The sequence below is a fragment of the Medicago sativa genome, chromosome 2 (assembly GCF_051527215.1).
Source record: "Medicago sativa cultivar Bolivia chromosome 2, Bolivia_mono, whole genome shotgun sequence".
Lineage (NCBI taxonomy): Eukaryota > Viridiplantae > Streptophyta > Magnoliopsida > Fabales > Fabaceae > Medicago > Medicago sativa.
Window position 1 is genome coordinate 74,880,824 of NC_140750.1, and position 144,179 is coordinate 75,025,002.

At 33.2% G+C, this 144,179-nt stretch overlaps 10 protein-coding genes and 2 long non-coding RNA genes across 24 annotated transcripts; 6 read left to right on the forward strand and 6 right to left on the reverse strand.

Annotated features, from left to right (window-relative positions):
* The first annotated feature begins 1,010 nt into the window (after window positions 1–1,010).
* On the forward strand, window positions 1,011–5,547 carry LOC146950704 (protein LIGHT-DEPENDENT SHORT HYPOCOTYLS 10-like). Of its 2 annotated transcripts, none has more exons than XM_085746671.1 (2): window positions 1,011–1,665; window positions 5,218–5,547. In XM_085746671.1, exon 1 carries the CDS (start codon window positions 1,149–1,151, stop codon window positions 1,650–1,652), a length of 504 nt encoding a protein of 167 aa, XP_085602797.1. In that variant the 5' UTR covers window positions 1,011–1,148; the 3' UTR covers window positions 1,653–1,665; window positions 5,218–5,547. The 2 variants fall into 2 exon arrangements, with proteins under 2 accessions (XP_085602797.1, XP_085602796.1); XM_085746670.1 differs by having other exon boundaries at window positions 1,014–1,671.
* Window positions 5,548–9,427: 3,880 nt separating this feature from the next.
* LOC146950705 (uncharacterized) lies at window positions 9,428–10,104 on the reverse strand. The gene is made up of 2 exons (XM_085746673.1): window positions 9,830–10,104; window positions 9,428–9,733 (listed from the first exon to the last, which is right to left on the reverse strand). The coding sequence occupies exons 1-2, from the start codon at window positions 9,966–9,968 to the stop codon at window positions 9,540–9,542; spliced, it is 333 nt and encodes a 110-aa protein (XP_085602799.1). The 5' UTR covers window positions 9,969–10,104; the 3' UTR covers window positions 9,428–9,539.
* Window positions 10,105–10,616: 512 nt separating this feature from the next.
* LOC146950706 (uncharacterized) lies at window positions 10,617–16,898 on the reverse strand. Its single transcript, XM_085746672.1, has 11 exons — window positions 15,413–16,898; window positions 13,423–13,708; window positions 13,133–13,339; window positions 12,806–13,054; window positions 12,108–12,725; window positions 11,803–12,026; window positions 11,557–11,721; window positions 11,367–11,471; window positions 11,211–11,277; window positions 11,021–11,116; window positions 10,617–10,933 (listed from the first exon to the last, which is right to left on the reverse strand). The coding sequence occupies exons 1-11, from the start codon at window positions 16,852–16,854 to the stop codon at window positions 10,829–10,831; spliced, it is 3,564 nt and encodes a 1,187-aa protein (XP_085602798.1). The 5' UTR covers window positions 16,855–16,898; the 3' UTR covers window positions 10,617–10,828.
* Window positions 16,899–19,367: 2,469 nt separating this feature from the next.
* LOC146950707 (serine/threonine-protein kinase EDR1-like) lies at window positions 19,368–37,664 on the reverse strand. Of its 4 annotated transcripts, none has more exons than XM_085746677.1 (17): window positions 37,511–37,664; window positions 35,331–35,735; window positions 33,560–33,763; window positions 32,988–33,176; window positions 32,457–32,701; window positions 30,892–30,999; window positions 30,597–30,686; window positions 29,565–29,660; window positions 28,928–29,026; window positions 27,077–27,197; window positions 24,340–24,571; window positions 23,342–23,465; window positions 23,221–23,240; window positions 22,635–22,791; window positions 19,848–20,136; window positions 19,685–19,757; window positions 19,368–19,594 (listed from the first exon to the last, which is right to left on the reverse strand). In XM_085746677.1, the coding sequence occupies exons 2-17, from the start codon at window positions 35,583–35,585 to the stop codon at window positions 19,512–19,514; spliced, it is 2,385 nt and encodes a 794-aa protein (XP_085602803.1). In that variant the 5' UTR covers window positions 35,586–35,735; window positions 37,511–37,664; the 3' UTR covers window positions 19,368–19,511. The 4 variants fall into 4 exon arrangements, with proteins under 4 accessions (XP_085602803.1, XP_085602801.1, XP_085602802.1 ...); XM_085746675.1 differs by having other exon boundaries at window positions 24,340–24,628; XM_085746676.1 differs by having other exon boundaries at window positions 32,442–32,701.
* A 23,804-nt stretch (window positions 37,665–61,468) lies between these two features.
* Window positions 61,469–63,592, reverse strand: LOC146950708 (uncharacterized). Its single transcript, XR_015025486.1, has 2 exons — window positions 63,041–63,592; window positions 61,469–61,764 (listed from the first exon to the last, which is right to left on the reverse strand). It is a non-coding gene; the product is annotated as an uncharacterized LOC146950708 (long non-coding RNA).
* Window positions 63,593–68,483: 4,891 nt separating this feature from the next.
* On the forward strand, window positions 68,484–76,877 carry LOC146950709 (uncharacterized). Of its 3 annotated transcripts, XR_015027678.1 has the most exons (6): window positions 68,484–68,645; window positions 68,896–70,861; window positions 71,406–71,864; window positions 72,406–72,537; window positions 75,900–75,953; window positions 76,806–76,877. XR_015027678.1 is itself a non-coding variant. In XM_085746679.1 (5 exons), the coding sequence occupies exons 2-4, from the start codon at window positions 68,914–68,916 to the stop codon at window positions 72,528–72,530; spliced, it is 2,532 nt and encodes an 843-aa protein (XP_085602805.1). In that variant the 5' UTR covers window positions 68,484–68,645; window positions 68,896–68,913; the 3' UTR covers window positions 72,531–72,537; window positions 72,634–72,848. The 3 variants fall into 3 exon arrangements, 2 of the variants coding, with proteins under 2 accessions (XP_085602805.1, XP_085602804.1); XM_085746679.1 differs by lacking the exons at window positions 75,900–75,953; window positions 76,806–76,877 and adding an exon at window positions 72,634–72,848; XM_085746678.1 differs by lacking the exons at window positions 75,900–75,953; window positions 76,806–76,877 and having other exon boundaries at window positions 72,406–72,848.
* On the forward strand, window positions 72,466–79,050 carry LOC146950710 (uncharacterized). Of its 2 annotated transcripts, none has more exons than XM_085746680.1 (5): window positions 72,466–72,537; window positions 75,900–75,953; window positions 76,806–77,677; window positions 77,773–78,375; window positions 78,700–79,050. In XM_085746680.1, the coding sequence occupies exons 3-4, from the start codon at window positions 76,817–76,819 to the stop codon at window positions 78,373–78,375; spliced, it is 1,464 nt and encodes a 487-aa protein (XP_085602806.1). In that variant the 5' UTR covers window positions 72,466–72,537; window positions 75,900–75,953; window positions 76,806–76,816; the 3' UTR covers window positions 78,700–79,050. The 2 variants fall into 2 exon arrangements, with proteins under 2 accessions (XP_085602806.1, XP_085602807.1); XM_085746681.1 differs by having other exon boundaries at window positions 77,776–78,375.
* A 1,719-nt stretch (window positions 79,051–80,769) lies between these two features.
* On the forward strand, window positions 80,770–81,576 carry LOC146950711 (uncharacterized). The gene is made up of 2 exons (XR_015027679.1): window positions 80,770–81,071; window positions 81,313–81,576. It is a non-coding gene; the product is annotated as an uncharacterized LOC146950711 (long non-coding RNA).
* Window positions 81,577–93,019: 11,443 nt separating this feature from the next.
* RAD51B (DNA repair (Rad51) family protein) lies at window positions 93,020–99,271 on the forward strand. Its single transcript, XM_085746682.1, is given in 12 exon segments — window positions 93,020–93,206; window positions 93,288–93,401; window positions 93,630–93,782; window positions 94,169–94,275; window positions 94,380–94,473; window positions 94,602–94,657; window positions 95,828–95,908; window positions 97,066–97,125; window positions 97,206–97,297; window positions 97,367–97,486; window positions 98,052–98,195; window positions 98,886–99,271. Coding segments are annotated over 12 exon segments (1,146 nt in total). The 5' UTR covers window positions 93,020–93,122; the 3' UTR covers window positions 98,927–99,271.
* A 10,896-nt stretch (window positions 99,272–110,167) lies between these two features.
* Window positions 110,168–111,004, reverse strand: LOC146950713 (uncharacterized). The gene has a single exon (XM_085748661.1). The coding sequence runs from the start codon at window positions 111,002–111,004 to the stop codon at window positions 110,168–110,170; it is 837 nt and encodes a 278-aa protein (XP_085604787.1).
* A 6,587-nt stretch (window positions 111,005–117,591) lies between these two features.
* On the forward strand, window positions 117,592–121,404 carry LOC146950714 (AP2-like ethylene-responsive transcription factor TOE3). 4 transcript variants are annotated; one of them, XM_085746683.1, is made up of 10 exons: window positions 117,592–118,265; window positions 118,512–118,537; window positions 118,647–118,677; window positions 118,782–118,869; window positions 119,096–119,241; window positions 119,530–119,574; window positions 119,688–119,791; window positions 119,930–120,057; window positions 120,385–120,501; window positions 120,925–121,404. In XM_085746683.1, exons 1-10 carry the CDS (start codon window positions 117,811–117,813, stop codon window positions 121,189–121,191), a joined length of 1,407 nt encoding a protein of 468 aa, XP_085602809.1. In that variant the 5' UTR covers window positions 117,592–117,810; the 3' UTR covers window positions 121,192–121,404. The 4 variants fall into 4 exon arrangements, with proteins under 4 accessions (XP_085602809.1, XP_085602810.1, XP_085602811.1 ...); XM_085746684.1 differs by having other exon boundaries at window positions 120,928–121,404; XM_085746685.1 differs by lacking the exon at window positions 119,530–119,574.
* A 4,937-nt stretch (window positions 121,405–126,341) lies between these two features.
* On the reverse strand, window positions 126,342–135,022 carry LOC146950715 (uncharacterized). Of its 3 annotated transcripts, none has more exons than XM_085746689.1 (14): window positions 134,943–135,022; window positions 133,882–133,981; window positions 132,828–132,955; window positions 131,882–132,035; window positions 131,675–131,784; window positions 130,928–131,011; window positions 130,782–130,830; window positions 130,604–130,695; window positions 130,087–130,213; window positions 129,867–129,940; window positions 128,337–129,787; window positions 127,736–127,849; window positions 126,924–127,660; window positions 126,342–126,719 (listed from the first exon to the last, which is right to left on the reverse strand). In XM_085746689.1, exons 2-13 carry the CDS (start codon window positions 133,972–133,974, stop codon window positions 127,092–127,094), a joined length of 3,045 nt encoding a protein of 1,014 aa, XP_085602815.1. In that variant the 5' UTR covers window positions 133,975–133,981; window positions 134,943–135,022; the 3' UTR covers window positions 126,342–126,719; window positions 126,924–127,091. The 3 variants fall into 3 exon arrangements, with proteins under 3 accessions (XP_085602815.1, XP_085602813.1, XP_085602814.1); XM_085746687.1 differs by having other exon boundaries at window positions 130,087–130,216; XM_085746688.1 differs by having other exon boundaries at window positions 126,342–126,743; window positions 130,087–130,216.
* Between the last annotated feature and the right edge of the window lie 9,157 nt (window positions 135,023–144,179).

Sequence of the window (144,179 nt, forward strand, 5' to 3'; positions counted from 1 at the left end):
CTTCGAGTGCGCCATTTGATTTGGCATACTCATGCTTCAAAATCTCAACTAAGGCATATTGGTATTTAATTTTTCAAGTGGGGCACATTGGTAATAAAAACTCACAGTGTGATGAAGACAAGTAAGACAATAAACTTCAATTTACAGAGAGCGACACAGTCATTTCTCCACCCTAACTAGAAGTATTTGCATGTGTGGCACTGTTCAGTAAAAAGTTTCGTAACTATCATAATTTGCCTTAGTTTTCTATATTCATATTTTTTTTGTGTGGCAAACAACACTAAAAACACCTATGATAAGATATGTCCCAAGCAGCACCATATATGGTGTGCTAAGATACTTCGAAGAAGAGCTAATCGGAAGAGAGAAATTATATTTGAACAACCATTTTATAATAACTTTCTCTCTCCGATTTATATTATATTTTTATCTTCTCTCTTTATTATTTTGGTTTTTTTGACAATGCATACTTTTCTTCGTAAAAATATGGTTGTCCATTTGATTGTCAAACTAATGGATGTTCAAATAACACTACTTATCTGAAGATTCATAATTCAAACTTTAAAAGTTGTCGTTTTTATACGGCTGTCAATTTATTAATGATTCTCTCACTTATTCTAAATGTATTTTTTTTTTTTTTGTCTTTAAAGTTGACACATTTTGGTTGAAATGGATTCACTTAATTTTTTTTTCCTCATTTCATATCTCTACCATTTCTTACTTTTTTTCTTTCTAAATTCTCTTTCTTTCTCCTTTTCAATGAATGATGGAGATTTCAGTGCACCCTCATGTCACATGAGAGAATCCATTTCCGTTCTGATTATTCAAACATCACTCCTCTTTAGTGATATACTAATATATATATATATATATATATATATATATATATATATAATAATAATAATAATAATAATCATAAATTTTCCATTAAACATAAGAAAGAAAAAGATGAAGAGAAAGCACTATGATGGCCCATAAAATTAATGTCTACTCATTAGCCCAATGACATGATCTCCATCTATGCCTCCACTTCACTCCACACTCCTCTATTCATTTCACCTTTCACCTCCCTTTTTTTCTTCTACATTTACCTACAAAAAGCCAATTAAACATCTCTCTCAATCTTCATTATTCACCATAAACCAAATATGTCTTCAAGTGGAAAGGATTTAGCTGAAGGAGGATCATCAACCTCGCAAGGAATCACACTTAGCCGCTATGAATCTCAAAAGAGAAGAGATTGGAACACTTTTGGTCAATACTTAAACAACCTTAGACCACCCGTTCCACTTTCTCACTGCAATTCCAACCATGTGTTGGAATTTCTTAGGTATTTAGATCAATTTGGAAAAACCAAAGTTCACTTACAAGGTTGTATGTTTTATGGACAGCCAGAGCCACCAGCACCTTGTACATGTCCACTTAGACAAGCTTGGGGAAGCCTTGATGCTCTTATTGGGAGGTTAAGGGCTGCATATGAGGAAAACGGTGGAACTCCGGAGACTAATCCTTTCGCGAGCGGTGCTATTCGCGTTTATCTTAGAGAGGTTAGGGAGTGTCAAGCTAAGGCTAGGGGTATCCCTTACAAGAAGAAAAAGAAGAGCACAAATAAGGGAAATGATGAATCAAGCTCAACCATGCACTTTTCTTGAATTTCCATTCCAAGTAATGGTAATTGATTAATTTTATCTCTTTAATTATCACTCGTTATATACTATGCTTTGCTTACTAAGATGATATTAACTCAAATGAGGTGTTAGCTAGCTAGGATCGAGTTGCTTGTGTATTACTTATATCGCAACCTAAAATTTATTGGTATGAATCTCTAATATGATCTTGGTCCAACAGTGGATCTCATAAACTGACCTATTACAGCATGTTTATTGGATTGTTACTTATTTTTAATAGCAAAATATAAACTAAAAAATAGAGTACAAGAATTACTCCAACTTAATTAAATACAGCCAACTATATATTTATATTTAGCAAATTATATGTACGCACTCAATACTCGACCCAAATTAGAAAAATTACTCCCTACATACACACTCCAAATGAACAATATACCACTTAGTACAAGGAAGACCTCACATTTGATATTTGCAAAAAAATCACTTTTACAATACTGCCTTTGTTAAAATAAAATAAAAAATTACAATACTACCTTCATATGATGATCATCAACCAATCAATACATCAGGAGATATGAGTTAGAAAATATAATTAACCCATTTTGAAGCTTGACATAGTCAAACTACACAATGCCGAAAAGAACAGACATTAATTAAATTGCAATAATATTTAGCTAATTTGCTCCATAACACTGAAAACATATACAAAAATAAAATACACCGATTTGCTATATCAAGTTAAGTAGTTAGCCTCAAGAGGCTACTTTTAGACCCACTTTTTATAGCTAGGTAGGTCCAGTCCAGGGGTTTGTTTATATATATTGACTTATTTGAGTTTATCTACTTACATAAATACTTGTGAGATTGTTTATAAAAAAACAAAAATTATGAGAAGTTGGTTTCAGCTTTTGAACTCATTTGGGTTGGTCTGATGGTGTTGGCTTGAGACCTTGAAGCGTGTTCTTCCTCAATGTCTTGAGTTCAATTCTCCCCGGTGGCAATTTGGGGGGATAGTTTAGCGGGGATAGTTTAGCTTAAAAAAAAACTTATGTGTTGTTGGCTTTAGACCTTAGAGTGTGTTCTTCCTCAAGGTCTTAGGTTCAATTCTCCCCGGTGACAATTTAGGGGGATAGTTTAGCTAAAAAAACATATGTATATCGCTTATGCGATAAGTGTTTATGCTATAAATTGCTAAATAAGTTGTTTATCCAAACAAGTCCTACCTAGAACCACCCTTTATGGCTTTACTTGCAAAAGTATTGGTAATTAGAAAAATGCCATTGAGTATGAATGAACTCCAACATGATTTGTACGAGTAAGGCAATGCACTGATTTAATAATTTTTTTTTTTAAAAAAAAAAAAAATATAAAATTAGATTAGTAAATTCAGCAGACCAAATTCAGTGGTCAATTTTCGTGGATAAAACATTTGTAACATGAAATTAATTCATATACTGGTTGTGTAGAGAGTTTTTAAACTATCAACCATAACATTTACATCATTAAAAGTGATTGATTTTATCATAACCCCTTCTAACATGATATTTTGTTGCAATGTGTGTAAAACTTTATACACGGACAATGCATGAAAATTAAATTTTTTTAACATTTAATTAGCTTTTTCAAATTAAATTAAAATGTTTAACATTGGGAAGATTGAGTTGCTTAATTAGTCGTGCATATACACAAGGATGGAGTCAGGAATTAAACTTCGGGAGGACCAAGTTGAAAGAATAATATATGAGAAAAATATTATTTTTTAAATGCGCAACATATACAAGAAATTTAAGAAATTATATGATATATTCAAAGTAAAATATATTCAAAATTATAAGAAATTTCAAAGATATAAAAAATAAAAAAATATTAAAAAAGTTTAGGGGGACCGTGGCCTCTGCTGCTCTCCTTCTAGCTCCATTCCTGCAATATACACCATACAATAATTACAAACATAGGACTAACTAACTATGCAACTAAAACATTATTTTGTATTACCTTAATTAAATATATTTGCATGATAGCTTTCCCCTAATTTAGCCTTTTTAAGATTCTGCAGATTTTGTGTCCCATGCATGATTGTTCGTGAGATGACATATATACTCTTTCTTAGATTACTAAGCATCAAATAAACAAATGATCGCAAGCATTCTATTACGTTAACATTTAAAACTATAGATGAAAAATGCTTTTTTTATATCCAAATTAGTTTAATATTAGCAGATTCATGATTGCATGGAATCTCTTTGGAGTAAATATGTTGGACAAATTATTAACAACCTTATGCTGCCGATGAAATATTAAATATTTTATTAACCTTAAACAACTAAATTCCCACCATCCTCACCTCTATTATGCCCCACTATATATATATATATATATATATATATATATATATATATATATATAATAAAAATAGAAGATCCATGCAAAGGGTGATTGAGATGTAGCATTTTGTTTTCTACCATGATGACATGTATACTTTGATTGATAAGATCGTGTGTCTGGCATCAGATTATGTGGCTCACACACACAGTATAAGTTTTGTCAATGCTTCTTCTGCACACAGTATATAATGTTTTCTATAGACCATAAAATACGAATATACAGAAACAAGCCATGCATGCAGGGTAAATTATTGTCTGCACAATTAAGTTCTTCTGTCAGTTAGGGTTTTCTTGTTTGTAATGATTTGGTCTAGAATCTTTAGAGGCAGGATCTGGGAATCATATTGATCCCAATAATTCAATTTGAGTGAGGTAAAACTCTACACCCATTGTGTTTGGTGAACATATTGACAAACTTAGAGCATCTTCAATGCTTTGTCCTTTATTGTCAAAAACTTCTAAGAACGTGTTGCATTAGAGTGAAATAAGAGTTTATTTTTACTCATTGGTTCTAGCAGCAAATGCTTGCAAATGAAGAGATTGTTTTCTATATACCATCAAACTTTTTGCGCATACATCCTATCAAAATATGCTATAAATAGATATTGGTAGCATGTTTTAGGAACTAACAAGTGACATTATTGAATGATTTAATGAATGCATGTGTAAAAAAGTTTTACACTATTGATATATACAAATAAAATCCGTTGAAGAAATAAGAAATTGAGTGAGGGAGTATGTAAATATTGAGATCCATTTGAGTTCTTAAAGTGGTTTGTCGAAGCAAAAATTGAGATACTTCTTTTTAATGTAGGATTTTCTTCCAGCTGGTTAGTTTTTTTTTGCCATCTCTCTTGTTTCATTTCTTGACTTGAACTCAAGAAGATAATTTCTTCCCCACACACGTTTCTAAAAACACGCGATCTCTCTGGATTACCTAATTCAAATGTGTAGAAAAGATTTTTTTTTCTTGCAAGCTTGAAAATTGTAATCCAAACAAATCGCGTGTTTTATAAAATGTTAGGGAGGAGAAATCTTCAATATCTTATTAGATGTTTAGAGTATTATGCACATCAGCTCAATTTATGTTTTTTTTTAGGGATTAGCTCAATTTATGTTGGAGAGTGAGGAGTTAATGGAGTAGGTATATTGAAATGCCTAACAAACAACTAATATTGCCATGATCATATCTCCTTTTGCAGGATAATTAGTGTAACATGTATAATCAAATTGGAGTTCTTTCTTTACAAGAGGCACTCTAATGGAGGTTTGGCTTTCTATATTGGATGGGTAAAGTGTTGGCATGCCACTCTTTAATGTTATTTTCTGTCATATATATTTACTCAGCAATTTGTAATATCCTAGTCTAAACTCATTATATAACCGTTGGTTATGCCTTGGTCTATGTTGCATTCGAATACAAGTGATCTAAGTATAGTTTACCTTGCATGCATATTTTTGGGATTGGTTCCATGTAAGTGTTTTTTTACCCAATTCCATTTAAATGTTATTTTGGGTTCATATATTCCAAATATTGTGAGCACATTTAGTTTTTTTTCCCTTCCCATGCATATATTTTAGAAAGAGAATGCTATCAATACAACTTAGACATATGTTGGAGAAAATCCGCACACACAAGGATATTAGAGAGGAGCATACACAACAAAGAAAGAAACAAGGTCATCACACAATAATTTATGTTGTTCAACATCTTTTGCATACGTCCATGAAAACGCAAACGTCACAACAATTATATTCACTATTTTAAGGAGAATGTTAATTATATGGGTCTTGTTAACCAGTGCCCCGGGGCACTAGTTAAAGAACTAAAAGTAGAAAGAAAAATCAAGTTTTGCATTGAAAATAACACTTTTTAACTTTTAAAAAGTAGAATGCACAATTTCCAATACAATATTTCCTTTTATAATTCCTTAACCAGTGCTCCGGGGGCATTGGTTAACATTTCCCTCATTATATATATATAGTGCTCCAAAGGTATTGGTTAAACATCCAAAATAAATAAGTTTTTTCATGAAAAAAGTGTGTAATCATTACTTAATCAAAAGTAATATCTATATTTACAAGACAAAAACTCTATTTGTAGAACCCTCGAGGCACTTAACCCTTGTTTCAAATAAAATTGCAATAATCGCAACACAACCCAAACGGTGTATCATCCTACAAACTTAAAGTACTCTCACTCACTCTCTCTTGTTCTTGGATTAAGATGCTACAATACTTCACAAGACCCCATGTATAGAGGGGGTTCGTGAATGTTGCATTAGTAGATATTAATTATCCCGCATTTACAAGAAGCTTCATTTTCTAAGAGTTCTTCAAGATTCTAGATAGTACATCTCATCACTTTTTTCAAATGTATCTCTGAATTTCAAACCACTTGCATTCATAATAGTTATTGTTTGAAAATTCTAATTGATTTATCAACAAATTCTCCCTCAATTAAAATTTCCAAGAGTTTAAAGATGGTGGGTTGATAATCCAACAGCAACTTTACATAATAGTTATCAAGCAATAATTTAATTGATGTGACAATTTGAAATATTTTGATTGGTTGTGTGTGCAAAATTGTTTTGAATGGTCAACCCACTACCATTAAACTCAATTTCCAAATATTGACGCCATAAAAAAATTAATATTTTTTGAGCAAGTGATGTTCTCATATTGCACTTCCAAGTACTACTTAGTTTAATAAATTATAACCAACAAACATGTACCCTTATGAGAGAGTAAAATGAATTAGTAGCACCCTAGCTAATAACGATAAATGCCAACAAAAATAAATTCATTCTATATTTAAGAAAGACAAATAAAATAAGAACCAATCATAATAAGTAGAGTACATATCTCACATTTGGAAATAAATGCATTCTATTTTTTGACAAAAAATGCATTCCATGTTTGTTAGGTACATATCTCACTTAATGAAAATAATATAATATGTACCAATCAACACTCAACAAAAATAAGTAGTTAATGTACATGGCAAATTTTGAAACAAGCTGAGATAACGACTCGAACTTTCAAGTTCAAAGGTAAATTTCATTCTGAAGCTTGATCTATAACAAAAGCAAAACTATGATACTTGAAATAATGTAAATATAATTTTATAAATTTTGTTATTATTAATTAAAGTGACATTAATCGTCATTTTACAACAATTTTCTAGGGATTTGAGTTCAGCCTCTGAAGTTACAAGATGAAGTTCTCTTATTCGTGAGCTTAAATCAGTTGGTATGAACAATGCATAATATATGTAAGGTACAGGGTTCAAACCTCGGCCACCACCAAAATAAGATAAAGTTATCTTATTAACACCTCAAGTGTATTTTTATAAAGGGAAATGTTAACTTGTGTTCTTGGGACATAAGTTAAGAAACCAAATGTGAAAAAATTTCTTGGAATGCATTCAATACCTTAAAAGTTTAAAAAGTTATGTTTTCAATATAAAATTTATTACTTAATTCTATTTTAAGTTTCTTATCTTGTGTCCTAAAAGCACAAGTTAATATGACCCTTTTATAAATTATATACTTGAGGTATAATTTATAAAAAGGGTTAATAGGCTTTTACCCCCCTGTAATATAGGTGACTTTTGATTTTACCCCCTAGGAAATTTTTTTTTTAGATTCCGTCCTCGTAAAATGAAGATTCTTTGGTTTTGCCCCCTGACCCCAATGAGTCAGCAGAATCTCCTACGTGGCACGTGACGTCAGCAGATTCTGCTGACGTGGCGCGCTGACTGTATAATTATTTTTATTTTTTATTTTTTTTATTGAGGTGCACGTGGCATTTTTGTTTTTTTTTAAATAAAAAAAAATCTGGAAAATTGAAAAATTAATAAAAAAAATTTAAAAATTCTGGAAAAATTAATAAAAAAATTGAAAAAAATATTAAAAAATTGTGGAAAATCGAAAAATTAATTAAAAAAATCTGGAAAAATGAAAAATTAATAAAAAATTGAAAAAAATATTAAAAAATTATGGAAAATTGAAAAATTAATAAAAATGAAAAAAATTGAAAAAAACGGAAAAAATTAAAAAAAATCTGGAAAAATTAATAAAAATAAAATAATCTAATAAAATGAAAAATAATGAAAAAATTCTGAAAAAAATAAAAAAGATTAAAAAATTCTGGAAAAAATAAAATTTCTAAATTTTCTAAAAAAATTAAAATTCTGGAAAAATGAAATTTTCAAAATTTTAAATTTTAATGAAATTTTGGAAAATAAAAATTCTGGAAATTCTCGAAAATAAAAATTCTGGAAAATAAATTTTAATGAAATTTTAAATTTTCGAAAATAAAAATGAAATTCTGGAAAAATGAGCTTAGGTTTTTTGTGTATTTTTCGAAATTTCGAAATTTTCATTAGTATTTTTTCCGGGAATTTTTGTGTATTTATAAACCGGGAACTTTTGTGTATTTATAAACCGAGAATAAGGGAAAAAATACACTGAAAAAACCTAAGCTCGAGATATATACTAATCAAAATTTCGAAAAATACGAATGAAAATTTCAAAAATTTCATTTTTTTAAAAATGATTAATCTTTTTAATTTTTTTTTAAAATTTCAAATTTTTTTTAAATATTTTCGAGAATTTTTTTATTTTCCATAATTTTTTCATTATTTTTCATTTTATTAGATTATTTTATTTTTTAATCATTTTTTATTTTTATTAAATTTTTTCAGATTTTTTTTATTTTTATTAATTTTTTTAATTTTTTCCGTTTTTTTCATTTTTATTAATTTTTCAATTTTCCAGAATTTTTTAATATTTTTCATTTTTCCAGATTTTTTTAAATATTTTTTTCAATTTTTTTATTAATTTTTAATTTTTCCAGAATTTTTTTATTAATTTTTCAATTTTCCAGAATTTTTTAATTTTTTTTAAAAAAAAAACAAAAATGCCACGTGTACCCCCAATAAAAAAATAAACATAAAAATAATTATACAGTCAGCGCGCCACGTCAGCAGAATCTGCTGACGTAGCGTGCCACGTAGGAGATTCTGCTGACTCATTGGGGTCAGGGGCCAAAACCAAAGAATCTTCATTTTACGAGGACGGAATCTAAAAAAAAAATTTCCTAGGGGGCAAAACCAAAATTCACCTATATTACAGGGGGGTAAAAGCCTATTAACCCTTATAAAAATTAGTCCCGTTTAAAACCCGTAAAAGCCCGAAAAAACGCCGGGCTTGAACATAAAAATTAGGCCCGTTTAAAACCGGGTCTTTTTAGCTCGAGCCCGTCGCGGGCTAGCCCGACCGGACCGCGGGTAGCCCGTTTATTTTATAATTATTTTTTAATATTATAATTTATAATTTCCTACAGCCCATAATTTTAATATTATAATTTACTATTTCGATTTAATGTTGATAAACTGATGCAATAGTGTTTGTTTGTCTACATTTTTTTTTTATTTTCTCAACATTTATGACAGCAATTATTTTTTATTACCTTCATAAATAGTTAGAGATAGTAAATTATACATATCAATTATCAAAAACTATGAATAAACTTCAAAAAACTTCCCTATACATGAATCAACTATGTGATGAACATTAAGATCACTTGGTGTTGCTGGAGTCAAGTCTTGATTGTATTCAATTTGGTCATTATCAACCTTGTGATCAGACTTGACACCATCTAGTTCAGCACTCACACTGGTCTTCTCATTAGAATCCTTCTCAGCAACGACATCTATAGATATACAGTTTCAAAATTAATAAATAAACTATAAAGTAATTCCTATAAAAGAAAAAATCAAATACAAAACTAACATAGAATCTGATATACCTGAAACTTCCATTTGAACATCAGTATTACTATCAGAGTCTAATATTATAATTTTGACAGGTTTTTTGATTTTATCGGATTGTAACCTGCGTGACACGTGATTTGTATTCTCTTCTCCCTGTTGCCCTCGTTTAGTCATGGTATTACTCCTATTATGCAGAATTTGTTTATTCTAAAGTAAATTCAATCCAGTGCAAAGATGTACTTCACGAAATTCGTCGAATACTACAAGAATGTTATTCTCACTCAGAAGAGAGACGAGATGAGTAATTATGCAAAATAACTTCACAATTCTACTTAATTGAAATTGAATCAATACAAGGGTTGTTAACATGGACATTATACACAAGTAAATGAGTTATCAAATAAGAGCTGTTACTTTGACGTCAAAATCCGACACCGTTTAAAATACACAACCCGATAGAACTAGTAACATTATTCAATCTTGGACACAATGTCTATTTTAAAGTGGTTGTAATGCATTCTTTTCCAGAAAAAGAAAAGAAACCAGCCTACAGAATTATGGTTTATGACAGCATATTGCTCTTACTTTGATTGTATGATGAAAGTGATGCCAAAGGTCTTTTCCTGTTCTAAACGTTCTCTGTGTTTTACTTAATTTTTCCATGGTACCAGTTTTTTTATTTTTCCTTTAATGGAAGAGACCGTTTATTACCAGATCAGTAACATGTATCCTTCAAATGGCTCTAAATCCATCAGAGAGAATGTAAATCTGTTTTTCGAGTATCGCCGTACACAACTCAAAAATAGTATTACTAATACTGCATAAAAGTAAAACTTGGTGTGTATCAACTGGCAGATGTCAACAGTACTATCAAGTGTCAAAACAATAGGTTAAAATATAGTTTAGAAACAACAAAAGAAAATGGAAAAAAGAAATGTTCAATAAGATGCTGAAGATTCACAGGCAGAGGAAAAAAGGTTTTAACAAAAGCAAACTCCATTGTTAGTTAACAGAATAGAGAGGAGATATATATATCAAACATTTTTAGTTCCTTGAATAAATTCAAGAATCAAACTTGCACAACGTTGTCGGACGTTTATAAGTTCATCCTCATCGAATGGCTCAGGATTTCCAAATATCTGAATGAATTTTGAATAAGATAAGATTAGCACATCAACATTAAAAAAAACAATTAAATAACATAACTTGTTAAAAAATTATATTACCTTCTTCCATGAATCAATAATCCCATCAGATACAATTTTCAACATATGTATCATAATATAGTAGCCGCACTCATAACTCTCGGGTTGTCTTTGACACTAAATTTGAATACCAAAGGTGAATTTAGTAATTAAAAATTATATATAATAAAGCAGCTTTTATAAATTATAAATGAAATTTAAAACAACTTACGACAGGGACAATCCATGTTGGCTTCTTCTTTTGAACACCTTGCAGCTTATGATATCCATCCAAAGCTCTATGATAGTATTAATTTAACAATAAGTTATATATTTGTGTCATAAAACATATCACAGTCCATGTATAATAAATAAACTAAACACTTACGAATCAACAGTTTGAATAATATTTTTATCTGGCTTTCTTTCCAGCGAACATAGGAATACTACATTATTCTTCTTAGGACAAATAATGAGCAATTGCCAATGACGACTACATTGAAGAACAAACAGTTAGGTAGATATTGAATACAATTGTATCCATTATAAGCGATGAACTACAATGAACATGTACTTACTTATTGTAATAAGGTGCTAGGTAACACTCTTTTTTATCATCGCATAACTTATTTTGTATGTAGGCCTCAGCATTACTTGGATCATGTTGACTTTGAATGAAACATGGATCAATAAATCCATATAAGTCACTCTTACCCACATTAATTGAGAGGCGATTCAAATACCTAAAATATTGAAATTGAAGTAAATATTAAGTATAAATGATAATTAAATAGTTAGCTAAGTTTATAAAAAAAGGAACTTACGTTAACCACAATCGTAGAATAGTTATGGATAACTCTTGTTTACCCATACACAACTCCATAATATCTCTCTGTGAGAGCCAAAGAGACTTCATTCTATCATGTTCCAACTCAAGCTTTATAGATTCTGACATACACATCGCCTTTAAAACCAATTGTTGAACAGAATCTAGTTGAGGGTTTGACCTTTTGGGTGAAACATTGTCTTTTTCATATCCATCAACATCCTAAACATTTGAGATTGAACATTAATTAACATATTCAAGAGGTTTCAAGTGTAAATAGTGATAGACATATGTAATGAATACCTTATCAGAAACAATCTCCACAAGTCTTTTTGGCCATTGAATAAAATTGTTGAGGGCCTGCCCAACCGTTTCCACCTCATCAGTGGGCATAGGCACTTGAGCGTTAGCATCTAACACCTCGCTAACAACCACCCTCACCATATCATTTTCTAGTATCTGATTATGTATGGTAGACCCCAACTTGTAAATATTGCCATAGGCCACTGCATGAAGAAAATCATCAACATACAATTCACATCGTTCTGGGATTTCATCCTCCTCTGGTATAGGAGGCACAACGGAAGAACTACCCTTTGTGCTCGCAGGTACAACGGTATTAGGAGAGTGGGTTGGGAAATTCGAGGGTTTTTTAGAGAAACCCATAGCTTCCAGATCCTGCATCAATTCCTCTTTAATTTGCTGAGTAAGCTCCACTTTTATGGTCTTCAATTGTTCACTACTAAAAACAGGTGGGGTGGAATCACGTGAAAGTGGTCCAAAGTATTGCTTAATACCCACACCTCGACCAACACCACGAACAAAACCAGAGTGCTCAGGTTTGCCAATGGCTTCTGCCAAAATATCTTTACGTCCTTGTGGAACAAAAGTTCCTTGAGCTGTTTTCTCGACCAGAGAATCCTAAAACATATTTAAAAAATATTTTAGAAAATTGTGAGTTGGTTGTATAATTACAAAATTAGAGTTGCGTATTTACTTACAATTTTCTCGGCAATAATGCGTGAGTCCTCTGATGTGTAATCTCCTGATGGCTTTTGTCGGGCTCTCTTCCATTGCTCATGGCGTGCTGGTGGAGATGGAGGTGCAGCTACCGAATCACCCAATGAATCTTGCTTTTGTTTTAACTTCTCTTGCATTATCTTCTCTTGGAGCAACTCATATCCCCCACGAGACAATCTGTGAGGGGTTGTATGATGAGCCGAACTCATTTGAGCTTTCTTTCTTATCTCCTATTATGCATACACGCGAATTAAATTTGGTACTAAAAATAAATTTGGTTGACCAACTAAATTATAAGTTCAAGTAACCTGAAAGGCAGGGTCCAGTCGCATCTGAACAAACGCTTGCCATGTTTCCTCATCAAGAAAATTATAGGCCTCGAGAGGCGATTGTCCCCTAAGATCCCCATGTATATATCTAGAAGTCAAATTAGTCTTAAATGCCCTCCAACGCTCGCCCACATATGCAATCCATTTCTTTCGTAAGAAGCCAGAATTAGGAACATCCCATATTTTCTATATTACACAACAAGATGGAGGAGTTAGTGAAGGACAATAATATAGTTAAGTACAACATTTACAAAAATAATTACAATTACCAGGATCTCTGTCCAAATTTCATCCTTCACATTCGCATCTACGGAATCCCAATCTTCTATCAAAATACTGATTTTGCTTCGACCAAGGAAACCCAAATAACTCTTGAACTTTGTCTTGTTTTCCCCTATTGATTTCCCAGTTGATTGATCAAATTCAATCGGTATCCTTTGTCCATCAGTACGGTCAAGTGCTAACTTCTTCATCAGTGTGGGACCTCTAACTTTCTTTTTGGTAGACTGAGAATCTAACCTGCTTCGGGAAGGAGCTGATACATCATCCATGTGTCTATTTAAACAACAATAATAGTCATAAGTCAGTAGCTCTTCTAAATGATGGACAAATAACATGAGACAAAAACTATCATATACGGATAAAATCTACTGTAAGCAATCAAAATATATATTATTGGTAAAGTAAAAATTATTGAGATATACTCATGGATAAAAACCATTGTAAGCAAACAAAGTAAAAATTATTGAAATAAAACTATCATATGTGGATTTTTTTGTCGGACTATCACATATAGATAAAAACAACTACGAGTAATCAAAGTAAAAACTACGGTTCAATTTTCTAAGATGGTCAAGCTAGAATATACTCTCATATCTCCTTTTTATGATCATCACGAGTGGCATATTGAAATAATCACAGGCATACCCATCAAACACATTCTTCAATCAAGAGACTTAGAAAAATACCTAAGTAATTTCGTGGCTGCCTTAGGCCCGAAATCATCATATATAATATTATGAATTTGCGCTTCATGCAAATTTAAGTAGGTAGGTTGTAGATAACTCGGAGAACAAGGCATGAACTATAGTTACTACTGAGTTACCATATGAATTAATTATATCCGGCAGAATAAAGAGGAATGAAAGTATATAAGATTCACAAGAGCAGGGCCAATTAGATAAGAGAAATGTTATTTGAACAAGAAGAACAAAATTGCTGTTCAGCATGTTTTGATTTTTTTATTGCTTTTTTTTTCTCTCTTTTTTCTTTCAGTCATTGGTGTCGGAGTACAGAGTTGGATTTTGTATGTTCAAATAACATCACTTATTATATAATAGAGGGAAATAATGGAAACAACACATTAAGGAAATAGAAATTTGGAGAGAATGGAAGAAGCAGGTAAAAGTAAAAACTTTTGCGAAGTGTTTCTTTCCCAAATGCATTTGAGATTTGTTTGTTTCAATCATTCAATGAAGTTGTTCTTTCCGACCCCCTGTTTGTCATCAGTTTAGGTAGTAATAGTTATTCTTTGCAGTGAGTTCTTAACATAATAACCATATTCCATAACTTGAATCAACACTCTTGTTTTTCCATAACTTGAATCACACACTCTTGTTTCTAAAACATATCTTATACACCTAATAGAAGCATGATCAGATATCAAAATTTATGCTTCATATATTTCAAATGAATTAAAGCATAGCAAAGAACCTACAAGTTAAATGGTCATCACAGGTAATGTTAAGTGGAATTCAATAATTCATTTTTATCTACAACATATACAAAACAACATCCCACATCAAGCAAGAACTACTGATGTTCTCTACTCTATCTAAACAACCTACAATTCTACATCAACCCAAAAGTAACAATAAGGCCCACTGGCCCAGTATGGATAAACAGCTTAATTCACAGCTTATTGCATAAACGCTTATCAACATAAGCACTTGTGTATAAGATATTTCTATAACAAAAGATAAAATGAAGTTAAATTGTTTCAAGATAAGCTATAAGCTATTTTCATAAGTTTTGCCAAACAGTCTCACGAGTCACAAGTGTTTATGCTAGTAGATAAGCTCAAATAAGGCAAAACAAACAAGCCCTAACAAGACAGTGCATAAAACAAACACTAAATAATGCAGTCACTAATTCACTCACTAATGCAGTCACTAATTCACTCACAATAAGCAGAAAACTCCTGAGAAGCACAAATTTGTATGGTTAAAAAGAAAACAAAGAAAGAAATAGAAGACTCACTTTGAGTTGTTGGTTTTTTGCAGCTGCATTCTCTGAGAATCCTTTGAAAATTGCATCCTCTGAGAATCCTCCGGAAATTGCATCCTGGGAGTCTGGGAATCCTTTGAAAATTGCATTCTCTGAGAATCCTTTGAAAATTGCATCCTCCGAGAATCCTCTGGAAATTGCATCCTCTGAGTCCGAGAATCCTCTGGAAATTGCATCCTCTGAGTCTGAGAATCCTTTGAAAATTGCATTCTCTGAGAATCCTCTGGATATTGCACCCTTTGAGTCTGAGAATCCCTTGAAAATTGCATCCTCTGAGAACCCTCTGAAGATTGTATCCTCTGAGTTTGCTCCTCTAAAAATTGCATCCACCGAATCTGAGAATCCTTTAAAAATTCCATTCTCTGAGAACCTTCTGAAAATTGCACCCTCTGAGAATCCTTTGAAAATTGCATCTTCTGTTTCTGCATTTTCTGTTTCTCCAAATCCACATTTTTCCGCTGCTTCGACGATTCCACTCTTTCATGTACTTCACTAAGCTTCTCCATAGCATTTGTAACCTCTCTATACCCTAATTCCCTATCCTTTCTTCCTGCAACTTCTCTGTGCCCTAATTCCACATCCCTTCTTCTTCTCTTCCTCTTCTTACTCTCATTGCTCACCTCTGAATCATATGCTTCGTAATTGAAATCCGAATCATCGGAATCCGAATGATCGGAATCCGAATTATCAACCTCCACTTCAGCTGCTGCAGCAGCAGCTGCAGCAAAAGCAGATAAATTTCTCCGAAAACGTAAGTCCCCCGCGCTCTCCGGAGACGATGTCGCTGTCACTGACGCCGGTCGTTTCTGAGATGATACATTCCGGCGAAAACGTGACTCCTCCTCCGCACTCTCCGACGACATTCTCACCTCCGCAGGTTGTTTCTGAGTGTTCTGAGTGCTCTGAGCACCAGATCGACGACCTACCGGTGCCAGCGCCCATGCCGGAACATCCAACGTCGGTTCAACCGGCGGCGAGACCTTCTTCGCCGGTAAACCATCTCCAAGTACGGAATCAAGTTTCTCGAAAAACACCCATTCATCATCGTAAAACTCGTTTTCCGAAACCCTAGCTTTTTCAATCGCGTACTTCTTCTTAAGCGCTTCGAATCGATTTTTGCAATGAACGTATGTGCGACGCTCTTTTCTAGAGTAACCGTGATGGTCATTGATGGTTTTCGCTATCTCTTTCCAGTGATACTGACGCAAATATTTGCGGTTATGCGTTTTGGAAAGTTTGCCCCATGCATCGATGAGTGTGAATGTGGCATCGTTGGACCAACCGTCTTCAAGTACGGCGGATGAAGACGGAGATGGTTGAGCTTCGGTGACGAACTTCATGATTTGTGGTGGTGTTGGTTGTTTTTGTTGGGGTTTGTGCTTTTCGAATCGGTTAGCGGTGTGAATTCGTTTCATCTGGGAAATTATGCTAGTAATAATATTCTATGACGTTAGGGTTTAGGCGATCTAAAAGTGGGGAAGTGTTTTCAAAACTTTACCTCTCAAACTTTTCTCTCACACAATTTTCAATACAATTTTAAGTTTGTCTTTTTCTAATAAAGTAAGGACAGTTTAGTAAAAGCGTTATATCCAATGATTATTTCATTCCATTTCTTAATCCGTGTGTCAAAGCCTAAAACGACACTCATTTTGAAACGGAGGGAGTACTTTTTTTTACAAAAATAAATGAAATTCATAAATTTAAATGATAGATTATATCATATAAATTTAAAATTGCTACAAACAAATATTATATCATATAAATTTAAAATTGCTACAAACAAAAACAATAATTCTGCGAACAGACTCACAACATCTGTGATAATAGCATAAAATGGCATAGTACATGTGTTACAAATATGACTATATTCGAGTCTTTTGAATACTCATGACGTCAAAGTCATTGATTGAATATGCACTTGCTCGAAGTTAATCTTTCAGAGTCATGCAAAAACGACGAAATCACAAAAACATACGAAATAAAAATGAAAATATATGGAAATCGCTTATTCAACTACAGAAGTAAGAAAAGCACAATTCGAAGATGTGATTTCGGGTCAAAATTGACCCTAAATCACCCCTTAAATAAATCAGGAAAAAATGGTGACGGTTAAGGTTTGAGAATGAGAGAAAAAAATCTTTGAATTTAATTAGTATACTATATTTTTGTAAGAAATTCAATTAGTATACTATCAATGTATGATTATTTTACACACATACTTTTAATGATGTGTTATCACGTCACTTTAATGTAACAAAGTGTCATTCGACAAAAATCGAAATGTGAATAATAGCACCAACCAACGGACAAGAAATGGGTAAGCCCAATAGATTTCTTTTAAAAATTTATAGAAATAGATTCCTCAGAAAGAAAAAAAAAACTTATAGAAATAGTAAAATAAATTAATTAATATCAGTTCATAATAAGTTTACACAACAATTTTTTGTCAAAAAAAAGTTTACACAACAATTTTTTAAGTTATTTCAAGTGGATAATAACTTTTTCTTGCGTCAAAAAATAACTTTTTTTTCATTGAATTTTACTCATGTTATGCTAATTGTAAAAAAAATAAAATTAATGAAACATATTTTTTTTGTTATTTCATATTTATAAGATAATTCAACTACTAATTTTATCAAACATTACAAATTCAATCAGGTAATTTGTTCACTATAAGTTAGTTTATCGGTTATCCACTATTTTTTACCGGACAAAGACTAGGATGATATATTTAATTTTTTTTTTTTTTTTTTTGCAAATCCACAACATGTACAATATTATTAGCAATATTCTTTGAAAGATCAACTTTATCTATTTAGGGATTTCTTGCTGCTTGAACCTGGCCTTAGCAACTCTGAGAGATTTAGAGTTCATTGAGACCGAATGGAGTGGCTGCATGTGGACTGTCTGGAATGGCTTGAAAGGGACGGACAACTTATGACCAAGTTTTCTCAATTTTGACCTCATTAAGTAGGATGAAACATGTTATCCTAGTCTGATTGTTGATGAATTAGAGGTTATTGTGGGAGTGGGGAATGATAATGGATGCCAATGCAACAAAAATTACAACGAATTTTAATATATTTCTCCTAGGATAGTTATGTATAACTGTCTCCAATGACAGGGTAAGTTAGAGGATTGCTCCGATGGGTAGATATTCATTCATATACAGATGGAAGGGTATTGTACAGAGAAATTAAAACCAACTAGGATTGAATTCAACTTTAGCATTTTTGCTTGATATCCTAAGTTATCTAAGATGAAGTTATATTAGACTAATACAAGAGGTTACACATTGACTGCCCCTCATGGCAAATGGATTTGGACCTAGGAGAGGCTATGCTTGAAAGGAATCGAGATTCAAAGTCTAGACGAACTTGATTATTGGCCACCACATGAAGAAGACGTGAACTATATCAGAATCTCACACCTTATGCTATACTATGCAGGAACATTTTTACCCGTGGAATAACTACGAGCTTTTCATGGGTTTTTTTCTCGATGAAATGCCAAATCTAAGGGGTAACTGCGGTTGGATTATTATCCAATGCTAGAGAGCGACATGAGTACAGCAATTAGGGTCAGTTCGTGTTAGTTTCTTTGAAGATGCTTTAAATAGGCGTGAAATAAGTGACTGATGTGTAATACATTCACGAAACATTAAAATAAAATAAAAAATAAAATAGGTCTGGGCGTAGAACTTGATACCAATATCATGCAAGACCTTGGAGTTATCCCATGATACTAACTTGATACCTGCTTTTCTATCTGTATACGAGATCGTGTCCAGTTTTGGAGTTGAGCTAAATCATGCTACTTTCGATCAGAAATATATTTTAGTTTTTTTCCTTTGCTCGGCAAATATGCAAGATGTAATGGATTCATCCTTATTTCATTGCCTCAAATAGTGAAAAATTTGCAACACGGGTAAGACAACAAGAGCATCATTAATTTATATTTTGGAATGTTCTGAGAACAAAATTTACAGTAGTCCACAATTTCAGCCGATAGATTACACAATGTAACAACTCTACCCAAAGTTTTCTATGTACAAAAAAGATATAAGATTGTGTCAACACAATGAATACTCCATGTCCACCAAACGAGAGAGAATCTCATCACAACTTGGACGTTCATGTGCATCTGCCCAACAATCTGTGAACAGAAATGAAAAAATAAATGATAAAGTTGAACCGGATGGGTCTAAGTTGTCATCAAAATGTGATAACAGAATGTAGTGTGGACCTGAAATCAGCCTGCCTAGTGGGCCTTCAGGAATCTCCATTCTGGAACCCTCATGAGCAACAGAATAAACCACCTGATCAGAGGAAATAGTTATAGTTTATTCAATGAAACACAATAGAAATAGAAAACACTGGAAAATGAATAGATTAACAGTTGAATATACCCTCTCAGGTGGTACGCCTTCCCATGGTCTGTTCAAGGTGCACAGCTCCCACATTATCACCCCAAGGCTAAAGATATCACATTTTTCATCGAATGGTTCATTTCGGATGAGTTCAGGAGCCATCCATTCGGGAGTTCCAGCCGACGAAGAATCTCTGATTGGAGGATCTAACATTATTCTTGAAAGCCCAAAATCACAGATTTTCACAGTCCAATGCTTGTTCACTAGACAATTTGCACTTTTCAAATCACGGTGAACAATCTTCATACGGTGTATGCACATCAAACCCCTGCACATAACCAAGGTGTTCGCATCAATGTTGACATATCAAATGTAAACAATTGAGTGATTAAAATTTGAAATGAGGTAACACCTCAACCAAATTCTGATTAAAAAGAGGTAATAGATTAAATTAGTTGACACCAGTGGTCTAGCAAAACATAATTTCAATTAAACAAATATTGGCTTGACTAAAATGGTGGATCATCTGACATTCGATTACATATGCTGATGTATAAGTAAATCCCAAAGTTTCTTATTGTCAGTAAATCCAAGCAATTTGGAAAGGGAAAAAAAAAACATACGAGCATCTTAACCCAATTGAAATCATAGTTATAATTATTCTATTCACAGTTTGAATATCATGATAGGCTACAATTCGACTAGAGTCAAGACTGTGCTTCCTATAATGTGATGACAAAACAGACTGATATCATGTGATGAATTGTATTGTCTTAAGATTTGGGCGAGGCCTAACACAATCCTTACAAAACTGGCTTGTAAGATGAGGACTACCCACCACTTATAAACACATTTCCGGACCATATTTTATCAAATGTGAGACTCTTAACACACAACCCTCATGTCCAGGACAAGACATCTGGAGCGTGACCCGAGTGCCCAATAGAGGGTAGCCCAATGGATCTTGGATAGGCTCAAAATTAGAGCCTCATACCAACTTCAAATTTGGGTTATGAACAGAGCTCATACTAATGTTGCTGCATATACAAATGCAAATTGGGCTAACTGTCCTGGTGTTTGGCATTCAACTTCAAGTTACTGTGTCCTAATTGGAGAGAATCTTGTTTCTAAAAAACACGAAACAAGGTGCTGTTGCTATATCTAGTGTAGAAGTTGAATATCGAGTTATGGCCATTAGTGCTTGTGAACTCATCCAACGTGGGACTCTTCTTAACACGATGTATGCATTAATCAATATAGTTCATATATGTATACTGATTAAGTAGCACAATGCAATGGTTTGTTAATTTTTAAATTATTCTTCTAAACATTCTCATAGACGCTAAAAGTCATATATAAGTTGAAATTGTTAAATTAAAATAAACTTCATGATTACTACTGAATACACCTTAATTATTCCGTTGCTCTATTTTCATTTTTCTAAAACAGAAGATTCCACATTGATGTAATCACAAACTCTTTAAGCATGTGAAAGGAGTCTTACAAAAAAATGTGCACTTCTAAATAATACCAGTTAGTTCCACACTTGTATTTGATTTTGAGCCATCAAAGATTGATATTTACAACTAATTTCCTATTACGCCTTATTGAAGGAGGAGCTTGCAATTGATTTGGAAATATGTGAGCTATTTTAGGTATAGGATTAGTAATTAAAATTTGGAAGCTCACAGTCCTTATAGGTATCTAGCATTGATTTCTATAGTTATTTTTAGGAATTACTTTATTAGTCATAAATGATCATTTATTTCTTTTAGTTTTAAATTTCAATTTGAATTAATGAGGGTTTATTGAGTCAAATAGAGCTAGAGCTCTATAATATATATTGTAATTTGCTATTATGAAATGAATGTTGAATTTTATTGAGTTACTCCCTCCGTTCCTTTTTAAGTGTCACTTTTGGAGAATTTTTTTGTTTCTATTTAAGTGTCACTTTACATAGTTCAATGCAACATTAAATATTATTTTACTAATATTACCCTTATTTATTATTGTGGAGAGAGAAATATATGTAATGAGATATTAAATAAATAAGGTTATTATAGTAAAAATAGAAATTATTGTATCAAAAGTAGCAACATTTATTGATTGTCTTGGTTTGTGTAAAATGTCAAAATGTGACAATTAAAAAGGAACGGAGGTAGTAAAAATAGAGAGCTTATTGGCATTGTCGTGGCGCTCATGCCGGCTTATCAACCGGGGCATTCATAGCCGGTTGTGGTGTCCTCTCGACATATCAATCGGAAACCCACCCTGATTGTATTTGTGGCGCCTTCACCCCTTCCACCATCAACGGCACCTTATTCGATTCTGACAGCTCGAAGGATCACATCACACATAAAGGCAGCACATAGTTACTTGTTTACGCTACATACACATTATTTGGCTATACGTTGCTCTACCTACGTAAATTATATGACATAAAACTCAAGGTTTCATTTTGAGCCTTATGGTAACGTGTTTTCTTAACTACTACTAAGAAATAATCACCTTCAGCATTACATCATTTATCTGATGGATTTCAAGCTATGTTGTATTGTGTCACTAATCCTTACATGTTACATTTGTTGCAATTTACAGTTCACAATTTGAACCAGGATATGTTTTTAAAATTATTCGGAAAAGGAAGAAAGTAGGTCATGGAACGCTGACAATAACGGTTGTTTCCCATGTGAAATTGAATGGACAGGGAACTTATGAGATTGATTGGAAGGCAATGAAGCAGTAAAATACGTGCAATAACTGTTTAGCATAAATGCCAATGAAGAGATAGGATTATGGAAAGGTATGCATAATCGTAGTACTTACCTGCATATGTCACGCAACATCTTTAGTCGTCTCCGCCAACTGAGCCTTTTCTTCTGACCGCTCAAATGTATCAGGTAATACAATGATCCCATCTCCATATATTCTGTGACCATAGATAAACGTGGAGGCTTTGTGCATGCACCAAGAAATAAGATGACTGCATACAATTTCATCACTATATAAATAATACATAAACTGAAAGGAAATATGCTGCATGATATATTTATCTAACCAAGCTTACATAATCTTACTTTTTTATCAGTAAAGATGATTTTACTAAAGACAACAATTCAAAGGACATTATATTAAGGGTTAAATGCTAACAAGTGCCCTTAGGGCACTTATTAAGGATTCAAAAGAGGAAATAATTTATAAATTTTACGTAAAAAAAGTTTCTTTTTGAAGTTTCAATGTGTTAAATACACAATTTCCAAGAAAAAGTTTCTTATTTGGACTTCTAAACAAGTCCCCAAGGGCACTTGATAGCATTTCCCTTATATTAACTACTACGTGTATAAAACATATATGCAAGATCAAAGTGAAATCCGAAACTATAGAAGTAAATAGTTAAAATGTTGGAGAATACCATTAGGATGTCGGAGTCGGCTGGATGAAAACAAGAACACAAATTCAAAAAGAAAAGAGTGTCAGAACATGTTGAACGCAACAGAAAAAGGTTAACAAACTACATATTAACAACCAAATACCTCAGAATAGATATTTCATTGCAGAAATCTTCCATGTTTTCAGCAGTTAAATCTTGCTCTAGAAAAACCTTGATTGCAACATCTGTGCCATTCCATATGCCACGGAAGACTTCTCCAAAGAAGCCTGAAAAGAAAAATCACATAAATGGTCAAGCAATGGTTAACTATCGCATCGCATTACTACACCATCCCTCAAGAAAAAAACCTTGAATTAGCAATTGGCCATTTACCATAAACCCACCAAAATGATAACATATATTTTTAGAAAGCTGAATAGCAGTTCTGCTTAGAATTGCATATGGCACAAATATATACTCCAACTAATAACTAAACTACTTTCTAACAAAGCAAATCACCTCAAGATATTCCTCTTTTGTATCTCTAGAAACGTAACTTGAATATGAATATTTCTTACTCACGATGAAAAGGTTTGTACAAGTATTTTATACATGAGAGATGTAATCTAAATAGGAATGAGATCCTGTCATGAACCTAAAGGAGACTAACAAATCTTATTAGAATCAATATCAACATCTCAACAATGTAAAATAACAGTTTAAAGCTAACTTTAAGGGTCTGTTTGGTTGAAGGTTTTTGAAGGGGAGGGGAGGGAATATTTTTAATTTGATATGTTTGGTTCAATTTTTGGAAGGGGAGCGGAGCAAAACCCCTCATAGGCTCATTTATTGCTTCCCCCGAAATTGGAGTTTTTTGGAGGGGAGGGAAGGTGTGCAATTAACATCCTTATTACATTGTCAGACCTGACACATAAATGTATATAGGTTTGTCTCAATCTAGCATGCGAATGTTGAAATTCATCCCCATCCAAATGTTGGTGTCTTGTGATTTCACCTGAAACTGATTCAAAATCATCTCTACTATTCAACAGCAAATGTTAAACTACCAAAAATTTAGCGACATATGCTATGAACATTATATCTAGTCACACTACGTGCAAATTACTTTTCATTATGATAACTGTGAGAATTAAAAGTTACCGATCCCGACACGAGTTCCAACAGTTAATTCTGAGAAGTCAATATTCCATGCTTCATATGCCAATAAAGGTTTGCCATTGAACATTTGAGATTCAAGTACTTTAGTCCAGGTCGACTCCATTTCATCATTAACTCCGTATCTTGATAGCTCGCTTCTCTCAGAAGCTTGACTTCTATAGTCATGTGGTGAAGATGGTAATGACATTGCCTTTTGTGATGTTACTTGGTCACGCTGAAAAGAATATAAGGTGGACCTTTCATCATGACCATCAAGATGGAAATTTGACGCCTGCCATTGCAGAATAAGAATCACATGTAGAACATGAAAGATATTTAAATTAACTGCAAAAAGGAAATCACCCTATTCTGAAACAAAAGGGCAAAGACTTCATGTTTTAAAAAAGTATCCAATTTTTCATTGACCACAATAATAATCAATAATGATTGACAAACATAATTCACAAGACACCAACTTCAATACAACCATGAATTATAAACGAGCTGGTTTTGGAAAACCACATACCAACCTCATGCACGACACGCTAGCACACAAAAAATGCAAGTTTAAAATTAATTTGTCTCAACTTCTGGATTATACCAAAACTATTTAAATTCCTAGAGTTAGTGAGTGTTGCGAGAAAAGAGAATCAAAAGGCATATGATGAAATCCATCTCCAATTACAAAACGATGGATATTCTATATATACCAAGACTCACTGTTACCCAAAGATTACTGTTGTTATCCTATTACATAATAATATACAACACATAATACACCCGTAATTGCCCTGAACACCTTGAGGATATTGGTAGTATGTCAGAATTTAAATCCATTTTACTCTCCTATAGATCCCAATGTTAAATTCTCTCTGGTCAATGGGAGCCATTTACGGATCAAGGATGGTATTAAAAACTAGTCGGTAGGTTATAATACCATACTATCGCTCATACATATACTGTTTTTGATTCAGCAGTGATTCAATTTCATTCCTGTGATAGTCATTGGGTTGCAAATGTTCGTAATTTGAGATATGTTAAAGGATATTCTGGTCAAGGTTTATATGAAAATGGAGGTCTTCCCCAAGTGATTGGTTACTCAGTTCTCGATCTCCCTCTGATGAACAATCTACCTCAGGGATATTTTTTATCTAGTGTTGAGAGGATGAGTGGCGTGCGGTGGCCTTGGTGGTATCTGGATCAAGCAACTAATTCATGAGTTGAAATTTATAGAGGTCGCTTAAATGAAATTGTTTTCAGACTACTATTGAAGAAAAAGGTATTCAAGACTAATATTGCTTCTGACCTCATTTTCATGAGGGGGCCACAAATATTGAAGAAAAAGGTACTTAAGACTAATATTAAACACATAATCAAATCATAAATACCAATTTACACTATTTCTAAAGGTAAGTGTTACTTCATTTGAATTATAGTTACAAGGTGTGATTTATCATTTGTTTCTTAGGTTAGGTTTTACTAAATTTTGTTTTAACTACAAGAATTTGGGTTGGGGTTAACTCAATCCTACAAAACTGACTTGTAAGGTGGGGACTACCCTCACTTATAAACTTATGTTCAAGCATTATCTCATCCAATGTGAGACTCTTAACACACAAACCTCACGCCCAGGACTGGTCATATGGAGTGTGAACCGGTATTGGTAATCTGATAACAGGTGGCCCAGTGGATCTTTGATACCGATTTGGGATGGGCCTAACTCGATCTCTAAAAAACCGACTTGTAAGGAGAGAACTACCACCACTTATAAACTTATGTTCAAGTCTTATCTCATCCAATGTAGGACACTTTACATAACCTATAAATCTCCCCCACAAATTTAGTGTTAATGCAGAGTTTCAATCCTTATAGAACAAGTATTATTTTTTCAATCTTGAAGGATAAATTACAAAATGTCTATAAAAATGACTCTAATGCAAGGTAGTCAAAATCGCGATTCAATCTGTCTTTCAAGTACTGTTCACAACTCAAGAAAAAAGAATTCCTGAATTACACTGAAGTTTGTAACTTATCAATTGGCAGATGTCATCAGGAGATTCAGGACTATCACGAATCCAAACAATAGGTCAAAGGTATAGTTTATGTTGGAAACCATGCCTTCATTGCGGTCCGTCCCTAATTGCAGTATTTAGGTTGCCTTCATTGCAGCCTCAAACACCTTAGGAATCGATTTAGTCCCACATTGCCTATGGATATGGCATATGTAGTGCTTACAAAGTTTGGGCAGCCCTCGGCCCCTCACCTAACAAGCCGGTTTTGTAGGGATGAGTTAGGCCCAATATAAAACCTAAGATGGCATCAGTGCCAATCCTAGATCCTTTGTTGGGCTTCCAGCATCATCCAGGCTTCAGGCTCATTGGGACCGAGCGTGAGGGTGTGTGTTGGAAATTCCACATTCATTGCAGCCTGTCTCTAACCACCTAATTGCGGCATTTGGGTTGCCTTCATTGCAGTTTCCAACACTTCCATTGTGTTCAGTGTGAAGAGGTGGATTTAGTCCCTTGTTGCCTAGAGAAATGGCCTGCCTAGTGCTTATAAAGTTTGGGCAGCCCTCGCCTTACAAGCCGGTTTTGTAGGATTGAGATAGGCCCAACCCAAATTCTAAGAGTTTAGAGACAAGATAAAAGAAATGGTTGATAAGATGATGAAGATTCACAGGCAGAGAAAAAAGACTTCAATAAAAGCATGCTTCACTGTTAGCAAAATAGAGAAGACGTACATTTTTATGAAGATCTGCATCACTACTTCTATTGCTCGGATAATGGGAGAATGAGTTATCATCCCCTCGTTCTCTCATAAGACGATTTTGCTTTAGTGTTTCATTCATTGCACGTACAGCCCTACAATGAATAGATCCAGAATTACAGTATTTGAAATACTTAAATTCAATTACACAGATATGCAATACATAACTAATACAGCAAATAACCATGCATGTTAATGCACCTGACATAAGTATGTATTATAATTTACAATCATGCACTCTGCATTAGATATTTAGCATAAAGCAATATAAAATAGCAGCCTCTACTCATGATAACCTATCGAATTAGTTCATTTGGAAGTTGAGCTGAATTACAATCCAAGATAAACTGATCACATGCAATCATGACCCAAAGCATTTTGATTTTGCATATAAGTATTAATAGAATATGTGGAAGGGTGCATGGAACAAGATTAAGGAATGGTGCATGGCACAAGAATAAGGAATCTTCTAAAAACAGAGATAAAATAAAGAAAAACAAATAAACACATACTTTTCACATCAGGTAAAGAAAACTCTTGCAATGAGCTTTTAGCTTAATTAACACTGACCTACCTGGGTGTGACGATAATATTAAATACTTGATACTCTACTAGGTCACCTATCTCCCTCCCCTATGACCTACCCAGGAGGTGCTTGCACATCCAATGTACTAAAACAAGTCTGTTCCGTATAAATCGGGAGATAAATATTTGTGGCTAATTTCTTGTATTGCAATCAAGCCAAATGCATCGCACGCATCACAAAAAGCAAGCACCAAAGTGCCTTGGTTGAAACAGAGTAAGAAAGGGCAGCTCAGTCCAATAGGGACCGTATCGCCCCCAACACAAAAACTGGACGGGTCTATGGAGGGTCAGATGTACTATGCAACCATACCCAAAAAGTAGAGAGACAGTTCAGTGAACAAAACCTGTCTGTCACAAGCAAGAAGCAGTATCATTGCACAAAGGCTCCACTTTTAACAGGGAAAGTTTAAACATTTGGATTTACAAGGAACTTCATTTACCAAAGAACAGAAAGAAAAACTAAAAAAAAAAAAACACAAATGAACAACATAGGAGTGCTAGGAACACTCACTTTAAGAATCTCTTTTCAACACTATAATTGGGTGAAGTTCATGTGGGTACCACAATTTTGGGAATAAGGCCAACATGAAGTGGTGGGACCCACATGATTTCATCCGATAATAGTGAGTCTTGGAAATTGAGTTTTAAATTGAGTGTTCCAAGCACTACTCATGAATGATACCTAACTTCAAATGTCATAACACATTATGTTTGCTCATATGATATGTTTGATCCAGCCTCCAAGTGGCCAGAATCTAATGAACCTACTTGGTAAATACAAATAAATAGTTGCAAGTCTCTCGACCTAAGCATCTGCATGAGAGCCAACAGAATCTCTTTTTTATACTGATCAATAAGATTCAGAGAGTATCAGTCTGAAATTACTAGCAGAATATGTAGTTAACCCAACAAAAAACTCGATTGACTAAAAGAGAAAAGGAAAACAAAACTCTCAAGCTTGAAGGTAAGTTTTTGATAAATCAAAAGTTGATCAACTAGATATTACACAAGAGCACATTTAGTTAACAGAATGATCCAGGGAAATTATCACCTTTAACACATCAAGGAACTGGCATGAGCATGCAAATGTCCAAATAAAAAATAATGTGGAATACAACTAGCTAAAAAAATGAAAAAGCAGTGATTTACTATTCCAAAGGCCACACAATGCAAACCAAGTACAACACACTCCACAAAGAAGCAAGTACAAACCCAGAAGCATTAAGGAACAACAAACAACCTTACGATATCATCCCCAATCTCTGGCGTAATGCTGATGCTTCTTCTTCGTATCCTACGAGCTTCTGATGAGGATGCACCATCTGATCTATAGCTGGATCTGAGAAATGGATGAACACCTCATAAATCATCTAATTAAATAATGAGATATTAAGGAAAAAAGACAAAAATATGGTGTACATTATTCCACAAATGCCTATAGCAAACAATATTTATATTCCTTAAAATCCCATCAAATTTAACAAATCTATTTGAAGAGGAAAGGCACACTCACGTCAAGAAACATAAATATGAAAACATCGTCTCAAAGCAACAACTTGAACAACAAATCTCTATGAGCAGAGAAAAATAAGTCTAGAGTGATGATAATTAAGATGATTACAATTTGAGTCTATCTTTTTTATACTTTTGTTTACTTCTTTAGCTTTAGGCCTTGTCAGCTTTGATAGCAGCGCTTAGACTTGAGCTGATACACACTAAATGTGAGGATATTAAAGATTAATACACAGGTTTTTAAGCAAAATTCTTTCAACTTTACAACATCTTGTGGCATCTAGTAAAAATGCATGCAAGGCCTTATAAACTACATAGACATAACAGGGTATAAGAAAATATTAAGGGACCCTTAAAGTAAAAACCTTGATGTAGACTGGTCATCAGCAAAATCTCTAAATTCTGTCCTATCACCACTAAGCATGGACCGCGCACGTGCTCGAAATGATGGGTGCTCTGGACTGCAAAACCAGAAATATTTCAAACATAAGAAGATAGACCATGAATATTTCAATTGTTAAGTTTATGCATACAATTCAGAGGTCGTTTAAATACCCTTGCCTCTATGCAAAAAGACAACATGTACATGGACAAATTAGGAAGACGATTGCTATGTGGTAACTAGAAATATTTGGGGGCAAAACTACACTGAAGAGAGAAAGTAAGGGTATTATCAACCCTTTAGTGAGTCACGATCATGATGCCCATTAAATCAAATTAATGGTGGATAGTGTATGCACCTTTACTTGCTTAGTTTAAGATAAACTCCTTTTATAGAAGGCTTCCCCAAATTTGTGAAACACAAAAGGACTCGCAATAAATTTAAAATTATTATGTATAACTTGGAGATCGTTTAGATATCATTGTCACTGAGTTTAAAAAATGATAACAGAAATCAGAGTTCATAAAATGATAACATAAACAGAAATCAGTTAAAAAGAAAAAAGTGACGTGTCCTAGCATCAATTTAAGTGTCAATATCTACAGCTATGCCCTGTAGTGTCATACACCCTAGGCTCGACCCATCAGCAGTATAAAACTTCATGTACGAGAGAGAGAGAGAGAGAGAGAGAGAGGGCGGGGGGAAGAATTATGAAAACAAAAATATGCCTACTCATCATTCCAAAACATGAATGAACCTAAACCGAACATATCCCTACTCATCATTAAAGGGCAACCCGGTGCACTAGAGCTCCCGCATATGCAGGGTCCGGGAAGGGGTCCCACCATTTGGTGTATTGTATGCAGCCTTACCCTGTTTTACACAAGAGGCTGTTTCCAGGACTTGAACCCGTGACCTTTCAGTCACATGACAACAACTTTACCAGTTGCGCCAAGGTTACCCCTCATGCCTACTCATCATTCCAAAACTAAAAATAAAAGGAATTAAGAATAACCTTGAACTAGCAGTCCTCTGTTCGGCAATGGCCTTTCTCCGACTACGGCGACCAAATGCAGTTGCAATATTGGGTTCACTATGAGACAAACTGAGATAATTGACAGAATCAGTTAACAAGAAATAGTTGGTACAGTGCATGTCTTAGATATTCTAGTCAAACAAAGTTTCACAACTAAACAAAAAAAATTGACACTGACAAAAGTGAAACTATAAGCGAATACATGTTCTAATGAGATGAAAACAAAGGGGAAAAGAGCATGAAGCATATCAGGATATGCAATGGAAAGTATCACCTCAAACTGCTATTTGATCTTAACATCATATTTCTCAGGGAAAGGCCTGTTACATTTGAAGACACTTCAGATCTTCTATTGAACTGAAGGTTTTCCTCCTTCTCAGCACTGTAAAAGGGGACAAAGTAAACCAATATCAATCAATTGACAACTCTAGTAGCGGCAATAACAGCTATAATGATAGAAGCCTAATGGCTTTGTACCAATAATCTCACAATTCACTTCCTATCGAGAATACAGGAAGGTTATTTTTTATCTGGTGTTCAGTGTAAGATCAACTTCACAATTGCATGGTAAATGTGTCATGAGAAATTGAAATCAAAAGTAGAAAGCAAAAGGATTTGTGAAACTTTTATGCATTTGAGTTTCATTAAATTCCGACTTTGCTCCACATGTTCTCATTTGAAACTGTGTTAACCTCGGTAATTAAACTCATATTTGATCAAATTCAAGTCCCCCGTCAGTTTGATTTAGATGTTGTCATACCATTCTGCTTCACATATTCTCTTTGTAATTGGATTTGATGGCTAGGAGAAAATGTAGCACAATATCATAACAACAATAACCAAGCCTTTTCCCACTTAGGGCCCGTTTGGATTGACTTATTTTTGAGCTTATGCAAAACAGCTTATGCAAATAAATAAGCTTTTATGTATTATTCATAAGCTTGTCAAGGTAGTTTATGAAATTAAAGCTTAAGATATAATTTTCGTTAGTGAGAACTTATGAATAAACATAAAAGCTAATTTATTTGCATAAGCTATATTTCATAAGCTCAAAAATAAGTCAATCCAAACGGGCCCTAAGTGGGGTCGGCAACATGGATCAAATTACACCATAACGTTCTATCACAAACCATGTTTCGGTCCAACTCATTAACTTGTAGCACAATGTCACATGCATCTACATTAATCAACAAGAGAGCTTAATTGCGGCAATAGAATAACTATGTTTTTTAGGAGGAATACTATGTTTTTTAGAGAATTTGAGAGTAACAGAAATTGTATTAATTGTTTCAATGAGTTACACTGTAAGGGGCTGTAGTATTTATACCTGAGTTAGTTAGTTAGTTAGTTAGTTACAACCCTGTAACTAACTCAGCGCATATTTAGGAAAATGGAACTAACTCTGAAGCTTCAATAGGAAGCAATTGCAATGAACTTAAAGCTAGTTGTTAGAAGAAGCTCTGATACCATGTTGAAACTAGAGAATTTGAGAGAAACAAGTTGTATTAATTGTTAAAATGAGTTACACTGTAAGGGACTGTTAGTTTTTATACCTGAGTCAGTTAGTTACAACCCTCTAACTAACTCATGCATATTTAGGGAAATAGAACTAAGAGTCTAACTAACTCTGAAGTTTCTAGAGGAATCTAACTAACTCTGAAGCTTCTGGAAGAAGCCATTACAATGAACTTAAAGGTATTTGTTTTAAGACAACTCTAACAAACTACAACAGTATTGTACAATTGAACTTAGGGGGACAAAAATCGAACTGAAGAGGAACATAACTATAGTAAGCCCAAGCAACAATGGCAACAGTTTTCAAACCTGTAAGGAACTAACCTCTCTGAAACTCCAAATAGAGGACTGTTTGGTTCTAATGGCGAATCACAAGAATCATTTTCTGCTGAATCACTTTCTCCTGCTGCGGATATATGACTCATAAAAACTGCCTTGGTTGATTTTGGTAACAATTGACCCGGAAATCTCATAAGGTCAACCAGCATTTCCACTGAATTTAATTCAACTATCACAGACATATGCTTGTATGAATCTACACATTCGACAGCCCCGTCATTGGGCAAGCCCTGTTAAAGAGAATCACAGTACAACTTACAAGACATACTCTCGGAAAGTTATATAATAATAATGATGAACAAAATTGAACAACAACAACAACAACAAATAGCTCCCTTATCTGCCTAGGTGAAAAGAGAGAAGTGAACCAATAAACAAGATTAAAAAATTTCTAATAAATCTTTTGACAAACGCATAGTAAATATGTAACTATATTGAAACAATAGCAAACAAGCAGGCAAGAGTATACTCAGTATTGCACAGAAATTAAGTCTACCAACAGAAATCAGAGCTTACCACCATGAGCCTGCTTTCAAGACCCACAGTATCAGCTAATACTTTAAATAAGATAGCTCGAGGACGACATGAACCGTGCTTTATTTGCCCCAGCATCTGAACACCACGATTCTCAAGAATGTGAGAGGTTTCATCAAACGCGGCTTTTGCTGGACTTTCCACACTGGGTCGCTTATAAAAATCAGAAACCTGTCCAAAAATAGAGGCCAATGTAAATGCAAATCATCTTTAAATTAGTTTAGAAAATAAACTATATAATAGATGGAGGCAATTAAAAGGTTATCATACAAATGATCTACCCCCTGTAATGCCCACCAACAGACTTGGCACTAATAATTACAATGAAATGATTTCTTCAAATCAAAGTTGTAGCTGGCTAAACTCCGAAAGCAAAGAAATAACACAGCCCAGTCAATAAATCTAAAATAAAAATGTTCTGGAAAATTCTATGGCAATGACTATTTGGGAAATTATTTGACAGCATAATTAGTTAAATGCAACATTAACAACAATCAGTGGGATTACTTGAACAAGAAACATGAGCTGCACAATAAAATATAGTAAATACATACCAATCCAGCTATCTTCTTAATTATTGCAGCTGGATTTGAGTTTAATCCTTTAACTAATGCCACAATCAGTTGCTTCAACATGGATAGCTTTTTATCTTTGTCTACATCCACGAGAATGATATCAGCCCTATAACCCTCTCCACCCAAAGCATGAAGTTCGTCCAAGCTAGGAATACTATCAAAAAGCTCCTTGAGTCTTGTCTCCTACACGTTAGCAGAGATTAATTAGTGAAGATACAACAAGATGGAATAATCATTATAGTCACACATCAAGAGCCAGAACACTAGTCACCAACAACAAACTCAAGCAACACATGCTATGATCTATGAATGAGTTAGAGGTTATTGAACAGCATTGTAAAACTAGTAAAAATGGCTGGACAGCTGAAAAAGCACTTTACAAACTAGAAAAACTTAACAAAGCATGCTGAAATATGATCAACTTCCATCAAGAACCTTCATCTGATTGACAATGCCATTGTTATTGTGGTTCATATTCTCAAAAATTGCAGAATGATGCTTCCACAAAAAATATACTTTGTGACGAGCCAAATTCCAGAATATACATAATTTCTTGTTCATTGGAAATTATGTTATCCTTAATAAACCAAGCACAAGACTAATTTTTAACAAGTCAAGCCTGAGCTTTTAGTTAAACTTGTTTAAATAAATGAGACAAGTCCAAGTCATTCATTTTTTTTCATTTAAGTATTCGGCTCGACTCGTTTACACTTTACACCCCAATCTATATTCACAAAACCACTGTTCTTATAAGACTTATACACAGACGGGTAAAAATAACTTTGGTTCTTCTTAATTTGGTTAAAAATAATTGTGGAGTCTCATATTTACTATCAATATGGCCGAAGTGGTGCTTATAAAGTTTGGACAATCCCCGCCTTTCAAGTCAATTTTATGAGGATGACTTAGGCTTAAAGCCCAATTCTAAGTTATTGAGAGAGTTCATCTTAATTATGCTATTAAACCAAGATTTCTATTACTCAACCTACATTTGTTCATGCTCTAGATGTGCAATCCTGTGAGTGGAAGGGGGATTGAGATCCCTGGTATTCCATGTGCATTAATACAAGCTTTAAATGTTTAGTCCTGAGCGTGGATGTGTAGAAAGTTTCCAATTGATTAGAGATATGACATAGACAATGGTTATAAGGTTTGAGCAATCGTCACCTTACAAGCCAGTTTCGTGGGGATGAGCTAGGCCTAAAGCCTAAATTCTAAGACGAATTGTTAGATAAAATAACTTCCGACTGGACCTAAGCACCATCTAATAGCTTAAGCTTTTAGGTGAGATAGCCCTTGACAAGAATTATTTATAGAGGACAAAGAAGATCCCTTTACGGTTTTGTCATTTTGACATTATAGCTAGTTTTGAAATAGTTGCTGGTGAGGCTGTGAGGGGTCTATGAACCCTCTCAGTTGTAGAAAAATATATAAGTTATGTTAGAACATATTTAAATTAGCTTTAGATTGTTTCGGTATATATTATGAAATCAATTGAACATCTAATTGAGAAAGAAATCTAAGGAGGTGTTTCTTAACTTCGTTATAATTAGTGAGTTTGGGCTTTGTAATAGTAATACTAAACTAATACTTGGACCATCAGGTTAATATTTGACACCAAATTGTAATGCACAGCACAATATTAATTTAAATAGACATTCGCACTGCACTAAGAAGGTAATATATATATATATATATATATATATATATATATATATATATATATATATATATATATATCAATCCTCACCGGAATGAGTGAATAAAAACCATTTGGTATTGGTTCTGAAAGCATTCCAGTGCGCCAGAGAATTTGTGATGCTCTCAGAGGTGACAAAACATCTTTGTCAGAGTGTTTAGGAGATTCGTTATTGCTTACTGTCTGGTCTTGAGAATCTAAAGCGACAGATCCAAATTTTTCAACAAAATCCGAAGGCCACCATGATATGTTAGCATTTGATGGCCCTTGCTCTGTCGACCCTGCATCTTCTCGTGTCTCCTCCATGTTCTTATATATTTGGAATGACAAACCATTTCGCCACGCTTGTCAGCCCATAAGAAACATATTCAAACTAAAGGAAGTTCTTAAAGTACAAATTATTGAAAAATATATACTTTAGTAGATCCAACTGTTTCAGGCTGGAGGCCATGTAACCTGCATAACAAAACAATAAGGTATTATGGCATATTGGAATGAAAAAACAAAACCAGCAATGTAAAGGGATGAAAGTATTCAAAAAACATTAAATAATGTGAAACTGATGCCTTCACTACCTCCCAGTAAAATCACCCAAAAAAAATGCAAATATGTTAAAGTTGTCCAAATCATTTGTACCACAAGTGTTAGTCTCTCTGTGCATTGTGCAAGTTGTTTCATTTCCAACATATCATATTCATTGGTATGCCACCTAATAACTCAGAATAGTAAACCTGTATAGATGAAATTTCGGGCCTAACTCATCCTCACAAAACCGGATTGTAAGGTGAGGAGTGTCTCCTCTTTATAAACTCTTATCAAGAGTTCTATCTAGCCGATGTGGGACTAAATACACCCCCTCAAAGCCAACACGAGGCAACTAGGGGCAGATTGCAATAAAGGTGGGATTACCGACACACTCCCTCACGCTCGGGGCGGGATTTCCAACAAGATGTATTTAATCATCAGTCTCAAATGGAAATAGAGCTTTGTATGAAATTAAAGCTCACTATCGAGACCTTCTATAGACCATTTCCGCTCAACACTTTCCCATTAATAACAAATGCACACAAAGGAATCATGGTAAAGAACCCCACATCAACGATGCGGCTATTGTGACACATACACTATGCACTATACACACATGAGGAAACTAGAATGCCAAGGTTAATGAGCAGAAACTTTTCTTTAATATTGGAGACGAGGAGAGCAGAGTTATAATGTGTAACTACGAAATGCTCAAATGAAAAAACTATAATTGTGAATGACAAATAACTGACATTGACAACTTTGTGTATAATGTATTAATCCCTTATTTGTCTTCTTTCAAGTAACTTCATTTTGACTTGTAGTATATATTCGTCATCTTTCAAGTAACTTCATTTTGACTTGTAGTGTATTAATGCAATCGCCGATCTCATCAATTATCCTTACTCAAGGTCACGCTTACACTCTTCCGGTGAATAACTTTGCGTTCCATTGTTCAAATATTATCTCCCATTTACAATCTTGACCAGTGTCGTTAAATAGCGGAATTTGTATAAATTGCTATTGTTCCATGATACACTGTTCAGTACAAACTATTATGAAATAGGCGCTATAGCGGCGCTGTAGCACAATTTAGCGGAATTTAAATAAATCGCTATTGTTCCGCGATACGCTATTTAGTACAAAATATTGTGAAATAGCACTAATTTGAATAAATCACTATTGTTCCACAATACACTATTCAGGACAAAATACTGTGAAATAGCCGTTATAGTGGCGCTGTAGCACTATTGCGTAGCGGAATTTTCACAATCCACTATTCAATTAGTGTTACCGCAAATGTCAAAAACAGAAACTGCCTAATATAGAAGTATGCTTTAATAAATCATAACCTCTTCAGTTTGAAAGTAAAAATCATAACCTCTTTTGATTCTTACAGTGCAAAACTCAATTCAAAAACCTAAAACTGAAAAAAAATCATAATTCAACCACTTCAACAATCCTAATCCTAATTCCAATTCGATAACCGATAATTACATTAGAAATTTGAATCAAACAAGAAAAAGACATATTCATATCACACACGGGTTCAACTCAATTGAACTCCATTTCACTCAAAATCACAAAAATGTGAATCAAAGAATCAATGTCGACGGTTATAGAACAATGCTTGAAGTGAAAATGCAAAAAAGAAACGAAGGTGAAATTGAAAAGCGAAAATAGAATGATCGGAGAAGTGAATTCACCGTGATGCGGTAGCAGATCAAAGCATTTGAGTCGGAATCTGAGTTCGCGTCAAAAACCGTTTGAATCTGAAGAATTAGAAACCACCGTGGAAGAGAGAGAGAGAGAGAGAGAGAGAGAGAGAATTGTTTGTTTGTGTGATGGGTTTTGTGGAATGAAAGAAAGAATGAAGAAAGAAAGCGATGTGCGTTTTGAGGGGAGTGAGTGAGTGGGTTAGGTCACGTGCGCAGTGGGATCTTGATCTAGGGACCTCTCCCCGACAGCCAGCTAGCAAAAGGGTTGGCTCACCAACATCCACAGCTTCTTACGCGGAAAATACTTACTTGTCGTGGTAAATAAGATTTATAGATATAAGTTAATGGGTTTTGTTACATGACACTCTTTGGTGGTGTCTTTTATCAAGCAACACCTTAAGGTATGATTTTCACTTTTTAGTTATAACTTTGCTAAAAGACACCTTCATAAAAGTAAGTTGGTGTCTTTTCGCAAAAGCTCATAGAGTAACTTAATAAAAGACACCTTCACAAAAGGTGTCTTCTATCATAACCCTGAGTTAATATAATTTGATTAAGAGCTGTTTTATTTTGCCCCGTGAACTTAACTTAGTTTATTAGGATAACGCATAAAATATGTGAGGTTCGGGGTTCAAACCCGACCACTGCCAATTTATCTAAACAATTTGTAAACTCGTTGATCATATAAATCTAATCGGTTGATCATATAAATCTAATCGTCTGGTTCTATGGTGTGGATTTTTATTGTTGATTTTATTTGATTCAATGCATAAACTCTAAATATATGAACGAATATGTGACTACTAATGTTCACCAAATCTATCTATTGTATATAAAGAGAATGTAATCTTATGAGTTTTAAGAAAAGGTAATGAATTTTGTAAAAAAGAAGAAATACTTTATTCGATCATATACACGAGAGAAAGTAATTTTATAAGTTTTAAGAAAAGGTAATGGATTTTGTAAAAAAGAAATAACTCATTTGATCACACACACATATATATGAGAAAGTTGAATAGACACACATATATATGAGAAAGTTGAATAGACAGAAGTTAATGTATCTAATCTAAATTTTAAATCAAATACATCTACTTTTGTTTATCAAGTTTTCTTTTCAATACAAGACCGGATGAATTAATAAGTAATGGATTGGTCAAATACTTCGTTGGTAGAGGATCAATTTGAAACTTAAAAAACTTCAAAGATTAACTCGATATTTAGGTCAAACTTAAAGGATCAAAAGATATATTTAGTACCGAATAATTACCAATTGGGCTAGGTTTTCTAATTGTCATAATGGGCCTAACATCCTTACTAACTAATTCTCAAAAGTTATTACTCAATTAAACCGTTAAAACACCGAATAATTATCATCTCTAAATAATTGTCTCAATTCACTGGTAACTTAGTAAAAATAATTGTTCTCACTAAAATGCCAAAATAACCTTCTAAATAAAATGACTAATTTACCGTTACTCACTAAATGACCAAAATACCCCTTAGTCTAAAAATGACTAAAATGCCCTCTAGGTCAAAAATCCACTAATCCCAAATTAAATACGCCCATAGATGAATAATCACATACAAACACATATAAACACATACAATAAATAATAAAAATAATTCTAGCGAAAAACGGACTGTTACAATGAGAATCGCCTTTAAATTGCTTATCATCAGACAACAAGTGTTAACTTCACTATTTCAAATGAAGTTTCTATTATAGAGATGGGTGACACTTGTTGGTGTCGTACATTTCAATATTTCATATTGCAAATGTACAACTATTTGTTTGAGGAACGTGTATAATTTTTTTTGAGCGAACATGTATAATTACATGTTCTATTTAATGACTATTTATGTGTATAATTACACGTTGTATCACTCTGCATGTGAGAACACATCTTTATCTATATATAATACAAAAGCTTACATCTTTGAGTAAAAGTACACGTGGCATCTTCATACTCCCCATTTCATTTAATGTTTTTTCATCAACCAATCAAAATGGATATTGACTCATTCATTTTCTATTAGCCAGTCAAAATTGAATCATGACTCACTTATTTTTCACCAACCAATCAAAATTGATCATGATATGATTTTTTCCCTATATATAAACAATTTGATTTTTTATTATTTTCATTTACCTCTTCCTCCCATAAAAAATCATTGTTTTCAACCTCATTATCTTTTTGTTTTATTTTTTTATTTTTTATTGTTTTATTGTTTATTTAACATTTCTTATTGTTATGTTCCTTTTTATGAGATTTCTAAGGTTGATGTTTCTTATTCATATTCTCTTTTCAATTTAAATGAGTTTATACTATTTTTAAAATTAATATCCTAATTAAAGATTATTAAATTATTATGTTTTTTAAGTGAAAAAATATTATGTTTTATTCAACGTCATATTTTTGTATCCATCATTCATTCTATTATTAAAATTAATAATCACATACACCCTCTGGTCACTAATATAAGCAAAAGTTTGATTTTTAGATTCATTCATTAAATGACGTATGTAGTCTTTATTATAGACTACATACGTCATTTAATGAATGAATCTAAAAATCAAACTTTTGCTTATATTAGTGACCGGAGGGTGTATGCTTTAAAACTGCATAAATATTTTTATTAATTACCTTATTTATAAGTAGAAAGTGGTAAAAGTCTTATAATGACAAAACTAAATGAATTTTTGATTTCTTATTAATATCTTTCAATGGCACTTTGCCCCCTCAAAAAAAAACATGTTTCAATGACAACCATCAAATTATTATCATTGTTTGATTTTTCAACCAATCAAATGAATTCATCCACCCGTTGTCTTAATTTTTGACCAATTAGATTTAACAAAATGATGAAAGGTTTCAATCATACACGTATTTTTTAACAATAAGCTAAATATAATGTTTTTTCCAACAAATATAATTCTTATAACAAGCAAATTGTATGTTTTTCCACTCAACTTTCAACCATAACATAGCATGTTGACATGACATTTTTTTCTTTTATTTGTCTACAAAAGATGCAAAACCATGCAAGAATTTAATGTTATATCAATTGTCTAATTCAATGTATTTATTGGTTTGGTTTGAATGTGTTTTTCCATGATGTTATAGGTTTTTGGTACAAAATTGGATGAAGAAGAAAACAATTAATTTTGTTTCGGGAAAGAAAAAAAATCTAACAACTAATTACTAACATTTGACATTAAAAAGGCATTTGTTTTATAGGATATCTTTTTTCTTAATTAAATATATAACTTTTAAACTATGATAATCAATAAAATCTTATGTCTTTCATTTTAAATAGTATTCAAGACATTTTGCTAATTCCCTAAAAAAAGACATTTTGCAAATTAAAAATAGAAAATAATTGACATTTTAAGGATCTACACTAACAAGTTTTTTTAAGATAAAAATAAAATTTATGGAGAAAAAAAAAGTAGGGGACGTAAATCTAACCCGATAAAAAATTAGGGACATAAATCGAATCCAAAAAAAGAGCCAACACAGTCTTTTCTATTCATTTCAGTGATAGTCTTTGTCCCAATTGTTGTTTTTATCATCTTGAATTTCATTTGAAAATATTATGACACTTAATCAAATGAACTTTGTTCATCGATATGACCACATATGCTAAAATTAATTTATGATAAAATATTTCTAAGTATACAACAATGCCTTAAACTTTTGTAAAAAAAATGTCTTAATTTTTTTACTAAAGCCTTAAATATTATACTATATACATTAAATTTTTTCAGCTTATTATAGAAGTTTCTTATTCATAGCACCATCATCACTAATTATAATTTACAATTTTTTGTCTTGGACCATGAGAATTGCTACAAAAAAAAAATAAGCAAATTTGTTGCTAATTTTTAAAAAGTTACTTTGAAATTAAACCAAGATTGTATTCCCATTTTTTATTAATATGAAATTTATATTTATATTGTTAATATATTTCATGCAGTGACCTTTAACCACATAAATATGATTAATACCGGTATTCAATTGAAATTAAATTTAAATTATAAACATTTGTGAAGTAATTAATTTTTTACCTCTCAAAATAGGAATTTTTTTTCTTTGTGAAAAAAATATATTTTTGTTGTAAAGGACTCTTTGTGTAATATCCCGCCTGTCAGTATCAGAACTGTATCAGTTGATCGTTCCAGAGAACTTATTTTGAATGAAAGTTTAATGGAGAATATGTATTATGTTATTGCAGCTTAATACGGATAAAGTATCAGTGTTGGGTTAAACACGCTTAAGTCAAGGGCATTATGGTCATTTCACGCTAAAGGATATTTATTGGATTGGGACCAAAGAATATCCCATTATTCCTTTATTCTTCTCTCTCCAAAAGTTGGAAAAGGCATTTTCTCTCTTCCTCTCCTCTTCTCCATCGATCTCTCTTCTCTCCTCACCTCATCATGTCATCAAATCTTCTTCCTCAAGGTTCATGATTCAAGTTTTGGTTTCCCTATGATTCTACAAGAGGTTAGTAACTTGGATTAAGCTTGTTTTCTCTTCCTCTCCTTTTTAGAAGATATTCAAGCTTAGGGTTTATGCATGGTTTGGTGAAGTGGAAGCTTGAGCTTTGCTTATGTTATGGTTTTATCTCCATGAAGGGAGTGCTATGAAGCTTGGAATGGATTGATCTCAATATTTTCTCTCCTTAAGAGAAGTTTATGAGAAACTAGGGTTTTGGTTAGAAAGCTTTGAGTTGAAATTAAGATGATCAACAAGAGATCATGAAGCTTGGAATTGCAAAGAAACAACAAGATTAGAGTGGTTTGAACAAAGAAAGCATAAGAGACCAAGAGCTAGGGTTTTTGGCATGCTTGAGCTTAGGACTTGGGGTAACCTTGTCTAGGTGAGTTCCTTAGATAGTTCCCACCCTTGGGAATACGTGATTCATGCTTGCAAGAAAATATATATTTATTTAGTGTTTCTACATAGAAATTATTACCCTATTTGTATGCCATGCTTGCTTGACTTGTGAACACTTGCTAAGTTCATGTTTTACAGGTTTCTAATGATCCTAAGGGTCATATAGCACTTGGAGATGCTTGGTTTGAGGTTTTTAAGTCAAAAATATCCATTTTGAGGTTGCTGGACTGTCACAACTCGCCACGGCGAGCAAATAGCTCGCTAGGCGAGCTAGAGGGCCGAATAGGGGGTACTGCTCGCCCCAACCCGCAGCTGCAAGCAGCTACTCGCCACGGCGAGCAAGCTTACTTGCGAGGCGAGTGGACAGTGCACAATGCACTGTTTGCTTGTTTCGCGTATTGTTGGCTTGTCCCGGCTCAAGTTTTCTTCAAGTAGTCTTTTTATAAATAAACCCCTCAAACCAAGATCCTAATTGTTAAAGTTGAAAAGGAGATTTTCTTAAAATAAAGCAAGTATTTGGCAAGTATATTCAAGCATGGTAAGCGAGAGAATAGTAAGACAAGAATCGGGTAGCAAGATAATTATTCAGGAAGGGAATGAAGTAGAGCCTTGACATAGCTTGTCAAGAACTAGAATAGTTAGAAAGAAATAGAATGCCATGCATTAGTAATATGCTTGATAAGACGCGAGGTAATGTGAGTGTTATCTTCGCATAGAAGTAAGTGTCATACGAGTATGGCAAGACGTGAATCGATTTCATATCCATTCACAAAGTAAGTTAAGCAAGCATATAGTTACCTCTAGTGGGATCGTTTAAGGGTCCGAGGTAAAAGAGATAGCATGTTTGAGTATATTCTTCATGCATAAGACTAAGACTTTTAAGAAAGAAAGAGTGGCATGTCTCTTGTTATCCAAATTGGATTCAAGGGGTTCCTCAAGGGGGAATGGTTAAGTCGCAAGGGAGCCGCATTTCACTAAGTTAAGGTGTCGTGTCTTTTGTATACCTTCCAAGGTTGGGTACAAAAGGTTCTCCAAGGGGAATGGGGTAAGCCGTAAGGGACCCACACATTCACTAAGGGAGTCCGGTGCGCTCTAGTTAAGCATTTCACCGGTAGTAAGGGATTATCTTCCGGGGTTACTCCACTCGGGACTAATCCGTAAAATGGACTCAGATAATATTGTTTGTTACACGCTAACATAATCAATGAAGCTAACTATGCATATTTCTTATACATTTATATGTTATGTCATAGAGACTTGACGTAGTTCGTCAAGAAGTAGTAAGTGAGCAAGAATCACTTTTGTGATAAGAGATGATATGTTGTAGATACAACATATTAAGCAAGTAGAAGCAAGTAAAGAAAGTTATACCAGTGACGATCTTAGGTTTCCCCTATTCGTCCGGTTTAGATGTCGTGTCATGTTAGTAGTATAAGAAAGACTTGATACGTAGAGTGTATTCTTGGCATTGCGGTGTTAGGAACCCCTTAACCGCCATGACACGTATAGGAAGAGAATCCTATAACAAGTTAAGGAAAAGCCTATGACGGGTCTAGTATGCACGACCGTCTAGGAAAGCAAGTCCCCACACACGTATAATCAACCGGCAGGTTGTATTGCAGACACGTGGTGACCGTAGGTTTCCCCCGTTGTTGCCTATAGCCTAGGATTAGGTGGAACTCACTGAGACATTATGTCTCATCCCAATCCTTATTTGTTTCAGATATTAGGATGGATTAGCAAGCTAGTAACCGGATGGATGTTTCAACAAGTGTTCGTTCGTATCACCTGCAGCATGATATGGATTCTAAAGGATGCCTCTATCATATTTAGAAAAGTTGAGTTGTAATATTATACTACGAACGCATTTGTTGTACATGATATTCATTCGAAGTTTTATTGTCGTAATTATAATGTATCCAGTACTAAAAATAACTCATGTGCTAGACTTTCTAGATACGTCTAGTATGGGTGTTACATTTGGTATCAGAGCAGGTCGATTCAGACCGTGCCTTGGGTCATTAAGTTACAACAAAGGTAGTGGGACCATTGGGCTTCGGGTGAATGTTTTAGTTGTCATTGTTAATTGAGCCCGATCAACTCAATTTAGCATTCGACGATTAGAATGGATGCCTGAGAGCTGAATAGGACCCTGGAGGAACGAAGTATGTGATGAAGATGCATTGGAAAGTAAGAACTCGGAAGGAGTATTAGTAAGAAGTTTGATTGTGCCAATAGGTGGCCGGTGAACTAAGTAGTAGAAATGTGAATTCTTTGGGAATGTAAGGTAATGTTAAGAAGGGACGTTCCGACAGCGTTGGGTAAGATGTTGTAGATACATCGTATACCCATGAGTAAAGAGTTGGAAATGTCTAAGTATGATCTGAAGCTTCAGTAAGATTTGTTGTTGGAACAAATTTATTGTATAGGAAGGATTTGTGTTCCAGAACGTCAGCGCAGGGCTACAAGTTAGAAAGAAGTTGACGTAGACTGGAGGAATTAGTAGGCTCTCAGGGATAGCGTTATGTGAATGAGGTTATGGACTTGTAAGCTCAGAGTGGACAAGGTTCTAGTGTTCTGAAAGTGTGTTAAGTCGCAATGTAGCGAGGCAAGTTACTCGTAGTAGAAGAAGTTAAGGATTTAAGCGAAAGTTTATGTCATCAGGACTAAGGCATTGATTTTCAACGAGCCGAGAACTGTATTGAAATAGGTTGATGGTTGCTGTGCATATATTGTAGAATATTTTATGTTGATAGGAATGAATGATATGCATTGGACTACTTGAGAAATAAGAATTTTCATGTAAAGTATATTTATAAGGAGATTGAACTTAAGAAACTCGCCAATAGCAAACCTGAGGCGAAATTCCCAGTTTTTCGAAAACCGTTAGTTCGTCTATAGGATTTGCAGTAATTATTGGAGAGTTATCTTCACAAATCTTTAAAGCAACAAAAACCTTTTATGACATCAAGTAATGAATGCATATCACATCCTAAGATTTTCAAAGGAAAAGGCATGAGCAGCTATTAACTAAAATCGATACGGTTAAGGTGGCTTTAGAGTTATTGTGTCAAGGGTCGAGGAGGAGCTTAGACCAAGAGTTTAGAGGTTCGGTATTTAGAATGGAAGCCACGGATGTGAAGACTTGAAGAAAGAAGTTAAAGTGGTTCAAAGTTACGAGATATTACAAGGTTCTTGGATTTTGTGGAATGATGACGTATTCCTCGAATCTATGTTTTGCTTGATTAACTTGCTAAGACTCGTCATGTTGTTGCATAATGAGGTTACATGATTTTAGAAAGATATATGCGTATGGGTGATTGAAGTTGAGATTTTGAAAATTCAAAAGAAAATTTTGCAGGTACCGGTTGTTACGACTCGCGCAGGGTATACTAAACCCACTAGGACTAAGATTTGATGGCACGTATGTGTTGTCAATGTTGGAACAAAATGTGTTTAACAATGAACCTTAAAGGGTTTTGATGATAACAAGGTATTAAAAATTGTAAATTGGACTAGCTAATATTTGTTCAAGTGTACAGGACCATAATTATAAAGTTACATCATCATTGGTTCTGAATGAGCAAATAAAGAGCTATGGAAACAACAAAAATTTGAAGCTTGGACGCTCCTGAAGGCAACTTGCTACTGAAGAGAAAAAGCGCTCCTGAAGTCAAGCTGCTCCTGAAGAAATAGCGCTCCTGAAGTAAGCTGCTCCTGAAGAATAGTGCTTCTGAAGACAAGAGGTCCAGAAGCCACATCATCAGAAACTGCGTCATCAGAAGCTGCAGAAGTCATATCATCAGAAGCTGCATCATCAGAAGCTGCCTCATCAGAAGCCATTTCACCAGAAGCTGAATATCAACTGGATTTGCAAAGAATCAAGAATTGAAGAATTATCAATGCAAAAGCTGTCTATTGGATTCGAAAACACAAACAAAGGATTAGTGGAGTTTGCAACGGTCATTTCAAAGGTGTTTGAAGGCGTGTGTTTGCAATTTGGACGAAAGCGTTGACATTGTACTTTGTACGAATTGTACAACCACGTTCTCCACTACTCTGTTTTGTGTCCGCGCTACAGGACAAGAAAACAGCTCCAGAATACGGTTTCGCCTGCATAGATGTTCCTTTGGATAAGGAATGGATTTCAAATTTGTTCTTCATAGGACAACAGCCAAATCAGGCAAAAGATTATTGGTGAAAGATCAAGCTTCAACAACGACTCTTTGGTGTGCTGGCAATTTCACAACGTCTCTTTCACACCACTATATAAAGGAGTGAAGACCTAGAGAATTGGTAATGCATGAACTCTGAACGAAAGACTCACAAAGATTTTCACAAGTACCAAACCTCTGCTGAAATTGTTCTGCATTCACTTAGAATTTCTGTGTCTCAAAGTCATATCTTAGAAATTCTTAAGTCCATTGAGTCTGTATCTGATTTGTATTGTGAGCACCTCTGATTGTATATCAAGTGTTCAACCTTAAACAATTTTCTGTGTAATTTTGTTTAGTTAGGAAGTCTCTTGCAGTTGTGCTTGAGCAGGAAGTCTCTTGATTGTGTTCTTGAGCAAAGGAAGTCTCTTGCTTGTGTGCTTGAGCATTGGAAGTCTCTTGCTTGTGTGCTTGAGCATTGGAAGTCTCTTGCTTGTGTGCTTGAGCATTTGTAATCAAATATTACTCATAGTGAAATCTCCTTGGAAGTGCAAGGGGGACTGGACTACTTCCGGATTGTGGAAGGAACCAGTATAATTGCTTTGTGTCGTTCTTCTTCTCTCTCTCTCTGTTTTATTCCGCTGCATTTAGATTCTGATTATCACTTCAGAAGCTGTCTCGCTTAGCTTCTGATCAGTGTGTTCAGTTTTTAGGAGAAACGAATAATTTTTCTAAAACACAATTCAACCCCCCTTCTTGTGTTTTTCTCACCTTCAATTGGTATCTAGAGCCTTGGTCTGTTGTGTATCACTTAACCGTGCAACAGTCAAAGATCTGAGAAAAACATGTCTACTCCTACTCCTACTGGTCCTGGTGATACTAGCTATAAACATGTCTCACATGATTATAGTGATAGTAAGAAAACCAGTATTGGAAAAGTTCCAAAGTTCAATGGAGATGCTGAAGAGTTCTCTTGGTGGAAGACCAACTTTTACAGTTACATCATGAGCCTAGATGAAGAATTATGGGATATTCTGGAAGATGGTGTTGGTGATTTAGTCCTTGATGAAGAAGGAGCTGCTGTGGATAGAAAGAAACATACTCCAGAACTGAGGAAACTTTACAAGAAGCATCATATTATCAGAGGAGCTCTTGTCACTGCCATACCCAAAGCAGAATACATGAAGATGAGTGACAAATCCACTGCTAAAGCTATGTTTGCTTCTCTCTGTTCAAATTATGAAGGGAGCAAGAAGGTCAAAGAAGCAAAGGCTCTCCTGCTTGTACATCAGTATGAGTTATTCAAAATGAAGGATGATGAAACTATTGAGGAGATGTACTCAAGGTTTCAAACCTTAGTTTCTGGTCTACAGATTCTAAAGAAGAGCTATGTTGCTTCTGATCATGTAAGCAAGATACTCAGAAGCTTACCTGCCAGATGGAGACCAAAAGTGACTGCCATTGAGGAAGCTAAAGATTTAAACACTTTAAGTGTCGAAGATCTTGTTAGTTCTCTCAAAGTTCATGAGTTAAGTCTTAATGAACATGAGTCTACTAAGAAGAGTAAATCAATAGCTCTTCCATCCAAAGGCAAGTCATCAAAAGCTCTCAAAGTGGTTGAATCTGAAGAGGAAGAACAGTCAAGTTCAGACTCTGAACCAGATGCTGCAGAAATGGCCATGCTCTCAAACAGACTTCAATATCTGGCCAAGAAGAACAGAAAGTTTCTCTCCAGAAGGGGTAACTCCAGAAGCTCAAGGAAAGAAGATCAGAAGGGATGCTTCAACTGTAAGAAGCCAGGTCACTTCATTGCTGAATGCCCTGATCTTCAAAGAGAAAAGTCAAAGGACAAGTCAAAGAGGTCTACATTCAAACCAAGCAAATTCAAGAAGCAGATTAAGCAGAGTTTAATGGCAACCTGGGATGATTTGGGTAGTGAATCTGGATCTGATAAAGAGGAAGCTGATGAAGATGCAAAGGTAGCTGTTGGGTTGGTAGCAACAGCAACTTCAGAAGCTGGGTCAGATTCAGACTCAGAAGATGAAAACGAGGTATATTCCAAAATTCCCAGAGATGAACTTGTTGAGTCACTTAAAGAACTTCTTACACATTTTGAAGTAAGAACCAATGAGTTGAAGGATTTAAAAGAAAAATATGCTGATTTGGTACAACAGCAAAAATCAACTTTATTGGATCTGAAAGCTTCTGAACAAGGACTTAGGGGCTTTGACTTCATGTGTAAAACATATGAAGATCAGCTCAGGTTCTTATGTCAGAAGCTACAAGAAAAGTGTAATGAAAAACCTTTAAGTAACCATGAAATTGCTCTTGAAGATTTTATTATATCTGGCATTGACAGAAGCAGAGTGGCTTCTATGATTTATAGCATTTACAAGAACAATGGCAGAGGAATTGGTTTTCCAGAAGTGAAACTGGAGAAAACCAATCTAAAGTCTTGTTGTGAATGCATCAAGGAAGGTCTGAAAACATTCTTTGTACCAGAAGGGGCTGAGTTGGAAACTGTTGTTCAATCAGAACCTGAAGCTTCTAGTTCTAAGGCTAAGATTATTTCAAAGCCAAAGAACTCTAAGTCAAAGGCTATGATCAAATCTGATTCCAAGACTTCAAAGGTTAGGATCCTGAAAAGATCAGAACCTATTCCTCAGAGTCTGGTGAAACCAAAATCTGGGGTTCTGAAGTCTAAGTTTCAGAAGAAGACAGTTACTGCTTCTGAAGTACCAAAACCTAAGGTGATGGTTAATCAGAAGCAACCCAACTCACAGCACAAGGTACAAGAAGTGAAGAGTAAAGCCTTAAGTACTAACCTTCCAGGACCCATAGAACAATGGGTACCTAAAACTAAAAATGTCAATGATGCAGGTATGTCTAAGAGCAGTGCCAAAGCAAAGATCATGGTACCTAGACAGCGGTTGCTCAAGACACATGACAGGAGACAAGTCCATGTTCCTCAGTCTAACAATGAAAGAGGGAGGAAATGTGAAATTTGGAGGCAACCAGTCAGGCAGGATCATAGGTACAGGAACTATTGGTAATTCCTCTACCTCAATTAATAATGTATGGTTGGTAGATGGTCTTGAACATAACCTTTTGAGCATTAGTCAATTTTGTGATAATGGTTATGATGTGCTTTTTGAAAGACCCAACTGTACAGTAATCAACAAGGAAGACAAATCCATTGTGTTCAAAGGAAAGAGAGTTGACAATGTCTATAAAATCAATTTTTCTGAACTGGCTGATCAGAAGGTGGTTTGCCTACTATCAGTGAATGATAAGAAATGGATGTGGCACAGAAGGTTGGGACATGCTAACTGGAGGTTAATCTCTAAGCTTAGTAAGTTACAACTTGTGAAAGGGCTACCAGACATTGACTATCATTCAGATGCACTCTGTGGTGCATGTCAGAGAGGGAAAATTGTGAAATCATCTTTTAAATCCAAAGACATTGTTTCAACCTCAAGACCGTTAGAATTACTCCATATTGATTTATTTGGACCAGTAAGTACTGCATCCTTATATGGAAGTAGATATGGATTAGTCATTGTTGATGATTACAGCAGATGGACTTGGGTGAAATTCATAAAGAGTAAAGATGTTGCGTGTGATGTATTCAGTAGCTTCTGCACTCAAATTCAATCTGAAAAAGAATCAAAAATTTTGAAAGTCAGAAGTGATCATGGTGGAGAATTTGAAAATGAGCCATTTGAAGCTTTTTGTGAAAAACATGGAATTTTCCATGAATTCTCTTCTCCTAGAACACCACAACAAAATGGGGTTGTAGAGAGAAAGAATAGAACTTTACAAGAAATGGCCAGAACCATGATTCATGAAAACAATTTACCAAAACATTTTTGGGCAGAAGCAGTGAATACAGCATGCTATGTTCAAAACAGGATCTATATTAGACCTATTTTGGAGAAAACAGCATATGAACTCTTTAAAGGAAGAAAACCCAATATCTCTTACTTTCATCAATTTGGATGTACATGTTACATTCTGAACAACAAGCTCTACCTAAAGAAATTTGATGCAAAGGCCCAAAGAGGAATCTTTTTAGGTTACTCTGAAAGGTCAAAGGCATACAGAGTGTATAATTCAGAGACACTCTGTGTTGAAGAATCTATGCACGTTATATTTGATGACAAGGAGCTTGAAGATAAAACTTCAAAGCAAGGTGAAAGTTTTGCAGAGATACAGGTTCCTGAAGCTACTCCAGAACCTGATCAGATAGCTGAATCTGAAGATAGTCCAGAAGCTGAACCCACATCAGAAGCGCAAGATGAAACTGCTTCTGATGAAGCACAAGATGACTCACATCAAGAAGATCCTCCCAGAAACACATTCAAACACAAGTCTTCACATCCTGAGGAGCTAATCATTGGAAACAAAGATAGTCCAAGAAGAACAAGATCACATTTCAGACAAGAAGAGTCAATGATTGGACTAATCTCAATGATCGAACCTACAACAGTTGATGAAGCACTTTCAGATGATGGATGGATCCTAGCTATGCAAGAAGAGTTGAATCAATTTCAAAGAAATGATGTGTGGGATCTGGTACCCAAACCTCAGCACAAGAACATTATTGGAACAAAATGGGTATTCAGAAACAAGCTGAATGAGCAAGGTGAAGTAACAAGAAACAAAGCCAGGCTTGTTGCACAAGGGTATAGTCAACAAGAAGGCATTGATTACACTGAAACGTTTGCTCCAGTTGCAAGATTGGAAGCAATCAGGTTACTTCTTTCCTATGCAGTTAATTATGGCATAATATTATATCAAATGGATGTCAAGAGTGCATTTCTAAATGGTGTCATAGAAGAAGAAGTGTATGTCAAGCAACCTCCTGGATTTGAGGATATTAAATATCCTGACCATGTTTTTAAACTGAAGAAATCACTATATGGCTTGAAACAAGCTCCCAGAGCTTGGTATGATAGACTAAGTAATTTCTTAATCAAAAATGATTTTAAAAGAGGACAGGTCGATACTACACTCTTCAGAAGGACCCTTGAGAAAGATATTCTTGTTGTGCAAATATATGTTGATGATATAATATTTGGTTCTACTAATGCATCTCTTTGCTAGGAATTTTCTGAGTTAATGCAGGATGAATTTGAAATGAGCATGATGGGAGAGCTGAAGTTCTTCCTGGGCATTCAAATCAATCAATGCAAAGATGGAGTCTATGTTCATCAATCAAAGTACACAAAGGAGCTTCTGAAGAAGTTCAAACTTGTAGATTGTAAAGTGATGAACACTCCAATGCACCCTACGTGCAACTTGAGCAAAGAAGATGAAGGAGCTAAAGTAGATCAGAAGCTGTATAGAGGTATGATTGGTTCTTTGTTATACCTCACTGCATCTAGGCCAGATATTTTATTCAGTGTATGCTTGTGTGCAAGATTCCAATCAGATCCTAGAGAATCTCATATGACTGCTGTCAAGAGAATCTTCAGGTATTTGAAAGGAACAACTAATCTTGGACTCCTTTATAGGAAATCCTTAGATTATAAGCTAATTGGATTCTGTGATGCTGATTATGCTGGTGATAGGATTGAAAGAAAGTCAACCAGTGGCAATTGTCAATTTCTGGGTGATAATCTTATATCCTGGGCTAGCAAAAGACAAACAACTATTGCTATGTCTACAGCAGAAGCAGAATACATTTCAGCTGCAAGTTGTTGTACACAACTACTTTGGATGAAACATCAGTTGGAAGATTATCAGATAACTGCTAACAGTATTCCCATTTATTGTGATAATACTGCTGCTATTTGTTTGTCTAAAAATCCAATTTTGCATTCAAGAGCTAAGCACATTGAAATCAAACACCATTTTATCAGAGATTATGTTCAAAAAGGAATTTTAGATATACAATTCATTGATACTGAAAATCAATGGGCTGATATATTTACTAAGCCTTTAACTGTTGAAAGATTTGATTTTATAAAGAAAAATTTGAACATGCACTTTGTATCTGATTAAATGCTTGCTTGCTCCTGAATAGGATTTTAGGTTCTGAAGTTAGTTCAGAAGCAGTAGTCCATCAGAAGCTCTTTATTGAGGTTTTGAGGAAAACTCGCTTCTGATGATGACGTCTGCATCTGAAGTCCAGAAGCTGGATTTGTTGCTTCTGAATAGTTGAATTAGTGGAAACGTTGGAAGTTACCTTTTAAAAAGTAACTTCTGACCCACTAACTTGGTAGTTACTCTGTGAACTTCTTACGTGGCCTGTATGTGTTGGTGTATAACAAAAAGGGCAATGATGATTTAATAGCTTTGAAAGTACTTTTCACGCGCCCCCAATTTTGTCATTAATGTTATGTTTGTTTGTCTCTTTTGAATTGCAATCGTTTTACTTTTAACACTTTGTCAATTCACACACTACTCACTCACAACAAACACATTTGCTCTCAAACCTCTTGCGAAGTAAGCGCATTCTCTCAACCTTAGAACCCTAAAATCTTCATCTTCTTCAAATCTTCGTCAATCATCAAATGGCATCATCAAGCTCAAAAGTTTCAGAATCTACATCAAACAAGCAAAGCGTATCAGAATCTGGGTCCATCTACAAAGAGAAGACTATGGATATTCCATGGGAATCCTTAATAGTTCAAGTAGAGTCACCGGTGGATTTTGCTTCACTCAAGAAGTATGAAGTAAACATGGAAGGTTTGATAGAAACTCAGATGATGTCTGAGTATTTCAAGATGCTAAATGGGCCAACATATGTGAACTTGGTCAAGGACTTTTGGTTAAAAGCTGAAGTGTACAATGAAAAGCCTGCAAAAGTCGTAAGCAAACAAGCGGGGTCAAAGAAAGGGAAAATGGTCATGGATATGAATCCTACATCATTTGATAGCTTAGAAATAAGGTCTGAAGTGATGGGCATTCCTATAACCATCACTGAGGACGTTATAGCTAAAGCTTGTAGGATGCATGCAGAGGGAAGATTCCAAGAAATAGTCAGGAAGGAAGATGTCCTGCTAAAAGGTTACTACAACTCTCTTCTGGGTGGGAAGAAAGATGCCAAGCCTTCAGAGATGGAGATTCACAACAGAATGTTGGTGAAATTCAGTAATGATTGCTTCTTTCAAAGAGCAGGAGGGTCTGACCAACCCAACAACCAACAGAAGCTAGCAATTTATTTCATGACCAATCTTGAAAAGATAAACTTCCCCAGATATGTAATGGATCATCTCTGCTGGGCCATAAACGAAAGCACTACAAGAGGAAGAAAACAAGTACCCTATGGAAGATTGCTGTCTGAAATCTTTCATCAAGGAAGGGTGCTGGAGTTCTTAAAAAGGACAAGGAGTGCTTCTGATAAATGTTTCGAAGTCTCTACTGCTGAAAGGACTATCAGTAGCAGGAGCTTATGCTCTATGAAGTTCATCAAAGAAGCCCCTAAAGATGAAAAGTGGTTAGAGATGACAACTGCTGAAACTGAGATAATCAGGGACTTTCCTCCCATCTTTAAGGAAAGTGACTCTGATTTCCTAGTTCAATCAGTAGCTGAGTACGTCTTGGAGGAAGATGCGAGGTCTCAGGAGGAAGCTGCTCTTGCTAAAGGGAAAGGCAAGAAGGCCAAGGCAGTTGCTGTGTCAGAAGCTGCTGTTTCTGATGCACCTGAAGGGAAAAGGGCCAGAACTAGTTCTGAATCAGAAGCTGCTCCTACTAAAGGAAAGAAGGCCAGAACTAGTACTGAGTCAGAAGCTGCTAAACCTGTTTCTATCAAGGAAAAAGGAAAGATGCAGAAGGTTGGTGCTGCTTCTATTCCACAGAAGAGGAGAAAAGGTAAGGCAGATTTGGTAATCACTCAAGAGCAGCTGGATGAAGCTCTTGAAGAAATAGAGAAAGAGGAGGCTGATCCCAAGCTGAAGAAGAAGAAGGCTCCCCTTCAACTTGTGAGTCCTATGGTTGAGATGACTCGAATAAGGAAAAGGATGGCAGATGAACGTGCTTCTGAACTTATTTCAGACAACAAGTATCTAAAAGCACAATACACTCATCAAAGAGATGAAAAGCTCAAGGCCTTGGGTATGGAAGATTGTGATAGGTACTTCAAAGAGAAATTGGCTGAAGTAAGAGCCATTGCTGGTAAGCCTTCTGAAGACAATGAGGAAGACGATATGATGCTCATTTTTGAAAATGCTCCAGAAGAGGGAACTTCAGAAGCAGTTCCTCAATCTGCTGGTCCACAGAAGATCTCTTCTGAAGCTGGCCCTGCAGATCAGGCAATCCAGATTCCAGTCACCTCTATCCCCATTTCACCCTCTTCACCATCAGCACCTGAATCATTAGAAGACACTTCTGTCTTAGACAATCTTGCTCTCCACTACTCAGGTGAGTTACCCATAGACAAATCTACCTCAGAAAAGGCCTCTGAAACAACTCCAGAAGCAGCTGCTTCTGAAAATGTTGTTTCAGAAAACCCCCATCAACAAACACCTGAACCACAAAAACCCACAACACCCCCACAATCACCAATAGCTACTATTGACCCCCAACTCAACACTCAAACATCATCTTCACCACAACAACCATCAACTGAAACTGAGTTTCAACCTTTACCTGAACACTCTCCAGAACCAACTCCCATGGATGTTGACATCTCTCTAGTCAATGTTCAAGCCTCAACCTCCACCACACACTTTGCCTCTGACCAGCCTTCATCTTCAAACACACAAACACACTTTACCATTCCAGTTCCTAACCCTGTTCAAGATTTGGAAATCAATGATTCTGATCTTGAAATCCTTGAACAACCACCCACAGACATCCTGGAATCTGGATATATTAATTCTGAGCTTCTGACAATTCTGAGTCAATTGCATAATCTAGTGGATCAAAGAGGGACAATTGATCTCACAGGTGCATATGAAGACTCCTGGGCATCTCTTCAGAACCGGGAAACTGAGCTAATTGAAAGCATAAGGGCTAAGTGCATCAGAAGCAAGGAAGCTACTGTCAGGAAGTTAATGGAGCATCTGAATCAGAGTCTCAGAGTAAGAAGTTCTACACTGCTCCTGGCAAACCAGCCTTTCTTCTTTGAAACGGATTACTTGACCAGAGAAGCAAGGTTGTGTAAGCTTCTGAAGAAACAGATGGCACAGCAGCAGCAAGAAGCTAGAGAAAGGGAACAAGCTCTTCTTCAGAGGCAACAACAACTTGAAGAACTGTTGAAGAAGAAGATTGAAGAAATGGAAGAGATGAAGAAACAACAACAAACCAACCCTTAGTTGCACACCCTTGTGTTTTTCTTTGTTTGTTGTCTGTTTTAAAATTTCTTAGTCCTTGCTTCTGAAACCATCTTGTCTTATTTCTCTTGCTTCTGAATGCTTACTGATTCTGACTGTTTAGCTGCTTCTGACAATTGAATATACATGTTCATATATTTTGCTCTGATTTATTTAGTTCATTGCTTAGTATACTCTCTCATGTTTGAGTTTTTCTCATATCTCTTTGTCTTTTATGCCTATATATTTCAATTTTTTTTGATAATGACAAAAGGGGGAGTATATGTGACAAGTATTTAAAGGCTCTGAGCCCCATTAATGGCATTTGAAATTTTTGAAAACCTTCTATCATTTTTTTTACCTTATTGGTATAAGCTATGAACGAACGAAGGAGTATCAAAATTCAAGTAAAATTAATTGAACCATTCTTCTTATCTATAAGTTAATTCTTTCAATGATTCAATTTTGTTTTTAAGCTCTGATAATATTATTGCGCGAAAAATGAATTTAATTAACCTGGATAGAACTTAGGGGGAGCTTACAAACCTCACCTTAAAGACTATCAGACTCAGGGGGAGTTTGAGCTTACAAACCTCAGATTCTGAGCTTACAAACCTCAGAACCCCAAAGTCAACTTGTTAATTAGATTAACAACAATTGATCAATTTTAAATACTTTTGTTTGTCATCATCAAAAAGGGGGAGATTGTTGGAACAAAATGTGTTTAACAATGAACCTTAAAGGGTTTTGATGATAACAAGGTATTAAAAATTGTAAATTGGACTAGCTAATATTTGTTCAAGTGTACAGGACCATAATTATAAAGTTACATCATCATTGGTTCTGAATGAGCAAATAAAGAGCTATGGAAACAACAAAAATTTGAAGCTTGGACGCTCCTGAAGGCAACTTGCTACTGAAGAGAAAAAGCGCTCCTGAAGTCAAGCTGCTCCTGAAGAAATAGCGCTCCTGAAGTAAGCTGCTCCTGAAGAATAGTGCTTCTGAAGACAAGAGGTCCAGAAGCCACATCATCAGAAACTGCGTCATCAGAAGCTGCAGAAGTCATATCATCAGAAGCTGCATCATCAGAAGCTGCCTCATCAGAAGCCATTTCACCAGAAGCTGAATATCAACTGGATTTGCAAAGAATCAAGAATTGAAGAATTATCAATGCAAAAGCTGTCTATTGGATTCGAAAACACAAACAAAGGATTAGTGGAGTTTGCAACGGTCATTTCAAAGGTGTTTGAAGGCGTGTGTTTGCAATTTGGACGAAAGCGTTGACATTGTACTTTGTACGAATTGTACAACCACGTTCTCCACTACTCTGTTTTGTGTCCGCGCTACAGGACAAGAAAACAGCTCCAGAATACGGTTTCGCCTGCATAGATGTTCCTTTGGATAAGGAATGGATTTCAAATTTGTTCTTCATAGGACAACAGCCAAATCAGGCAAAAGATTATTGGTGAAAGATCAAGCTTCAACAACGACTCTTTGGTGTGCTGGCAATTTCACAACGTCTCTTTCACACCACTATATAAAGGAGTGAAGACCTAGAGAATTGGTAATGCATGAACTCTGAACGAAAGACTCACAAAGATTTTCACAAGTACCAAACCTCTGCTGAAATTGTTCTGCATTCACTTAGAATTTCTGTGTCTCAAAGTCATATCTTAGAAATTCTTAAGTCCATTGAGTCTGTATCTGATTTGTATTGTGAGCACCTCTGATTGTATATCAAGTGTTCAACCTTAAACAATTTTCTGTGTAATTTTGTTTAGTTAGGAAGTCTCTTGCAGTTGTGCTTGAGCAGGAAGTCTCTTGATTGTGTTCTTGAGCAAAGGAAGTCTCTTGCTTGTGTGCTTGAGCATTGGAAGTCTCTTGCTTGTGTGCTTGAGCATTGGAAGTCTCTTGCTTGTGTGCTTGAGCATTTGTAATCAGATATTACTCATAGTGAAATCTCCTTGGAAGTGCAAGGGGGACTGGACTACTTCCGGATTGTGGAAGGAACCAGTATAATTGCTTTGTGTCGTTCTTCTTCTCTCTCTCTCTCTGTTTTATTCCGCTGCATTTAGATTCTGATTATCACTTCAGAAGCTGTCTCGCTTAGCTTCTGATCAGTGTGTTCAGTTTTTAGGAGAAACGAAGAATTTTTCTAAAACACAATTCAACCCCCCTTCTTGTGTTTTTCTCACCTTCAGTCAACTCGTCCTGTGAATTTAGAGTAACAACTCGGGCATACGTTCAATATATTTTATAAATGGGTATAGTGGAAAACCATCAACGTCAATAACCCATGTGCTAATTTACAAAGTTTTCTTTAGGAGAAAAATTAACGAGCAAGTAATAGTATGATCGAGCAAAACATAGAATGCGAGAATATGAAGGTACAAGATTAGATGCATAAGAAGTCATGTCCGAATGCAAGATGAGTTTATCATGGGAAGTCAGGAAGGACGAATCATGGAAATAGTAAGTAGTAGTAGCAAAGAAGTATACTATGAGTAGAGATTACTCGAGAACAAGTGTAAGTAGGGCATTAATATGTCGAGAGAAAAGTCTACTTCGGGACTTAATTATACAAGCTAAGGGTAGAGTAAGGTTGCAGAATTTATTGCAACAAAGGAAGTTTTGGGAAGAGTTCTAGAAGATAGTAAAGAAATGAAATACAGAGTGTGAAGTTTACCCATTTCAACGGACTAGAGTATTGGTTAAGGCCAGCCGGTGGGAATCAGAGTAGCGCCGCGGAAATTAACCGGTAAAGTTGTGGACGGTGACCATGGAACATTGAATGTTGTAGTAAGAATCTTCGTGAAGAATATTCGAGTCGGTAATACAGTTTTAGTGAGGAGTACTATGAAACGAACGGGGAGTTCTCGACGTGACAAGTAAGTATTGATACTCACACGGTCAGTGATGATTAAGGTAGAAGTATAAAGGGAGTATCTTTGCTTAAGTAAGATGAGAAAGACTAGAGTTATCACAAAGAAAGTAATCGGATTGCTTATCTGGTGGTGTTAAATGTGCAGATGAGCTATTGGCTAGTCCGGAAAGAGCATGTGCTATGATAATGGAATAAGATACATGAGGTTTTCACGATGAAGTACATACCCTCCTATATCAAACTTGTTAAATGATAGCGATACTTGTTAGAATAGTGTCAAGCTATGAGTATAACTTTCTTAAAGTTAAGATTGGTATCAAGGAACTTGGGAATGAAATTGTTTTAAAAATATGAATTTTAAACATTGATGAAACCGATGAGTTGCGCCGTAAGTGAGCAAGCTCACTTAAGACGTAAGGAATTCAAGACCAACTTGTTATAGACAAGTTTGGGGCGAGATGTAAAACCTTTTTAATAAAATTTAGAGACTCGTCCTGTGGTTCTGAGGTACTATTACAAACTTGGTTTCAAAATGAGATTTTCTTTATTCAATTAAATGTTCGTTTTAAGAACCTATGTACCAAAGTTTAGAAATTTCTTGAAGTAAAGTAATGGATTGGGTATCGTTATTAACTAACAAGAAGCGGTATTTGGAAGTGTGCAAGCATTGTGAGGATAAAGTTTTAAAGAGGAAATGACAATGTTCGTGTGATACCAATATCATACAGGAAGCATGATTTTGTATTCAAGTGTTCAATGCAAGTGCAAAAGGATTTAGTAGAAAGTTTTAAGGGAGAGTGAACCACAATAACTAGATATTAAGTTGCCAGGTGAATCGACGTAATGGATGTCGCTTCTTCGTGTCGAGTTAGAAATGACACGAAGAAGGTGGTTACACCTGTTTCAACTTCTTCGTGAAAATTTTTTAACTAGATATTAAGTTTTAATTTTTCAAAATTCGCTTCTTCAGTTTTAATTTTAACATTTTTTTTCCGAAATTTTTTATGATTTTTAATTATTTTTTCAGATTTTTTAATTTAAAAAAAGAATTTTCACAAAAAAAATTTTCCCTGTTTTTTCCCGAATTTTTTTTTACGGTTTTTTCTCCGAAAAATTTCAGTTTTTTCAGTTTTAATTTTAACATTTTTTTTCCGAAATTTTTTATGATTTTTAATTATTTTTTCAGATTTTTTTAATTTAAAAAAAGAATTTTCAAAATTTTGAAATTTTTTTAAAAAATAAGACAGGGGTATTTTCGTCATTTTCCATGCCATTTTGGTAATTTGCTGACGTGGCAGTGATTAAAAGGGGCGAGGGACGAAACTTCAAGTGATTAACTTTTACATGGACGAAATGGGAGGATTAGTAAGCTCAGGGACGAAAATTCAAATGACCTATAATTACAGGGACGAAAAGCATATTTTACCCTATATATATATATATATATATATATATAGAGGGTGTATCAAGTGAGAGGAGTTTTAAAATGAGAGGTGAGAGCATTAAATATTAACCATTTGATTAAAACTAACGGTCCAGATCTTGTGTTGGCTTGAAATTGCAAATTTTGTCTCTTTTCCAAAATCACGCGCGCGTGTAACTAGCGCATGCTCCAGCAATTACTTTCTCCCTTCTCATTTTGATTACCACCTTCTCTCTCCTCTTTCTCACTCTGTAACTCCTCCTTTCTCTTCTCATTTTTTTATTCTTCTCATGACCCTTTGCAAACTATGACTATAGTTTCAACTCACATATTTTATCCCTTTTTCTTCTTCTTAGTCAGTAAGTCCTTTCTTACTTGTTCTCTCCTTTGTAGATAAATTAGTAACCGTGGTTTGACGTGCTTGCATCTCAACATTTGCTATAAATTCATTTTCATGCTTGAAACTAAACAATTAAAATTCAAAACACACAAAAAAAAAAGTTAAATACTATTATAAATTGACTTTGATTTACAAGCTCCCTTTAATTTTAGAACCTCTTGCAATTGACTGGTTGGTGTTCATTTTATTTCTTGAATTGAAACTGAAAATTATATTAGCAAAACAGTTGATCTTTGATTGAAGATTTGAAGTGATATTGTATTTCGCTTTGTTTATTTCTTCCAATTTATGCAGAACTAAAAAAGGAAAATATAAATTTATTCTGGAAAATTATTCTGAAAAACTTGAAACTTTCATCGTCATCTCATCCTTGACCGATCTGCAAAAACACCCTGACTGATTTTCCAAATTTTAATATTAAAAAAATGACCTTTAACATTTTTTTATTTGAAGAACCTAACCAATTATTTGATGGATGATTCTTGAAGAGAAGAGGATGTTAAAATAGATGAGAAGATGACACTGAAGGAAGAAATAAGAAAAAGAGACAGGTTGCGTGTGGGTGAGGATTGGAAGGGATATATCCAAATTAAATAAAAAATACGATCTGAAGAGTTTGTTTTAATCCAAGGGCTGTCTTTTAATGCTCTCACCTCTCATTTTAAAACTCCTCTCACTTGATACACCCTATATATATATATACAAAGATTAGTCTTCCTTTTTTTTCAACACCTAAACGTTATTCTTCTCTATTCTGTAAACAAGTGAGGTCCCTCTTTTATTTCTTGTTGCATATCATCTAAGTTGTGAAGGTGTCACGACCCAAAAACACTAATCGTGACCGGCGCACGAACCAGAACATTCTAGCTCGGCAACCCTATTGATTCAACTTGACAAACTATAAAATAAAAACAATTCCAATTCAGTTTTCACTTCAAAAAATATTTACTGAAATTTCGACAGTGTTTCCTCCGTAAATTCAACATTTCCAAGATATGAATCCTGTTTAAAAAACCTGTTTCATCAACCGGTATCTCAAATAACATTTTTTTTCATACTTGTACAACTCAGAATAAAACATCCTAGACTACCAAATAGCTCCAGATACATCAATTAACATTAAAATATAAAGAGAAGCCAACCAAGGAGGCCTACCAAAAGCGACACTGCGAAAACTTTGAATCTGCTAGCAGTTTTCTACTTAGCTGCTTGAGAATCTGAAAAAAATAGAAAATAAAAGAGTAAGTCACAAAGACTTAGTGAGAGACAACAACCACTACCCACTAGAAGGAAAACACACAATGACACGATTATTTACTTTTCTCAAATCTAATGTATATTTACAAATCTAGTAGCCGTAGAAAATTCTAGTAGTCCGCAACCGTTTATACGCATGAAAATCCAAACATTGTAAATATTTCCAATCAAATAGGTATACTTCAACGAAAGTCTAACATCGTAAAGACATGAAAATAAAATTACAAGTCTTTCAAAAATAAATTGCCGAAAATCATAATAAAAGCCTTCAAAAATATATTGCCAAAAATCATAAATAAAGCCTTTAAAAATATATTATCGAAAATCTTAATAAAAGTCTTTAAAGAAAATATAGAAAACTCCATTTCGTGAAAATAATCAAAATGGGTGAATCGAGAACTAGCTCGATCTCGTTGATGGCCCTCTCCTCCTAATGGTGACCTTTCCATTGAGGCGGCTCCATCTAACGGATAGCTCTTTTCTCTCGACTCAAAATAAGTGTAAAACACTTTTAATTAGGGAGTTTACCTCTCATTGATAGCTCTCTCCTCCTAATGGCGGCATTTTCATAGGGGCGACTCCATCTAACAGAGTAACTCTACCTAATTGAAATCACATACTAGATGCACCTAGGTCGTCGTCATTATAACCATAATTTTCAAAATATCATTCTTAAAGCACAATGCTAAAACCATATTTCACAACATAACAAATCTTATTTCAAAATACGTATCATCAAAACTCAATCGAAAATCTACCACTTATAATCCTAAGTAAATCCGAATTCAAATCCAAATCGTGTACAAATTAATATCGAACCTTTCAAAAATGCATATTTCAAAACCACGTTTCATAACATATCAAACCAACTACGAAAATACATATAATCAAATTCTCCGTTTCAATTTCTCTTCTTTATAAATCACAAGTAAAATCCAAATCTAAATGGAGCACATATTAGTATCGAAAATTCGAAAGAACATATATCTCAAAACCGTATTTCTCCATGTCTCAAAATTCATGTCATATTATATGCAACCAAACCTCAATTTCAAATCTTTTGCAATGCAAACAGAGTATAGTTAAATTTGATGACTTTGAAATTATATAACAATGACGAGAGAAATTTTCAAAGGGTGTGTTCCCCAATTTGATAAATACTTCAACATATAAAATCAACAAAATATCAATAATAACGATAATTAAAATAAATGATAATGATCGTCATCAACTCACATTTATGATGAATCAACTCAATTGCGCTCCATGAGACGCAGTCAAAGCACCACCTGTCAGTTCTAGTGTTCTTTTGAGGAACCAAAACAATTTTTATTGGAAAGTATACTTATTGTACAAAAAAGACAACAACAGTTCCCTTATCCTAGCCTAATAAGTGCACCGATTCTAGCCTGTAAATCTCTAATTTTGCTTTAATCTACAAGTATTAACATTCTTCTAGCTTCCAAATCAACTCATAAGCATGACATACATGCCTAAATGTAAGCCCCAAGGACTGAAACGAAATTGGTGTTTGAATTGTATTTAGAATGGATCGTCTAGTTCTAAGAATTGAAAGATGGTGATTTGAGGTTGTACTCATTTATTTTTATCTCTTTCCCTTTCATATCATATACACTGGTTGACTATTATAATGTGTTAGTGATTGATAAGGCTGAGAATTGATGGGTGAGAAATGGTAAAAGAATAAAATGGAAGAGGATGAAGATCCTGTTGGAACAGAGAAAATGAAAAAGGGAAAGGTGAGATGGTGAAGTTAAAAGAGAAAGAAAAAATGAGAAGGTTCTCGATTCCTTCTCTATTTTATTTGCTGCCATGTATTTTTTTGTTATTATTATTATTTATTTCTATATTTTATTTTTATACTCATTTTTCATTTTTTCCTTATTAAAATAAAGGCTAATGTTAACTTGTGCCCTTAAGGCACATGTTAAGATACTCATTATAGAAATACACTTATTAAAAGGCGTGCATTCAACTTCTTAAAAGTTGTTATATTGTGTTTTCCAATGCAAAATTGCTCTATTTAGGTTGCTTAACATGTGCCCTAAGGGCACAAGTTAACATGACCCGTGTGGGGAACTCTTATAATATACACATTGTTTAAAAAATAGTATATCTTGCATGCTGTTTAGCAAAGGTACCAGGAATTTCATGTTATCTACTAATCAATTTGTATACATGCATATTGATACACATGAATGTTGTTTGCACGTTGGGGTGAGTGGAGTACGTTGATATTTATGTATTCTAAAACGACCAAGGCTTCAAAGTTTTTTTTTGTCCAAATAAATAGTATATATCTACAAAATACGTAGTCATGTTACTTGTAGTATTTTTTCTTTGAGAAATGATATTCGTACATCTATTTTTTGACAACTTTTGAAACAATTCTCTCTCTCTCTCTCTCATACTCAGATATGTTTTTATTCTCTCTCTTCTTTTTTCTCTTTTCATTGTTTTTGTCCAATAAAAAGAGGAGAAAAGTAGTTGTCACAAGAGTTGTACAAAATCGGTTGTACAAATATCACTCCTTTATTTTTTTATATTTAACCATCTTCCTCTTTTGATGTTTCAAGTTTAGATTTTTTGAATTATAATAGTATATGTATAAGTAGGGCTGGGCAAAATTAACGGTTAACCGAACCGAACCGGTTAACCGAACCGAACCATATCAAAATTAACTGAACCATTTCACAAATTTATGAACTGAACCATTATTTTGATAAATTAACCGAACCGAACCATTAATAACCACAGTTATCCAAACCGAACCGAACCGAACCATTAAGCATATCTATTTAAAACCAACTTATTTTAAAAAAAACAATTTATTTTAAAATAACTTATTTTATGCAAAACAACTTATTTTAAAATCAACTTATTCAAAACAGCTTATTTATGCAAAACAGCTTATTAGGATCTCATTTTTCAAAATAACTTATTCAAAACAACTTATTTATACGAAACAACTTATTAGGATCTCATTTTAAAAAACAACTTATTCAAAACATCTTATTTATACAAAACGGCTTATCAAGATCTCTTTTTTCAAAACTACTTATTCAAAACAGCTTATTTATGCAAAACAGCTTATTAGGATCTCATTTTTCAAAATAACTTATTCAAAACAACTTATTTATACGAAACAACTTATTTGGATCTCATTTTAAAAAAAACTTATTCAAAACAGCTTGTTTATACAAAACGGCTTATCAAGATCTCTTTTTTCTTAGGATCTCTTTTTTCAAAATAACTTATTCAAAACAGCTTATTTATACAAAACGACTTATCAAGATCTCTTTTTTCAAAACTACTTATTCAAAACAGCTTAGTTATGCAAAACAACTTATTAGGATCTCTTTTTTCAAAATAACTTATTCAAAATAGCTTATTTATGTAAAACAACTTATTAGGATCTCTTTTTTCAAAATAACTTATTCAAAACAGCTTATTTATACAAAACGGCTTATCAAGATCTCTTTTTTCAAAACTACTTATTCAAAACAGCTTATTTATGCAAAACAGCTTATTAGGATCTCTTTTTTCAAAATAACTTATTCAAAATAGCTTATTTATGTAAAACAGCTTATTAGGATCTCTTTTTTCAAAACTACTTATTCAAAACAGCTTATTTATACAAAATAACTTATTTCAAAATAGCTTATTTATGTAAAAAGCTGTTTTGCATAAATAAGCTGTTTTGAATAAGTTATTTTGAAAAAAGAGATCTTAATAAGCTGTTTTGCATAAATAAGCTGTTTCAAATAAGTTATTTTGAAAAATGAGATCCTAATAAGCTGTTTTGCATAAATAAGTTGTTTTGAATATAAAAAAAAGAGATCTTAATAATTTTTTTGCATAAATAAGTTGTTTTGAATAAGTTATTTCGAAAAATAGATCCTAATAAGCTAATTTGCATAAATAAGCTGTTTTGAATAAGTTATTTTGAAAAAATAGATCCTAATAAGCTGTTTTGCATAAATAAGCTGTTTTGAATAAGTTATTTTGAAAAAAGAGATCCTAATAAGATGTTTTGCATAATTAAGCTGTTTTGAATAAGTTATTTTGAAAAAAAAGATCCTAATAAGCTATTTTGCATAAATAAGCTGTTTTGAATAAGTTATTTTTAAAAAAGAGATCTTAATAAGCTGTTTTGCATAAATAAGCTGTTTCAAATAAGTTATTTTGAAAAATGAGATCCTAATAAGTTGTTTTGCATAAATAAGCTGTTTTGAATAAGTTATTTTGAAAAAAGAGATCCTAATAAGTTGTTTTGCATAATTAAGTTGTTTTGAATAAGTTATTTTGAAAAAATAGATCCTAATAAGCTATTTTGCATAAATAAGCTGTTTTGAATAAGTTATTTTTAAAAAAGAGATCTTAATAAGCTGTTTTGCATAAATAAGCTGTTTCAAATAAGTTATTTTGAAAAATGAGATCCTAATAAGCTGTTTTGCATAAATAAGTTGTTTCGAATATAAAAAAAGAGATCCTAATAAGCTGTTTTGCATAATTAAGCTTTTTTGAATAAGTTATTTTGAAAAAATAGATCCTAATAAGCTGTTTTGCATAAATAAGCTGTTTTGAATAAGTTATTTTGAAAAAATAGATCCTAATAAGCTGTTTTGCATAAATAAGCTGTTTTGAATAAGTTATTTTGAAAAAATAGATCCTAATAAGCTGTTCTGCATAAATAAGCTGTTTTGAATAAGTTATTTTGAAAAAATAGATCCAAATAAATTGTTTTGCATAAATAAGTTGTTTTGAATAAGTAGTTTTGAAAAAAGAAATCTTGATAAGCCGTTTTGTATAAATAAGCTGTTTTGAATAAGTTATTTTGAAAAAATAGATCCAAATAAATTGTTTTGCATAAATAAGTTGTTTTGAATAAGTAGTTTTGAAAAAAGAAATCTTGATAAGCCGTTTTGTATAAATAAGCTGTTTTGAATAAGTTGTTTTTAAAAAGATATCCTAATAAGCTGTTTCGTATAAATAAGTTGTTTCTTAAAAAGAGAACCGTTTAAGTTTTGGAAGTAACCGAACCGAACCGAAGTTATGGTTCGGTTAACCGTTTGCTTGCCTATTAACCGAACCGAACCAAACCATTAAGCATATCTATTTAAAACCAACTTATTTTATGCAAAACAACTTATTTTAAAATCAACTTATTTAAAACAGCTTATTAGGATCTCATTTTTCAAAATAACTTATTCTAAACAACTTATTTATGTAAAACAACTTATTAGGATATCTTTTTAAGAAACAACTTATTCAAAACAACTTATTTATACGAAACAGCTTATTAGGATATCTTTTTAAAATAAGTTGTTTTGCATAAAATAAGTTGGTTTTAAATAGATATGCTTAATGGTTTGGTTCGGTTCGGTTAATAGGCAAGCAAACGGTTAACCGAACCATAACTTTGGTTCGGTTCGGTTATTCCGAACCATTTCACCAATTCGGTTCGGTTCGGTTAATATGGATAACCGAACCATGCCCAGCCAGTTATGTATTATTCTTCTATGCTACTGGCACATGTGTGTCCAACTGATTTTTATTATAGACATTTGATCTTCGTTGAATGTATTAGAACTAGAAATGCACCCAAAAAGGGTTTGAAAGGGTCTGATGGAGATGTAAAAATTGCAGCAAAATGGGATGATCACAAAACAAAGATATTTTTAAAAATTTACGTTGAAGAAGTTGATGCTGGTAATAGGCCAACTGTACATTTTAGTAAAGATGGATGGAAGAACATTCAAGAGCCGAGTAGCTACTAGATTTTCTATTTTAAAGCCATATCAAGATCTACCGACTTTTGAAGTGCTAGGTGAAGAGGAAAGGGTTGATTTTGAAGGTCATAAAAATAATATGAATATTGATAATGAAGGAGAAGATGATAGCTTTCTATAAGTTTTGCTAAATCTTTTATGAGGGTTTGATTTGCTCCCTCTCTTTTTTGTATAACACTTTTCCTTTGTATACTTTATGGTGTCTTATGCCTTATACACACCATTTAAAAAAGTTGTATATCTATCCTCTAAACATTCTTTAAAAAAAAAAAAAAAACTAAGCATAACAAATTTTTTATTGAAAAATAATAATTATTTATTAAAAAAATATATTTAATATAAAATAGACAAGTTTCAACAAAAAATATTTTTAAAGTCTATTTTGTGGACCCCACTCTTGAGGCCACGACCCAATAACAAAATCCCACGTTAATTTTTTTCTTTTCCTCCATCCGGTTCTATATATAAGATTTTTTTTTTCAAAAAATTTTGGTCCTATTTATAAGAAAATGTCACGTATGATTATTGTTTAAAAGATATTTCTACCCCTTAGTTAATACTCCCTCCGGTCCTATTTATAAGAAACAAATGACTTTTTAGATACATTGAATAAATTATGTATTTAGTTTAGATTCTTGACTAGATACATAAGTTATTCAATGTATCTAAAAAGTCAACTTTTTCTTATAAATAGGACCGGAGGGAGTACTATTTGTTTTTTTAATATTAATGAATGTATTTAATGCTTTAGAATTTTAATGAGGATTTATTTCTAAAAATATATTCAAAAAGTTAAACTAATTAATGATTACATTGATATTTTTGGGTTTTTCTTCTAATATTAAGGACAGGAGCAGTAATTTCTCATTCTTTTCCTTTCTATGTTGTTTTTTTGTTTTTATTTTCTCGCCATTTTACTCTTCAAATGTAAATGCCAAAAGATATTCTAAAAACTTCTCACTCGTTACCTTTCATCTTCCGTTTTTCTCTTTTAGCGTTGTTACAGCATCAAGCTTGGATCGTAACTTGTAAGCATTTCAACTGTAACTAATTTTATTTTTCTTTCACATTTTTATTTTCATGTCTGTCAACAACATGCAATGTTAGAGACTTAGAGCTAATTAATCAAATGCCTGTAACTAATTTACACCGTCATTGTACTTGTTTATTGTTTCATTTTGCTTCTGGAACCGTAATGTAGCATTACTTCATAATTCGTTTTGACCTAGAAATTTTTCAATTGAACAAGCTTTTTTTTTTTTTTTTTTAATTTCCCAGGAAGTGTAAATTACTTGAATGATGAATTTTGAGGCTTTTGATAAGCCAAAGTTTTGCGGTAATGGTGATGATGATGGGAGGGATCATGTTTCTTGTGAATACTTTGAATCTGAAGATGATGATGTTCCTTTGTTACCGAGGTTTACCCGGATTTCGAGTTTGGTAAAATGTGATGTTTCTGTTAAGAAGAGGGATTTTGAGTTTGATGACAACAATTCCTTGCCTATTTCTGTTAAGAAATCAAAGGCATCACTATATCATGATCACGACAAAGATGAAGATGATATTCCGTTGTTAGATTTAATTAAAAGGCCAAGCAAATCAACTGATAAATCATTTTCCTCGCTGAAGAAAGGCCTTGCATTGTTAGAAAGCTCATTTGAGGAAGGCAATAAGAAGACGGAATTAGAAGAGAATAGATTGCAGTCCATAAAGCGAGATATCGAGGAGTGTCGCAAAGAGCTTGAAAATAAGAAAAAGGAAATTAGTTGTTTTAGAGGAATTGACGAAGCTCATGAGAAATTGCAGGGAAAAATTGAAGAATGTGTTAAGGATTTTGTAGTGAAGGAAGGGCAGCTCAATTTGATGGATGACTTGATTGGAGAGCGCAAGCGAGAGCTCAAGACAAAAGAGATAGAACTTAATCAAGTCAAGGGCAACATTTCAAAAGAAATAGAACTTCGTCAAGTCATTGATAATATTGATAAGGACCGTGAAAGGAAGGAAGAGGAACTCAAGGCTCTTTCCCAAAAAATTGCTGAATTTGCTTTGGAACTTAAGGCCAAAGAGAGAGAGCTTGATGCAATGAACAAATTAATTAGTGGGCAAGCAGAAAAATTAGAGTCCAAAAGGAAGAAGTTGCTAAAGCTAACATCAGAAAAGGAGAATGTTCGTGCTCAAATAAAGGAATTTGAGTCAATAAAGAAGCAACTTGAAGGTCAGGTCAAGGAACTTGAGTCAAAAGAGAAGCAATGTGATGAACGGGTGGAGGTGTTGATATCAAGAGAGAAGCAACTTGAAGGACACATGAAGGAGTTTGAATCTAAGATGCAGGAACTTGAAGGTCGTACGATGCAGCTTGAATCAAAAGAGAAGCAAGTCGAAGGACGGGCGATGGAGCTAAAGTTAAAAGAAATGCAACTTAAAGTCCAGGAGAAGGAGTTTAAATCAAAAGAGGAGAAGTTTGAAGGCCTAATGAAGGAGGTGGAGTTTAAAAAGGAGCACTTTGAAAACCAATTGAATGTGTTAGAGTCAATAGATAACCAACTTGTATGCCAAGTAAAGGAGTTTGAATCAAAGCAGAAGGAATTTGAATGCCAAAAGAAGGAGTCGATATTAAGACAAAAATATTTCAAAAGCCGGCTCGAGTCAGAAGAGAAGAAACATGAAAGTCGGTTGAAGGAGCATGAATCAAAAGAAAGAGAGTTTGAAGGCCAAGTGAAGGAGCTGGAATCTAAAAAGAAGCAATTCGAAAGCCAAATGGAGGAGCTCACATCAAATCTGTGGCAATTGAAAGGACAGGTTAAGGAACTTGAGTCCAAAGAGAAGCAGTTTGATAGCCAGGTGAAAGCATTTGAATCAAAAGAGGACGAATTTGAAGGCCAAGCGAAGGAGCATGAATCAAAAGAGAGAGAATTTGAAATTCAAGCGAAGGAGCTGGAATCTAAAAAGAAGCATTTTGAAAGCCAAGTGGAGGAGCTCACATCAAAACTGTGGCAATTGAAAGGACAAGTTAAGGAACTTGAGTACAAAGAGAAGCAATTTGATAGCCGGGTGAAAGCGTTTGAATCAAAAGAGGTTGAATTTAAAGATCGAGTGAGGGAGTTTGAAGTGAAGCAGTTGGAAGTGCAACTGAAGGAGCTAAAGTCAATGCAGAATGAATTTGATGGAGAACTGAAGGAGCTTGAGTTAAGAGAGGATCAATATGAAGCATTACTAAAATCATTTGACGAGGAAATTAAATCAGGTAAATGATCTTCATCATCTGGTTTATTAAGACAATTCCATTTCAACTTTATCTTTTAATATCTTAGGTTTTATTCTTGTCGAATCGGTTTGTTTATAATACTATACAACATAAGATTGATTAGTAGATTAATGTAGTTTAAACTTTCAATTATATTTTAAACACTGTTAATAAGCATATGATATGACTGAGTTTCAAGGTTTTTTTTTGGAGAGGAGGACTATGAGTTTCAAGGTTCAATACCCTGACAAACTATGGAGGCATTTAATAGTCCTTTAGTGCAACTATTGCTGTTATTGTCTATTCTTTGTTCTTACGCAACTTCTGGTGATTCAGTTGCGGTGCTATGATGATATTGACTGTTACTGTTAGTATCAACTGATTTCTGTTACCCAAACATTTAAATATATGTGTGTGTGTGTGTGTGTCTATATACATTATTATTATTTTTTCTTTTTTTTTCTTTCTATAGTCACCTTGATTTACTGATGTTTCTATAAACATGGGAACTTAAAATCTAAATATGCAGTTACATGTTACACAGATGATCAATCAACTGCTACCATTGATGGAAGAAGTTTGCAGTTGCTCCCAAGTGACGAAACTGAAATTCTAGATAATCTGCAAGGATTATCAGATCCATCAAAAGTTGTTTTGGATATAATACAGAATCCCATTATTCAAAAGTATAAGATGGGAGACAATGCTGTAATTATTGATGATAGAGACATTCTTCTGCTCAAACAACTGATGAGAATCAAACCACATATTAAACCTCGTGTAAGAGAAGAAGCAATGAAGCTAGCACTTAATTTGAAATCCAACATAAGTGAAAATACTGAAAATTCGGTGGCAGTTCTGGGTTTTCTACTCCTTGTGTCAATTTATGGATTGGCTCCTTCTTTCGATGAAGATGAAGTTTTAAAGCTTTTCGGGTTTGCTGCTCAGGACAAGATAGCTGTAGAGCTGTTTGGAACTCTGGGTTTTGCCGATAAAGCTTCTGGTATGTTAGTTTAGAAATGTTTTGTTTCAGATACCAGCTATTATACTTATTTTTTTCTCACTTTGAATTTCAAGTGCAAGTTACATGTGTTCATCAAACATGTAAATATCCTAGAGACTCTACATGATATATAATACAAATTACTATGATTAAGATATTATCTGTTGGTAGGAAGCTGAACTGATATGTAATTGGCTTCTTACACTTGATGCTTGGAAAATGAAATCGACTTCAATTAATCTCTCTCTCTCTCTCTTTATCTATGAAGCACCGACATAGATTTGGTGTCCGTGTAGAGTCTCGGGTAAGGCGTGTCCCCGTTTCAGACATGCGTCAGTGTCCGTGTAGAGTCTTTGCTTCATAGCTCTCTAGTCTTTATATGTATCTGTTCTATTTCTTAAAATGTTTGAGGTGTTCTCTTTTCTTATTAATTCTGAGATATTATTATTCAGCCCAGTCTGCTTAGTTTTGGTTAATTGGAACTGACTTGATGGCATAACTAGTTAGTTTTGTTGAAGTGAAATTTTGGTGCACCTTGCAGATTTTGTTCAGAAACTTATCATGAAGAAACAAAATATTGAAGCTGTTAGATTCATTCGTGCTTATATAATGCCAACAAGAATCAAACCAACGATCTCTTGCATCCAAGAAAATCGTCTCCATTGAAATCAAGGTTATTTTATCTTTATTCTAATTCTATCTTCTGAAATATCCCATCTTCATGCACCTGCACGTTGGTTGTAAATTAATATGTGGACTGTGAAATCAGGACCATCCTCCTAATGTTCAATGTGCAAATGAATTAGCAGGAATCTCCCTCTCTTTATTGATCCACGCAAAATGTCTGTTATTGTTAGAAAGAATGAGAAGATTCTCTAACAGGGTTTTCTCAATTTTGTTGGTCCGTGTCCTTTCCTTTTCTTGTATTTTGCATTTTTTTATGCATATATATTTCTCGAAGGCTTAAGTATGATATGCAGTAAAGTTTTACTATAGTATACAATTGAATTAACAAACTTTTAGAACACATAAGTAGAAGCATTTTGAAACTGTTACTTCAGAATGGATAAATTCTGTGCTTTGGAAATTAACTCAGAATAGAATCAAAACATGTTTAAACAATTTTAACTAATTAATATTATTAATGAAATATGCATTTTTTGTTTGATTATCAGTAGGGAGCCCCAACTGTCTGTTTAAAAAGTAAAACTAACAAAACCCTCTTGAATTTTGAGTTGAGTCTAACCGTAAAATGAACTTGGCTTCAATTTGCTGTGAAACTCATTTTGCACGCTCTACCTCTTTTAAATTCGGACACAATTTGTTCTCAACCAAAGCTGTAAGATGTTGTGTGTAATTTTAATGGTGTTTTCTTTTATCAGACATTTGCAATAAGAAATAGGATCTTTTCATGTGATGGAAAAGACAAATTTTCAAAGTTAAATCTTATTAGTACTTTTTTGAATTACCTACAGCAAAGAGAATACCATTATATGTGTTTGGAAATCCTATACATTCTGCACCAGAAGTTGAATGTAATAAGAGAATCTTACGAAGTTATGAAAATTAAATTTAATTTTACATGTTAATTTTAGTACATAAGTGTATGTTTGGATTCATAGACTGCAGTGAGTTTGATAAAATTAAGGTGAGCCATGATGATTTTTTGAAAGCTACACTTTGGGGGTAGTGAATTTCGTCATATCCACTGTAATTCTAGACATCTATTTATTTTTTAATTGAAAAAGGCAAGATTTTAAACTTTTACTAAATGTTTTTGTAGGTAGTGAATTCCCCTTTGTTTTAAGTTTAAGTGTGTGTGTGTGTGTGTATGACATAAAAAAAATGAAGTTACATACATATGTTTTGTCTTCTTTGGGATATAGTGTAAAATAAATAAATAAATAATATAACACACATTTTTTAGGATATAGTGTAACCAACCTTTTTAAATTGTTGTGTATTTGTTGTACTTCTAAATTTGACATCATAAATTATCAAATCAATAACAAACAATGGCAAAACAATTGAACACTTGGTGTGGGAGCTATCAAAATTGAAGGAGAAGGTTTGCTTGATAAAAAAAAAAGAATAAGGTTAATTGCGCGTTTTAGATTTATGGTGACACTATGATTTTGTCAAACTCATTGTGACATCGTCAAACACTAAGTCAGTGGTTGAGGACGAGTTTTGAGGTTTTACAAGGTTTGGTGGCTTTAAATTGTAGGGTAGATAGAGAGAATCCACCCATGAAAGGAGAGGGGTTAGCGAACGCAAGCAAAATTTGACATGTCTTCATTAAAAAAAGAAGCTATATTGACATGGAAAGAAGCATGGGGAAAAATGTTATAAGAAGAAATGATTCCCAATTTTAAGAATTGCTAATTTGTGTTTTAAATTCTAGTATTATTTTCAATTTTTTTAAACAACCAATGTTGTATGCTATTTTTTTAGTATTTGCTTGAAGTGAGAATCAAACTCGAGACCACTCTTATCTCTTAACTCCTCTAGCCAACAAATCAATCTTATAACCTTCGGTATATATATATATATTTTTTGAATGAAACTCTCGGTATTATTTTCATTAAGCTATAATTTTAAAATAACATGAAAAGTTAGCTAGTGATATGAATATTACAATATATTTAAAAATATTCTTTTTTGTACTCAAAGTAGAGACAATCTAAATAAATAGATAGATAATCTAAATAAACATTCACACGTCAACAACGGGGTGTTTAAGAATGAGTGGCCGGAAAAATATTGACACTTTGAAAGTAAGAACCTAAAATGCATTTAAGTCTAAAAAAATAACACCAAAAGTGCATATAATTAAGATTTCCTTCGATACCTTAACATACTTTAAAAATCTTAACTTTTAAGTAGGGAATATGAAATTTGAATGTCAACATCTGCATATTTCAATGTATTTTTTGAGGGGACATATTTCAATGTATTGTCTTTAGCTCTCACATAAACCAAATAATCCTAATTTAAGCATATGTTAATTGCTTTGTGCGTGGTTTCTTCACCTTTCATATCAAATATCATTGTTTTTTTTTAATTAGCAAGAGACCTTAAGGCTAACTACGAACTCATCATTATCGAACATTGTTTAACTGCAAGTTATCCACTAGATATTGATTTAGTATATTCCTAATTTTACCATCAAGAAATTAAATAGAATACCAAACTAACAAATTAAAGAGAGAGGGGAAATAAAATGACGGGATATAATGGATAAAAGTACACTATCAATGATGGGTTAAGATCCTATTCATTTATCAAAATATAAATCGAGAATGCAATCTAGAAAATTTACATAATTTTTTGTTAAAGGAGGAATAAATTATTTTTTTAGAAAAGCATAAAGAAAATAAATGTTCGATAAATAATAAGGTTGTTGTCAAACAAATAGGTAGAAATTTACATAATTTAGTATCTTTTTTTACATAAATACATTTTTTTTTTAAATATATCGATCGACACGTGCAGATAGTCGTAAATATTAGAACACCAGCTAAATACCTGCAAGACTATGCAAATATTGATAAGACGTGAAAATCATTTTGATGAAACGGGAGTAACAGTATTATCCGTGTCCATGGATATCCGCGACGTCACAGATGTACTCATGGTCACCACCATCAACGGATAACGGTATCCGTATCATGGCTTTCACATGATAGCACAGAAATGTCTTCAATCACCGAATGGAAGCGGTTAAGTATAAATGCTAAACTAAAATATTTTTACATAATTCAGAAATCCTCTAAAAAAAAAAAAGAAAAATTTCAGAATGTAACGTGACGTAGTAGTAGTACACATTTTATTTTCCATTTTTCCATACAAAATTCAATGCTACAATAAATAAAGAAGAGTCCAAATATTAAACTCACCTCTGCAACCAAGCAAGCAATAAACACAAACGTATTAAATAGTTTATTCTCAAAACTAATTCCTTTCTTTGTCTTCTTTCTTTCTTTCATTTTCTTATGCAAGAAAATAATTGCTTCTATATACTCCTCTCTCAAGGTTCTCTAGATAAAGAAAGCTAGTTGATTCCTGGTTCAACTCAATTTTCTAAAGGTTCTTTTTCCTCAACTCTTTCTTTCTTTGAATTCTATTATATCCTAATGCCATGATCATAACTTTCTTGGTCTTTGTTCCTGTTAAATGAAATGCTTTTGATGAATGAATGTAACTGGAAATTTGCATTTCTTTGATGTTCATGCATGCATGGCTAAATTAGAATACTGTTAAGTGTAGATTAATAATCTTGAAATATTTAGCATTTTTCTTGGAACATTTATTTATTTATTTATTTTTGACTTCTTGATTGGTTACTATCATTGTTATATTTGATTCATTATAGGTATAAGATTAAAAAATGCATGATGACAAATTTGTGTCATATCAATCAATTTTCTAATGAGGACTATCTGCTGGTTTTCCTTTTGATTTTCATGTTTGGATATTCACTTTTATTTATGAGAAACAAAAGTGATTCTAAGCTAGGAACATAAAATTGATTTTGACATGTTTTGTTTTGTTGAGTAGAATTGATTTTGGCTTCAAAATTAAGTGTATTTTTGGAATCATGAGGAGTATGATGAAATCACGGTGACACCAATTTTGTTGAAACTTTAAAGTGTAACTTTTGCCAAAATCATGGTGGCTCACCATCATTCCGTCAAATTCATCGTCAATCCAAACATGCACTAACTTTAATTTGAAAATGTGATTTGGAATTTTTAAATCCAAACATGATTTATAGTCTCGATTTTATTGTTCATTTCACATTTTAATTTATTGTAGAACCAAACAGATTCTGTTTCACTGTAATATGTTTAGAACTAGCATATGGAATAATGTCAGTTGATTTTTCTTGAACATTTTATTGAAACTGCTAAGTTTGAGTTTCAATTTATTGTTTTACAGAAACTAATTTCATGTTAGTCAGAGATTTAATGGAAAAAAAGCAGCTAAACCTTAACCGGCCACTTTTATCAGTAAGGAGATTCACATCAACACTAGCTACTGAATCAGACAACATAAGGAAAAGTACTGATAATCCTCTTCCTTATTACAAATCAGAGTTAAATTCAGGTCCAGTGAGAAATGCCGGCACTATTCCTTTTCAATGGGAAAAAACACCAGGAAAACCAAAAGATATATCAGTTATTGAGGAGGGAATTGGAAGCACTCTTTCCAATCCTCAAAATGCTGCATGTTTGGATAAAAAAGTAATAAAACATGAGAGTGAAGAAGGTGGAATCGAGAAGAAGGTAAATTCTGATTCTGATTCGGATGACGGAGATGAGAGTTTTCAAGATGCTCGTGACACACTTTCGAGGACTGAATCATTCGTCACACGCTGTAGTATGAGTGTATATGATGATCATGAGGCACAAGTCAAACCCTATGGAAGTTTCTCAAGCGATGAAAAGGCTCGCGATTTCATGATTGATCGGTTTTTGCCTGCTGCAAAGGCAATTATATCCGAAAATTCTCAACGTGCTTCCAAGAAGCCGGTACTTATTGGACAAGGACAACAAAAACAGCCTTGGAAAATTGGAAGTGCAGAGAAGTCATCTCCTCTTAATCAGCATAGACCAAAATCGTTGCGGCATAAGAAAGGAGGCATATTTGAAAGTGATGATTCACAAAACTTTCCTACTAATACTACAGCTTGTGGACTATTTCCTCACTTTTGCCTTTCGAATCCAATGCCAGGAGTAAGAACGGAGAATAAGGTTCAAAACAGTGCAGGTTGTAATTCTACTGCTTCTCCAATTGAAACTAAAAAAGAGGTACTAATTTGCCTCTATCTATTTTCTTTCCTTTTTGGTTTTTGTTACAATTTCAATTCATAAGCCTTTATGTTTATTTCATCTCTCTTGTTCAGCAGCATGCTAGACCTCAGCTTGAGAGGGGCTGTGGCGAGTCGTTAGCCTGTGATAGCACTCAACTTGAAACTAGCTATGAAAGCCCTATAGTTGAGAAAATTCTATATGTTGATTCTATACATAAGACCAAGTTCCAAACCAATCACAAAGGAGATGATTTTAAGACTTCAAAAATAGAGAGTGACATTTACAAGAATCTTTCAGTAGATTCTTCGCTTGATAATAGCCAACGGTTGGATGTTGTAAATGTGAAGGCAGCATTAGAAGCTAAAATTTCGCAATCTCTTGAATTAGAACATGCAGTGGAAGATCATGATGGGAAGATTGACTTAGAAAGCGAATGTGGCGTGAATTTAGGCTATCAGGAGCTATCTGATGCAACAAACTTTTTTGAGATTCCTCTTGTCCTTCCTCCACTGAAAGCTCCATCAGAGTCTTGGCTTAAGCGCACTTTGCCTACCATTTCGACAAGGAACACATCTTCAAAGTCTAAACCTTGCTGCAAGTATTTATTCAAGACAGCATCACTGTGTCCCAAGCGGGAAAAAATTGTTAATTCTTCTAATGTGCAAGTGCAACATGGTGTCATGCATCTCCGCTAGGTAATTCAGTACTATCTTGTTATCATATTAAGTGTCATCATTGGAATATTTATGCGTCAAATTATTCGTCACTTTAGAATATCGATAGGTTAATTACTTTTTCTGATATATTAATTAGCCCTTCTACTTAACTTTAGTTACTACACTAAGAACGTTTTAATCAGCAACAATTATTTTAACTTGAAAGTGAGTGTAATTAGCGATTTTCTTAAGACGTATGTGTTACCTCAAATAACACTTCATATGGTGCGGAGGGAGTACCATTTTTGTCTATGCATTGTTTTGTGTAACAATTACATGCCTTGAGTCTTCCAATTTTTTCAGGAACGGCTAAAACCGATTGCAGAAGATTAAATTTTTCAGAGTGAAAGGTTTTATAAGTTGACTACTTGCTCAAATGTACAACATTTTTGGTAGTGTAATCTTTGCATCACTTTGTGTTACCATGGTTTTGGTAACTTTACAATTGTAAATGTGATCAGTAGTTTCTGTGATAAGGTTGTCTTTGTAAATTACATCATTCTTTTAAGGTGATATATGTGTTCATGTGATATAATAGCAACTTCACTAGGCCAGAGCCTATTTCTAAAAATTTCACTAGGCCAGAGCCTATTTCTAAAAATATAATGTGTCAAATTAAACTCATTTATAATTATGCAAATTTAATCATGTTAATATCGAGTTTGTGAAATATAGTATTAATCATGGTTTGATTTTAAAATACACTAGTAAGCCACAAAGAAAATGTAAAACAAAAACATTGTGTGTGTGAAGCAAATTTTTGCTGATGTGGCTTGAGTTACAACTCTTGTGCCGGTTGTTTCTTCTTTTGTCTAGACCCTTTTTTTTAAATAGCTTTAATTTTTTTTTCTAATAAAAATAAATAAAATTTATTGACAAAAACGAAAATATGCATTACTGCAACCGAAATTGTTGTCATTCTGTGTTTCTCCTTCCAACTTAATAAGGAATTTTATTATGTTTGAATTAAAATTTTGGGAAGTTTTGTCAATTATTTTGTAACTCAAATGTTTAATCCCAACCTTTTTTCGAGTGTAAATTAACCCCCACAATCAGCGGCGAAGTTCGTACAATTTTTACGAGGGGGCCAAATATAAAAAAGAAATAAAATATATTTTAAAAACTAATATATTAAACTTAAACAAATTTACAATAATTTTTACTTATATTTAATGAAACGACAACAAAGAAAATAAAAGTTAAACAATAATTATTTATAGGAAAATGCTACTTCTCAAGAAAAATAGCTTCAAGAATTTTTCAAGAAATAGTTGGCAAATTTTAATTGGATGATTTATTTGTCCACTTCCTATTTTTCAGTCACACCTCCTTGAATTGTGGCAAATAGTGCATTGTGATTGGCTATTCTTTATTCTTGAAGAATTCTTGATGTTATTTTTCTAGAGATATATAACATTGCTCTTATTTATAAAAGTTGAGCTTTATAGAGCTGTAATAACTTACATTTATCCATAATTGACACCAAACTAAATATATTATCAATATTTATGCAATATCATCTCTCTTTAAACCAACAAAATTGTTTGAAATAGCCAAATAATATATTAATGGGGTAGCTACATATAAACCTATACTACCAATTTTCAAGTTTTTCTTCTTCTTTTGGGGTAGCCAATGCTACCCCATAGCTATGAAGGGAGTCGCCCCTGCCCACAATCACCATATGTTAAACATGATTTTTTTTTAACTCGTGTTTAGAGTTTTGTTTGTTTTTTTTTTTGTGGCCGAGGTTTGAACCCCAAACCTTGCATATATTATGCATTGTCCTTGCCAACTGAACTAAGCTCACGATGACGTTTAGAGTTTTGTTATACACAAGTAAAGTCTAACTAAAAATTATTTATTAATTGAATTCAGGTTATTATGAACTATTCATATTTATGAAACTCGTTAAGTAGAGTTCAATCAATTGATTACGTCACAACATATTTTCTTTTTTAGAAAACAACTTTGAATTCAATTTTAAATAAGTCAACTTATTTTTTTTCTTGACAATTAATTTTGATCCGACAGCCGACAGCTTGCTATGTAACAGCTTCATCAATGTAAAATATTCGATCGAAAAAAGAACAATAACTATTTTTGGACACGTTACAGATTATGCTGCATTTGTCAACCAAACCATAGGATTATTTATTACAATCAATCCCTATTTTATAGCTTGACAAGTTGACATAATTCTTTTTTTATAATTTTTTGTTACCAATTTTCCATGTATAAAAACCCTGGAAGTTTTTGACCAAGTTTATATATGGTAGCAATCATTGAGATAATCAAGGAGTCAAGTGGACCCCGATCTGAATTTGTTTTGTACCCACATATTATGGTGTATGTCTTCAGAAAGATAAGCTCACATTATTCTGAGTGATGGCTAGAGAATTTCATGCTATACTTGGTGGTGGCAAAGGAGATTATAATTCAGGAATTTTATATTTATTGGGAATTATCTTTCTGTCTCTTTCGGTTTTATCCATCATCATATTTTCTTGTGGTGATGACAACCATCACAAGCATCGAAAAAGAAGAGGTGGACGTGGTGGTATAAGTGGAATTGGCGGTGATGGTGGAGGCCACGGTGGTGGTGGTGGATTAGATGGCGGTGGAGGTGGAGGTGGTGGCTAGATCAATTACCTTGTGTACACAAATATACATTGGTATGAACATGTATAAATGAAAATTAAATTAGTTCATAGAGTTCTTTAATTTATGAGGTAATTGAATTTCTTTGACATGTTAGTTTTTTTCTTATTTTTTTTTTCTTTTCTGTTTTCTTGTAAACATGGATTGAAGTAATTGTTATTCAAAATTCAAGATAAAGCATTCCTAATGTCTATGTAATTATTTATATGTGGAATTCTATGTTTTCTGTAATGTTATTGCAATTATTTAATGTAGAAATGTTGGTTGGGTTTGGGATGAGAAGCCCAGATACTAGATATGTGTTGAATATGCTTTAGCTAATATCAAATGCTTTATCTTCAACCTATTGCTGACGTATCATCAATCATGGGACGGGCTCAGTTAGTAAAGTCCATAGTTTAGGGTAAGCTTTTGTACATTTTCCATGTGGAGGCAGGCATGTCCCATTTTCTTACTCAAGACAATTGATAATAGATGGTTGGGAAACTTTATACAAAGAAGAAAGTTATAATGACTAGAGTTAAGTTTGTTCTTCCATCTTAAAAAAAATTTCGATTTGTTGCAGTCACCAATCATGTGCATTCACGAAGTCACCATGTTGGATGATCACGGTTTTAATGCATATTTTGATTCTTTTAAGAAAAATTAAAATATGTGCATGAATGCGCTGACTGCTAACTGCAACAAATCCAAATTCTCTTGAAGAAGGGCCTTGCCCTTTTTATCGATTCATGTCTTTAATGATCTTGTTCTTCTCAAATCAGTAGGCTTGTTTTATTGTTATGAGGAACAAAACTATCACATTGCCAAATCTTTTATTTGGTCTTCTTTAAAAAAAAGCTCATATAGGCTCAGTTATGGACAACGTAACTTGGCTTCTTGGTGATGGTTCCACAATCTCATTTTGGCAAATAAATGCTAGTTCCTGATTTATTTCATATTCCCATGCATCTTCATTGATTGTAAAATCTACGGCTCAGGACTTCATCTTCTGTGTAATGGTGAAGATTTCAGGGAACTTTCCTTAAAAAGTTCTTATGATTTTCTTAATTCAACCTTATCAACCTTTTTAGTGTGTTTGCCATCACGTTTTCAACTTTAATTGCGCGTCCCAATGCAGTTCCACCGTGAGAATAGAGAAGCTCCAAATTGGAGAATCAACCTTTTTAGTGTGTTTGCCATCACGTTTTCAACTTTAATTGCGCGTCCCAATGCAGTTCCACCGTGAGAATAGAGAAGCTCCAAATTGGAGAGTTTGCAAAAACGTGGTTTTGGTGGCCATCCATCCACTATAATGGCAAACAGGTACTTATTGGGATTTGGGAGTAAAGCCATACCGACTACTTGCGTTTCACGTAGAAAAAAGTGTTTGTAATACACTGTAAGCTCTTCCACTTAAAACCCTTGGTGGTTGCAAAAAAGTCCATTACATATATATATGAGTCTCACATGATTTAGTGTCGAGTAAACTATTAAATTAATTCATGATTTTATAGAACGCTCTCAAATAAATCTATGAGATTATGAGTATTTTAGAAAAATTATCAACTCTATCAAACTATCGAATTGGTTCTTATTATCGATTTAGTTTCTAAAATACTCTAAGATGAATTAACGTGAGTAAAATTGAACACAATCAGATAACTTTTTGAATCATAATGTCAATAACTTATTTGAGTGCGAAGTCTGAGAAGAATTCAGTGGTGTGTGTGACAACGAGACATAAAGTGATAAAGAGTGACACCAGGATTAACTCTACTTGATCAATGTTCTGTACTGTCAAAGACCATTTTAGAATATCTATGAAGCAAGTAACAAATCCAGCTACAAAATTTGATTACAACATTCAACAACATCATACATATATACACAAGTCATTCAGGGACTCTACAAAATTACGAAAGAAAATAAAACAGAGAAGAGCCGTAGAAGAACCCAAGTGGATACAATAGCTCACGGGCTTAACGGTGTTAAGCTTCTGAGCTATATATCCACTTTTAATTGTGGAGCTATATACCTTTCCCACGGCCCGAACATGAAAACGCCGCCGTGATCATTTTGATTATCCTGATCTTGATTTGCCCTCTCCTTGGCGGGAACATTTGAGTGGATTTACTCCTCTGTTTAGCTTCTTCAAACTCTGCTAAAGCTGAAGAACAAATTGGGGTATGAAATTGCATAATTAGAAAGACTATTGAAGAACTATAGTTTTTGTTAATGCAGTAATTGGCACTGATGAGGATTAGAAATGAAGAAGAAATGAAAGGAAAGTTTAGAATTGCAGTGAAAATGGGATGGGAGTGAGGGTGATATAAAGAGACAAAGGCAGGCAGAGGGTGTGGGAACTAGACAACTGTAGCAGGCGTGTCCTCCAAGATTCCTATTTCTTTTTCTCCTTTTCTTTTTCAAGTTTGATTAAAGGTTTTCTTAAAAATGATTAGTACTCTTTAGTTTGTCATTGTCATCAGTTTGGGCTACTCTTTAAAAAAAATCCAATCAAATTTAATAAGGTTTAATTTGAATCATTTTTTAGATATGCAAAATACAATTGTAACTTTTTTTTATAAATATTAATATTACATATTTATTGGATGAAATTTATTATTAATATCAAAATAATCGATCATTTTCATCAAATTTATTATTTTACCATATTTATGTAATATATATTAATAAAAAAGTTACAATTGTATTTTGCATATGTAATATTAAATGAATTATGTTGTGTGAGTTTCAATGATTATTTGTCATTTTGTCTATTTACAAAAAAAAATGATCGATTATTTTAAACACATGAAGTTGTAAAAATGTAAATGTAAATTAAATTAAACTAATCGATTTTGAAAAAGTGATTTGATATTTGATCCGAACGATTTTTATAAAAGAACATTTAAACACATCAAATAATATCCAGTTTTTGATCGGATTACAGATTTTATTTTGGATTAATTTGAATTTGAACACTCCTAATTATGAATTTTTTTACTTAAAAATGTAGTGGTTATTTTTTGGCTCTTAATCTCGTGTTTTCTGATAGAGCGAGCTTAGATATTCTAAAGTTGAGTCTAAATGTAACTAAATTTTGATCAATGATGAATGTAACTAAAACTTACCTAATGTTAATTTTGTTATTGTTGTTGCCATCTTATCTATTTGTTTCTTCATATTTAATATTCAATGCAACAATAGGATTGGTATAAAGTTGAGTCTTAGATCCTTCAAAAAAAAAAAAAGTTGAGTCTTAGATAGAGACTTAAAGCATCTACAACGTAGTAACGCTATGAATGGTTTGGTTTCTAAGTTCTAACTATCCTCGCCGATTTTTCAACGCTGTACTATGTATGTTCCTAAGAACCCCTTTCACACTAGTAGTAAGCAAAAGTGTGGCTTCCAAGCATTCTTGAAGAAATGCTTTTGTCGTCAAACCATCACTTTCTTCAATGTAACGCATTATGGTCTTAGATCAGTTCAATTACCGTAGTTTGTTCAATATCATATATTGGACACTGTTGAGTTTATCATTATTATTGGCAAATTTATAACCCATTTGTAATTTAAACTAAATTTAAAAAGACCCAGCATTTCTATGTTTAATACGAATTCTCTTTGATGTCGCTTTTTAAAAATATTATTCATGATGGGTATTTATCTATTTTTCATTTCAATGTTGAAAAAATTTCATAATTCTTCATGTTTTTATGTTTTATATGTATTAATAGTACATGAAATTACACGTCATGTAAGTACAACTTAGTTGGTAGTTGCAAGTATAATATTATGGAGAGATTGAAGTTCGAATCTCGAACACCTCATTTCTCCATATTTAAAATATATATGCTCTAACCACCAGGTTATGTATGTGAAATTGTACTATTTGATTTTTCTAAAGGAGATTTTTTTAATAGAGTTTTAAAGGAAAATGCTAATAAGTATCGTTAGATAATTGTACCAAAAAAAAGGTGAAAAATAATAATTTTTTGACGTAACATATAAGTAAATTTATTATTTTGACAAATGTTAGCATGAATTTAAATTTTTAGTTTTTATTAACTCGTAAACCCATGTTCTTAGACATTGTTTGAGAGTTCGAAGAGAATTTTTTTTAATTGATAAATGTTAGTATTTTTTTTTCTCATTGTCAGGACTTTAACTTTAAATCTTAAAATCTTCTAATTATTTGAGCTAACCCAAACCCCCCGTTTGAAGAAGACTGATGAGTGAATTTTGAAGGGAGAGAAATAAAGTAAAAAAATACAAAAATCTTTCACTTTATTTTTTAAAATGATTTGTAGAGATTCATAAAATAATATTTATAATTAATATATTTTTAGTTTTTAAAAGAATTTGAATAATTTATCGAGACCTTCAAAACACTCTAATATACTCTTCCAAGTTTTCCTTAGTTACAAAGTCATACCCACCCGTATAGTACTCGTTAGCAAGACGATTTCTAATTTTTTTAGACAAAGTTTGAATCTTAACTAGAAGGGTTGCCTATATTTAATGTAATAAATTGTCTTGAATAAAATCATCTTTAATTTATAAAATGAACCTGTAGAAAAATTACACTCAACTAGTTTGGACACCCGTGCCAAGCACGGGCTAGAATTTGGTTATACTTGACGTAGAGAATATTATTATGTATCATGTATCGATTAAAGCTAAAGATTTGATAAAATAGTAGAGGTTGAACAACAAACAAATGGAAAAAAAAAAAAAACTCATACTTAAACCTTAAAGTTTTGAATGAAGATGTGGTATCATTCTCACTTGTGTGGTTGTTCTTTCTCCAATGTGCTGATCCACACCAGTGATGTCTCCCCTTGAAGGTCCAACGACGGTATCATATCCCGGTTCAACATTGTGGGGGAGTTGTTCTTGGTGGTGGATCACGTATACAGAGACTATGATACTTAGTGGAGAGATGTTAATTTGTCAACTGTGAGTAACAATTTCACATTATATGCAAGAATAGATGTTGAGCAACATATATGTATGGTGACTCATATATCTAATATCTTACGATTGGTGCAATATCAATTTCACTGATATGATTGGTCTTAGTCTAATGTGATGATACAACCCATTGTAGGCTTCCAAGAAGACATAATATTATGATGATTTTTTTGTTTCAGTTTTTGGCTGTCATTTGTTGAATTTTTAGCCTTAAATTTTAATTTTTAGATGTCATTCGCTTTCATGCAATTTTTTTTATTCAACCTTTGTTACTATAAAATTCTTTACTTTTGGTGTTTGGTGGAATCATAGTGAAAAATATAGATGTGTTAGGTCACAAAATACATGTTTATTAGACAGTTTATATTGATGTGGTATTTTTTTAATGGGTCTAATATTTTGGTAGCATAATTACCAGCAATCGCCAACGCCTTCAACAAATCCATAAACTATCAGTAACTCACTATATTACCTATACTCTCATGGGTAAAACATACTTTCCTTAGTTTGTTCCCTCGTAATTTCTCTCATGTTCAAATTCCTTGTTCATCTTCTTTCTTTTATTAATTTACTTTCTTTCTTCGCATGAAAGAAACAAACAAAAACACTCCTCTATGAAACCACCACCAACCAAATTTTTTTACGATGTTGTATCTTTGATCTGATTTCGCTATCTCACTATATCACATACACAGAGATTCCTACCCTTAAGGGAGATATGTTAATGTGTCATGTGAGTTAAACTTCTATTTTGGATGCAATAATATATATTGAGCAACATATGAATGAGTTGATAATATGCCTAATGTCTCGAGTTTTAGGTGAAGATGTGGCGTCAATCTCACTTCTGGAGTTTTATTAGTCAAATGTGATGATTAAATTCACTGTAGCCTCCCTTATAACTACAAATATTATGATGAATTATTTAATTTTTTTATTTTTTAATATAATATCTTAATTTTTTAATATTCAATATATATTTTTGGATGTCGTTCGATTTCATTCAATTTTTTATCCAACCTCTATATTTCATATATTTTCATTTTTGATCTTTGATGAGATTGAACAATAGAAAACTACATATATGTTATGATGAGTTGATAAAGTACATGTGTACATGTTTATTAGACATTTTAAAATGACGTGGAGTTTTTTTATTGAGTCTATTTTTTGGTAAAATAATTACTCATAAATCTCTTACTCCTTCAAATAACCCATCAAATTATCACTAATACACTCTTTTCTTAATATTTCCACGGACAAAACACACACTACTTTTTTCCCGTTATCATTTCTCTCATGTTCAAATTTCTTTTTCATATTATTTCTTTTTCTATTTTTCTTTCTCTCTTTTTCATTAAATGTCGTAACATAAATCACCTTCCATGAAACCACCATCAACCAACCTTTTTTACTATGTTTTGCCTTCGTCTAGCTTTATTTGGCTATGTCACCAGATCTCAAACGAAGAGAGTCTCACATTTAACGAAGATATGTTAATGTGTCAATTGTTAAGAAACAGATACGTGAGATGATCAATATAACTAATGTGTTAAGATTTTGGTGATGATGTTGTGTCAATCTCACTTTTATAGTCGCACTTAGCTTAATGTGTTGTTCTAACCTATTTCAGTCTTCTTCAAAACTCCGAACATTATGATTAACTATTTTGTTAGTTTTTTGATGTCATTTATTTCATTTTTATATTAAATATAAGTTTTTGGATGTTATTCATTTTCATGCACTATTTTTTAATCAATCTCTATTATTTCAAATTTCTTCACTTTTGATCATTGGTTGGATTTAACTATAGAAAAATTCTCACGTAGAATGTTGAGTTGACATAATTCGTGCTTATTAAAAAGATTTAAATGTTGTGGTGTTTTTTAATTAGGTATAATTTTTTGGCAAATTAATTACCCAAAAATATCAAACTTTTTCGATAGACCTATAAAATTACCAGCAACTCACTTTATTTCTTATAACCTCATCGACAAATACACAATTCTTTTTTTTTTTTTTACCTGTATCATTTATCACAATCTCAAATTTATTTTTCATTTTTTTTCTTTTTCAATTTCCTTTCTCTCGTCTCATAAAAGTAAGAAATATAAACCTCCTTCTATTTAATTACTACCATCCCATCTTTATGACCATGTTGTGCCTTCATTTGACCTTATTTGCCTATGTCACATAATTACAGACGTGGAGACTCGCACACTTGAGAGAGAGATGTTAATATGTCAAATGTGAGTTAAAATTATAATGGAGAAAAGAGAAGATGTTGAATAACATATAAGTGATATGAACTAAAAAAATTGTATGAAAATGTAGTATCAATCTAGTTTTTGTGGTTTCTCTTAGCATAATGTTACGATATAACCTAATGTAGGCTACACCGGGAATTCCAACATTATGATAATTTGTTTTGTTAGTTTTTGCGTGTTATTTTTTTAATATTTTTAATCTTAACATTTAGATGTTGGACGTCATTCATTTTCATGCAATTTTTTTTGTCAAGGCAATATATATTTTTATTCAACATCTATTATTTCAAATTCCTTCACTATTGGTCTTTGGTGGAATCTGAAAAAGGAAAATTATAGATGTTTATTAGACATTTTAAATTGATGTCGACTTTTTAATGAGTTTGATACTTTGATAGCATAATTACTAAATTATCTCAATTTTCTTCAACGTAACAAACCCATAAAATTACCAACAACTCACTATTCTCCCTTACTTTTTCTCTCATGTTCAAATTCTTTTTTCATCTGATTTCTTTTTCTACTTTATTTTTTCTCTTCTCATGAAATAAATGAGTGAAAACATCTCTCTACGAAATGGCCTTATTTGGTTATTTCACCATATCATAGATACAAACAGTCGCACGCTTAAGGGAGAGATGTTAATGTGTCGTGTGTGAGTTAAACTTCTACACATTAGATGCAAAAGTACATATTGAGCAGCATATAAGTGAAATGTGGTGTCAATCTCATTTGTTTTTAGGGGTATGTCAATCTCATTTGTGGGGTTTCTCTTAGCCAAATATGAAGATCCAACCCATTGAAGACTCCCTCATAACTTCAAACATTATGATGAAATATTTTGTTAGTTTTTTAATCTCATTAGCTTAATTTTTTACATTAAATATAAAAAAATCATTTTATTTTTTTGCGTTATTTTAAATTCCTTCATTTTTTGTCTTTGGAGGAATCTAAAAATGGAAAAACGCTAATGTGATATTTTAAGTTGACAAAATACATGCTTATTAAAAAAATATATGATAGATAAATTAGGGAAATAATTTGATGAGTTACATATATACGCAAAACCTTTGATTAGTTTTAGGATTAATTAGAAGCTGACCCACTTGTGTTGTTTTAATTTTTTGTATTATCCGTTTAGGGTCGACCTACACTTTTGCGTGGATTTATTGGGTTAGGTTTATGTCCCCCCTAATTTGTATTTGTATCTCCCCCTTTTTTAATAATATAATATATATAAGCACAAATGAATAAAGTCTAGTTGAGACATCATATATTCTCTTTAAATTGTGCTTTTAATTTAGAAAAAAAAAATTACAAATATGATACGTAAAATTTACATTTAGATGTCAATGTATATTGAAGGAGGACACAATCGAAAACCAAACTCTCCACTCAACGAAAAAGGGATTTGAGAATTCGAGAAGAATTTCAAATTTTAGAATGAACGTTGAATTTTGAAACAGTGTGAAAATGTTGAAAGTTAGAAACAATATTTTAAAAAATAAAAATCAATTAAATAACTTCAATTACCCCCTTCCCCTCAAAAAAGAAAAACATCAATTACCCCTTTAATTTTGTGATATGATCAATGTATGGATATCTTAATGGATAAATGCATAGTTGACTAATGATATAATAAATGTCTAATCTTGAATATTATATTTATGCATTCCTTTCTCACTAAAAACTGAAAATGTACATGCTGATGGGGATTAGTTTGATAACATTTAATGAGCTTAAGCACCATATATGCACACGTGTACTTTTGCATTTTCTGAAGTCAAATCTTTATAATAGAGAAAGTCTTTTTTTATATATTAAAACACATTTACGTGCATTTGTTATTATTATTATTTTTGACAAATACGTGCATTTGTTATTAAAACATATGCCATAATTTAAAAAAAAAATAAAGATAAACATTGTAGGAAATTCGTAAAATTGAAATTTGAAAAATTACCGAGTTATTGGTAAAATTTAATTTTACATATCATTCAATTCTCCTTTTAAATTATCTTTGTTATTATTATTTCACAAAAAAAATTCCTTTAGAATCTGGCAAATAGACTTTAATTTTACATAAAAAAAATTGAGGACACATCAAGGTCAGGACATGTCTCATGACTCAATAAGCACTTTCAAATTTTTTAGAGATCCCTTGTCAAAGAGATCTTCACGCTAATTGCGGAGATTGAATCCACACCCTTGAAATTGAGTCAACTCATTATTAGCAAAACCAATTATTTAAATAGTGAATCAAAACATGATATCATATAATGTTATCATTTAAATAACATTTTTTCATCTGACTAAAGAAATCAGACATTTAACAAAATCATTTTAATTTAAATTACCACATTAATGACTATTATTTAAAGAACCTTTTATTTTTTAGTCTATTATTTGTCTGGCCTATTAAACGACACAGTTTAATATTTATTGGATCAACCCAATTAAAATGACACATAAAATATAATTATTTTAAATTATAAAAATATAAATTTCAAAATTTAATGAATTTTTTTTGCGAATTTGTCAAAAACTTTTTTTATGTGAATTAAATAGTCCCTTAAAACAAATGAATATAAAACATTAATTAAAAGGTTAAAAGATTCAAATAATTCATTTTTTTATACAGATAGGAAAATCGAACTACTTGAATTTTAAATGTCTTCCATTTATTTTTTATAATATACTACTTCAATATTTGTTTGTTTTCATTTTTTTTTTGGTTTAGTTGTTTCCTTTTTTTGGTAGTGTTTAGTTATTTCCTTTAATTAAGGGTTATAATTAACGCTATCATTTAATTTTTTTTTCTGTTCCTGTCTGATCCATCAAATGAGGCATTTTCATTCTAAATAATTAAATGATAAATTTTAACCTTTATATAATCATTCTAATTTAAATGACATATTAATTAATCTTAAATTGCTTTATCATTATATTATCCTTAATAAATGCGAAAATAATTATATTTGAGAACTATATTAAATTATTAAGTATACAAAAATACATGAAAATTTTGTGTTAATATAATTCATTTTGTTTAGTTATTAAATTATTAAATGGATTTTTTCTCAAAAAAAAAAAAACATTTTGGCTTGTTAAAAATACCAAATACGTGAAACTTAGAAAGAAAAAAAAAAGAAAACAAAAAGAAAAAAGGAATGACATTGAGACAAAAGATTGAAAATAATACAATTTTTGATTGAAATGGTGGGTGGAATTGTTTGCAAATGGATGATATTTATAATAAAGGGTAGATAACAAAATTAACAATATTATTTAATAGTCCCCACAAAAAAATTTATTTAATAGTAACTATCTAATTGACAAATTAAAGGAGAAAAAGTCATATGTTGATTATCAAATAAATAAGATTAAATGACACTTAAAGGATTGTGTATTATCTCATATATGGTCAAAAGAAATAAAAAAGAAACCATGTATATTGCTCAATGGTTGATTGAAGCTTTTGATACATTCTATTGAAGAAACCATGATAAGTGAAAAGCCGTCATAGTAAAACATGATGATTTAAGATGTCTTCTTATTAGAAAAGGTTTGTCCAAATTAGATGATGTGAACCAATTGTATGCAACCTTTATGATGATGTTTAACATGTCCGGAGATGTGTTTAAAATCATCAATTAGGATTCATCAAATAAGAGTTCATGTGTAGGATTCATCAAATTAGAGTTCATGTGTAATATACGTTTTTGTGCAAGACAAAAATTCATAAAATAGCTATAGATAAAGGCTAAATCAATTTATTGAGATTAGTTTATCGACATATAAATTCATTAAATAATATTCAATAAACCTAAGGTATCTAAACTCTAACATCTTGATTCTATATCAAATACAAAACATTGTCTTGACTAAAAATTATATTGTTGATGTTGAACATCTTGAAGTCGTAGAATGTAGACACATGCTCTCCAATGAGATCCTGGGAAAGTAACATTATCAATTAACAATTAGATACAAATAAAAAAGAAAATCAACCCCATAATCTACGACCTAGTGATGAAACTTCTATGATTTCAAAACACATATAAAATAATGAAAAAAAATAAGGATTTGTTGATGGGGGAAGATACACATGAAAATAATGAAAACAAATTGTCTATATATAGGGGAAAAAATCATGGCATGATCAATTTTGATTGGTTGATGAAAACTAAATGAGTCATTGTCCATCTTGATTGGCTAATAAAAAAACAAATGAGTCATAATTCAATTTGATTGGATGATAAGAAAACATTAAATGTGATGAAGAATGTGAAGATGCCACATGTACTTTTGCCCATAGAAGTAAGCTTTTGTATTATATAAAGATATCCATATCAACAAAAAACGACTAATAAACACGGTTAAATCATAAATGCATATGTCACATCATAAATAATGATTCCGCAGAGATAAATATTAAAATAGGGCGACAAAAAGTACAATAATATAAGTGTATTAGATGTTAGTACTCATCATTTTTTTCTTATCAAGTAAAAGTTTATGGATTGTGTTTATTAGTACCCCAGAACACTAGTTAAGAAAATAAAAAATAGAAATAATTACTTGAAAACGATAAACTTTTGACTTTTAAAAAATTTAACATATCGCTTTTGAACCCGTGAAATCATATCATGACAAATTTCAAGGCTTAACGAAGGAACTTTGACAAACTTTTTTTTAGGGGTTTAACAAAAGTACCTATAGGTCACCGGTTAAATAGGTCCTCACCTGGGGATTTTAAAGTGCCCATCATTTTTGCACCAAAAAGAAAGCGTATATGGTTTTGGCGGGAAACAAGAAGAGAGTTGGGTTCTGAAACGCAAGATGGCGAACAAACTCATCAACCAATTAGGTTTACCCAAATCCATCGCTAACATCTTCACCGCTCGCAACATCATCACCGCCAAGGTACCCTCTCCGCTATTTCCTTCCCCCCTTTCTTCAATTTTCCATGACCTAATTTAGTAACGCTTTTTTGAAAATTTGCAGGATGCGTTATCTCTCACTGAATTTGAATTGATGGAGTTGTTGGATGTTGGAATGGCAGAAGTAACATTTGCAATGGCGCACATTAGCGAACTCGTCTGTCCTCCTTGTCAAACTGTATGTAATCTATATCTATATTCACTCTGTAGCACCGACACTTCTGATTGAAGGCGTCACTGTCTTACACGCATCTGTATCAGATACCGACACACATGATTGCATTCAATTATGTGATTTATTTAAATTTAAATTACTACCGAAGTCAACATGTTTGACTTTCATTTTAGGTTTTCATACATTAGTTTTTTTGCTGAGTTACTGAATCTTGTGATAATAATGTGATAGGCATTGCTTTTGATGGAGCAGCGAGTACGAAATGAGAGTTTGGCTGGTCATCTTCCCACTCGATTGAAAGGGTTGGATGAAGCCTTATGCGGTGGTATACCGTTTGGTGTTGTGACAGAATTGGTTGGTCCACCAGGAATTGGCAAAACACAGGTGAGTTATTGGTTTTGTAACATTTAACACTTGAAACTTATCTGGAGGCTTTTCTGATGGTCTTGTTTGGACAAACAACTTATTTTATAGCTTATGAATAAGCTATTCATATAACACAAGATAAAATAAAGTCAAACTGTTTTTGTATAATCTATAAGCTGATTTCATAAGTTATCCGGACAAGCTTAAGGAAATAAGCTGAAAACAATTTATGAATTTGTCATAAGTTGTTTTCATAAGTTCTCTTAAGCAGTGTCGCAACTCGCAAGTGCTTATACAAGTAGATAAGTTCAAATAAGTAAATCCAAACAGGCCCTTGGATTATGGTAATGCTTGAGAATGTTTTCAATAACCATTTATCATGATGGGTTGTTATTATATTGCAGTTTTGCCTGAAGCTCTCATTGCTCGCTTCGTTGCCGGTAAATTATGGAGGCTTAGATGGTCGAGTGATATATATTGACGTTGAATCCAAATTTAGTTCAAAAAGGTAGTTAAAGCATGCATGCATTGCATTGTTGCTTTGAGCGAATTCAATCATAATAATACTATTTGTTTACTGTCTAATATTTTGATTTCTTTTAAAAGACATTGTAGTATCTTCTATTAGTGATTTTACTTTTTCCTAGATTGAGAGATTGGAACAAAGAGTTTTCCTGAAATATTTCACAAGAAAGGAATGGCACAGGAGGTGTGTAGATTGCTTTTCCTTTTCTTTTTCAGTGTCTTTCATTGTGTAGGTTTTCTGGCTCATCTGAACTTGATAATATCTGAGAATTAAGAACTTGACAAGGATTGTTTTTACTTGACATGTCACAGATGGCTGGTAGAATCCTAATCTTACGTCCTACATCACTTTCTGAATTTGCTGAGAGGTGAGAATCTTCATATGACTTAATTGTAGCTGTTCTTAGCAACATAAACCATTGTACACAAAATCAATATAACAATATGTGAGACCTACACGAGAATCAGGTACCATATTAATGGGTTAAAAGACGAGAACTTACTGATGCTTGTTCATGTACAATGAAGTTATGTATAATTGTAGAGGAAACTAAGTGGTCTTTGGTTTAACCGCTACGCACCACCGTGCTCGCACCGCTATTTGCCGCGATTCACTACCTAGCGGGTACTAGAAGATGGCCATGAAAAATATCCAAGCTTTATTTCAGAAGGAAAGAACAAAAGTAATGCAAAACAGAACATGATAAATTAATATTTCTGCTCTTAAGAAAATAAGGAAAAGATAGAAAACAAGTTGTCGATGGTTATTAACTATTGTAGTCATGTGGTTATGTGTTGAGATAGTTGCCTTTAGCCTAAATCTCATTCAGACCGATATGGTATGTCATATTTTGCTTTCATAACAGAATGGAATTGTTGAGATTCCAGATTGACTATAAATATGATTGAATTAGTCCTTACAGTATAAGGTTTGGGAAATCCTCGGTAATTTACCTTGCTTTCCAGGTTGAGTTAGGCCTAGTCTTAATTCTAAGATTGTATCGGAGCTTATCTTGGACATTGTTATTGGACCACTAGTATTTTGTCTACGCTCCAGATGTCCAGTTCTAGGTGTGACAAGGTGTATTGAGATCCTCTAATGCTCTATATACCCAGTTCTGGGCATGAGGGTGTGTTTTAAGATCTCAACATGCTACATGACACGTACTCTGTCAAGACCATCTTGTCCCTAGTCTGAAAGAATACAAACGTTGATCAGTAGTTAAGAAGTGGACTGGACCAAAGTTTTAAATTATTTGGCTGATGTAGCCTCAACCGTGGTTACAAAGACACAGCATCTTGATGTTGTGGTCTAAATTGCGGTCACAAACTTTTTTTTAAAACCTTAGACTGGATATGCCAATTGTGTTTCTTTTAGTTTTGAAGTCTGTTTCTGATTCACGACACTCTTAACCGATCTGCGTGTAACATGCTGCTGATTATGCAGATAGAATCTGTCACAACTCCTATTTTGCTCTGCTTTCTCATTCCAAGTTTATATAAGATAACTGTATGACATAATGTGTTAACACTGCCAGTTTGCAACGGATCAAAGTATCACTCCTCCAGCAACAAGTGAAGTTGCTCATCATTGATAGCATGGCTGCTCTTGTTTTAGGGTGAGCTAAACTTTTTGGCAATGTTCGTGAAGAATGTAGTCAAAGACGCTCTCTTCAAAGTTATAATTATTATTTGAAAAGGAGCTACGTCCAATTAGGATGGTGTATGTGATGAGAAATAGGAGAGCAGAGGATTCCAGTTTCTGAGTTAAAGAAAACAGTTACAGTATAACAGAACAACTAACCAACAGTGCTGGCCGCAGGTTCTCAACTAGTCTCCCAATCCGGTGAATGAAGCCATTTGATCAACACCTCGAATTCGCCTGCAGAATTTTTCTTTATGTCAACCACTTCTACGAATTGTGCCTTCAACTCCTGTTTTATTTGATAGCATTGGGGGCAGACGGCAGAGGTCGGGCCCTCTGATTTGGACCCAAGGCTTTCTTCAACTAGGAGAGTTGAAAAGCTGGGTGGGTTCTGCTGTGATGAGGTAATTTTATAACCTGTGTGAAACCTGCCCAACCCTCTCTGATAAGGCCCATGACAATTGGAACTTTCATCGGGGTTTTTGGATGTAAAGCTGCGGCTTCGGAAATACTCAATACTTGGTCTCACTCCTTTCCTATGGTTGTTTGCTTGTCTCTCAACTGGTCTTGTGCCTTGAGAAAGTTTCTTCTCAATTCAACCAACAACTCATCTCTTTGCTGCGTCCGTGTCAGCTGATTTACTTCCTCGACCTTAAAAGGAAACGTAGTAGTCCCTTCAAGAGTAAAGGAATAACATTTTCTCCAATGCTCATCCAATTACAAACTATTCCTTTCTGCTTCCAACATAATGTGCATCTTTACCATGACTGAATTTCATTATTTCAATGACTCCCTCCCTCCATGGTTCTTCATGGCATCATCAATTGGGTGAGGTTCTTCGTCATCTCTTCCATCTAGGTTAGTGCAGAAGTACAGTGAACAGTAGAACCTTTGGTATTCAATAGACCTGAACTCCCTGCAATAATGAATGATTACACTCTTCTTTTCCCTGCTCGGCCAATCATCTCAACTAATAGTTGGTTAGTTGTTTTGCAACACTGTAATTGTCATAACTAATTCAAAAATTGGGACCCTCCCTCCTAATTGGATGTTGCGGCTTATCATTCTTGTGCTATACTCCTACTCATAATGTCTCATGATGCATATAAATTGATCACTTTTTCTATTCAGTGAACATGATTGTGGGGCTTCCAGGCAACAAGCATTGGGTTGGCACGTTTCTTTCATCAAGTAAGAACCACTTGTGAGATTTTATGAAGTAAAATTACATGTTTCTTCCTGAAGGAAGTTCTGATTTTGAACCAGTTCAGGTCACTTGCTGAATTTTCACGCATTCCAATTGTATTGACAAATCAAGTAAGATCTCATGTTGGTGATGAATCTCTCATGTATTCCTTTCAAGGTATGATGAACAAATTATTTTCAGATAGCTTTAACTAGGGTTTAACATATCACTGGGGATGTTAAGCAGCACAAAGCCGCTCTACAAAAGAAGCCATTCCTGTGACGTTTGATTCTCATCTCGTTGCTGCTTTGGGAATTAACTGGGCTCATGCCGTGACCATCCGTCTTGTACTTGAATCCAAATCAGGTTGATTAATTTGCAGCGATTTGTGCCTTCTTGATTTTAAATGCATTCTTCTGTAACAAGTTTCTGTACATGCCATTTGACTCAAATAGTTGGAGTGGGTGGCGATTTGGGTTTAGGTCGTAAAGTGAACTCATGATACTGACTTCATAGATAAATGCTATATATGTACTTAATAACAAGTTCTAGAGCGGTGATTCGAGTCTTCCACCTTGTTATTTTTTAAAACATTTTGTTTGAACACAAAAAAGTGAAACCAGAAATTAATATCAATTGTTAAATAGTCAAACATTCTTTTAAAATAAGAATTTAATGTGGAAAGGTTTTAACAAATGTCTCCCTTCTTGGTTAAAACTCTTATCAATTTTGGCTAATATATAAATAGCCAACCTAAAAACACTCAGGTGTAACTAACACGACTAAGTATATAACTTAGCTCAATTATACTATTTAACATGGGATTTCTAGTATTCTGCAAAATGCCAATGTGTCAATTACTATATATTATTGCGATAAATGATTGTGTTTGCATAACACATTTGAATTTCGGATGATCAATTTCTTGCAGGTAAAAGGTTTATTAAGTTGGCAAAATCTCCAATGTCACCCCCTTTGGCTTTCCCTTTTCACATTACTTCATCGGGGATTGTTTTACTTGACAATGATGGGATAGAGATGAAAGGGCCAGAAATAAGCACTATACACTGCCAAGGTTTGTCGCTGAGCTTTTTTGCTGTTAGGAGCATTTAAGTGAGCATAAAAATTATTTGGAAAGATAAAGCCATAGCGTATGTAGTGGGTGGACATTCAAAACTAGTTGTTCTGTATAGATTATAAGCATGAATCGGAGAAAAAGTACTTAATCTGGTTGACTATGTTAAATGTGACAACTAACTATGGGGTTTAGATGTTCTTTTTGCATACATGAGTAAACATTTTAATAACTTTGTGTGAGTGTTAAGTTTTATTAAATCAACCATGGGATTGAAAGTTCCAAGAAGTAGATCCGGTCTGTGAAATTTCAGAATTTAGTTATTATTACGTAATCGAACCATTTAACTCATAATATAAGTAAATATTTATGGTTATATTATATACATAGAATGTACTGAATTATCTGAAAATAGATATGCAATATGCATGATTAAGATAATCACATGATTCAATTCAACAGTTGAACTGGTTAATAGTTTGTTCTGTAAAAAACTATTAAATGGTATAAGTGAATACTTACACCTAGTGTTAAGGGCACACCTCCTGTAATTTAGTCATTGTTCGAAGCATTGCAGAGAAATGTGCAATTTCTATTTACGCTATTTGTATGGTTTTCTTTGATTGTCTAAGTATATTAAAGCTCAAATCTTGACTTACCAATTTTGAAAATTTTATGAAATACATGCAGGCCAAAATGCTCTGTTTAATTTGGAAATGGTAGGGCACTGATTTTCAGTCGATAGTACGCCTTTTCCAATTCTATGGGATATGACATGACATACTATCCATAAATTTTTGCTCATCTTCTAGTGAAAGCAGACAAGTTGGTACAACTGGTTCACTTCAACAATCTGTTTTCTTTCAGATATTCTGAGGTTAGTTAGTAATTGTCATTGGGATATGTATTATATATATTATTGTTCTAGGCTTTTATACATGAGCCAGAGCTTCCATATTTTTTTTGTTTCAAGTGGTATAACTTATAAAATCGGTTATGTTCATACAATATGGAAAAATGTCCATATTTATTTTCTTTTTGTTATCATGAGATTACTTATGGTTGTTTAGTCTAAATTCTTTTCCTGTGTCTTACAGCTACAACCAACTGTTATATCATATGAAGATGAACTGTGATTAGATTTTATCAAATGATTTTGATCTTATATTTAGTTGTGGACTATAGCTGGTGTAACATCCCAGACTGCTTTCAGGATTGCCGACTGACCCCACAAACCAACACGAGTCTTTCCAGCGTGTTTTGTCCTCACTCACACGCTTACCGGAAAACTTCCCGGTAGGTCACCCATCCAAAGACTACTCCAAGTCCCTACTCTCGTCAGCCGTGGGTGTTACATTCCCACTAGCTTCCGCCTGGTTCGTCCCCGAACCACACCGTACTGGGAGAGGTCTGCTCTGATACCATTTTGTAACATCCCAGACTGCTTTCAGGATTGCCGACTGACCCCACAAACCAACACGAGTTTTTCCAGCGTGTTTTGTCCTCACTCACACGCTTACCGGAAAACTTCCCGGTAGGTCACCCATCCAAAGACTACTCCAAGTCAAGCACGCTTAACTGTGGAGTTCTTATGGAATGAGCTACCGAAAAGAAGATGCATCTTGTTGATATAGGTAGTACCTAACAATTCTTATAAGCCTTCCTTCAACCATGTAGTCCCATACCTGCACGGCCTCAGGATCCCTCTCATTCCGATGTGATTCGGTTCCTCTATAAGCTGTCGGGAGCCGCTCATTGTCGTGCCTTGTGCACCGGCGACCACTCCCCTACTCTCGTCAGCCGTGGGTGTTACAGCTGGTATCTTGCCCAGCTATTGTCGCCACTTACAACTATGTTTCTCGTCTATGTATGGCATGTGGTATCTGTCTCTCTATTTGGCTTGCACTTTTGATTACTATCTTTGTGTCACTTAGTTGGATGGATGGATTGTCCGTAGGCTTCATTGTGAATTATGAAAATTATGCAACAGACATCTACCTAGAAACTTTTGCTGGGGATGTGTTAAACAGTATATAGTTTTGAAATGTTGGCATAATTTAGCATTTGGCTTGATATAATGCTTAACAACATGAAAAGGCCTAAATGTTTCAACTCGACATTACTTCTTGAGGAGTAGTGCAAAGGTTTTTCTGTGTTTGTTTTTTGGTTGCATTTCTGGAAAGTATTAAACTACCGAAATAAGTGAAATATTATCTTATAGCATTGTTACCATACTTGGAGCTAGGCTTGTTGATGATTTTGAAGGAATGGGTAAGTTTAATGACTTCAGGTATCAATTTTGATTCTTCAAAATTTTGGATATGCTCTCAAAAACTTGAGTATCAGTCAGTTTTTAGACAAATTTCATATTTATAAGCATCTATTAGTCACCATCAAGTAAAATAAAAAATTCTCCTTTGGTCAAAATGCCATGAATCAAAGATGGTTAATTTCTCATCACCTATATCATATCATATTGGAAGACATTTATGAGCTCATATCCGGTTCTTGGGAGTGCGCTGTCAAGTAAAAGTTGATTTTCTTTTGGATAGACAAATTGTTAGTTAGTGGTTATGTAAGATTTTCTTATTTTTGTTTGTCCATTTGGGTTACAGAAGTGCAACTTTTATACAAGGCTTTCTTAGCTTAACAAAATATGTCAAATAATGAAACAGGCTATTATAATGTTCATCTTTGTGCGAGTAATTGAAAGGAAAAAAAAAATACTCGTAGACGTGTCGTGTCTTTATGAATAGCAACTTTACACAAACTCGTTACGTGCACTTTAACTAAAAGTAAGCGATTAATAATAAAATGAAATTGTTTCGATTGTGACTCAATCAAAAAATCATTGAAATATCATCTTTTTTTGGTATCATTGAAATATCTTTAAATCCAGATCATAATCATGAGTATATTACAAACCAATATATTTTACTAACTCAAATATTCTAGACGATGCTATGTTTTACGTGCGTGATTTCTGTTTTGAATTGGATGTTCCATGACATCAAAAACTAAGAAAGCGAGCAAATGGAATGATAAGGGAGGTGTAGCTAGAATTTCCTTCAATAATCCAACTAAAACCTGCTTGGAATTCATTTTCCTTGAGCCCAAACGGCGTGCAGTCTTTAGAGAGAAGTGCTCTTTTTACCCCTCCCCAAAATACGAAAATTGTTCGGTTCGTAATTACTGAACGATATTTCTTTTTGTTTTTAAAAGTTTCAGTAGAAAAGTCCTAAAGATTTTTTTCCTGGAAAAAGAGCAAATAGGAGGGACAAAAGAGCATAACTAATCTTTAAAGGTTGATCATACGATATTGACTCTTGCAACGAAGATTATCGATGAGTTGATAGTAACAAATATAAAATTTTAAGATTTTATATTTGCACACCATTTTTATAAAATAATAAATAATTTAAAAAGATTAGTTTGATTTATAGAATTTTTCTAAAAATGCATGCATGTATTTGGTTTTTAATTGAAATTTCAACAAGTTGTCATTAGTTTTACTCTTACAACTATATAAAAGTAATCTGTTTATGTATGTTTATAGACAAAGTACAATTGGTTTAGATACAGGTACTCTTCAAAAGAATAAGGGTACGAGAGAAACCACCATGTGACATGAATCGAGACTGTTACCTTAATTCCATTAATAAGAACATTTGGTCTATTTTAGTATTAACATGTGCATAATTGGTTATGAACACTAATCAATGCCATCTAATTTGAGGCTGTTAAAGATGAGTTTCAAATACCTAAACATATAAGAGAATGACATTATTATACATTTTATACTAAAAGGTGCTGCACTGCATGTGCTTCTCAATTAGATCAAAGTCTCATATCTACCACATATTGTTTTTAAAATATCTTCGAAATTGTATATGCATCACGAGGATGACAATAATAATATTTTGTCATGTACTCCATCCAGATTCAGTTCACAAGTCACTTTTTTTTGCTTAAAGAATCGAGGAAACGAAGCTTTTAAATCCTAATAACGAAATAAGTACTAGGAACTTGGTTACTTTCTTTGGTTTCATAATTGAAAATAAAGTACTGGAGACACAAGCCAAAGATTCCACTTGATTTTTAGTATATCTCTTTCTCTCTCTAATTAGGTTTATTTATAATATTACAAGTATGTCACATGATTTCAGATGGACAAATTGGACTCTATATAGTTTATTTGTTCCTATGACTGCCACCAGATATGAATGAATTATGATACCACGCAAATCCATCTGACTTATTCAGAATTAAAAAGGGAGCAAAAGATTTCCAAAACCTTGACAATATATGCCTTTGAAACTTGTTTAGGTCATATAACTTAAGGTATGTACAACTAATCTTAATACTATAATTGATCAAATACTGATGGCTGATCATCTTTTGTTTATTGATTAAACGTACGTGGCATCTTAATCTCCCCGAAATGTTAATTTTTTTAATATTTCTAGTGGCATAATATTCTGTGGGCATGATCAACAAAGTCATCACATTAATAATGTCATTACAATTCAAGTGAAATATTAATATATTTTTAGCAATTATACCTAACTTTTTTTTGTTGCATAAACTGTAATTTGTTATTGGATTTTGAAAGATGACACTTAAATAAAATAAAGAGCTTTAACATTTTTCTTTTCTCTAATAAGAGCTTAACATATTTTTAATTTACTTGATTATGTACGTCCTAAATCCTATCTATATTTTGAGAAAACAAAGCCAGGTGTCCTTTCTTTTTACTGGTAGGTTGATAAGGACTTGGCTCTATCTTCACCTCACTGCACGGCAAAAGGCACGTCCTTATGGAAAACAATGGATCAATAATATAGTTTTGTTCATATTATTATATTTAGGAATCTTAAACCAATAATTGGAATCGAGGAAAGTTAAAATATTGTTCAAATAATAAGGTTGTAACCCTACCTATCTCAAAGTGGAAATAAATGAGGATAAAATAATAGCAATAATTTCGATTAAAATAATAAAAAAATTAAAAGTTAAAATATTGTTCAAATAATAAGGTTGTAACCCTACCTATCTCAAAGTGGAAATAAATGAGGATAAAATAATAGCAATAATTTCGATTAAAATAATAAAAAAATTAAAAGTTTGACAAACCGACGGGATAAGTTATTAAAGAGGGCATATTTCCACGAATGGAGAAGAAGCAACCACGTCTCCTTAACCTTAAACCTCGTACATCTTGCCGACAACGTACCCATCCATCCAAAAGAAAACCTAATCTTTTTTATTAGGAAAAAATAATTATTCAAATCTGAAACTTAGTGATTAAATTTTTTTTTTAGGACGAAACTTAGTGATTATTGTATTCTATTATCTTGATAGTGGTATTCGTACCTAAGGCGGGACGGCAATTTTAATATGGGCACAATCCTAAATCAATTTTATTTGGACATACATTCACAAATGAAAAATAAAAATAAAATAAAAGATTTAAATGAATCGACTAAATAATTTGTCTTTTAATTTTTTACATTTGTGTGTGCCCAAATAAATTTGATTTGAATTTGTGTTCAAGTAAAAATTGCTCACACGGAACTTACTTTGGTCTAAATGTGTATTCTTTGTTTCTGCCAAACAAAAAAAATGTTTTTTTTGTTGCCAAAAACAAAGTGTGTTAGTACACCTGTACAACAGTACTTCATTAAATATTTATAGTTTAATTAATGAGTTTAACAAACATCCCCTAAAACTCTCTCTTTTTCTTTTCTCTCATGTGAGCCGTCACAAAAACCTTAGTTTCTTCTCCTTCATCCACCAAAGAGGGTTGATTTAGGGTCAATTTTTGACCCAAAATCACCCCTCTAACTCATTTTTCTATTTCCCTTTTATTGAAATAAGTGATTTTCACATCTTTTTCCTTTTATTTTGTGATTTCGTCGTCTTCGTGCGACATTGGTTGTTCGTCGTCTTTGTGTGACGTTGTTTGTTTTTCTTCTTTCTCTCAGGTATTTGATCGCTTCAGATTGTCAGATCAGCTTCGATCCAGTGCAGATCCAATCAATGACTTTGGCGTCATCCACGTTGCAGATCCGGAAACATGTTTATTCCGAAGATTTAAATATAGTCATATGTGTAGGCATTTGTACTTTGCCATTTTATGCTATTAACATGGATGTTGTGAGCCTGTTCACAGATTCATCCTTTTTGTGAATTTGCATTATATCGATGTACTCTTTCAATTTGAATGAATGAATATCTTTTATTTTGTAAAAAAAAAAAACAAACATCCCCTAAAAAAGCATGAAACATATATAAAACAGTTTTACATTTACAATGGGCCATAATATATCTTTTAAATCATTTATCTGATTTTCTTAAATGATTTGATTTTAACATTAGATTTGAGATTATATATGGCTCATAATGTAGTGGTTGTGCTAAAAAAATCCCTATGATTTAAGGGGGAAAAAAATCCTTGTCGACACTAACTTAGGTTATAACTTATGTATGATTGATTCACCTAAAAATTTGCTTGAAACTAATTTAAACAGCAAAGTAATGAGTGATTTCAACAATATGATGATGTTTCTTTTCAATAAAATATTTTTTTGACGTATCAATACAAGAAGTATGATGAAAAACACAATCATAAACAAGTAACCATAGAATTTATTTGATGTATATTCACCACCTAGATCATAACAAGAACACTTTATAGTAACATTATGCTGAGTTATAACCATAACAAAAAAACATTATGTTGATTAACAGAAGTGCAGTAAAAGACTTAAAATGGTACTCCCTCCGTCCCGGAATATCTGACCCATTTTCTAAAAAAAAAATTCCTAAAATAACTGAGTCATTTCAATTTTCAATACAACTTTCATCATTCCCAATACAATATAACTCTAATTAATACTTCCTCTGTTTCTAAATATAAGCAAAATTGACTTTTAAGGTTCATTCAATTAATGATGTATGTGGTTCATATTATGGACCACATACATCATTAATTGAATGAACCTAAAAAGTCAATTTTGTTTATATTTAGAAACAGAGGAAGTACTACTTTCATCATTCTCAATACAATATATTTCACTTTTCCCTTTATTTATACATTTTTCTTAATCTGTGTGAAAAACCAAACTGGTTCAGATAAAACAGGACGGAGGGAGTAAATAAGTTAAAAAATCAAATATCTAATTTAACCTAAAAAATACCACAAATAGGTGAGTTGACCAACGAATAAATGGCGCGTGAGGCATCATTTACAGTTACCGGCAGAATATATATGAAGGGAGACACCGAGGTTTCCTGTCTACAAAGAAGAGGGACCACCATTTTCAAAAACCAATAGTAACTAACTCGTGTTCTTTGTACTATTATACACTTTGGCCCTTCCAATAACAACTTGCCAAATTGGCCAACTGTGCCTATTTTTTTTTTATAGTAATGTCACATTCATATCATAAGTCGATTTATTAACTAAACAAAATAAATGATTTGCAAAGTTGAATTTATGCAGTTGATGAACTTGGATTGAAGATGAATTATTTTACGGGTCATGTTAAGAGTATAAGTTAATGATCTAAAAAAGAAATTAATATATAAGTTTTGTATGAAAAAAATGAATTTTTAAGATGTTGTATCTTAAAAATGAATTTTTAAGATGTTGTATGTTAAAATGAATTTTTATCTTCAATTTTTTTGAAAGTCAAAATATTATTTTGTCAATGTATAAGTATGACTTTTAAGTTCTTTAACGTATGGTTTTAAACACAAATTACAAAAACCCTTTAAAAATATTTAAGTTCGAATTATCGGTCAAACTTTATTTATCTTTTAATAGAACTCGACTGACCAAAACTTATTTTCCTGTAATTTGAAAAATTAAGGGGATAAATGATTTTTATATATCACGATTAATTCACTAGCTAGTCTCCACTCTTGTGCACCAAACGAGTCAAGAATTTACTTATTAATTAACCACCCACTTTTCCTTTCACGTTCAACTCCATTAGCATCATTTACTTAAAAAAAAACTCCATCAGCATCATCATCATTATGTATATTAGACATTAGTATGATTAGTGGGCTATATGTGTGATACTAATATTATTAGTATATGTTGGATGGAGGATCTACTCTAGGCCTTTTTTATTTTCTACCGACATCAAAAGCCGTCTCATTGCACACCTGAAAGAATTTATCAACCAATATTTGTTAGTTTGTTCTTACACGTTTTTTTATTTATAAATTAAAATTGCAAAAATTCAAGATAAAACTCTACTTTCACATTGACCAATGTCCATTAAAGATGTTCAAACTTCAATTTAGTTATCCTTTCTCAGGTTCCTATTATAAGAACAACTTTAATATTGTAAGTTCCACATAGAATAAATATAAAGTTTGAATTGAGTTTATAAATTGTAGGTTTCACATAGAATAAATAAAGCTTGAAATGAGTTTATAAAGAGTGATGTGTCTTATTTTACAAGCTGTTTTTTTAATAATGAGTATATCAAATATAAAAATCTAACACGATATCAGATCACATCCAAGATCTGTTAGCTTACATGTCATTTGGTCATTGCTATCGACATACTCAATCACATTCTATATGCTCAGTTTTTTGGGTGTGAGTCGTGTGTTAAGGGTTCAATATTGGATGAGATAATTAGGTTTAAGCATGTGTTTATAAATGAGGGTAGTCTCCACCTTGCAAGTAAGTTCGTAAGGATGAGTTCGACAAAACTCAAATTAGATTCGAGTGGTTAATGAACTTTGATTAAGGACTGGTCGTTTGAAAGAGCCTAAATATGAATCTTGGCTGGAATAATTGAGTGGTTAAATGAACTTTGATTAAGGACGGGTAGTTTGTGGAATAATTAGTTGTTTGAAAGAACCCAAATACAAATTCGTACTAGAATAATTCTTAATGAGATATTACTTACATCTTAATCAAACTCCATATCATAACAATCATTTTCTCTAGTAGTAAAGGGTTTAAGTAAAGAAAGTATTTTTGGTTGAATAATATATTTAAATTCAAATATGTAAGAAGATTAATTTACTTATCTTCTTAATAAGTATTGTTTTGTTATGTCTCCATAAGCTTAATTCAATTGGTAGGGACATCGCATAATATATGCAGGGGTCGGGGTTCGAACTCCGGACACATGTCACTTCTCCATATTTAAAATGTGTGAACTTCAGCCACCAGACCACTTAACAAAAAGAAAGTATTGTTTTGTTACTTGTTCGCACTACTCAAGCGTGCAACGAACAAGTGAAATTTTATTTGATGCATGTTTGAATGAAAGACGAAGTAGACAAATTCAATATTGCAAAAACCTTACTTTGTAGCATTACAAACTACACTAACTCATAGTAGTTGATCAATCTCATTGTTGATCCAAACAAACACTTCATTGTCATTGTTGTAGTATGAAAAGGAAAAAACCACCAATCATTTTATCATTTGCCGTTGACAACTCTGCCGTTGATCAACTTTTTGGGTACAACATAAGGTGGAAACATACAACGTTTTCATAACTCATATGGTAGTTATGTGAAACCTAGATCGATAAGAACAATTGTATACCAATTTTGACCTTTTAGGCTTTGTTTGGATGAGAGAAGAAAGTGAAAGGAAAGAAAGTAAGAGGAAAGATTGTTGAAGGAATGAAAGTGTGTGGAAAGTGAATGGAAAGTGAGATGATTTTTTAGTTGTTTGGTATGAGTGAAAGCGAATGGAAAGTGAGAGGAAAGAAATATATATTACTTAGTAAATGACATAATCACCCTTTACATAATATAAACGTCATATTTTAATGAGGAAATGAATATAATACATGTAAATTTAAAATAAGTATTATTACATTATTATTTAAACATTGACTTAATTATTAATTGATTTTTGTACATGTTCGCAAGAACTTAATCAACTAAAACAAAGAAAACAGTAGGAGTACATGATGTGAAAAAACAAAGTGATGGTAGCATATAGCAAAAGCAAAACTAATGTATGCTTTGGTTGATGCCTTAGATCTCAAAAACAAGAAATTAAACAAAAATAATAATATTACCATGATATGATTGCGATGTAAAAAACACATTTCAAAAGCAAGGGCAATTTTGTCCTTTCACTAAAGCGGTTCTCCATTCTTTGCTTTCTTTCCAAAACTGGGTGGAAAGGATTTTGGCCGTGGGACCCATAAAAACTAATCTTTCCTACCTCTCTGACAGGGAGTCCAAACTGTGGAAAGATCTTGTTTCACCTCACTTTCTTTCCTCCCCACAATCAATCCCTCCACTCTCCCTTGAACCAAACATACCAAAACTATGAAGTGGAGTACTAGTTAGTGGGTGAGGAATGCGTGTAGAAAATGAGAACACGTATCGATTCATAATTGGTTGAGAGAATAATGGAAAAAGATACATATTTTGTTTTTCTCTAAACCGGCCATAGCCGGTGTGAATGCCAAATCATAATGGTGTGGTTGGGTCTAAATCTAGTAAATAGTCAAGTTGCCCGATTTAGAAAGCAATGTTCACCAAAAAGATTTTTAAGGTTGGAGAATTACCCTAAGAAGAAATATTTAATTATGTGACTAACAAAAGATTATAAGATTATTTAGTATTTACCATACCATGGATTATTCACTCACATGGGTCCACCTGTCTTATTCTTGCCACTATTTTTATGGTCACTGGCAAAGGGCAAAGTGCCAAGTTGCTGTCTGTTAGGTGTCCCTTTTATGTGTTTGGCTATATATTACGTTACGTCCTTATTCTTTGGTGTAATGATATTTTGACATTTATTTGATGACAACTTTGTTGACAACTTTGTTTTTCTCACTTCTTATTGGTCAAAAACAATGGAGAGAGAAAAAGGAAGAGAGAGGATAACAACATCATGTAAGTATGAGAGAGAAAGTTATCCAAAAGTTGTCAAAAAATGGTTGTCAAAATATCATTTCTCTATTCTTTGAGAGGAAAGTTCATGAAACAAAAGTGGGGACAATTAAATGATTAGATAAGACACCTAACCTCAACAAAAAAAAATTAAATGATTAGATAAGACACCTTATATTACTTTATTTTATATCGTATCATATGATAGGTCTTGCCTGACCTTGATATTTTTTGAACCGGTAATACCAAATTAATTGATTATTGATCTCATTAGTAAAATTTATATCATTCCCAAAAAAAAAGTAAAACTTACTCCCTCCGTTTCAAAATGAGTGTCGCTTTAGCCAAAAAAATTTGTTTCAAAATGAGTGTCGCTTTCAGTTTCCAATGCAATAATAACTTTTTCTTTTCAATTGTACCCTCCAATTAATACTCTGCACACTACTTCCAAAGTATTACTTTTAAAACTAACCAATAGTTAATAAGGATAATTTGGTAAAATAACCATTCTCTTTCTTTTAATCATTACATTTCTTAATATGTGTGTAAACACCTAAAACGACACTCATTTTGAAACGGAGGGAGTATAAGATAAAGGATGATAAAAATGTGAGTTTGAAGCACAATTATTCATTTTTCGACTCATAATGTGTGAGCATAGCTGATTGATACATAAGCTTTTGGAACAAAATTAACATTTTTTTTAAGTAGTTTAATGATTATAAATTTACCTTTCTAAATTGAATAGTTGAGATGTTCGAGGTTTGAACCTCGACACATATATATATTATACAATATATGTATCAATTGAGTTAAACTCATTGAGACAATCAATTAATTATTTATGATCAAACTTAACCTAGACATATTTGTTAAGGGTAATTTTAAGGTCTTAGGTCTCATTATATATAAACCTAACTAATATAATAAAACAAAGCAGAAAATAGAGTGAATACTAATTCTAGTCTTACAAAATATATCAGATACAATTTGATCCCTCGGGATAAAAAATAAAAATAGAGTAATTCATGATACTTTAGCCTTTTTTTTTTAAGAAATCAAAATGAAATATATTACTACCAGGTGGCTAGTATTCTAGCACAAGGTGTGCTAGAAAAAAGCCACAATATGAACAAGATACAACAAAGTGTCAACAATTCGGAAACAAGGCCTATTCCCACACAAACAAAGGGATTCTGGCACCAAAGATGAAAATTATAATTAAAAGCCATGAAATTGGATTTAAGCCACCAAAAGGAAAGAAGTTTAATCTTCTTCAGAAGTTGAATGGGAGAATTTTCTTTGCCTCTAAAAAGACGGTCATTTCTTTCCTTCCAGATTACCCAAGTGCTTGCAAACCAAAGCATACTCATAAAAGATCGTCTAGATGTTGCATAACCTGAAGAAGTACAAAACTGAAGAAAATGATCCATAACATTAAAAGGATCAGCCGCGTAAACACCAAGCCAATTACGAACAAGTTGCCAAATTTGACCAAAAACACCGCAAGTCAAAAATAAATGATTATCAGATTCATGTGTACCACACTCAGTTACACACCACTGAGCCTCGTAAGGAATGATCCTTCTTCGGAATAAATTCACCTTGGTTGGCAAACGACTCCGAAAAAGACGCCAAGCAAAAACCGAAACCTTCAAAGGAACCTCCTGCCTCCAAAGAAGATCAACAGGAACAAACTGAGGAGTAGGCCTCATATTTGTAAGTAAACGGTAAGCTCCACTAAGAGAGTGCCCACCAACTAGATCATGGGACCAGATCCACACATCATCAATATCCACATGCAACACCACAGTGAGTAATAAAATCCTACAGTCCGCTACCAAGTCCTCCTCCCACGCCCATAACCTCCCCCTCCACTTCCAAGCCTCCCCACCCTCACCCCACCCCAACATGATACTTTAGCCTTATTTGAACGTCCATATTTTTTTTCTCTCGCCATATTGCCCACATGTTGAATGATTGAATTAAGGACAATATAGTCTTTGATGATAATTGAAAAGAGACGATTTAGTCATTATATCTAAATCCCTCTATTGCAGCTTCCTCAAAAACCCACGAACCTCCATTAAAATATATTTAATCCAGCCATTATGTGGTTTCTATTTCATCTAGAATTACTTACACATGAATAGAAGGCAAACATGAACAATCTGCATCACTAGACCTTTTTGGATGGCAAAATCAATCCTCATAAACGCAATATTCATGGACCTAGGAGACATGACATTGCTATGCATGACCCTTTGTCTAACAAAATTGACGGTTAAAATTCATGTTGGGTATAACTTCCTCCCATCAAGTGAGTATTTCTCTGAAATGCAAAACTTGATCAAACCAAAATCAACAACTTTGGAATTGAAATTTCATGAAGCTTTTAATATCATAAGGTCTTTTTTTCTTCTTTTTTCATTAAACGAATATCTATCAAATGATCCACTCTCCATGTATTCATGAACAAGTGTTATTAAGCTTCTTTCAAAGCAAAATTCGGATTAGCCTCACAAGATTGAACTGGTGGAAGTGCTTAAACGGAGGTTCATGTTTTCAAGGAAGAAGATATGATTTGGACATTTAAATATGAAGCTTAGTTCACCACATTGGTGAAGGAAGTTAACCTCATTTGTCGCATCCAAACTCTATTGATTTGTTCATTTTTATTAATTTATACATAAAAAGATATATTTTATTGCGAGTGAATACTAACATTTGTTTGGCACAGGCTAATTACACCAATAGCAATTATATTGAAATTGTTGAAGAGCCTAATAGTTTTTTTGGATGGAGGGAAGAAAATTTATTAACTTGTGTGGGCTCACTGTAACCCTTCATAGGTGGATAAAGTTTTGTTCACTTTGATGTTGAGTTCGGACCTTTCTCAATAAAATTGTAATTATAAAAAGAAAAAAAAATAAGTAAGACTTTTATCACGAGTCGTCGTCTTCTTTTTTGGTTAGAGATCTTCCTTATTTTTTTTCTAACTCCAATATAAATTGATTGTTCAAATTTCTCTCTCTATTTAGTAATTTTCCTATACTTATTTCATTTGTAGGCTCCTTTTTATTGGGGTACAATGCTCCACTATTTCTATAAAGAATCCCCAACCATGTGATATTTCATCCTTGATTTTGGGGGCCACTACTATATAAAGATAGTAAATACTCCCTCCGTCCCATATTACTTGACCTAGTTGACTCTGTCACGTATGCCAATGCACAATTTTAAACTTAAATTTATTTAATAATCTAGTAGAAAAAATTACGAAAATTTGATATTTTGAAAATATTAATCGAGACGAATCTAACAACATCTTATATGTTATATTTTGTTTTTATATATTAGTAGAAAAATAGAGTCAAAGCATGTTACATGTATAGTGCAAATATTCTAAATAGGTCAAGTAATATGGGACGGAGGGAGTACTAGATAACAAATAGTGTGTTCCCTTATAAAAAGGGATAATACTTTGGTGACATAATGTCACCGTGATATTAAATCTAGGCCACACAAAATGTTGTGTTGTGTGGCCCAGATGTGTTGTATGGGTGACATTAAATCTGGATCACACAAAGGTATGTGTTGTGTGACCCAGATTTAATGTCACGGTGACATTATGTCACCAAAATGCCACTCATAAAAAAATAACAAAATTGGGTATTGGATGGTGGGAAGATAGATTTTCGGTTGAATAGTATGTCCAACGAGTACAGTTTGATTTGACTGAGAGATCATCGAACAAGATACGCGGGCCACTAGCAACGTGGTTGTGCGTTTCAGCACACCAAACGCGAGTTTTCTTCTCCAAACGCGAGTTTTGATATTTCTGTGATGTTTGGTAGAAATAAAACGTGATTCTCCAAATCGTACGGCATGTGCCTAAACGCGAGTTTGATAAAAGCTACTAATCCAAGCTTCTGCGGCTGTCAAACGCGAGAGTACAAGGCTACAGTTACATAATTCCTTTTATTCGGTTATTCCTTCTTTACCCTTCAAAGCTATCATCAATCATCACTAGTTCACTACTACAAGAACTCATTCATCACACAGATTCACCATTCACCTGCTGCATGGTACCTTTAATCTATAAAATTCACATCCACACAGATGTGTGTCCCCGTCGATGATAATTCGAAGGAAAAAGAAGATCATATATTGACAATAAATGTATATGGAACCTTGGAAAGAAGATTTGTGTGATAGGAGAACAACAAATCGGAGAAATTTGGGGGGGGGGGAGCAATGGTAGAATCGGAGATGGAGAAATGGAGAGTGGTTGGTTCCATTGAGAGAGGAGAGGGACATGTGACTGGATTGGATTTTTCAATTTTAACTCTTGGATTTTTTTATTTTTTTTATTCACTGTTGGGTTGGAGACCTGAGTCTATTTGTTTCACAGATCACAAAATAATGGGTGGACCGTTTCATGCCCCACTAAAAGTAATTTACACAATATCTTAAGACCCTTTTGCTAATGTCGAGAAGTCCTAACTCAATTAGCAAATACCGAAATTGTCAGGCTGGACGTTATGATCCGGGTTCGAACCCGAGACCTCACAGTTGTTGGTGAGTTTATTTTCCGGTGGATTACCACTTCATCTAAGACAAAAAAAAAAGACCCTTTTGGTAATTTACATTATAAAAGCAATTTTGGTTCCAATCATCCAAACATAAATCAATTCACATCCAACTCGCTTTTAATCAAAATCAATTCTTTCAAACTCAATTCTATTAAAATCAATTCTCGCCGCCGCCAAACCAAACACACACTAAAGCCATCATTAGGTCATGTCACACAAAAGTAAACCATAATAATCTAAGAACTGTGTTATTTGAACATCTATTTTTATGACAACCTTTGTGACAACCAAAACTTTACAAAGGAAATGATGGATTGGCACAGCAACCAAAACAATAGAGAGAGAAAGTAAAAACATAATGTGAGTATGAGGGAGAAAGTTGTCACAAAAGTTGTCAAAAAATGGTTGTTCAAATATCATTTTTTATAATATAAAGAGATGTTTTTTACTCGAAGATAACAATCTAAAAAGAAAGAAGATGTTTTTTCTACTCAAGATTCCTTCATGCTTAATTGCATTTGTTGTTTTATTTTTTGATTAATCATGCCTAGTTGTATATAACACATTCATTCTTCCATAGTTGTCTAGGTTTAAGAGTTGTGTTGTTTAATTAAATAATTTTTCATATTATAAAATAGAGTCGTATTTATGACTACGTATTTAAGAGATATATTCAAATTATTTATCGCTCAAACTATGTTAATTTTAATCAAGACTAATATTTGCTCGCAGTGTAATCATGGAGGTCTGAGGCAAAATCGATCCAAAGAAACAGTCTTGAGAATCACTTGAGTAATTGGAGGTGAAGGTGTGGTTGTGTCATATCTTTTGTGAAGGATTTTAGATTCTATATGATTTTTTTTTTTATATTATCAAAGAGGATGAACTCCTTCAACATTGAAAAGATCGTGTTTAGGGACGGATGCATGTAGTGTCTAATGTGGCCTTCTGCCTGCACTAAATATTTGTGATATTTTTTGGGTGTTATTATACAGTAATATTTGATATTTTGTTTAAATGGCCTACTCCTCTCACATAACATCTCTTTATTGGCCTACACTTAGAGCTGTCAAAACGGGTCGGGCCGTACGGGCCAACCCGTTTAGCCCGATTAATTATAGGGTTTGGGCCTTAAATATTGAGCCCGAATTTTATTAGGGCTTTTTAGCCCGGCACTAAAAAGTCTGGTACCCGTTAGGGCTAGCCCGAATGGGCCGCGGGTAGCCCGTTAGCCCGCATAGCAAAAAAAGTCCTATAAATTATATATATTTTTCAAATAATTCTTTACTTAGTTGATTATCAAAGTAAAAAATAAAAGTGAAAATTCAATGAATTAACACATATAAATGTAATATACAATTATATTTACTCGTTTCGTTATTTATAATTTTAAATATCGAATATATAAATATCTATAACCATAACGTATCTAATTTATTTAAAATTGTTTTCCTCGCCATTTTAGTTTACGACTAGTGTACAAAAATGTTTACAATTTATTTTTGTGCTAGACATTATTTAAACATATCAAAAATATTATTTATAAAAAAAATTATAGGAGTATTTTATAGTACTTTTTTTATATAAAAAAATGTAATTTTTAATTCGGGCCGGCCCGTTAGCCCGCGGCCTGTGTAGGACCGGACTCGAGTAGTATATTTCAAGCCCGTTTTCCAACTGGGCTTTTTGGCCCGGCCCGATAAAGCCCGAAGTCCGTTAGGGCCGCCCCGTTTAGAGCCGGGCCGCCCGTTTTGACAGCTCTACCTACACTACATCTTATAATTTTACAGAGTTGAACCCTTCCATGTCATCATGCATCAAGAATATGGGTGATATTAGAGGACAATTACCATGTATAGTTATGCTTTTAAAATTGAAATGTAATATATATATATATATATATATATTTTTTTTTTTTTTGCATGGTGCCCTCACTTTCTAAACTTCCTCGATCCGTCACTGATCGTGTTCCCAATTTGCGGTCTTACACCGCTTAACAGACAACATTGAAAAGAAGATCAAAAGATAATGGTCTATAAAGAATTGAGAATTAATAGAGTCGAGATATGTTGACATCTAATATCAAACTTATCATACTTACATTTTTAGTAACTCTTTATACAAAGAGAAGGTGAAATTGAACTAATCCAATTGTTGAATCATCTTATAATATGTTGATTATCTTGTATACAAAATTTCAAACAATTTAAACATTTGTTGGTATATGTTTTAACAATAGATACTTTCCCATGTTTTAAATATTGTAGTAATCGTTAAAATAAGATAATTTGATAAAATAGCATATAGTTTTAAAATTGTATGAGTCTTATAGGCTTGGTTTAGTTAAGGAAAAATTTAATTCAAAGATTGGATTGATTTAAGTTGTATTCTACAAAAAAGTTATTAAAGATGTAAGTATAAATTTTTTGACACATAGTGGCAAAAGATTTTTTTTTTGTGGTGATCGGGGTTTGAACCCCGAACCTTACATATATTATGCATTGTCCATACAAACTGAGCTAACCTCACGATGACGGTAAAAGATCTTGATTACCAATAGGGATGACAAAGTGGATTGCCATGCTCCGTTATGCCCGTAAATAATGAGCCAAGTTAATTTAAATGACCGAGCCTAAAATTCCACCCCTACCCTGCTTAGTGGTAGGCTAGCAAGTTGGTTGACAGGCCCCTAAAAAAAAATTAATACATATTTTTGATAATTTTGTTGTTATAAAAGAATATGTTGTTGTTATTTAAAAATAAAATAAAATTGGGCAGAAAATAAATATGTGGTAAAAACAAGCTTACGAGATAAATTTGGGTTATGATGGGTTATTAGGCCGCTTCACTTTAAATTTTGTTTGACCCATTGAACAAAATAAAAAAGGGTTTCATTGAACAAAATAAAAAAGGGTTTTGTTAACAAGTGTCCCTATAACACTCTTTAAGCATTCCAAAATAATTAATTATTTTTAAAAAAGTTAAATATTTGAACATCCAATGTATTGAATACACACATTTTCAGAAATACCAACCACTTATAAGCCTTAAAGAGTGCTCTGAATGTACTAGTTAACATTTTTCAATACAAAAAAATAGCAAGTTGGTGGGCTACAAAAAAACAAAGAAAGCGAATTCAAAACTTCGGCATAATCTACACACAAAAAAAAAACAGTAGGTTAAACGAGTCAGACCAACATGCTGGACCCGATATGCCACCCATATTGATTGGTTTAGACAATCATGTACACTTGAGGCACACGCTTAGTGATAATAGCTTTGTTTTGTAAACTTGAGTTCAAATCTCCTTAAATATCATTATTTTTTTAAGGAGTTATTAGTAAAACTTATTTAACAAATATATATAATTAACTTATTTTTTTAAGGAGAATACTTCTCTAAAATCAATTTTGATGCTTCTAAACTTAAAATCAAACATACACTAAATAAGCATTATATATATCTGCATAAAGGATAAAAGACATATATTTAAACATTATTTTTAACTTTTTCTCAATAAAAAACATTATTATTTTTTGACAAACAATAAAAAACATTATTTTTAACTTATACAATTCAATGTAACATTTATGATATTTATAATATAAAATTTCATCTTTCCCACTCCCACCATTTATTTTTTGATAGAATCCTACCATATCATCATATCTTTTTCTTTTTTTCAATAGATCCGTATCATCTCTTCTCCACCATATACCAAAAATCCCTTATTAATTTCTTGTGTAATAATTTAAAAAAAGCTTTCATTGCATCCCCATAACAAGAAACTCAGCTAGTACTTTTGGACGGTTGTTTTAGTTACTCACCGGTAACCGATTCAACCGGTTCTATCCATGAGAGAGAAAATCTTTATATATATTCATTCTTCTCTTTCATATTATTCCGTTACTTTCCTTCTTCGTCTCTCTCATTCACTCCGGTCACCGGAGAATTTTCCGGCGAACTCAAAAAAACTTTAAAACTTACTAATTCTGTTATTTTAGTTCTTTTCGACCGCGCTTTCGATCGAAGAGGATTGAAGAGAATCTCCGGCGATGTTGAAGTAGTATTAGTTTGCTTAAACAAGATTAGAGTAATTATTAATTACTTGAAGATTAAGCATCATGTTAGATCTTAATCTGAATGAAGATTACGAAGACTCGATCATGCTGGTGGAAAAACTTCCAGAAGCTTCATCAGGAACTTCGAATTCATCCATAGTGAATGCAGAGGCTTCAAGTAACATCACCGGGGATGAAGACTCGTGTTCAACACGCGCCGGTGGTGTTTTCACTTTCAACTTCGGTATCCTGAAGGTGGAAGGAGGGAACGATGATGTTGTTGTTCCGACGAAGGAGTTTTTTCCGGTGAGTGCAGGAACTTCAACGATGATGATTCCGGCAAGGAAGAGCGCGATGGATCTTACAATGGATCGTCGTCTTGGTGGTGAAAATGGAGTTGTTGAAGTTCAGCAGAAGCCTCAGGTGAAGAAGAGTAGGAGAGGTCCAAGGTCGAGGAGCTCGCAGTATAGAGGAGTCACGTTCTATCGGAGAACTGGAAGATGGGAATCACATATCTGGTTCGTGCACTTCGTGTTCATTTTACTATTTTAGCCTTTCTGGTAGTTTTTTACGCGTACCGGATCATATAAAATATCTCTGCATTTTATCATCTGAGTTGTACTTACCGTTACTGATAATGATTTTGTTTGATTGACTAGTGGAAATGGAAATTGATTATATTTTTTGTGAATTTTGAATTTGGTTAATTGAATAATATCTAACTTGTTTTATTTGGTGGTTGTGTTTGTAATTTTTTTATGTAGGGATTGTGGGAAGCAAGTTTATTTGGGTATGAATTTGTATTTTTGATTAATTAATTTCATTTATGTTGAAGTATTTATTGTATGCTTCTTTGTTATTTATGGAAGGTTTTATGAAACTTGTATTTGGGCTTGTAGGTGGATTTGACACGGCTCATGCTGCTGCTAGGTAAAATTTCTGCACAAATTTAATAATATGCTTTCATTGACTTTCAGATATTAAGATATAATGATTTGATATTTGTTCATTGACTTGGAATTTTTTAAATACAGAGCCTATGATCGAGCTGCTATAAAGTTCAGGGGACTTGATGCTGACATTAATTTCAATCTAGTTGAGTATGAGGAAGATATGAATCAGGTTTGTAAACCTTTTGATTAATAAATTAGTATATACATTATAGAGGATTTATCGAAATTAAGATGAACCATTGTGATTTTGTAAAAATTATGGAGTGTGGCTTTTGCAAATTCATGGGGACTCATCATGATTTCGGAAAATCCATTGTGACATCAAATATGCACAGATAGATGGATCGTAGGATGGATTTTTCATCGTTTTAATTATTATCAATGATGATGAACAGATGAAGAATCTTTCAAAGGAGGAATTTGTGCACATTCTCCGTCGCCACAGTAACGGTTTCTCTAGGGGGAGTTCAAAATACAGAGGAGTAACACTTCACAAATGTGGTCGTTGGGAAGCTAGAATGGGACAACTCCTTGGCAAAAAGTGAGGACCTACTTTTACTTAATCTGAAATCAATTAAATTGAAATAGTGGTTTTGTTTAATTTGATGTATTATAGGATTTTATATGATATGCTCTGAGTACCAATTCAAGTTCCTGTTGGCCTATAAAAGGAAATGAAATTGATTTCACTTTCAGCTTATTCTCAAATGGGGTCTATAATCTTTAGGCTTTTTCCATGTTTGGTGAAACATGTGTAAAATGCCTGTTTCAAAGAAACAATCGGCAAAGGTATTTTTGTTGTTATGGATATTGCAATGATTTCATGCAGGTATATATATCTTGGGCTATTCGACAGCGAAGTAGAAGCTGCAAGGTCCTTGTGATACATAAATCATGTTCTTACATAATGTATTGAATTTACTACCCTTAAATTATCAAAGCTCATTAAGATTCTAACCAATATGTTTCTCTCTTTCTGGAAATCAGGGCTTATGACAAAGCTGCTCTAAAATGCAATGGAAGAGAGGCTGTGACTAACTTTGAGCCAAGTACATATGAAAATGAGATGAAACCAGGAGCTATTAATGAAGGTAGTACTTCATACCAAAGTATTTTCTGACATATTTGACCCAGACCAGATACTTTAATTCATTAAACAAAGTACAAACTACTCCTATTAATTAATATTTGCTCAATATATAAAGGGACTTAAGTTTGTTTAAACACAGGTGGCAGTCACAATCTTGACCTTAATTTGGGCATGGCGACACCAGGACATGAACCCAAAGAAAACAAAGGATATCGTCAATTTCAGACCGTCCCTTCTTACAACATGCATCCTGGAAGGAATTTAAAGGTATATAATTGAACTCTACTACTTCCAAATTTAAATATGTAAATAAAAAATACATTCCAGAGTAGTACATCATAATTTACTATATTATTTTTCACCCCTTTTGCACTCAAGCTAGTTCCATGACATAAACACTCTTTGTATGACACTATAACTTATAGAGCAGAATTTTCCGTGTGGGTTCAGTGTTATTTTGGCCTTTGTGGATTAACCTCATAGCTAATTACCCCTAGCTTTCCTTTGAAAGCTGTTAATCTTTGTGAAACTTTTGGCTCAGATTCTTCATAAATTGTCACGTTTGGTAATAACGTGGGTTCACTTTATTTACAGATGGAGACTAATGCTAATTCAGTTATTGGTGACCCGGTGTCTTTGAAAAAGCTGGTTGTAACTGAACAGCGTCCTCCCATGTGGAATGCCACGTTTTCTAGTTTCTTTCCCAATGAGGTAAGAATTCACTGCTTATTATCTCTCTCTATCTCTGATAATCTGTTCACTACCTATTCTGTAGTTTTGACCTTTGACTAAAGTGAATTGCTTTTCTGTGCCCAGTGTTTTATAGTACGAGTGTGAAGTGTGTGTTTGTTTTCTTTGAACAATACATTTGAATGTAAAAAGCATGTTTAGAGTTCTAACTAGAAATTAGAATCAGTCCATACCATCCAAATGTGTCAAAATCAATTTTATACATTTGAAATCGCTTTTGGCTTTCTAACTGAAAAACAAACACACACTTCAAAATCATTTTCTTCTCAGTGTTTGCCCTAGAACAAGGTGGAAAATTTGACTTTTGACATTTTGATGTACAATGTGCATTAATTTTATTTTTTTACTGTGCATTAATTAATATATATTTGTTGAAATATTTAGCAGGAAAGGGCAGAGAGAATTGGCATTGATCCTTCAAAAGGACACCCCAACTGGGCGTGGCAAGGGCATAGTCAGGGCACTGTTTCCCCAGTACCACAATTCTCTACTGCAGCATCATCAGGATTCTCCATTTCAGCTACCTTTCCACCAAATGCAATCTTTCAAACACAACCAATGAACTCAATTCCCCAGACACTCTGTTTCACTCCTGGTAGCAATGCATCTCAATACTATTACCAGGTTAAGTCCTCCCAGGCACCACCATAGCCTATATTCTGTATTTGTAATAATAATACAAGATATATGAATGGCATAACGCAACAAGCATTTGCGTTAAAACTCAATTGTATAATTCAGGTAGGATTTGATGTCTACTGAGATATGACATTTTAATTGCTTATCTTGGTTAAACCATTAATTAATCACATTGTGTATCAACCTTGAAAATATTGAGATTTGATATTTTTTTTTGTGTTTTGATATTTTTTTTGTGCGTCAATTACCCGACAACTCTGCTTTTTTTTTTTTATTTTTTTTTTATATATTTAAAATAGTTGCATTTCTTAAATTTCCCTTCAGATAAACTTGATTCATAAAAATATTAAATCCAAAACTAATTTAGAGGCGAACATGTCTTTACTCCTGAATAGTCTAGTCTAGCCCAATGTACTCATGAAAGAGCCGAACGTTGATTCCAACATTGCACCTTGAGAGGTAAGCGGTTGTTTTCTCTCTTTGAAATTTCATTTTTTTTAGCCATAGAACAAAATAAGATCTACAAGAAGAAATATAAACTTGAAAATATTTTCAAGAGTATAATCGATTAAACACGAGTCATCTTCGTTTGGGCAGTGGTCTTGCAGTCAAGAAGAATGCCTATAGAAATGCAGCACAAGCTGCCGACTTCAATTTAAAGACATGTCCCTGGTCAAAATGATGAAAGAAACAAATTCAGTCTAGCTATAAAGCATTTTGCATAGGTTTGATACTTTTTACTTAACTGAAACAAGTCATACCTCTTGATAGTTTCCTATATGTGTAACGATAGGATCTAATCCAGAAACTAAAGCAGGTTAAGAGAGTTTCATTGCTTTGTATAAAAGAACACTACTTATGTGTATAAATGTATAAAATGTATGTGAAGTTCTTATTGGTTATGCCAAGTATTGGAATCCATTGAGATTACCACATACATAAGTGCATTAAAGTCATAGCAATGTAGCAACGTAAGGTCCACCAGCGGTTTGATTAACTGAGCAGTGGGTTATATGGTTTTTGTGATTGGTAATTTTGTTGGTATTCTTTGGTTTTGAATGTAAGATGTGAGTTTAAACGAGTTTAAAAGATGGTTAGGTTTGAGAGGTGAGAGTTCTATCCCTCTCTATTTATTTTCTTTCTACCTCTCTTCTTCTATAATTGATTTTCATTCTCCTTCTCCTCCAGCCTCCTATTCTACCTCCATACGCCTCTTCCTTGTTTTAATTTATAGTGTCTCTATTTATGCTCCAAAATTAGGTTAAAGTGTGGGTAAGATGACAAAAATCTAAAGCTGTAGATGGTGCCAAATGGTTGGTGATTTGCTGAAAAAGTGAGCTCAAAATGGTGGAACCAAAAAACAAATGGTAAAGAGAAGTTGGAGTGTTGCTGGAAGTTAAAGAAGAAATACCTTGAATGCTCTTTGGCCAGACAAAAGATGGGACTCAAAATTCAAATATAGACCTTATGAATATCACAACAAAAATGCAAACTGAAGTATAATTGCATGATGAATATTTTTAATTTTTGTGTTAAAATATGAATTGATCGGACAAAATTAAGGTACTACACCCGGAATTGACGAGAACATGATGTGTCACAAGTTAGCACTTTTTCCTACCATCAAACTTGGATCTCAGTGAAACGACTTATGAGTGTGAAAAGAAGAGCAGTAGAGAAAGAGGTGAAGAAACTGAAAGACGAGATTTTCATCAAGGAGATCAAGTATCCCACATGGTTGGCGAACGCAGTAATGGTTAAAAAATGCAGCGGTAAATGGAAGATGTGTGTAGACTTAACATATTTGAATTTCGTCGGCCCGAAGGATACATACCCTCTTCCCAGTATCGATAGGCTCATTGATGGAGCTTCAGGATACATAACGCTAAGCTTAATGGATGCCTATTTTGAATATAATCAATGTGGGATAGAATCCCTAGGTGCATTCATGACAAATACCTGCAAACTAATGTCGTTTGAACTTAAAAATACAGGGGCAACATACCAATGATTAATGGGTCGAATCTTCTCATTACATACGTATAGGCAAGAACCTTAAAGTATACATTGATGATATGGTTGTAAAAATTGAAGGAGGAAAATGCCACAACCAAGCAGGGGAATTCTTAGGGTTCATGCTCACAAACAGGGGAATAGAGGCAAACTCCGCCAAATGCCAAGTGATAATCGACATGAGGAGACCAACCAACGTTAATGAAGTACAACAATTAACGTGAAGAACCACAACCCTTTTCTGATTCATATCATGCGTAGGGGATAAGCCTTTCACTTCATCACCTCCCTAAGGAAATGAGGGAAGTACAAATAGACCCATGAGTGTGATGCAACATTCCAAAAGCTCAAAACTTTCATGACCACCCCTCTAATTTTTATAGGACAAAAGGAAGGTAAGCCCTTATATCTCTACTTATTAGTAAGTGATCATATTCTCGATACAATGCTAGTTCATGACATAGGAAAGGAAGATACGTCGGTTTAATTCGTGAGTAAGGTCTTCTTAGATGCATATAAGAGATATTAGAAAATAGAATGGCTCTTTTTGGCCATCATAATTACAGCCAGGCGATCGAGACCATATTTCCAAGGTCCGACCATATTCTTCGAGTTTGTATGCTTCTCGAGGGAACACAACTCATGGTCGGACCTATTATCCGAATTAGGCAGCACCAAGAAACCTGGTAACCATAGAACGACAATCCAAGAAGAAGGTTGCTTTTTTGACATAGAATATTTCCTATTGACACATGGAAATGACCTTTTTGCCCCCAGTGGTTGTTAACTACCGTTGATTAAAACGCCGGTATCTTTCATTCTCTTTCTCTCTCCTCCTCATCTTTCATTTATTGGAACTAGCGTAATATGGTAATTTTCTATGAATATTGTGTAGACATTCAGTTGAGTAAAGCAGAACAATCAATTCAAAGATTTTAAAGAAAAACAGACAAAAATCAACATGTTATCGAATCAGCAACCAATGCATGATAGAATCTTAAGAAGCAAAGACAAGTATGAATACTTGTGAAATAAAGAAGAAAGAAGTAAAAAAGGAAGAATGTTATCCAATGATAGTTAATGGTAATGAAGTAACAATGGTGGAGAACAATGAACTTCAATTTTCACTCAGGTAATTTCTCAATAATAGGTCTCTTAATGAGCAAACCAGAAAACAACTTCTCAGCTTGTAGTTCGGACCCAAGCTTCTCGTCGACAATTTTCTCAGCTTTCACCCTTAATTTATTGATCTGCTTCTTTTTCTCATAAGCCAATTGTGATCTTTCCTTTCTCTTGTTTTCCAATTCCTATCATCAAAAAAGATTTACAAACTTAAGCGCAAATCAATAAATGAAAAGATGAGGAGGAGAGAGAAAGAGAATGAAAGATGTGCAGAAAAGCAATTTCCAGCGGTAGTTAACTACCACTGAGGGCCAGCGGCAGTTAACTACCGGCGATTTGCAGAGCGGTTGTTAACAACCGCTGGGCGCATTTTAGTATTTTACTTGTGTCAATAGAAAACTTTTATTGTCAAAAAAGCAATTTTCATCCAAGAAACACTTTTGGTACCGCTCATCAATTACTTTCACCAATCTCATTGAATGCACCTCTCAAAAAACTATCTAGCTGAATGTAACAATTTAAAAAAAATAAAAAATAGAAGTTAATCAAACGACATCTACAATGAACCAAACATTGAGATTCTCAATCCTATTCTTGTCTCATAAATTGTTTTCCAATCATATATTTTTGCATTAGTATTAGGATTTTCAACGTCAGGCATAAAAATTATTAAATATTTTTTTACGCATGAAAGTTATAAAATAAGGTATTATATTACTTTTTTATGTACGCCACTTACATAAAGCGTTGGTATTGAAATTTTTCCGTCTTAATTGAATTTCAAATTATTTAATTATTTCACTAACTATAATTAATAAAAGATATTTTTGTAAACGATATAGTTTTAACAGCGTAAAATTGAAAGAGAGTATCTTATTATGATTTCATTTTCAACGCGTCCTATTTGGTGAAAGACGGGACAATATGAAGTGGACTTTAACTATCTAAGGCAACGTCTGCACCACCATGGCAACCACAAATGCCTTGTCAAAAGTTTACTGGTATTGTTTTTTCCAGATTCCGTGAGTGACACATCTGAATGATGATGCTGACTTTTTTATGCTTACATGTGTAGTTGGAGGTAGGGATGGGCATGGTTGAAAGAACACTGAACCGAACCAAACTGAATTGTTTGCTAAATTTAAAATAACTAAATTGTTTGCATTTTAAACTGAACTGAACTGTTTCAAACCGAACTGTTCCAAACTGTTATTATTAATACCTTTGAGAAACATGGAAAAAGAAAAATCGAATTTTAGTTATTTTCGAATCGAACTGCTTTGAACCGAACTGAACTATTTCAGTTCAGTTTCAACTGTTAGTAATGGTTCAGTTTGGTTTTTTGATTTTTTAGCCCACACCCTAGTTGAAGGTTATGAAAAAATGATATTGCAGTGGATGTAGATATTATTTCGACTTGGAATATCTGATTACATTCATTGTTTTCAACAATGTCTACTACATTCGTCTGTTTCATGTGTTCTATTATCGCCCATTATTTCTCCTCTTCTCGACCATTTAAAAATTACAACCAATTAGTATTTCCTAGAATTTTGCCAGTTGTTCTTCTATCGGGTGCAATATCAAACTCTATTAATCAATGTTATGACATGTTGGTTGATTTTATTTCATTTGAATGTGTTAAAATTTAAATTTAAATTGGACCTAGTACAACCATACAAAACTAACCCTTTCAAAAAAAAAAAAAACCATACAAAACTAACTTTTAAAGTGATGAATGCATCCCCACTTAATTCATTTTCAAGTGATAACTCATCCATTTTGTAAAAAAATTTGATTAAGACTAGACTAAATAAATAATTTGTATAACTGAACTAGAACTAATTATTTTAATGATACAAAACAGAGCAGAACAATTAGCCGAAACCAGAAACACGATACACAACAGAGCAGAACAATTAGCCGAAACCAGAAAATAGCTCGACTTCATACCCGTACTGCTGCGTATACAAACCAAAAAATGCTCAACAGCCATTAAATTGATTATGCATGAAAAAAAAGAAACATTGGAAAAAAGATCTTCGTAAAAGAAGACACTAGACCTTTCCCAAGTGACAATAGGGTTTTACACATTCAGAATAAATTCCTTATTTTCATAGTTAAAAACTGAAAAATTTAATATCAAATATGAAGATGCAAAGCTGCTGCCAAAAATTATTACCATTGAATTATTCCCACCAAACCTCTATTTATATCCACATGTTCAGTAAAGAAAATTACAATACTAATAAATGTAGAGCTGATAGTTGACTGTCAATCATCAAGTTTCCATTGTCTGTACTTATAAAGAGAACACTCGACTAAGGTCTATGTGATAATGATCTTGTTCCAATCCATCGTTGATTTCTTAAATACCACGCAGCTTGCTTCACCAAAATCCATAACTACACATAGAAAAGGGAGGAAACCTGAGTGATTGTTTTTTTACAAAAGCTAACATCAAAGTCAAAGTTTGCTGTGTTCAAAAATATTTTGCCGTGTTCAACTAGTTGAAGATATTTTCATGAACACATGAAGATATTTTCATGCTATTAAAAGCCAATTAAACCATAACAAAAATTAAATCAAAAGAAAGCTTGAAAAATTACCAGTTGCAGTTTTCTTCGAGTATCATCGTAGCCACAGGTAGTCCATTAGACAAATCATGTCGAGAGCCAGCTCGACCACCTTTAGCAATGCTGGAAAGATTGAGCTTTTCCATTTGTGTCTTAGCTTTGCCATGGCAAAAATTGAGAAAGATAGTATAGCCAACAAATTCAAATCCCAAATGTCCTGTTGTATAGATCCCCAGAATTCGGCATCTGGTATTTTGAATCATCATATCCTCTATGAAACTTACTAAACCCCAGTCTTTCGTTTCTCAAAAGCTCAGCCATACCCATACTATTTCCATTCTGCATTTCATTCCACCCATCCCAATTGCCATTTGACAAGACTGCATTTCTAGACTGCTGGAGAGCCAATTGAGGAAATGATGCCAAATTACTGACTTGAGATTGATCCATTCGTGAAGAAATGCCATAAGAATCACCAAGATGAGAAAAGGTGTTCCCAATTTCCGAAAATCGATGGTTTTGTTGTGATGAGAGAGATCTTTGCATTAATAACTGAAGTCTGGCCTCATTCTCAAAGTAATTTAACTGTGGGGAGTAATTGGATTGCATGTCTAGCATTGGGCTGTTTAGCGAACCTTGAAGCCTCCCCTTACCAACAGCCAAAATAGCAGGATCCATAAACTCAATGTCTCCAGCACCACCAAAATTCCCAGATGATGGTGTCTGATATGAATTTCTCCATAAGAAAGAAGGGTCAAGCAATGAATTCCCTGTCAAAAGGAAAACAATTAAAATCAACCAATATTGCAGGAAGTAGGTACAAATCAAACGAAGCAATAACTAACCAGAAGTTGAGTCAAAAGCCTGCCCCATTCTCTCATGAGAAGAAAAACCAGGAGGTGGTGGCCTGCTTGGAGCTGAAAATCCTGGGGGCGCTGAAATTTGTGTTTTTGGAACAGCTGAAAAATAGAGGAAAATCATTTCATGTCTCCCAACTTGGAGGCATTATCATAACCAGTTATCTACTCTACTGTAAATCATCACGCAATTGGAAGGCAATGTTATACAGAAATTTAAGAGTAAATCCAGACCAGTTGACCTTTCTACTTTTTTTCAGTGATGTAAAATGTATTTCATTGAGGAATAGTTATTCTCTCAACCATGACAACACAAATTTTGATGCTCTACAGGCACTCTATTCAATCAGGAATACACTTTCACTAGTGGGCATGGGCTGTCTAACTTCCCAACACTTATCAAAAGTAAATTCTAGCAAATCCCACGAAAAAACAAGATATTTTTTTAAAATTCAGTTCGCTCAAAAAGAAGAATTTCAAGCCAAAATAGAATAACATTAGTAGGAAATCAGAAAAAGAATCCAATCATAAGAAATGCTAAATATAAATCTACAGTGGCTAGTTTATGTAAGTTATTATTAATACTCACCAGAAATCTTATTGAAAGAAGCAGCAAATAGACCACTGCCTAGATTTTCAGATTTCTCAATGTTATTAGTAGCAGGATAGCCATTTGCAATACCAATCTTGTCCAAAGAAAAGTCTGTTGTATCTACGAAATCTTGGATGAGTGAACCGCTTTTTAGAAATTGTTGGTTAGCACCATGAGATGGATTCACATCAAAAGCTTGGATTTTGGATTCCTCTTGTCTTGCAAAAGAAAATCTCGATTGATTAGTTTGAACACAAGAACTAGATTTCTTTAGCGGACCATTCTGATTTTCAGTGCTTTCGCTTAACAACTTGGCCAAATTATGGGGTGACAATACTGAGTCATTCCAGGCATCAAATTCCATGGACAATATATTCGAAATTATACTACTCTCTCCCTTATCTGTAGCAGCATCACTTCCAATATTAACTGCTTCACTAATTAATCTTCCAATGTGATGATCATTCCTTTCATCACGAAGCAACCTGTAAGAGCTGGTGCTGTCCAATTTCTCAGAATAGCCATTGCATAATGCTTTAGATCCATGTAACAATGGTTGAAACCCAACTTCGTTATCTGTGGCTAAAGAACCAGCATTTACAACATTACAAGGTTCACCATGCGACAGAGGATGAGTATTATTATGACTTGCAACGCGAGGGAAAGATGAGTTGGGCAAATAAGAATTACAAACTTCTGGATCCTTAAGTCTCCGACTATCAAAAGATGTCACATCATCCTCTACTTCAACATAACCTGATAATACCTCAGTTTGATAATCCAATTTCAAATCATATTGTTCCTTTGAATTACAGTCCTTATTATCTGCTATAGAGGCTTTACTGTCTGCATTTGTAATTATTTCGTCTCTATATTTGTCAACATTATATTCTGATCCTTGAGATTGCATAGACTTAACCAATACATCATCAGGAGGTGGGCTGCTAGGTTTGGTTATGTTGTAATGTTCATTTTGGGCATTTCTACCAAGGTCAATAGAAGACACCTCACTGGACAAATTTTGAATCTCTTCATTAGTAGCAGTAATTGCTTCACCACGACTAAAGGTGCCAATTGAATTTGTTGTGACGTCAATAGACTTTGTTGTGTTTGATGTTGTACAACACCCTCGGCAACTATCTCTGGCTAATGGTAAAGAAGACAGCTGGGTGTTCAAATTCACAGGAGCAGGAGAAACATCAGAAGCCAGTGTTTTTTCGCCCCCGTTCGCCAAGACATCCACACAATTATTTTTGGCTCCAGGCATTATAAAATGACGCCCATCACTTGACAAAGGCCTCTTCATTGTATCACTCTGCAATGAAACTTGAACTGTGCCTGCAACAGCCGAGGAGAAAGGTAGAGTGCTGCTGATTGAATCAGGTTTGGGCTTGGACAGTCCGGTTGGACCGCCAGCAGCTGGCTGACAATTTGTAGCCCGCAAACCCCTAGTAACAGATTCAAATGTTAATTAACTTCAAAAATCTCAAATTTCAACATTCCAATCTAAATCCAACACTATATTACCATGCAGCATGAGGAGCCATAGGCTTTGCAGGAATTCCATTAGGAGGCAAACCTCTTGCAGTGCTAACAGAGTTCTGCTCCATAATCAAGATAAAAAGTTAGTAATTCACACAAAATATTGAATCGGCACAGGGAATTGATGCTGTAACGGCCAACACCCAAAAACGGAGGAAATGTGTAATAGAAAAGAAGTAAAGGTAGCACGAAAAGAAATGCATACACTTGAAGAATTTTTTACAGTGGGTTTCCCTGAAGTGTTGCTTGTGCAATCATCCAAAGGAGGAGGCAATACATTCCCTGACCGCCGTTCCATATTGGTTACAGCGCCAGTAATTTGTTGAATATGACTTCTTAAAAAAACAAAAACAAAAAACAAGTGACTAAACCATTGTAAGCACAAATTACGAGAACACAACTTATGCAATAGCTCAAGCATGCCAATTGCCCTAAAAAATCCTTCCCTTTTATGACAGAGTCATCATGTTTCAGATTCCAAATAATTAACCATACTCAACATGAATTCAGAAAGTGAAAATTTCAGCTATGCTCAAATAGTTTAGTATCACAAAAAGGTAAGGTAGATCTATCGTTGTTAGTTAAAAACTAAATGCTGATGTGAAATGCTTACATGACAAGGGGAATGAACCTGAACCAATTGCAACATATGATTTTATTTTTTACAACCAAATCATAATATGCCCTACATCAAAATTAATAAATTAATTTAACAAAAATACCTAGTGTATGCTGAAACTACTTCATCTTTTGTGAAACTATCTTCTTGAGAGCCAATCTCATGAAGATATACACAATCTGGATTGCTGCAAGGCTGTTCATCAAGATTTATCAACGATTAAAAGTTTAACTAGTCAAGGAAAGGGTAAAAATCTATATAGGAATTAGTAGTTTTCAAACCATGTTCCTGAGCCATGCATGACAATATTTAGTTGTTCCAAAACAAGCCCTGAAATGTATAAACCAATAACATAAGGAACTGATAAGCAAGAACCAGAGGTCAATCATTCCATACGTAAAAGGCCTCAACAAGTGCACATTGATACCTTAAAGATCTATCCTCCAAAACAAACCCATGTACATTTTGAATACATCGAATTGCTTCTTCTTCCTTTGAATAAGTAATATATCTGAAACCAAAAACCCTTCCTTTAGGAGCTGCAATTTTTAATATAAGTATGAGGGATGATTATGAGGGATGAAAATGTTAAGATGTATTAATGGTAACCAAGACAAGATATAATTGCAAATACAGTTTTCGGGGAGAATTGGGTAGCTTCCACAGTGAAAATCATGTCCGAAATGGTTTGAATGTGTGTGGAGAGGACTCATAGAAGAACTAGTAAGGATGATTGACAAAATGGAGAATAGTCTAATATAAACTTTATAAACTAGTTTGTGAGGCTACAAAAGAAGCAAAATACACGCAAGGATCACTTCCACTAGACCAACAAATTATGAACTATGTATCTTCTGCCTAACATATATATTCAATAAAAATTTATGCATTTAAAAATAATGCTTTGTGCAGGACTCAGTACCCCAACTGAGTTGATAAACTGGCCAAGGCTGATAACGTTTTCTACTAGATTGTGGTGGGTTTCAGAGAGGTTTAAACAAAGAATTTGGCTACCAATAGAGTAGCGCCACTAACTTTCAGGAGTCGCCAAGAGCAACTCTACTATGCCCATTATAGTGGCTACCATCATGCCACGGCTGTTATGACAATTATGCAACAAATACCACTAATGAAGAAAAGCTAAGGCACAAATTTGAAAAGAACACAAACTTACACACTACATGTATTGTTCGGAAACTGCTGAACAACACCAGCTGCCGTTCGAGACATTGAAACTTTTAAGACCTTTCCATATTGACCAAAATACTCTCGCCGCTGGAGAAGCTGCATGAATGTCGATAAAAAATTAAATCTTCCACTTAGAACAAGGGGAAAAATTGAAAGGCATAACTACTGGAAGCAGATGAAGTAAAAATATTACATCTTCATCAGCCAGATCGAGAGGCAATCCCACTATGTAAACAAGATTCCGCCGAATAACTCGCACATTGCTGAGCTGCTTCCGTCCATCAAATGATTTCGACTTTGCTTTCTGGCTCTTCATCTTTCTTTCCATGTGAACTTCAGCCACCAATCTAAGCGAAGATATTATCAGCAAGGGAAAATTACAAAAAAAAAAAAAATAAAACTCAAGCATGGAAGCGTTTAAAAAAAGCTTCTGACTAGCGAGATCTAAGAAACTGAATGTAAAACCTGTTTAGCTATCATTCTATAGCTTCGATTTTAATCACAAAAATAACACCATGTTTTCACTTCTTTACGGTTTTCAATGTTTTGAACAGATAATAGCATAAACAATCTTTGAAAACAGGAAACAGATCAAAAACAAGATGAAATTTATGCAATTAAAAATGAAAGGAAAATATTTGAAACAATACTTATAAAACCAATCAAGCCCATAATAACTGAGATCTACCTTGTTCTATCTGAAACATAAAAGTACAACTTAAAAGCTCAAAATCCTATACATATATGAGAGAACTAGTGAAAGGAAAATATTTGAGAGAACTTATGAAAACAGCTTACGACAATTTTTCTAAGCTTTTGTCACATTATCTCCATAAGTTCTCTAATATAGCTTATAAAAACAAGTTATAGCATAGACAAAAACAATTTAACGTTATTGTATCTTTTGCTATAAATAGTTTATGCAAGCATAAGCGCTTATCATGATAAGCATTTGTGCTCTAAGCAAATAAGTTGTTTATCCAAACAGGATGCTAGTATAGTACTATAACTTATTTAAAAAGATATGATATGATAGATAGTTATACAAATGCATGCGTACATAATTATAAAGGGGAAGAAGAGGATATGAAAAGAATAAACAATTCAAGCCTACAGAAATGTACTGTTAAAAGAATAACCTCTCACAGTTTGCAGCCATCCCGACAATCTTTTCCTTATCATATGGAGATCGACATGCAGGGCACCGTCCCTCTGTGTTGTCCTTCTCAGCCATGTCCATTATGTGATGCCAACACCAGACACAAATCTACAACCAATTACAGATACAATTGGCATTCCTCATTGTTCATGAATATAGAAAATAAGCATGTCTTAGGAAACAAAATACAAACAACAGCACCTGTATCTTAAATACATATTGGTTTACAACAAAATGAAGGGAGTGGCATTTTATTCTAATCAGTAAAAAATCTAACTCTTACCAAACAGTGTACAGGGTAACCACAATATTCATTTCAGTAGTAATAATCAATAAAACGATGTTTATTTGATTCAATAATAAAGTTAACCTTTGCATGATTACATGCTACATAAAATAGACTAAGAATAAAAATTGACAGGGACAGGGAGGGATAAAAAATGTTTATATAAGCTAAAAAATTTATTACGTCACAAAAATATTTTAACAAAGAAGCCTCAACAACAGGCAACAAAAAAATGTCCTGCCTGAAACAGCGAGAAATAAAAAACATCACACTCACCCAACATTTTTTTTAAGATAATTGCACTCGCCCAACTTAAAAAACAGCAAAGCCATAAACCACAACCCAGGACACATGATAGATCCCACCACTAACTGTTTCACAACCAAGTTACCCCCAAAACATCCAAACAATTATTGATCCACAATGAAATTGGGTTATATGAATCCAGGCGGCTTGCGCTTGGCTAACTCCAAGGTTTGAGCTGGACCACCTCTAGGATCCTATGACCAATTGGTTTGACAGACAATAATATCTTTTGATTTTGAGCCCGCGAACAATAGTGAGCATTGAACAATGCCAAGTTTTAAAAGATCAATAAATAGATATAAAAAAAATAGAGGCCAAAAAACCAAGTGACACAATTGCTAAAGAAATTTAAGTAACCTCAAAAAACGCACAGCATCCAACAGATTATATAAAAACCTTCAGGTTAATGCCTACTAAAAAGAACATAGAAATAGAATCGAACCTGGTAGCCACATTTGCATGGTCTCAATTGCTGATCTGTCAAATCCATCTCTTCAGCACAAAGAGGACAAGTCCTTTCTCCTTCAAAACTCATGATTGCTCTGGAAAAGAATCAGTAGATCAGAAAACACACATCACACTATAAAGTAAATATTGTGGACAAAGGGACATTATAAACAATATAAACAACAAACTTCATCCTGAAATTATTGCATCTAATTTTTTGATATAAAAGAAACTTCCTACACTCGGTGAACCAACAATACAATTTTACCCAAGGAATCCAACCACAAATATGAGTTATAATAATCATCTAGCGTATGACTTTCAACAGTTATAATAAAAGTCAAGCTGTTTTTAAAGATCTAACGATTATGATTCATTGATAGTATAAAAAAATCTTTACACTGAAAGTGCATGAGTTAAATCCATAAATTTAACACTGTACCACAGTCACTTTAAGATGATTCTGAAAAATTCATGAAAAATCATAGATTAAAGGAGTAAAGTACAGCTATAAACACAGCTTAAATCCATATACTCGCACATCAACAGATCAACTAAACACTAATCAGAACATAAAATCGCACAATGGATTAAATTAACAATCGAAAACCTAATCCAAATTATTTAATTATTTAAAACTGAAAATCAAAATTCTACAAAATCAAAAATCAGTAAAATTAACAATCAAAACACCTAATCCTAACAGTTCAATACTTACAAAATCGAAATCCATCAAAATCCAAAATACATCAGTGGATTATGAATCTAAGCATAAAAAACAGTAAAAACAAGCTGAATAACGAACTATAAAATGGTCGATGACATAAACAGCGAAAAAATGAAAATCCAATACCTAATCCTAATAGTTCAAAACTAACAAAACCAAAATCCAAAATAAATCACTCGATTATGAATCTAAGAATGAAAAAAAAAAAACAAGCTGAATTATTCGGTATAAAAACGATCGATGAAATCAAAAACAATTAGGGATCTGTGAAATTAGGATTGAATCGAGAAATTAGGGTTAGGAATTGGAAGTGGATGATGAAGACTTACAGTGGTGTGAGATCGGGAAGAATACGAAACTGTGAGGATGAGATTGTTCGATTACGAGCGAGAGAGCAAAACAAAAGGGTAAGAGAATTGCACGAGGTGGCTTTTTTATAAGGAGAAATATGAGAGAAGGCTTTGTTTGGATGTCACTTTTTTGGCTTTTGCTTCTCCCTCTTCAAACGTCGTTTTCGTCATAATTTACGCTTAATGCCCTTGAACTTTGGGTTAATTGCTGTCATTACCCTCTTTGACTTTCAATATTTATTTCATTTTATACACTTCTATGAATAAATTAAAATTCGCTATATTTTAAAGACGAAAAATATACTTATCCCAAAAATCTTTAACACTACTAAATAGATAATTTCAATTTTTTGAAAAAATCATGAGTTTTTTGTTAAGTTGTCTAGTTTCTAGAAGAAATTTACCTCAAGTAAATAAATGGGGTGACTGATATTTGAACATCGACTCTTACATATTACAATTACAATGTATTGTTCATAGCACGAGTTATTAAACAATTATATTATATTTGTCAAATAAGCTAAATCAGTGTATGATATAAACTATATGTAAATAACAAATATACCCTTGAAGAAAATTATATTTTATTTGTTAAAAAAAGTATTAATATTTATTTTTTATAATTGTTTTATTTTTAAATATTATAGTTTTAATATGTATTTATTTTTTAAATGCTTTAAAATTATAAATCACCCTTGTGACAAAATCGTACATATTTTTTTAAATAAACTATTTATTTCTATTTTTTAGTTTAATATCAAATAATTATGTTTTATATATCTCAATTGTTAATTTAAATTATATTTTTTAGGATAAATTAGTAAATTATTATTTATCGTATCATGTTGTTTGAAATCTTACTCGTGTCTTTTTTTTTAAGGATAATCTTACTCTGTCTAGAATAACTATTGTAACTATAGAGACAAAATACGATAACTCTTAGGATCACCATACCACGTGTCAAACATTGAATTGAGACATGATATGATAGATATGACGTGTTTATGATATCTTATCTTTTCTCCTAATTCATGAGCATTAAAAAGCGTTGAATTTCATTATGAAATTTCTTAAAAGAAAAAAGTTCATAATAAACTTTTGTTACCGTTTAATACGTATTTACGAAACTATGTGAAGTCAAGTATTCGCCTGTTTATTCCTTCAAAAAAAAAAGTATTCGCCTGTTTATCTTTCAAAAAAAAAAAACGTATTCGTTTGTTTATTTTTATGACTAGTATTGGTTGAAGAATCTTGTTGATCATTGTTTTTTATGATAAAGAAAAAATATATTTTTTAGGGAGAAATTTTTTTTTTTTCATGACTTATTTCAACTTGTTTTACAATAATTTTTTTAGGAGTGTTTTAAAAACATAAATAATTAAAAAACTTGTTTTATAATAATATAAAAACATAAATAAGAAATAATATTAAAAAATAAATATATTTATAAAATTCTAAAAATTATGAAGAAAAAAACTCTAAACTCCATGCATGTTGTAATAAATTCCAAAAATACTTTATTCCTTTAATTACCTTTTCAAACAAGTTTAGTAACTATTTTTTTACTAAATTAGTTTTTTTTGTGGTGACCGGGGTTTGAACCACAGACCTTGCATATATTATTGATGCATTATCCCTACCAACTGAGCTAAGCTCACAAGGACCTAAATTAGTTTAATAGATATATACCGATTTTATAAATTGTTTTTTGAAAAATTCAAGGTGCGGTCAACAAATGAAAGCGTAAAGTGATTATTGAATTATTATTTTCCCAATTTGAAAACCGTAATGTCATCGATAATAATAAATAATTTGGAGTGTGCTTCTCCTCGAGGTCTCAGGTTCGATATTTTTCAGTGTCAATTTAGGTGGGCTAATTTACCTTCTTTAAAAAAATAATAATAAATAATTTGTATATATAGGGTTATCATGGTAATTTACAAATGTCACCCCATGTTTATCCAAATTTTTGCCTAATTCTTCCTTGCATGTTTTTAAATTTTAATTCAAATAAATAATTATACTTTTTTGGGAAAGAAAAAAAAATAATAAGTAAAATATACAAGACTGTTATTTCCCAAATTTTTATATGGAAAATGATTGTTGTGAAATCCCTACTTTGGTAAGGTAGACTATCTCTAACCGTAGCTCAATTAGCAAGGATATTGGGGTTTGAATTGCATGTTACCATCTTCGGTGATAAATTTTTGGTCATTAGGCTACATGACAATAATAATAATAATTTTACTTATATGAAAATAAGGTTTAATTTGTTCCCCTATTTTTAAATTACTCGGTTTTGGTCACTTTCTAGTATTTTTTTTACTTAAAAATGTTGATGTGGCATATTTTAAATGGTGTGTGGCACGTTCTCGTGATGGAGAATGCCCACTACTCATGGAAAAACTTCATAAAACTTTCAATTTAAATATGATATATACAACCATTTTTAAGTTCAAAAATCTGAAATATAAATCAAAACTGGGTGATTTAAAATGGAATGACCAATTTCATGAGTGATTGAAAATACGAGAACCAAAATTGTAACTAAGCCTATAAATAATTGAAAAGATCAATAGCGCATCACACTTGTTATATTTATTGTATAATGTCTAATATATTTTTTTTCTTAATTTTTTTTTAAGAAGACAAAATAATATATATATATATTTATATATATATATTTATATATATATATATATATATATATATATATATTAATCAGCGGAGCTCCATGCGCGCACAATGTGTGCTAGGCTAGTACTCGAGAAAATACAGTTAGAATGCATAACAAAGCTAATCTGATTAGGGACAAAAGTAAAATACTAAGTAGGATTAGTACACCAGTTATGAGAATCGAGATCTAAATTATAATTTTTTGCTAATAACCATCGAAATGAGAAGAGCTCAACGTGATCAACAAGCTACTGCATAGCCTAATCTTTTTGTTGAAAAAATACGGTCACTCCTTTCTTTTCAAATAACCCAAACGGACACCATCCAAATAATATGAAGAGAAAATCAAATTCTAATATAAACGCAAGATAAATTTGTAAATTGTCTAAAATTATCATTAATATGTAACATGCGTGATGTAGAGATGTAAAGCCAAAGGCGAATATACGCCCAAATGCTACCATAAAATGTGTTGCCCACAAACAGATGATCGACGTTTTCGACGTGACAACAACCAATTGAACAAAGACCCGAAGTATGCGGAATAATTCCTCTATGAATCCGCTTATCTTTCGTCGGTAGTCGACTTAGAAGCAACTGCAACACGAGAAATGAGACTTTGACGACACTGCTTTATTACAAACAATGTCATACTAAATCGACCTATCAGTTTATACCACATAAGAAAGCAAATGATAGGTTCCTCAGACGGAGTACCCTTTGCTTGGATCGAGACTCCATCCCCGCTTGTCCTCCACACCGTCCTACAAGAAAATGTTGGACAAAAAGAACCGCATTTCCCAATTTGCTCATCCTCTTCCTAAGGCAACAACTTTCGCCACCACTTCCACCTATCCTCCTCATCACCCAACTTGATGTACACATCTCAACCACTGTCCCAAATTGGTTCTATGGTAAATCATACAATCGTCTAAACCAGTAGAGCAACACACCTTCCTCCAACCAATGCTTCGACTAGAATAAAGTATTGGTTCCGTCACCCACAACCCTGGCCAAACTAGCATCAAACCAACTTCTCACAGCCAATCCGACACCTATACAAATGTCGATGATATCCATCTGCCGCCTGGAACATGTTCTCCCTCCCTCCCTCCTTCACCCTGCCCAACTACCCTCCTCTACCCCATACCTAGCTACTAACACCTTATGCAAAAAATTTGATTGCTCCATCTTCCTTATGTGTTTTCTGTATGGTTCTTAACTAAATTAACCGCGATTTCTTCAAATTCATAATTGATAGAGAATGATGAAGAATAACATGGAACTCTCTAGAACACTAAAGAATAATGTAGAAGTCTCTAGAACACTATGGAATAATAAGAAAGCTACTAGACACTCTACTAATTAAAATAAAATTAAGCACTAGGAAAATCATAATGTTTCTAGATCCTTCTAGTCATATGTACTAGAGTATTCATATCTCTAAACTTTTCTTTGTTTCTAGATATTTATAGTTGGTAATGGAGAGCCTTCCTAAAGTAGTATAAATAAGGCTCACCACCAAGTGTACATTCAAATACTTAAGCATTGAAGAATTCCAATAATAACTTTTCTTTGAGAATATTAGAGAGTTTCTCTATTTTCTCTACTTTTCCTTTTGTCCCTGAGCCAATAATTTTCTCAAAATTTGTTATAAACAAAAAAAAAATGTATTTTTAGTTATTAGCCATACAAAAACATCTAAGAAAATGCACACAAGTTTTGTTCTAACATTAAATGTAATAATTTTATTTTTAATTATAAGTTTATTCTAAATATGATAATTTACAAATGTCTCCATGTGTTTATCCAAATTTTGCTTGATTCTTCTTCGTATAAATTTCAATTTTAGTTAAAACTTGAAACTATTTATCAATTTTTAATATGGAAAATGATTGTTATGAAATCTTCAAATTCATATCGTCAAATTATATATATATATATATATATATATATATATATATATATATATATTGGTAAAAACAATTCTAATAATTTTACATGGCCCAAGAAAAAGATAATTTTGTCTCTATGCTAGTAAAATTTCAAAAATACCCATAGCTTAATGTTTTTCCCATATGGCCCACCCTAGCCCTTTCACCTTCCTTCCTTTGTTATGCAAAGGCATTCGACAACACTCATTACATCCTATTCTAACTCTCATTTTCTCAACCCACATATCATTCAACTCAGTCACTCCCTTCTCCCTCTCTCGTCGTTTCTCTCTATTTTGGTCTCTGTTCTTTCAAACCAAATTGAAAGGTAGTTTGTTGCCTCTTATTGATCTTCGTCTTAGAATTGAAACGTGTTTGTTGTTGTTTCCTCTTATTGAATACTACTAAGATTAATTGTTGTTTGTTATTGTTGATTGCTACTGTTACTATGCTTGACTTAGTTGATTGTTGAATTTTAAAAATGCAATATTATTGATTGGATTGGCTTAATTGAATAGGATTATATGATTGATTGTTTTTTTGTTATTGTTTGTTCCTCAATTTAATCCTCGATTGTCAGTAATGAAAGCTCCGATAACCATAGAAGAGGGATGTCCCAATTTATGCATATGCCATTTCCGTTGCATAATAAAAAAATTGGTTCTAGAGCAAGGAATTCAAAGGATTGGTTTAGATGCATAAATAAATGATATAATATTGGTTCCATGATGTATGCGTATTGATAAAATATTGGGTTAATTGAATCAACAAATATAAAAAATGTGTATGTGTGTAGTACTTTTGAAAGATTCCTCTTGAATTGGCTTAAAAGATTTATATGTATGAAGCAATAATAGGTTGAGAAACAAGATGAAAGGTGGGTTTCTAAATGATAAAATGTTTATCGAAAGAGAAATTAGTGCAAGTATTGGTTATGAGTTAGTTATTGATGATTTCAAGTCGGTTGGATCGTTCCTCTAAAAAAAAGTTGGTTACATTGCGTAAAGAATTATTTTAATTTTTGGGTTAATAGTGTTTAACCCCCCTGTAATATAGGACACTTTTGGTTTTGCCCCCTGTAATTTTTTTTTTTAGATTCTGTCCTTGTAAAATAAAGATTCTTTGGTTTTAGACCCTCAAGCGTATGATTGTACATTTAAGCTGATGTGGCATGTTGAATCACCTATGACTGTGTAAAAAGGATGACGTGACATGCTTATTTGGCATATTTATTATTTTTTAATATTTTTTTCCACTTGTATTTTCTATTATTGAAAAATAATTTTAAATTATTAAAAACATGAAGAAAAAAAAAAGGTTTTACCGTCATTTATAAAAAATTTAAAAAACACAAAATTTTAAAAAACAAAAATCTTTTTTATAAATGAAATAGAAATAAAAAAAAACAAAATCAATGAAATAGAACCCAGAATCAAAACCATGAATCATCTTATTCTCTATTCCTCTTCTACGTTCCTCATCGTATTCTTCTTAAATATCTACTACACTTATCATGGTGCCAACGAATGAACCGATTCTATTTTAAAATACTATGTTTTTTTTTTGTCAATTGGAGAATCCCATCAATGTTTACCAATGTGTAATTTGCCTTTTTCTCTTTTGCTTTCGGAGGCACACAACACCACTAGGTATGATAAGTGTTCTTTGTTCCCTTTTTGCAACAATGGTAGAATTTGCATTCATAACCGTCACTAATTGTGCTTGTGTTGTGAGTACGACAACACAACCACAACAACAACAACACAATACAACAACAATGTTTAGATCCACCTCTGCTTTTCATTCAAACCCAAATCTATTTTAGCAAAAGTAACGGAAAACAAACAGAGAGAGAGAGAGAGAGAGAGAGAGAGAGAGAGAGAAACAAAGAAGAAAGGAGAGGGGAGGAAGAAATCCACTGCCTCTGTCAACCTTGAACGTCGTCGTGAACGTCGCAGTCAACCGCGAACGCCTCTGTCAACCAGAAACGCAGTTGTCTCATGTCCGACTCTCTCTCTCTCTCTCTCTCTCTCTCTCTCTCTCTCTCCGAGCAGATCTATGGATTTTTGGATGAATTTGTTGTTGTTTTTCCAGCAGAGAAAGAAGAGAATAGAATAATGAAGAGAAGAGAGGAAGCAGAGATGATGAAGAGGGAAAATAAGAAGAGATGGATTTGATGTGTTTGGTTCTTTGTTGTTGTTGCTAAGAAACAATAATCTGGGTTGTTTTCTTTCAAAAAATAATATGGGTTGTGTTGTTTTCTAATGAATTTTTAAGAAATTTTTTTGAGTTTGGGATGAATACAATGAACAAATTGATGAACATGATGAATTTTGTATATGTTGGATCTATGATGATTGATTATAAGAGGACATGAATTTGATCTAAATTTTTCATGTTTTTAATAATTTAAAATTATTTTTCATTAATAGAAAATACAAGTGGAAAAAAATTATATAAAAAAATAATAAATATGCCAAATAAGCATGCCACGTCATCCTTTTTACACAGTCATAGGTGACTCAACGTGCCACATCAACTTAAATGTACAGTCATACGCTTGAGGGTCTAAAACCAAAGAATCTTTATTTTACAAGGACGGAATCTAATTTTTTTTTACAGGGGGCAAAACCAAAAGTGCCATATATTTGATGAGTCATTAATTAGTATATTTTATTGCATTATTTAGTTTAGTTTTATTTAAGATTTGATTTTATTTTATTGCATTTTATTTCCTTTTTGAATATTTTACTTTAAATTGCTTTTTATTATATTTTAGTAACGAATATATGGTGGAAGGTGTCTTGGAGCAAAAGAAAGATGACTGGAGCAAATACAGTGCGAAGATACGAAGATACGGGACAAAAATATATTCCCACATAGTCAGAAGCTTGGCACGGCCCGTGCCAACATGTGGCACGGCCGTGCCACCCTCCAGGATACTCTTTTGCTGCTTTTCTTCAAGCCCAAGTTACTTTGTTGTAGTTTTACTGCTTTGCCCTTATAGTTGCTTAGATTTTAAGTCAATTGTAAAGCTATAAATAGAGCAGCACTCCATCATAAACATTGATCTTTTGTTCTTGGAATAAAAGTTCACTTTTACTTTAATTGTTATTTTATATTCTTCTTCTTCTCCTTCTTCTATATGTCTACAATGAACGTTAGTGAGTAGACTTCTCTTGTCTTGGGATTGTTGGATAAGTCTAATGACGTAATCCTAATCAATCCAAGCCTTAAACCCTAATTATATGTTACCTTAATTTCTTATATAAATTCACCGTTTTAACATGAATTAATTATTATCAAACTGTGGAAGCGAACGCGGAGGGTTTGATAATGGTTAATTCATCATCACAAATATCAATTCATAAAGCGAACGCGGAGCTTTGATATTCGAACAAGTGAATTTAGACAAGGTTTGCGAAACATGAGAATAGTCTAGCAAACCTTGGGACACATAAAGTTTCGATCTTCAAGGGTCCCAAAGGCAATCACCCATGAGAATAGGTGTGGTTGTTGGAGGGATACACTCACTGACTTCGAGAGAAGCTTTGATATGCTAAAGAGAAACTTGTCCTTAGAAATTAAGAATAACATAGAATTATAAAGTTTAAGGCTTGATTGTGAAGGATTCGTTGTTATGATGAACCAATAATCCCAAGGCTCCTTTTATCTTATTATTGTTATTGTCTCTTATTTAAAAACCCCCTATTTTATAATCTTTCTTATTTTCTAATCATTCTCTAAAAGTTAATCGAATTCATAACTCCCTAGCGGAACGATACTCTTTTACTACTATTACTTCGATAGACCGTGCACTTGCGGTTTGGCCTATCAAGTTTTTGGCGCCGTTGCCGGGGAGTTGTTGTAATTTGATTAACTTTTTAATAGTGATTAGACTGAAAAAAAAAATCTTTTTCCTTATTTTATTTTATTTTATATAAAAAAAATCTTTTGCTTTATTTTATTTTATTTATATTTCTTTCCTAAAAAAAAATATCTTTCTTCCTCTCTTTTAATTTTTTTTTTAATCTTTTAACTTTTTGATTTCAGGCATGGCTCAAAACTACTATCAATGGACTTCTACCCCTGTTTTACCTCCTTGAAGAGTTTATGGAATATTTGGTCATACCAGTGTTGAATGTCAACTAGGTAGTGTTAGAAATCCTGAGCAAGTTGCTCAATTTAACCAACGGTTTAGGAATAGGCAAAAAAAATTTCAAAACCCTCAAAAAAAATTTGGACAACAAACAACACCACCTGTTTTTAACAACCAAGGGGTCCCTCAAAAATCCGACTTGTAACTTTTGATAGAAAATTTTGAATTAGATAACATCAGGCATAACCAAGAGTTTAAAGTCAAAGCTGGAATTTTGAATGACTCTCTCAATAGAGTGGATTCTCTTTTTACTCACAACAAAGTGCTTGAGGCTCAAATCCCTCAAGTAGCCCAACAAGTAACCTTTTTCCCACAACCCTCCGGAGTCTTCCAGAGCCAAACTGAAACCAACCACAAAGGCCCGATAAATTCTATTACACTTAGGGATGATAAGAAATTAGAGGACCCTGTTGTAGAAACCAAGACAATTGAGGTTGGGGTAGAGAG

Coding starts and splice junctions, on each gene's coding strand:
- LOC146950704 (XM_085746671.1), top strand. CDS start 1,149: ATGTCTTCAAGTGGAAAGGATTTAGCTGAAGGAGGATCATCAACCTCG.
- LOC146950705 (XM_085746673.1), bottom strand. CDS start 9,968: ATGACTAAACGAGGGCAACAGGGAGAAGAGAATACAAATCACGTGTCA. Junction 9,734..9,829: donor TGTTCAAATGGAAGTTTCAG/GTATATCAGATT, acceptor GTATATCTATAG/ATGTCGTTGCTGAGAAGGAT.
- LOC146950706 (XM_085746672.1), bottom strand. CDS start 16,854: ATGAAACGAATTCACACCGCTAACCGATTCGAAAAGCACAAACCCCAA. Junction 12,027..12,107: donor TGGAGATTGTTTCTGATAAG/GTATTCATTACA, acceptor TCAAATGTTTAG/GATGTTGATGGATATGAAAA. Junction 10,934..11,020: donor TTATTGATTCATGGAAGAAG/GTAATATAATTT, acceptor AAATTCATTCAG/ATATTTGGAAATCCTGAGCC.
- LOC146950707 (XM_085746674.1), bottom strand. CDS start 35,585: ATGGAGGAGACACGAGAAGATGCAGGGTCGACAGAGCAAGGGCCATCA. Junction 32,702..32,987: donor TTGAAAGCAGGCTCATGGTG/GTAAGCTCTGAT, acceptor TCTCTTTAACAG/GGCTTGCCCAATGACGGGGC. Junction 31,000..32,441: donor GAGAGGTTAGTTCCTTACAG/GTTTGAAAACTG, acceptor CCCCTTTTACAG/TGCTGAGAAGGAGGAAAACC.
- LOC146950709 (XM_085746678.1), top strand. CDS start 68,914: ATGATGAATTTTGAGGCTTTTGATAAGCCAAAGTTTTGCGGTAATGGT. Junction 70,862..71,405: donor TGACGAGGAAATTAAATCAG/GTAAATGATCTT, acceptor CATGTTACACAG/ATGATCAATCAACTGCTACC. Junction 71,865..72,405: donor TTTTGCCGATAAAGCTTCTG/GTATGTTAGTTT, acceptor TGCACCTTGCAG/ATTTTGTTCAGAAACTTATC.
- LOC146950710 (XM_085746680.1), top strand. CDS start 76,817: ATGTTAGTCAGAGATTTAATGGAAAAAAAGCAGCTAAACCTTAACCGG. Junction 77,678..77,772: donor CAATTGAAACTAAAAAAGAG/GTACTAATTTGC, acceptor TCTCTTGTTCAG/CAGCATGCTAGACCTCAGCT.
- LOC146950713 (XM_085748661.1), bottom strand. CDS start 111,004: ATGTTGGGGTGGGGTGAGGGTGGGGAGGCTTGGAAGTGGAGGGGGAGG.
- LOC146950714 (XM_085746683.1), top strand. CDS start 117,811: ATGTTAGATCTTAATCTGAATGAAGATTACGAAGACTCGATCATGCTG. Junction 118,538..118,646: donor TGGGAAGCAAGTTTATTTGG/GTATGAATTTGT, acceptor TTGGGCTTGTAG/GTGGATTTGACACGGCTCAT. Junction 119,792..119,929: donor ACCAGGAGCTATTAATGAAG/GTAGTACTTCAT, acceptor GTTTAAACACAG/GTGGCAGTCACAATCTTGAC.
- LOC146950715 (XM_085746687.1), bottom strand. CDS start 133,974: ATGAGTTTTGAAGGAGAAAGGACTTGTCCTCTTTGTGCTGAAGAGATG. Junction 130,831..130,927: donor TTGGAGGATAGATCTTTAAG/GTATCAATGTGC, acceptor TATACATTTCAG/GGCTTGTTTTGGAACAACTA. Junction 129,788..129,866: donor ATGGCTCCTCATGCTGCATG/GTAATATAGTGT, acceptor ATCTGTTACTAG/GGGTTTGCGGGCTACAAATT.